Raw genomic sequence first — 144,179 nt, forward strand, 5'->3', positions numbered from 1 at the left:
ATATACGAAGCATGCTTAGAGTAAATCCATTTTCAACAACTCCCTGTACACATTAATGGGGGAGAAAGCTGTTTGTGGGTCTTAAGATTGCTGAGAGGAGTTTGAAATTGTTCCTTGTTGAGATGTGTTGCTTCTATCAGCATGCTGCTGTGATTTTTCCTTATCTTTTTGTTTATCCTTGCAACACAATACTACAGCTTTGTATATCTGTAAATATCTGCATGTATATTTATCTGTTCATTAGTGTTTATTTCCTGCTGCATAATATCTTTGACATAAAGATTCAGTTTGGGATTTCTCTTTCATGTTTCATAAAAAGCATTTTATTATATATTTGAATATTTTTAGTTTCTCACTTTTATTTTATTCCACTGTTTATTCAGCACATCTACTTTATTCTCCCTAATTTTATCAGTTTTTTGACTTAATTTTGCTTGACTGTTCTCAGTCCTATCATCTCCATTTTTCAATGCTTTAAGAAACATATGATTTTAGAATAAGAATGTTTTCAAATGTTCTATTTTATAATGGTTTTATTTACTTGCCTTGAGTTATTACCCTTGGTCTACTATTTTCATTGTCTCATATCATGAATTTCAATTGTTTCATGTTTTATCTAATGTTATGTATTTAAAATAATTTTTATAGAATTTTCTCCTATCCTGCAGTAGTTCCTTTTCTCACAGACTATTTTCACATATATTCAACTTGATTTATCACTTTTAATTTTCATAACATATCAAAAGTACTTCAAAAAACTAGAAAATAGAATTTAAAAATGAGTTTATTTTGGTGCAAAATAAGTTTGAAATCCATGGATCTATCCGGCCTGCCAAAAAATTCATAATATAAAGAAAAAGAAACTTTTCAAACACTTTAATTTTTTTAAACAAAAAAAAACCTTGATCTTTTAACTAATCCTATTTGTTTCATGGATTTTGAAGTGCTCACATATATCTGTACAAATTCTATGTTGGAAATTCTCTTACTCATCTTAAATTGACGAAGATCAATCAAGGCTTGCTATTTGCTCAAAAGCAATATATGAGAGAGAAAGTGTGATGACTGAACAGACACCCAAAGAAATCTTAACTCATTCTGTATTTTTTATTGTGCATCGCCAAAACATGCAAAATCCTCTCCACAATGCTTATCAATGCTTCCTCCCTACCCCAATCTCTCAATCCCCACATCAAACTCTGGTCATGCGTACCTTCAGAGTGAGCTTGCTAAATTGCTTGCATTTAGCAAAACTGTAGACTATAGCTCTTATAGTAAAATCTACTTGAGGTCACATAGCTATTTTTGGTAGATTTTTAAATCTCTGCTAAAAGAGGATTGGGAGGCTGTTTCACTTCTATTCTTTTATCGACCTACCCTTGGGCTATTTTTGCTTTTCCATTTGTTTCTTAGTTGTGAGATCTAGAAAATGAATCCAAGTAAAAAGATAACAATTCTTTACTGTCTCCCTTCAGATTTATCCAGTGTTTGAAATTTATTTCCATGAAAACACTATTTATTCTTTTTTTTTTTTTAAACTTTTATTTAATGCATATAAATTTCCAAAGTACGACTTATGGATTACAATGGCTTTCCCCCCATACCGTCCCTCCCACCCACAACCCTCCCCTTTCCCACTCCCTCTCCCCTTCCATTCACATCAAGATTCATTTTCGAATATCTTTATATACAGAAGATCAGCTTAGTATACATTAAGTATGGATTTCAACAGTTTGCTCCCACACAGAAACATAAAGTGAAAAATAATAGATGATTTTTTAAAATGATGATGAAATCAGAGCAGACCTATTGTCATGTTTAATCCCAGTGAGAGTCAAGTTGGGAATTGATAATTTCTTTTTTTTTTTTTTTTTTTTTTTTTACAGAGGATCAGTTTAGTATGCATTAAGTAAGGATTTCAACAGTTTGCACCCCCATAGAAACACAAAGTGAAATATATTGTTTGAGTACTCGTTATAGCATTAAATCTCAATGTACAGCACATTAAGGATAGAGATCCTACATGAGGAGTAAGTGCACAGTGACTCCTGTTGTTGACTTTACCAATTGACACTCCTGTCTATGGCATCAGTAATCTCCCTATGCTCCAGTCATGAGTTTCCAAGGCTATGGAAGCCCTCTGAGTTCTCCGATTCTTATCTTGTTTAGACAAGCTCATAGTCAAAGTGGAGGTTCTCTCCTCCCTTCAGAGAAAGGTACCTCCTTCTTTGATGGCCTGTTCTTTCCACTGGGATCTCACTCGCAGAGATCTTTTGCCAGAGTGTCTTGGCTTTCCATGCCTGAAATACTCTCATGGGCTTTTCAGCCACCTCCGAATGCCTTTAGGGCTGATTCTGAGGCCAGAGTGCTATTTAGGACATCTGCCATTCTATGAGTCTGCTGAGATTCTCACTTCCCATGTTGGATCACTCTCCCCTTTATTTACTCCATCAGTTAGCGTTAGCAGGTACTAGACTTGTCTATGTGCTCCCTTTGACTCCCAGTCCCTTCACCATGACCAACTGTGAACTGAAACTGATCACCTGGAACAGTGAGATGGCATTGGTACATGCCACCTCGATGGGATTGAATTGGAATCCCCTGGTATGCTTCCAACTCCACCACTTGGGGCAAGTCAGCCCGAGCATGTCCCAAATTATACATCTCTTCCCTCTCCCATTCCCACCACCATGTTCAACAGGGATCACATTTCAGTTAATTTTCAACACTTAAGAATAACTGTGCATCAATTACAGATCTAAACCAGTCATATTAAGTAGAACAGATAAAAAAAACTACTAAGAGGGATAATGTATTTAGTTGTTCATTAACAGTCAGGGCTATGCTGATCAAGCCACCATTTCCCATAGTGTCCACCTCACTCCAACAGGTTTCCCTCTTGGTGTTCAGTCAGTCGTCACCGATCAGGGAGAACATATGGTATTTGTCCCTTTGGGACTGGCTTATTTCACTCAGCATGATGTGTTCCAGATTCCTCCATTTTCTTGCAAATGACTGGAAGTAGAATATATTGCATTAGCCTTCAAGGACCTTCTCCAATATTTCAAAGAAACAATATTTTTATTCAATGTGTGAAGAACAGTGTGCCACAATGTATGTAGTGAGAAGCTTTAAGTCACTGTTAGTCCCCACTGCCATTGTAGGTGGAGATGCATGTTTAAATCTACTACACACTTGTCCTATTTGCTATTGTGTGCAAATATCACACAATATCCCTGATATCGCAGCTACATTTTTTCAATTTTGTCTTTTCTTCTTAATCTTCTGCCCATAATGAAGAGGTCACTTTTCTGAAGCTCTCAGCTGCCTTCCAGGATGCTCTTGTCCAAGTCCTTTGCCAACATCTCCTTCTTCCAGCCACCTGCTTTCCTCATGATTGGCATCCCAGGTATGGAAGCTGTTCATGGCTGGATCTCCATCCCCTTCTCATCCATGTACATGATGGCCCTCACTGGAAACTGCCTGATCCTCCAGGCTATAAGGAAGACCCCAAATCTACACCAGCCCATGTACTACTTCCTCTCCATGCTGGCCCTCACTGATGTGGGCCTCACCTTGTCCACATTGCCCACCACCCTGGCTGTGCTCTGGTTTGACCATCGACTCATTGGCTTCAATGCATGCCTGGTCCAGATGTTCTTCTTGCACTCTTTCTCTGTGGTGGAGTCCTCAGTGCTCCTGGCCATGTCATTTGACCGCTTTGTGGCCATCTCCAGCCCCTTGCACTATTCAACTATCCTCACAGATAATGTCATCATCAAGATGGGGCTGGCCATAGTGGCTCGAGCCACTGTGTCCCTCTTCCCTGTGCCATTTTTGCTGAAGCGACTGAACTATTGCCCTGGCAAGATCCTCTTGTCACATTCATTCTGCTTCCATGCAGATGTCATGAAACGGGCCTGTGCTGACATTACTGTCAACATCCTTTATGGGCTATACGTGGTCTTGTCCACAGTGGGTGTAGACTCCTTGCTTATTGTGCTGTCCTATATCCTTATTCTTCATACAGTGATGGGTCTGGCCTCTCCCAAGGAACGTTTACGGGCCCTCAACACCTGTGTATCTCATTTCTTAGCCGTCCTGGTTTTCTACATCCCAGTCATAGGTGTGTCCATGATCCACCGATTTGGGAGGCACCTTCCACACATTGTGCATGCTCTTGTTGCCTATGTGTACCTGGTGGTGCCTCCTGTGCTCAACCCCATCATCTACAGCGTGAAATCCAAGCCCATCAGGAGGGCCATGCTCAGAGTGCTGAGAAGGAAAGGCCAAGGTTGACAACTCAAAGCGTACCCACAAAATCTATAGGAAGTATGGTCAAATGTTCATATCTTATACCCAGATGACCTTTTTTTGAAGCTCTGACCCAGAAATATTATGTAAAAAAATAAATTTGGATGAGGAACTGTCTGGATTCTTTCAAGCCTTCATTACTTCAAGTATTTTATTTTGGTTAAATTGTGCAAACATCTGTGCTTATCACTAGAGTTATTAAAAGAATACATATATGGACAGGTGGTTGGCATAGTGGTGATGACATTTACTTGGGACACCTTTATTCCATTTTGGTGTTTCTGGGTTCAAATCCCATTTCCACTCCTGATTCTACCTCTTCCTAATGCATATTCTGGGAGGCAGCAGTAATGGCTCAAGTGACTGGGTCCCTGCCACCTCTGTGGGAGATTCAAATTGAATTTCTGATTGCTGGCTTTGGCATGTCCCAGACCCAGCTGTTGGGCCATTTGGGGAGTGAACAAGTGGATGAGAGATTTCTGATTCTCTCTCTCTCTCTCTCTCTCTCACTCTCGCTCTCGCTCTCGCTCTTGCTCTCACTCTCACTTTTTCTCTCTTTCCCTCTCTCAAATATATTTTTAAAATTTTAATGCACCATAGATAGCCTTTTCTTTCCATTTGCATACAGAAGAATACAATTAAGTAAAGTGTGATTGGTGCAATGGACTTATATGAGGTATTATAGAAATTTTTGTCTGTTTATTCATGATGTCTATTTATTAAATAAGCATATATCAGCTTTTAAGGCATTCTGGTCTGGTTGTGAAGCCCATGAGAGCATTTCAGCCATGGAAAGCCAAGACACTGTGGCAAAAATAATGTCTTACATGAAGGATCTCTGTGATTGAGACCACAGTGGAATAAAGTGGCCATCAAAGAAGGAGGTAATTTTCTCTGAAGGGACGAGAGAAATTCCACTTTGTTGATGGTCTTTTCTAAATACTGATGGAGATTCTGAATGCAAAAGTCTTCCATAGCCTTGGCAGCTCATGTCAGGAGCCTCAGGTGATTACTGACATTATACATAAGAGTGTTAATTGTTAAATTAACAATAGGAGTCACTGCGCACTCACTTCCCATGCAGGACTTCTGTCCTCAACGAGTTATATTATGAGAATTAAATGTAAAACTTGTTCCCAAACAGTTTTGTGTGTGTGTGTGTGTGTGTGTGTTCAAATTGTTGAAATCTTTACTTAGTATAGAGTCAGTCTTCTGTTTATGAAGTTAATAGAAAATGAATCTTAATGGAGAATGGGACTGTGAATGGGACAGGGAGTGTGGGGAGCTACTCGGAATAGACTAAGTTACTGGAATTAAGACTTATTCTATGTATCTGCTCTCCCACCATATGGCGCTGGGAGAGGAGTAAACAACTTTTACACAGCTGCCTCCAGTTCGACCAATAACCTGCAGGAGCTGATCCTGCTCCTGATTGGAGGAGAGCGTGCTCGGCGTGTGGGTAGCAGAGTTGGGATTGGTGGAAGAGGACTATAAAGGAGGAGAGAGACAACATGCACCAGGAACATCTAAGGAGAACATCTATCTGAAGGAACATCTGAGCAGCCCCCGAGAGAGCCGGCTGGCAGTGTGCCGCTCCCCCTCGGAAGTGGGGAAAGTGGCAGGGGGAACCGCCCTTCCACAGAGGTGGAGGGACGGCAGCCAACCCGGGAAGAACCAGCAGCAAACCCGGGGAGGGCCGAGCAGGCAAAAGAACAGCGCAGGGTCCTGTGTCGTTCCTCCACGAAGACGGGGAGCGACAGGGAGGAGGAAGTAGGGAAAGAGTGGGGGTGGGAGGGCAGTATGTTGGAAAGAATCACTATATTCCTAAAGTTTTACTTATGAAATTTGTACTCACTAAATAAAAGGTTTCTTTGGGAAAAACAAACAAACAAATAAGCATATAACTCTAGGACTCAAAAAATAATTTCTTTTATCTGTGAGAGAATTGCTAAACATTTAAAAATTTTATAATTGGAAAAGCTTACTGGAGCCAGCGCTGTGGCGTAATGGGTAAAGCTGCCTCCTGCAGTGCCAGCATCCTATATGGGCGCCAGTTTAGTCCCGGCTGCTACACTTCTGATCCAGCTCTCTGCTATGACCTGGGAAAGCACTAGAAGATGGTCCAAGTCCCTGGGCCCCTGCATCCACGTGGGAGACCAGGAAGAAGCTCCTGGCTCCTGGCTTTGGAAAGGCACAGCTCCGGCCATTGCAGCCAATTGGAGAGTGAACCCGCAGATGGAAGATTCTCTCTCTCTCTCTCTCTCTCTCCCTCTCCTTCTCTCTGTGTGTGTAACTCTGACTTTCAAATAAATAAATAAATCTTTTTTAAAAATACAATTTAAAAATTTATACCATATTTTAAATTTTAACAATTAAATTTTAAAATTTAACAATTTAAAAAAAATTGTTAAGAAAAAAAATCTAAAAATTTTAAAAAAGAACAGTCCCATTCACAGTAGCTATAAAAAAGCTTTTAATCTTAGGAAAAATTTAATTAGGGATGTCAAAGATCTCTACAACAAAAATTAAAAAACATTAATGAAAGAAATAGAAGACGACACCAAAAAATGGAAAATCTTCCATGTTCATGGATTGGAAGAACTAATAGCAAAATGCTCAGAACAATTTACAGATTCAGCGTGATCCCAATCAAAATTCCAAGGACATTCTTCACAGTACTAAAAAAAAAACAATCTTAAAATTCATATGGGAACACAAAGATCCCTATAGCCAAAGCAATCTTTTTTTAAAAAATAGAATTTATTTATTTAATTTGAAAGTAAGAGTTACAGAGAGAGAGGGAGAAACAGAGAGAGAGTGTGTGTGTGCATGCTTCCATCTGCTAGTTCACTCCTCAGATGGCTGCAACAGCCAACACTGTGCCAGGCCAAAGCCAGGAGCTTCATCCTCATCTCCCATGTGGGTGGCAGGGACCCACACACTTTGGCCATCTTCTACTTCCATCTTCTTGGGCCATGCTTTTTTCAGGCCATTAGCAGGGAGCTAGATAGGAAGTGAAGCAGCCAGGACAGAAAACGACGCCCATGTGGGTACCAGGGTGGCTGGTTTTGCTTTATTCACTATATCAAAACAATCTAATAAAATAAAGGCCAGAGGCATCACAATATCAGATTTCAAGATATACTATAGGGCTATAATAATGAAAATGCTTGGTACTGGCAAAAAATATATACCTGTAGATCAATGGAACAGAAAAAAAAAAAAAGAAAGAAAATCACCCATATATCTAAAAGCAACTAAACTTTACAAAGGAACTAAAATAATTCTCAGGAAAAAAGACAGTCTCTTCAAAAAATGGTGTTTAAAAATTGAATTTCCACATGCAGAAGTTTGAAACGAGATCCCTATCTTACAGCTTATACAAAAGTCAACTCAAGTTAGATCAACTATCTAACCTATTGAGTAAAAAAAAACATAAAAGTACCACAGGAAAACACAGGGGAAACACTGAAAGAAAGACATTGGCATAGGCAGACTTCCTGGGTAGGATCCCAAAAGCATTGGCAATAAAAACAAAAACAGACAAACAGTATTACATCACGCTAAGAAGCTCCTGCACATCACAGGAAGCAATTATCAAAGTGAAGAGACAGCCAACAGACTAGAAGAAAATATTTGCAAACTACACCTCTGATAAAGGGTTAAAATACAGAATATATAAGGAGCTCAAGAAACTTAGCAACAACAAAACAAACAATCCAGTTAAGAAATGGACAGAGGATATTATAGATATTTTTCAAAGGAATAAATACATATGGGCAAGAGTTACGTGAAAAAGTGTTCAGTACCATTAGCCATCAGGGAAATACAAATAAAAAATACAATGAAGTATCATTTCATTCCAGTTAGAATGACTATTATCCCAAAATAAAAAAAAAATGCTGGCAAGGTTGTGAAGAAAAGGGTATCCTAACACACTATGATAGGAATGCAATTGGTATAACCATTATGGAAAACAGCACAGAGATCCCTAGGAAAATTAAAAATAGAACTACCATAGGACCAGCTATCTCACTTCTGGGAATGCATCCAAAGAAACTGAAATCAGCATATAAAAAAGGTACCTGCACACCCATGTTTACAGCAACTCAACTTGTAAAAGCAAAAACATGGAATAAACCTAGATGTTCTGATGATTGCACAAAGATATTGTGTCATGTATACACAAAGGAATATTACTCAGCCATAGAAAGAATGAAATCCTGCCATTTACAACAAAATGGATGGAAATGGAGATCATTATACTAAGTAAAGTTAGCCACACCAGATACTTAGCCAGAAATTAGCTAAGACAAAGGTCACATTTTTCTATTGTTAGTGGAAGTTACTATATAGAAACTCTAAAAATTCTGTGGAGGTCATATCACCTGGTATATTATGGTATAGTATTATAAATATTGCTATACTCTATTATACCATGTGCATGGCAATATACTATTTTCCCCATGTTATGATCATTATCATGAATCTCTCATTTTTTGATACTAATATTTCTGTTTCAAGAAAAAACAGTATCTATGTGTATGTTTATAATGTCTACATATGAATTGAATGTGGCAAAAATGTTAATTGTTAAATTTTAAAGCTAAAAATACTTATTTAATTTTTTAAAATTTTAAGTTATACAAGTTTCATGTATTTCATGTATAGAGATTTAGAAACACAGTGATACTTCTCCCTCTACCTTCCCTCCTGCCCATGCTCCAACCCTTCTTCCTCCTCCCTCCCCTATTCTCACTCTTAATTTTTACAAAAATTTATTCTCAGTTTACTTAATGATCATAAAGTTAAGCCTACATTAAGTAAAAGAGTTCAACAAATAGGATGACAAGAAAAGCAAAACTGTTCCTAGCAGGCGACAAGAGCTGTAAATAATCAACCAATCTCAAAATATCCATTTCACTCCAATAGGTATTCTATTAGTTGCCTCTGATCAGGGAAAACATGTGGTATCAGTCTTTTTGGGACTGGCTTATTTAAGTAAGTATAATGATTTCTAAATACATCCATTTTGTTGCAAAAGACAGGATTTCATTTTTTACTTTTTACAACTGAGTAGTACTCCATAGCGTACATGTATCACACTCTCTTTATCCAGTCCACAGTTGACAGACATCTGGCTTGACTCCCTGTCTTAGGTATGGACACTCAGCATAACCTGTGCATGTCTGGGGTGGAGAGAAAACATCATGAGATGAGATAGAAATGACAGACCTTTAACCTAATTGAAACATTTGGATGCAGTCGGTTTGTTTTTAACAAGTCATGGAAGACCATTGTGCCGTAGAAGGCACCTGATGCTTACTGCATTCTGGAACAGAAAAATGAAGCAGAAGATAAAAGAAGGCAAGGAAATCATTTAGGAGGTTTTTAAAACAGTTCAAAAAAAAGGATAATGGATATTTCTATTAAGACAATATCATGAAATTTGAAAAAATACATGTTTTTTAAAACATTGAATCTATATGTGTTTTATTTCTATTCACTGTACAGATGTTATGATACTGGTAGCAGTGACCAGAGCTAGCATCCACCTGTTAACTTCTTAAATACAATTTCCCATCAGAATCCTCAAAAAAATGGTAAATTATGACATAGGTTTGTTGTGGGCATCTGGGAACAGGTATTAGACTGTTGGATTTTGTTTGTTTGTTTGTTTGAAGAAAGAAACTTTATTTTTGCAACTTAAGTACAGTTTTTATGCTTTAGATATTTCAATATGTTATGTATATTGGAACTGCAGCTTAATGCCTCCTGCTTTTTTAGCAGTGTATGGTGAGCACATGAAAGAGAGGGTGTGTATGTGTAAATTTTTTTTTGCTTTCAAACTTTTATTTAACGAATATAAATTTCCAAAGTACAGCTTATGGATTACAATGGCTTCCCCCCCATAACGTCCCTCCCACCCGCAACCCTCCCCTTTCCTACTCCCTCTCCCCTTCCATTCACATCAAGATTCATTTTCGTTTCTCTTTATACACAGAAGATCAGTTTAGCATACATTAAGTAAAGATTTCAACAGTTTGCTCCCAGAGTTAGAAACATACCAGGGGATTCCAATTCAATCCCATCAAGGTGGCATGTACCAATGCCATCTCACTAGTCCCAGTGATCAATTTCTGTTCACAATTGATCATAATGATAGGACCAAGAACCAAAGGGATCACAGAAACAAGAATAGACTGTTGGATTTTAATGAAAGTTTGTTTTCAGCTTCACTTTTTATTCACTCATTTATTTCACATGTATTTTCTAAAAACCAACTTTTCTCAGGCTGTATTCTAAGTATCAGAAGGACAAAATTATTCACCCATGGCCTTGCTCTTTGAAAGCTCACACTGGAGTATATACACACATACAAAGCATTTAAACAGGAAAATGTTTAATATGGCTTTATAAGATGATTATTAAAAGTATAAACAGAGCAATGAGTAAGCAGAAAGACAACTTATTCACCTGTATATTCTTTGGTGACCTCTATAATTAATTGAGAATATTTATAGTCCCAGTTTTTAATATTGTGAAGATCAATAGACATAAAGCAACATGTTATAATATACAGAAACTTCTTACTGTATTAATCCTTCATTCATTAATTAGAACAAATATCTATGATATGTGACTCTTAAGAGATCTGGGACTCAGAAATGAGTAAGGCCCAGTTTTTGCCTTTGAAAATCTCATATTCCATTGGAGTAGAGAGAAAAATAAAAAGAAAAAACAATGACAAATATTAAGTTACTGAAATAGCTTAAGAATAAGAAAATAAGAAAAAACAATAATAAAAACAATAGGGAAAACAGGGGGTTTAGTGATCTGGGGGCTCTGTGCTATGTCTTCTAAAATTTCTATTTTTTTACTTATTTATTTGAAAGATAAAAAGACAAAGATATATATATATGTATATATATATAATTCAGGATATTTTATTAGGGATCCAAGACTAACATTACAATGAGATTCATCTGGAAAACTGTATATAATAATCATATATCCTGAGAAAATAAAGTAACTCAGAGAGGTCATAGATACGAGCCAAAACATTTTGCTTAACATGAAAGAACAAATTGTAGAAGCCAAGGTAAGGAAAGGCATGACTGGAAACACTCTATATAAGGCACACACATAAAACTAGTGGGTAGGTATTTTGGGGGTTAATATCCCTCCTCCATTTTTGACTGCAGTTTCCTCATAATGTGTGAGGCGGCATGTGGATGTTGGCATGCCAACCATTGTTGTAACCAATAGGCCAAATGCCAACCCTGGGGTTTCTTAAAGAATGAAGTAGAAAGAGAAAGTATTTACCCTAGTGTTTAAGATGTACTCATCTCGGCCGGCGCCGCGGCTCACTAGGCTAATCCTCCACCTTGCAGCGCCAGCACACCGGGTTCTAGTCCCGGTCGGGGCGCCGGATTCTTTCCCGGTTGCCCCTCTTCCAGGCCAGCTCTCTGCTGTGGCCAGGGAGTGCAGTGGAGGATGGCCCAAGTACTTGGGCCCTGCACCCCATGGGAGACCAGGGTAAGTACCTGGCTCCTGCCATTGGGTCAGCGCGGTGCGCCGGCCGCAGCGCGCCAGCCGCAGCAGCCATTGGAGGGTGAGCCAATGGCAAAAGGAAGACCTTTCTCTCTGTCTCTCTCTCTCTCACTGGCCACTCTGCCTGTCCAAAAAAAAAAAAAAGATGTACTCATCTCATATCAGAGTGCTTGGGTTCAGTTTTCAGACCCAGAAACTAACTCCAGCCTCCTATTAATGTAGACTCTGCTAAATCACTAAAAGGCTTAAGTTCCTGCAACTAGCTTGAGCAACTTGGATTATGTTCCTGGCTTCCAGTTTCAGCATTGTCCATCTTTGGTCATTGCAGGCATTTGAGGAATGAATCAGGAGATGGGAGCTCTTCTTCGCCTGAGAGAGACTGAACAATTTTTTTTTATTTTTTAAGGAATATAAACTTCATAAGTACAACTTTAGCAATATAGTTATTCTTCCCATGATACCTGCCCTCCCACGCCTCCACCTCCTCCCTCTCCCCTTGCCAGTCCCAGTCTCCATTAAGATTCATGTTCAATTAACTTTGTACACAGAAGAACAACTCTATATTAAGTAAAGATTTCAACGATTTGCACACACAAATTGTTTGTGAACTGGTCTTGCAGTTAACTCTCAATAAATCTATTTTTAAAATACATATAATGCAAACAAAGGGAATGAAGCAGGGAAATAAGAGGAATGATAGTGAGAGGGGACATTGCAACTTGATCAATGAGTAGATGGCTTTCATGGGAGAATGAATAGTTAAGTGAGGCTAGAGAAAGAATGAGGTGGTAGAGGGTAAGACACAGCTCATTCAACAAGAATATTTTAAAATTCATGCCAAGATACTGGATCTGTTCCTGAGCATGAGTATGGCCCCTCTTCCATTCATCATACTGCAATCTGAAATGCAAGTGAGATTCTCAAAGAGCCTGTATGCTGTTATACAGCACTTTCATCTTCTGCTCTGGAATCTAATGATGATGAATTTGGGATCATGCCCATATTCAGGGGTTATTTTATTTGTGTACACATTCCTGGAAGGTGTTTTATTAGTGCATAATAGATACTCCAAAAAATATCTTTGTGTACAACAGATACAACTCGAACCATGAATTTAACAGGATATATGGCCCAAATGCCAAAGCTGTTTTCACCTGAAACTGAACTTGCTACACACCCCTGCACACCCCTGTCTTTCTCTAGGCCATCTCAAAACTGGCAGTCCATTAGGTTGTATTATAAATGGCTCAAGGCATTATATCTAAGCACATTATGTTCTGTTTCTAAAATCCAAACTAGACTACTAGACTGGACCATGGCAATTTTTTTTATGGTGGAAGGTAGAAGGAGAAAGCTTGCTGGCAAAACATAGACCCACCAACCTGTGAGAACTTGGCTGATGTGGCAGGCTGCTGAATGTCTGAGGAATTTAACTCCCATTCTGCACTGTGTGTAAGTCTTACTGGAAATGAGACTCAGAATACCAGCCACTTCCTAACTTCTAATACTTTGGCCATCAAACGCAATATCTAGGTTCAATATTACATTTCACTGGATGATATTTTTCCTTCTGTGGCATTTAAATTAATCCTTATCTCAGCATCTACTGAATCTTTAACCCAGTCATTAGTCCCAAGAAGTCTGACTCCACTGTTGGCTAACTCTGTCCCTCCCCAGTAAATACAAAGATGTTCTTTCTTAAAGTGAGGTAAGCAACCACAGGAGAACCAAGGGAGCATCCTCGCTCTGGGAGGCATGTCTTAGAGAGAGCTACATTGCGGAATTCAGGCTGCTCATTTTGCTAATCTCTCTGGACTTCTCTTTATCCCCACCACTCCTCACCTCCTATAACAGGAGTAGAGCTAAACAGAGAGTTTTGTTTTTGTTTTTGTTTTTTTTTTGCAATTTAAAGTGTAGTGCCCCTGGAGATTGGGTGCATTTTCTGGCAGCAGCATAAAAGCAGATGATCTCAGCTGTAAGGGAACCCTGGGCTTCTTTAGGATGCAGAACCACAACAGTGCAGGCTGGGATCACAGGCAAGGTGAGCTACCATGGTCCAGACTCCTACCTTTCTCCCTGTCCAGGCACTGAAGGGCTTCTATGTTACCCCTTCCTCTTCTCCACCAAGAAAAGGATCACAGGAAAAGAAATGACAGGAATCAGAGGTAGCAGAGAAATAAATAAATCTGAGTATTGGGTACCCCCAGCATTCAGTTTCTTACTGTGCATAAGACAGAAGAGATGAAGACTCCTTTTCTGTGTCCCACTGGTCAAGTAGGTCAGCATGTTTTCAGAAATGCAGACTATTTCAAAGCAATATGTCTATACTGGACTTAATTCCTAGGAAAAATATAAACATTGCTTGGCAAAATAGAAGCTTGCTCCACAGATTTTTCCAGTGAATGTTTCACTAATTCATTAAAATGACTGAACTCCTACTACAGATTGTGTATTAGTTAAGTCTCTTAAAAGAAAGGGAACCAATAGGAAATATATACTCATATATCTATATCTATCAATGTATCTATATTTGTGTGTGTGTGTGTGTGTGTAGGCAGAAAGAGAGAGAGAGAGAGAGAGAGAGAGAGAGAGATTAAGAGACATTAAGAAATTGTCTTATGCAATTGCTGGGGCTGACATATCTGAAATCTGCAAGGCAGGCTAGAGATTGAGAGAAGAGTTGATAATGAGTCTAAAGACAATTTGCAGCACAATTCTTTCTTTCCTTGGGTGACCGGCAGTCTTTCAATTAATTGGAGGAGACCTAACCCACCTTGTAGAGAAAAATTGCCTCAGTTCAAAGTCCACTAATTTATATGTTAATAACATGTTTAAAAATATCTTCACAACAGCTTGTACACTGGTATTTGACCAAAATATAGGTACCTTGGCTTAGCCAAATAGACATTAAAATTAGTATCATATATACTAATACATATATACATATATGGAGCTTTATCAGTAAGTATAAGTATTACTATTTGAGGGAATATGTGAGTGAACACTGTCTTGAAAAGATGAGACTAAATAAAGAAAAATATGGGGTTGAAGTACAAAGACAAAAAATTGAATAGAATAAAACTATATGGAAAGATATTCAGATGGGTAAAAAAGCAACAAAATGAAGAGGTAGAAAAGTAAGAAAAAATTGTAAATAGAAACATCAGATTGGAAGTATAAAATGCACAGTTCAAAACACAGAAAATCTAGTCCAATTCCCAGATTTTACAGATGAGAAATTCAAGACCATGAGAAGAAAGTGAGTTTGACACCTGATACAAGCTGGAACAAACAGTGTAGTCTATTGTGACAAACAGAACCAAGATTGAATTCTTCTACCATGTCTCCTGGATAGTTCTTTATCTCTCTTTGCCTCAGTGTCTTCACATTTATAAGTGGAGAGAATCAATCTGTAGCACAATGTTGCTTCAGAGCTGAGGACAGTGTATTAAATTAATTGCTGCAGTAAGTAGTGCATGGACATTACTCAAAAGTAGTAGTGTTGTTGAGTTCATTGTGCATCAAAACTGGCTGAATTCCTAATATGTGCCATATAAACCTGGAATAATAAAATGATATGGTAGCATAGCTGAATCTAGAAACCTCTTTTCTAAACCTCTACAATAAAAAATATCAAAATTCATTTCATCTGCTTCATGTTGTGTGTCAGTATTACTCCAACAATTACAAGATATGGAAAGGAAACCCGAAGGTCTCTCTCACTGCAGTTATCTCAGATATCCTAGTTCTAGAGCCTTGCAAAAATATCTACTGATGGTTAGCATAGAAATGATTATGAATTTCAGTGGGACAAGGGTATGGCAATTTAAATATGTGCCAAATTAAAAATGGTAACTTAGAAAAATTAAACTCCACTTTGACCATGGCCTTGTCTAAATATGATCAGAGTCAGTGAACTCAGGGGGCTTCCATAGCCTTGGCAGCTCATGATAAGAGCCTAGGGTGATTACTGATGCCATAAACAAGAGTGTCAATTTGTTAAGTCAACAACAGGAGTCACTGTGCACTTACTCCTCATGTAGGAGCTCTGTCCTTAGTGTGCTGTACATTGAGATTTAATGCTATAACTAGTACTCAAACAGTATTGTTCACTTTATGTTTCTGTGTGGGAGCAAAATGTTGAAATCTTTACTTAATGTATGCTAAACTGATCTTCTATATATAAAGAGAAACGAAAATGATTTTTGATGTGAATGGAAGGGGAGAGGGAGTGGGAAAGGGGAGGGTTGCAGGTGGGAGGGACGTTATGGGGGGGAAGCCATTGTAATCCATAAGCTGTACTTTGGAAATTTATATTCATTAAAAAAAAGAAAAAGAAAAATTAAACTGATTGAGATGGCTTAAGAACTTTGGGAAGATAGTGGGAGAGGAGGAGAGGTATAAGTTGAAGGCATGGATGCCAGTTTCCCTAAGATATGGTAAGAGATTGTAAGAAACTTACTCAGGGATTGAATGATGGGAAGGAGAACATAGAGGTTTAGGTATATTAGGCATAAAATGGATCAATGAAAGACGTCCATCAGCCTTACCCCTACATAAATCATCAAATGGCAAGGCTATAATGACACATTTGTCTCTAGGCATCCCCATTAGACTTCTTAAAGCAGGATAAGTATAGATCCAAATACTTGGGATTCCTTGTTGACATAGTAAAAATCTATTATTTTTTAAAGATTTATTTATTTATTTGAAAGTCAGAGTTACAGAGAGATAGAGAGACAAAGAGAGAAATCTTCTATTCACTGGTTTGCTCCCAAGTGGCCACAATGGCTGGAGCTGGGCCAATCAGAAGTCAGGAGCCAGGACCCTCTTCCAGGCTTTCCACATGGGTGTGGATTCCTAAGCACTTGGGCCATCTTCCACTGCTTTCCCAGGAACATTAGAAGGGAAGTGGAGCAGCTAGGGCTTTAACCAGCACCCATGTGGGATGTAAGAGCCACAGGTGGCCGCTTTACTCACTACACCACAGTACTAGCCCCAAAATCTATTGTTAAGACACCTAACCATGCCATTCTTGGAAATTTAATTTATTAACAGTCACCTATAAGTTAATCTGTCAAATACACCCCAATTGTGTAATGCATAATTGCTTGGGATAGGGTCTCATTCCCCTTTCCCTTCCAAACCAGTCACTGGTTCTATTATTTGGAACCCAGGGGAACACAAGTTATCTTTTTATCTCTATAGATGTTATCATTCAATATGTTATGTATTCATTCAACAAAGCAAATGTTGACTAAAAATTTACTCTGTTCTAGGTATTGCATAATGCAAGTTATGTATCATCAAGAAGAGCAATATAGCTGCTATATTCGTGGATTTTTGTAGTAATGAGAAAGATAGAAAAACAACAAGAAGCTATTATAAAATTATTAGATGCATTGAGTTGTGTAAAAAAAATACTAAGAAAGTGTGATTTGCAAGCAATGATTGGGTTGTGTGACTCAGGACACCTACTTGGTGCCTCCATGAGAAGATGATGTTGAAAATCCAAAAGAATGAAGAGAAAGCCATGTGAAAAGCAAAGAGACAAGCACAACCAGAGTACAAAGCCCTAAGTTTAAGAAGAACTCGGTCTATTTAAGAAACAAACAATATTGGGATGGCAATAATATCAGGCAATAAGAGCACCACAGAGACTAGATCAATGGAGGATACAGGGCATATCACAAGCATTTTATTAGAGTAAATGAGGGTTGAAGGAATTTAAGCAGAGTAATAACATGAACAAGTCACTTCCTTGGACCCAATTACATCATTCTTAGAGTTGTAGTAGTGGTTTCTTCAGGGCCTATGATACAGAATTGCTGTTAAGATCAATAGATAATAAACTAGAATATTTCAACATGTTCATTGAACTAAAAAATAAGTCTATTTTGTGCAAAAATTTAAACCTATGTATCATTTTTCATAACACACATTTCCAATAAATTGTTGAAGACTCATTCTGTACTGAAAGATTTTGAAAAACATAAAATGTTAGCCAACACAATAATACCAAAAATAATGCTTGTGATGTTTTGTATCTTCTCAAATATTTTGTTTCATCTAAAGAGCAGGCTACAGGAGAGAGTATTGGATTTGGTACCAGACAGACATACATGCAAACAGCAGAACAGTAATATATGAGACATTTACTCAATGGTCAGCTACTATACTTTCCAATTCTCAGTTTCCTCATCTGTACAATAGAAGGCAAAATATGGCCTTTTCCAAAGTCTGGTTGACTCTGAGTGTGGCAAAATACCATGCTTAATCATATATCATAAAATTGATTGCATGTAAAAATTAACAGAAATATCATGGGAAGATAAGTAGAAGACTTCAAGAATAAATAATGTCATGAATGCAAAAACAAGAAAGACACAGCAACTGCTCTTTTATACCACACCCACTTTATAGAGCTGAAAATCTTCTAATCCTTACTTCTCCATTCCAACCTGATTTGGTTGACATAATAACTTTCTAAACAGTCATTCTTCAATTTCCACTAAGCATATGGAAGTCATACTTCCTAAATTTGAACTAAAAGTTGACACTAACTGGGTTTTCTGAACTCAAATTGCTCTTTTCAGGAAAGAGAATCTAATTCTACCAGGAAGACAAACACCAACCTGAAGTAAGATAAATTTGTGAAAGACAGTTAAATGTAGCACTGACATAGCTCTAAGGGACCAGACTTTATATTCAATTTTAGAGTGCTTGTTTCTGTTATTCTGGATCTCCTACCTGTCTGTATAGACTAAAAAGGGCACATCTCTGGAGCCCTCAGCTGTCTTCCAAATATGCCCCTATCCCAGTCCTTTGTCAACATCTCCTTATTCCAGCCACCTGCTTTCCTCATGATTGGCATCCCAGGCATGGAAGCTGTTCATGGCTGGATCTCCATCCCCTTCTCATCCATGTACATGATGGCCCTCACTGGAAACTGCCTGATCCTCCTGGCTGTGAAGAGGACCACAAACCTACACCAGCCCATGTACTACTTCCTCTCCATGCTGGCCCTCACTGATGTGGGTCTCACCTTGTCCACACTGCCCACCACCCTGGCTGTGCTCTGGTTTGACCATCGACTCATTGGCTTCAATGCATGCCTGGTCCAGATGTTCTTCTTGCACTTCTTCTCTGTGGTGGAGTCCTCAGTGCTCCTGGCCATGTCATTTGACCGCTTTGTGGCCATCTCCAGCCCCTTGCACTATGTGTCTGTCCTCACAGATAATGTCATCATCAAGATGGGGCTGGCCATAGTGGCTCGAGCCACTGTGTCCCTCTTCCCTTTGCCATTTTTGCTGAAGCGACTGAACTATTGCCCTGGCAAGATCCTCTTGTCGCATTCATTCTGCTTCCATGCAGATGTCATGAAACGGGCCTGTGCTGACATTACTGTCAACATCCTTTATGGGCTATACGTGGTCTTGTCCACAGTGGGTGTAGACTCCTTGCTTATTGTGCTGTCCTATATCCTTATTTTTCATACAGTGATGGGTCTGGCCTCTCCCAAGGAACGTTTACGGGCCCTCAACACCTGTGTATCTCATTTCTTAGCCGTCCTGGTTTTCTACATCCCAGTCATAGGTGTGTCCATGATCCACCGATTTGGGAGGCACCTTCCACACATTGTGCATGCTCTTGTTGCCTATGTGTACCTGGTGGTGCCTCCTGTGCTCAACCCCATCATCTACAGCGTGAAATCCAAGCCCATCAGGAGGGCCATGCTCAGAGTGCTGAGAAGGAAAGGCCAAGGTTGACAACTCAAAGCGTACCCACAAAATCTATAGGAAGTATGGTCAAATGTTCATATCTTATACCCAGATGACCTTTTTTAAAGCTCTGACCCAGAAATATTATGTAAAAAAATAAATTTGGATGAGGAACTGTCTGGATTCTTTCAAGCCTTCATTACTTCAAGTATTTTATTTTGGTTAAATTGTGCAAAAATCTGTGCTTATCACTAGAGTTATTGAAAGGAATAGTGGCAGGTAGTTGACATAGTAGTGAAGACACCACTCTGAACACCTGCATTCCATATTTTGTGTCTGGGTTCAAATTTCGGTTGATCTCCTTTTCCATCTTCCTGCTAAAGCACATCTGGGGAAGCACCTGTGATGGCACATATGAGTGGGTCCTGCCACCTACATGGGACATCCGGATTGGACTCTTAGCTTTTGGCTTTGGCCTGACTCAACCCCAGCTCTTGTGACATTTGAGAAGTAAACAAGTAGATGATTTCTCAGTTTCTCAATCTCTTTTGCTTGCTTGCTCTTGCTCTTTCTCAAATAAATAAAAAATGTTTTAAGTTAAATATAGATAGTCTCTTCTTTCCATTGTAGTACAGAGGCCTTTATGTATACAATTAGACAAAGTGTAATGGATATATATACACATATGTATGTATACATACACACATATATTTTATATATAATACACATATGTTATACATACATACACACATACACACATTATTATAATATATATAATACACACTATATATATAATACACACAAACCCCTACATACATATATATATTGGTAGACCTGGAAGAAGCTCCTGGCTCCTGGCTTTGGATTGGCACAGCTCCAGCCATTGGGGCCATATGGGGAGTGAACCAGCGGATGGAAGACCTCTCTGTCTCTACCTCTCTCTGCAACTCTGTCTTTCAAATAAATAAAAAAGTATTCACCTGTATATTCTTTGGTGACATCTACAATTAAATGGGAATAACTATAGTCCCTAGTTTATAATGTTATAAGGATGAATGGACATAAAGTAATGTAATACATAGAGTAAACATCAATAAAGATTTTTCTATTCTTGTTATTGTAGTAGTCATTCATTCATTAGAACAGATATTTAATTTGTGGCCACTTAAAGTTCTGAGCCTGTGGCCAGTATTGTGGTGTAAAAGGTTAAGCCACTTCCTACAGTGCTGGCATCCCATATGGGCACTGGTTTGAGTCCTGGCTGCTCCACTTCTGATCCAGCTCCCGTTAATGAGCCTGAGAAAACAGCAGAAGATATCCCAAGTGCTTAGGCCCCTTCATCCCCATGGGAGACCTGGAAAAAGCTCCTGGCTCCTAGCTTCAGTCCTATCTGTTGTGGCCATCTGGGGATTGAACAGCAAATGAAAGATCTCTCTCTCTCTCTCTCTCTCTCTCTCTCTCTCTGTGTGTGTGTGTGTGTGTGTGTGTAACCCTGCCTGTCAAATAAAAATAAATAAATCTTAAAAAGAAGTCCTGAGTTTTCAGAAATGAATAAGGCCCAATTTTTTGCTTTTGAAAATCTCATATTCCATTGGAATAAAGAGGAAAAATAAATAAGAAAGTACAGTGACAAGTAAAAAGTTACTGACATAGGGTAAGGACAGAGAAATCAGCAAAACAATAATAATAATGATAGGAAAAACAGGAAGTTCAGTCATCTGAAGGCTCTGTCTTGGCTGTGTCTTCTTCAAATTTTTATTTATTTATTTCAGAGGTAGAGAGATGGGGGTGGGGGGGAGAGCTAGCTCCCATCCATTGATTCACTTTCCAAATGCCTGCACAGAACAGAAATTGGCAAAGCTGAACCCAGGAGCAGGGAACTCAGTCCTAGTCTCCTACGTGGGTTACAGGGACCCAAGCAATTGAGTCATCACCTGCTGCATCTCAGAATCCTCATTAGCAGAAAGTGGGAATCAGGAGGACAGCCAGGATTTGAATCCAGGAATTCTGACTTGGATGTTGATATCCCAACCATTGTCTTAATTAGCAGGCCAAATGCCAACACTGTGAATTCTTAAAAGAAAAAAAAAAAGAGGGAGCAATTTTTACTCTAGTGGTTAAGATGCCACCATCCCTCATTGGAGTGCCTGGGTTCAGTTTCCAGGTCCAGTTCCTGACTCCAGCTTCCTGCTAATGGGGAACCTAGGAAGTACTGGTGAACTCTCAAATGCTTGGGTTCCTGCCATTCACATGGGAGACTTGGATTGCGAAGCTCCCAGCTTCAGCTCACTCTAGTTACAGCCATTGCAGGCATTTGAGGAGTGAATCAGCGGATGGGTGCTCTCCATCTGCCTGAGACATCTCAAACAATTTTGAAACTATTTTTAAAAGTTTTATGATATATATAAGGGAATATGGAGTGGTGTGGGGAAATTAGAAAAATAACAGTAGAAGGGAGCATTATATTTTATAAACTTTTTCAAAATAAGGTACATACCTATACAGAACTTAACATTTTGCACAGAATATATCAAATATATTTTGAGAAAAAAAAAGTACGGCATGAGTTCTGTTAGGAGTAAAAGATGAAATTATTGTATCTCACACACAAAAAAAAACTTATTTCAGAATGGAAATATTTTTGAGAAAAGTAGTTGAGTATAATGATTTAGGAAAATGCTTGTTCCAGGTTGAACTTCAATTTAACATAAAGTTGGGAATTGATTTATTAAGTACAGTGTACATGTCAACAGCATGTAACATATTGAATTATGGTCACTTATGTGGGCAGCAGCAGAATACTAAAAGGACAAAGTTGTCATTTCAAGGAATCTCAGAACATTAACAAAACTGTTTTCAAAGGAAAAAAAATCGGCACTGCTGCCTTAAGAATACCATGAATGTAAGAAATGGTAGCACATCACATAAAATAGAAAAGGCAGTTCAAAGATAGAATTGTGGCAGATACTGTGTGTTAACTGTTGTTTCTTTGCCACATGTGTTGTATTTGAAAGTTTGAACAGCAAGTTTAAAATAAAGCATTCTATGACTGACAAAAAAAAATTGAGCAATGAGTAGGGCTTTCAAGGAAGAGTGAATGGACACGGGTGGCTAGAGGAGAGAGTGAGGTGGCAGAGGAAAAGGTTGGACTGGGAGGCTCAGCTCACAAAACTAGAACCTTTCAAAATCCATGCTGAGGGCACTGGATCTGTCCTTGAGCATAAGGTATGGTCAACTTCCATGGGTCATGCTCCAATCGGAAATGCAAATGAGACACTAAAGGAGCCCTTGAACTGTTGTACAGCATTTATTTTCTTCTGCTTTGTAACCTAAGGATGGTGAATTTGTGACCACTCTCATATCTTCTGGACACTATATTCTTATCTGTGTCCTCATTCTTTTTTTTTTTTTTTTTTTTTGACAGGCAGAGTGGATAGTGAGAGAGAGAGAGACAGAGAGAAAGGTCTTCCTTTTGCCATTGGTTCACCCTCCAATGGCCGCCACAGCCAGCGCACTGCGGCCGGTGCACCGCGCCGATCCGATGGCAGGAGCCAGGTACTTCTCCTGGTCTCCCATGGGGTGCAGGGCCCAAGGACTTGGGCCATCCTCCACTGCACTCCCTGGCCACAGCAGAGAGCTGGCCTGAAGAGGGGCAACCGGGACAGAATCCGGCACCCCGACCGGGACTAGAACCTGGTGTGCCGGCACCTTAGCCTAGTGAGCCACGGTGCTGGCCCTGAAACCATAGTTTTACCAGGTTATATGGCCCACATGCTAAAGCTGCTTACACCTGAGACTGAACATGCTACACACCCCTGTCTTTCTCTAGGCCATGTTGGTTAGGTAATAAACAGTTCAGATAATTATTCAAAAATCTTTTATGTTCTACCTCTAAAATCCAAAGCAGACAAGCAAGTATTGAGGATCTTTCTTGATGGTGGAAGGTAGAAGGAGAAATCATTTGTCTTACTTTGGAGAAAGCTTGCTGGCAAAACATAGACCCACCAACCTGTGAGAACTTGGCTGATGTGGCAGGCTGCTGAATGTCTGAGGAATTTAACTCCCATTCTGCACTGTGTGTAAGTCTTACTGGAAATGAGACTCAGAATACCAGCCACTTCCTAACTTCTAATACTTTGGCCATCAAACGCAATATCTAGGTTCAATATTACATTTCATTGGATGATATTTTTCCTTCTGTGGCATTTAAATTAATCCTTATCTCAGCATCTACTGAATCTTTAACCCAGTCATTAGTCCCAAGAAGTCTGACTCTACTGTTGGCTAACTCTGTCCCTCCCCAGTAAATACAAAGATGTTCTTTCTTAAAGTGAGGTAAGCAACCACAGGAGAACCAAGGGAGCATCCTCGCTCTGGGAGGCCTGTCTTAGAGAGAGCTACATTGCGGAATTCAGGCTGCTCATTTTGCTAATCTCTCTGGACTTCTCTTTATCCCCACCACTCCTCACCTCCTATAACAGGAACAGAGAGGTGTGTTTTGTTTTTTTGTTTTTTGCTTTTGGTTTTTTGTTTTTTGTTTTGTTTTGTTTTGTTTTGTTTTGTTTTGTTTTGTTTTTGCAATTCAAAGCGTAGTGTCCCTGGAGATTGGGTGCATTTTCTGGCAGCAGCATAAAAGCAGATGATCTCAGCTGTAAGGGAACCCTGAGCTTCTTTAGGATGCAGAACCACAACAGTGCAGGCTGGGATCACAGGCAAGGTGAGCTACCATGGTCCAGACTCAGACCTTTCTCCCTGTCCAGGTATTGAAGGGAGACAGAGATAGCAAAGAAATAACTAAATGTGGGTTTCATACTGTGCATAAGAGAGAATAGGTGAAGACTCCCTTGATATGGCTCACAGGTGTTGTATCTCATCATGTGCCTGCACTGGTATTTCAAAGTGGGTCCCCCCTTGACTGGCACCCTAGATAAAATATAAGTAGTCATGGTTTGCAAAAGTCCACAGTTTGCTCCAGTGAGCTTTTCACTAATTCATCAAAATTGACTGAATTCCTAGTAACAAAAATACAACTATGTATTAGTCAAGGTTACCCAGATAAACAGAACCAATTGGAAATATATACCTATATATCTGTATCTATCAATCAATCTACGTGTGTGTGTGTGTGTGTGTGAATGTGTGTGTATGTATAGTGTGAGAGTGTGATATAAAGAGAGAGAGAGACACACACACAGAGAGAATAAAGGAGAGAGAGAGAGAGGGATTAAGGAATTGTTTCATGCAATTGTTGGAGCTGACATTTTGAAATCTGCCTCAGAGGCTGGAGATTCAGAGTAGAGTTGACATTGAGTTTAAAGCAATTTGGTGCAGAATTCTTTTTTCCTTCCTTTCATTTCCCTCTTTTAACTAATTAGATGAAGCCCAACAGCATTTTAGATAGCAATTACCTTTAAAAAAATTTAGTAATTTAAATGTTGATGACATGTTTTAAAAATATGTTACCAGTAACACACATACTCGCATTTGACCCAAAATGGTATGCCCTGACTTAGCCAAGTGGACCTGTAAAATCATATATACCACAGGCTTGAGTAGTTTTATCAGTAAGTATAAGGTTTACTGTTTGTGGGAAGTTCAAACTAATAGAGAAGAGAGATAAATGAGAAATTATGGAATAAATGAGTAAACTGTTTTCAAAATATGTGAATCTGTAAAAAATGAAAAAGAAAAAATTATTGGCAATTAACATACAAAAGTGAAAATTGGAGAGCAAGAACAACTTACAAGATGGAGATTCAGAGGGGAAAAAGCTTAGCAAAGTGGAGAGGTGGGAAAATAAGAGAAAATTGTATATAGAAACACCATCTTGGAACCATAGAATGACACAGTTCAAAATATAGAAAATCGAATGTAAGTCAATGATTTTGCAGATGAGAAAATTCAGGACCATGAGGAAAAAGTGAGCTTGGCATCTATTACAATCTAGGACAAACAGTGTAGACCATTGTGACAAACCACCAAGACTGAGTTGTTCTACCAAGTCTCCTGCAGAGTCCTTTGATCTCTCTCTACCTCAGTGTGTTCACATGTATAAGTAAAGAGAGTTAAATCTGTTGCACAAAATTGTTACAGAGTAGAGGGGCAGTATACTAAAGTATAATAGCATAGATGAATCCAGAAATGTCTTCTCATTTAATGTGCTTTGTTCTGCCTGTCAGTATTACTCCAACAATTTCAAGACATGGAGAGGCAACCCCAGGGTCTCTCTCACTGCAGTTATCTCAGATACTCTAGTTCTGGAATCTTGCAAAGATGTCCACCGATGGACTGGCATGGAAATGATTATGAAATTCAGTGGGGCAATGGTATGGCAAGTAAAATGTGCCAATTTAAACATGGTAACTTATAAAGATTAAACTGACTGAGATGGCTTAAGAACTCCGGGGGCTTGTGGGGAGAGGAGGAGAGGTGGTGGTGTAAGTTGAAAGCAAGGATACCAGTCTGCATTTATCTGCAGCTTACCTAAGATACAATAAATGATGATGAGAGTAGAAGCAATTTACTCAGGGATTGAACAAAGCACAGAACATAGTGGTTAAGGTATATTAGGCAGATAAAATGGATCCGTGCAGGTAATCTAATGGCAAGGCTATCAGAATCATTTTTCTCTAGGTATCTCCATTATATTTCTTTTTAAAAAATATTTATTAATTTATTTTTAAAAGATTTATTTATTTACTTATTTATTTATTATTTAGAGTTAACAAGAGAGAAAGAGGCAGAGAGAGAGGTCTTCCATCCACTGGTTCACTCCCCAATTGGCTGCAACTGTTGGAGCTGCGCCAATCCGAAGGCAGGAGCCAGGAGCTTCTTCTGGGTCTCCCACGTGAGTGCAGGGGCCAAAGGACTTGGGCCATCCTCCACTGCTTTCCCAGGCCATAGCAGAGAGCTGTATCAGAAGTGGAGCAGCCAGGACTTGAACCAGTGCCCATATGGGACGCTGGCACTGTAGGTGGTGGCCTTACCCGCTACGCCACAGTGCCAAACCCTCTCCATTATACTTCTTAAAGTAGGGTATGGATTGATCCAAATATTAAGATTTCTTGTTGATATGGTAAGAAAACATTGTTAAGAAACTTAACCAAACCCGTTTTCGAAATTTCTTTTCTGCACAGACACCTATAAATCAACCTGTGACAAATTGCCAAATTATGTAATGAATGCATGGTTGCCTGAGATAGGCCTCATTTACTTCCTCTTCCAAAATTAGACACTGATTCTTTTATCTGGAAGCTAGGGGAACATATTAGCTTTTATTTCATTTTTCTTCATGAAATTTTATACTTTACTATTTATCCTTTTTTAAGGAATTTATTAATACATTAGGGTCTCAGGGTCACAGCAAATTCATGGTATTACTACAGCACAATTCTCATCACTTCTCATAGTAATAAGATTTTTTTAAAAAACTTTTATTATATAAGGTGAACAAGTTTCATGTATTTCAATAACACAGATTTGGGAGCACTTCCCACTCTACCCTCCCTCCCACTCATGTTCCCACCCATCTTCCTCCTTCCATTCTTACTTTTGCTTTCAATTTTTACAATGACATATTTTCATATATTTTATAATCAGAAGCTGAACCTTCCACTAAGTAAAGAATTCAACAAATAGTAAGTAGAAAAGACTATACTTTCAAGGATCAATTATGTAGTTCATTAATGTGATATTAATACAAATAGAATAGATCCAATGTAGTTTAGAGGTACAATACTAACAATATAATGATACTTGTGTATTCATTTAAAGAAGAAAATGTTGACTGCAAATATACTCTGTTCCAGGCACTGCATAAGGCAAAAGTTGTCTGTTATCAAGAAAAATAATATGACTACTGTACTCCTGGATTTGAAAGTAAGAGAACAATAAAGAAACATCAAGAAAAGAGCAATTACTTCTTTTTTATTTATTTTTTTATTTGACAGGTAGAGTTATAGACAGTGAGAGAGAGAGAGAGAAAGAAAGGTCTTCCTTCCATTGGTTCACTCTGTAAATGGTCGCTACGGCTGGCGCTGTGCCGATCCGAAGCCAGGAGCCAGGTGCCTCTTCCTGGTCTCCCAGGCAAGTGCAGGGGCCCAAGAACTTGGGCCGTCCTCCTCTGCCCTCCTGGCCCACAGCAGAGAGCTGGACTGGAAGAGGAGCAACCAGGACTAGAACCCGGCGCCCATATGGGATGCCAGCACCACAGGTGAAGGATTAACCAAGGGAGCCACGGTGCCAGCCAGCAATTACTTCTTTTTTTTTTTTTTTTTTTTTTTTTTTTTTTTTGACAGGCAGAGTGGACAGTGAGAGAGAGAGAGAGAAAGGTCTTCCTTTAGCCGTTGGTTCACCCTCCAATGGCCGCCGCGGCCGGCGCGCTGTGGCCGGCGCACCGCGCTGATCCGATGGCAGGAGCCAGGAGCCAGGTGCTTTTCCTGGTCTCCCATGGGGTGCAGGGCCCAAGCACCTGGGCCATCCTCCACTGCACTCCCTGGCCACAGCAGAGGGCTGGCCTGGAAGAGGGGCAACCGGGACAGAATCCGGCGCCCCGACCGGGACTAGAACCCGGTGTGCCGGCACCGCTAGGCGGAGGATTAGCCTAGTGAGCCGCGGCGCCGGCCCAGCAATTACTTCTTGATTCTCAGTTTTCCTATCTAGACAATGGAGGAAAAAAAACATGGCTTTGTCCAAGATGTGGTTGATTCTAAATATGGCAAAAATTCAGTAAAAGATATTTAAGCACATCTCATTAAACTTATTACAAATTGAAGTTCATAGAAGTACCATGGGCAAGATAAATGGATGACATCAGGAAGAATTGATGTCACAAAGTACATAACCAGAGGAGATAGAACAGTACCTGCTTATTCTCTCAGACTCATTACTGCTACAAATATTCTCATTCTTGTTTCTCTGTTCCTACCCGATTAAGACAACATTATCATTTTCCACACAGGTATTCCTAACTTCCCGCTATACACATGGAAGGAATACATCCTCACTTTGGACTAACAGTAGACACTGACTAGATTTTTCTGGACTTCACTTGTTATTTTCCAGGAGAGAGAAACTCATTCCACCAGGAAGACAAATAACAACCTTAAGAAAGATAAATTTTTGAAAGATAGCTATGATTATGTAGCACTGACATAGCTCTAAAGGATCAGTACTTTGGATTCAATACAAGATTACTCTTTTCTACCATACTGGACCTTCCACCTTTCTGTCCATATAGAAGCTCTCAGATGCCAACCAGGATGCTGTCATCCCCATCCTTTGTCAACATCTCTTTCTTCCAGCCACCTGCTTTCCTCATGATTGGCATCCCAGGCATGGAGGCTGTTCATGGCTGGATCTCCATCCCCTTCTCATCCATGTACATGATGGCCCTCACTGGAAACTGCCTGATCCTCCTGGCTGTGAAGAGGACCACAAACCTACACCAGCCCATGTACTACTTCCTCTCCATGCTGGCCCTCACTGATGTGGGCCTCACCTTGTCTACACTGCCCACCACCCTGGCTGTGCTCTGGTTTGACCATCGACTCATTGGCTTCAATGCATGCTTGGTCCAGATGTTCTTCTTGCACTTCTTCTCTGTGGTGGAGTCCTCAGTGCTCCTGGCCATGTCATTTGACCGCTTTGTGGCCATCTCCAGCCCCTTGCACTATGTGTCTGTCCTCACAGATAATGTCATCATCAAGATGGGGCTGGCCATAGTGGCTCGAGCCACTGTGTCCCTCTTCCCTTTGCCATTTTTGCTGAAGCGACTGAACTATTGCCCTGGCAAGATCCTCTTGTCACATTCATTCTGCTTCCATGCAGATGTCATGAAACGGGCCTGTGCTGACATTACTGTCAACATCCTTTATGGGCTATACGTGGTCTTGTCCACAGTGGGTGTAGACTCCTTGCTTATTGTACTGTCCTATATCCTTATTCTTCATACAGTGATGGGTCTGGCCTCTCCCAAGGAACGTTTACGGGCCCTCAACACCTGTGTATCTCATTTCTTAGCCGTCCTGGTTTTCTACATCCCAGTCATAGGTGTGTCCATGATCCACCGATTTGGGAGGCACCTTCCACACATTGTGCATGCTCTTGTTGCCTATGTGTACCTGGTGGTGCCTCCTGTGCTCAACCCCATCATCTACAGCGTGAAATCCAAGCCCATCAGGAGGGCCATGCTCAGAGTGATGAGACTCAAATGCCAACAGTGATGAAACTGTACTATTATAAATTTTGTTGTCCTGGCCGGCGCCGCGGCTCACTAGGCTAATCCTCTGCCTAGCGGCGCCGGCACACTGGGTTCTAGTCCCAGTCGGGGCGCCAGATTCTATCCCGGTTGCCCCTCTTCCAGGCCAGCTCTCTGCTGTGGCCAGGGAGTGCAGTGGAGGATGGCCCAAGTGCTTCGTCCCTGCACCCCATGGGAGACCAGGAAAAGTACCTGGCTCCTGGCTCCTGCCATCGAATCAGCGCGGTGCGCCGGCCGCAGCGCGCCGGCCGTGGCGGCCATTGGAGGGTGAACCAACGGCAAAGGAAGACCTTTCTCTCTGTCTCTGTCTCTCACTGTCCACTCTGCCTGTCAAAAAAATAAATAAATAAATAAATTTTGTTGTCCTAAACAGCACTCTGGCCTCAGAATCAGACTTTAAGGCATTTGGATCCAGCATTTGGATCTCAGGCATGGAAAGCCAAGACCCTGTGGCAAAAAATGGCCTAAATGTAAGAGTTCTATGAATGAGATCGTGGTAGAAAGAATGGGCCATCAAAGAAGGAGTTATCTTTTTATGAAGGGAGGAGAGAACTTCCACTTTTATTATGGTCTTGTCTAAATAATGTCAGAGTTTGTGAACTCAAGAGGCTTCCATAGCCTTGGCAGCTCATGACAAGAGCCTCGGGTGATTACAAATGTCATAAATAAGAGCAATTTTTAAATCAACAACAGAAGTCACTGTGCACTTACTTCCCTTGTAGGATCTCTTTCCTTAGTGTATTGTACTATGAGGATTAATGGTAAAGCTAATCTTCAAACAGTACTTTATACTTTATGTGTCTGTGTGGGTGCAATATGCTGAAATCTTTACTTAGTATATACTAAGTTGATCTTCTGTATATAAAGATAGTTGAAAATGAATCTTAATGAAGAATGGGATGGGAGAGGGAGTAGGAGATGGCATGGTTTGTGGGTGGGAGGGTGGTTATGGGGGAAAAACTGCTATAATCCAAAAGTTGTACTTTTGAAATTTATATTTATTAAGTAAAAGTTTTCTAAAAAATATTTGAAAATTTGTACATCGTAAAATAGACTACTCTTGCGTTGCTGGAACCTGATAGACACAGCAAGCCATGAAACTTCATAGACCATACTAAAGCAGTAGGAAGACCATCTGGTTTTTCATGTTGCAAATTTAAGTAATAGAGTTGTATTGAGAACTAAAGATTTTGAAGTATATTAAACATAGTCATTTATCTCTCAAGCTTCTAATCTCAGGCTATGTAAAATGCTTGTTAGAGTCAGGCAGGCTATAGACTAATGAGTGCCATATATAACTCTGAATGAGATTGCTAGGTATTACCAAAACTTGCATTTGGAGATTTGCAAGTTTCTGCAAAGGAGAGAAATCTTTTGATTTCTCTTGAAAATTAGATACAGGCCAAATAGGAATTGAGCAAGAATGAGAACAGTCCAGTACAAAAGAAGCAATTTGAATAAAAGGCACTATATTTGGAAGAATTAAATATTTTTCCAGAAATATTTGTGTTCTTGCATTTCATTAAGCCTCCACCACTTGTCATATCTCCATTGGTATGGCTGTGGAATAGGATTTGAAGAGGGAATGAAAAAGGATGAAGGCAAAAAGGTAGATGACCAAATTGTTCATGACTGCATACACAATACTAGGAATTTTCATTCATATCTAATATATAAAATTTATTTAATGTTTTACTCTAAAATAAGTTAATAGTTTGAATTGAAGATTAGAAATATATTAGACACATGAGCAAAACTGGAGCCAAGAAAATTAATGTTTAAGTTATCATCTATTTTCAGTGTCATTCTAGACACATTTTCCTCCTCCAGAGTCATTCTCATCCCCATACCTACCCATATCTCATTTCTAGTTATCCATATCACCCTATAAGCCTAATTTCTCAGAAAACCCTAATTAATTCTCATTTCAATATTTTTCATATAACTTTGCTTGTGTCTTGCATGTGTACAACAGTCTGTCACTCAACTAGACTGCAAGCCCATAGGTTTCAGCACACAACTCGCTGTCTAATGGTGTTAATGGAATAGAGAAACTCAAATGTCAATTAGGTAATTTTGAAGTATTTAATTATAAATTATTCTGAGTAGGAGATAAAGCAATGAATTAAAATCTTTTATTTTTAATATTTTTATTTTTATCTTTATTTTTATACAAGTTTCATGTATTTCATATATGTAGATATAGGAACAAAGTGTAAGAGATCATTTGGAGATGTTTTCCCTCCAGTGAGCCTCTAATTTTTCAGAGGAAAAAATACTTATAAACGCTGCAACAATTTGTGGAAAAGTTTCAACTTGGATAGATGCCCTGCATATATAGAGACAGCACAACTGATTGAACTATGCCATCTCATTTAGTTAAGGCTCCTTGCCTTTTCACCCTGGGATGAAATCACTGGAATTGATTGCAATCACTGGAAGTGATTTCATTCACACCTCACCAAAATACTCTGGCCTAGTAAAGAGGTCTTCCAGGAAAAAAGAAAGGGAAAAGGAGTTTTAGAGAATATACTAAGATGTGTAAATATATGTCTGGTTGAATGCACCATCTTAGAAAGTGAAGTTATGGACATTGTGTGTCTTTCTCCTCACCTCCCTTACAAACTCCTCCAAGTATGAGGTCAATTTCACAAGATCTTGTATATAGGGCCTGAACCAAGAAAGCAGGGTTATATGTCAGAGTCCTTAAGAATTCAAGTTTTATCTTTTAAAAGCTTTATTAATAATAGTTATATACTCTTATAGGCTACATTGTAACATTTCAGTACAGGTTTAAAATGTGTGCTGATCAAATCATGCTCAATATCTCCCTTTCTTTTAGAATACTTTATGATTGAGGCTTGGAGTTTCTTATGTTGTTCATTAAATATATGACAGTTTATTGAGAACTATAGTCTCCTCATTATGCTGTGTGACACTGGGAACTTATTCCTTCAACAAAACTATAAAACTCGGTTTGGTACCCATTATCCAAGCTCCCTACTCAAATCCTGCCAAAACTGTCTCCTAAGTATCAGCTATCTGCTGAGGAGCATGTGAGCCTCTAAACAAACAGATTTTTTCCCCTAAATGCCCACAATGAACTAGGCACTCTGTTAGATGATAAAAATACAATTGTACCAAAACCAGACTTGATTCTCGTGGCAAGAGTGCACATTAATATGTCTACAAATAAATGTAAATTTGTACTGGCATTATATACCATCCATTTAGGCTTCCTTTCCTCCGACAGACTATATACTCCATGAGGAGAGAGTCTAAGCCATTTGTTCAGCTTTGCTTTCTCAGTGCAGGAATCACACTCACTGGAGTAACACTAATGTTAACAGCATTAAAAATGTATTTGGTGACTGCATCAGTTATACAGCCCTGCATAATAAATTATTTTAAAACTTTGCAGCTATACACAAAACACATAGAGCTGGTGTGGCACAGCGGGTTAAACTGCTGCACTTGTGATACTGTATCCCAAATTGGAGTGCCAATTCATGTTTCATCTCCTCCACTTCTGATCCAGCTCCCTGCTCAAGCATATGGGGAACCCCAGCAGAGTTTCATAAGTATGGACGGGTTTGGGTGCATTATCTGCTGAGGGTCTCATCAGGCTAAAATCACTTACCTGGCATGGTAAAATCTGATAATTACAATTTCACATCATTCTATGTCCCCATTTCAAATCCTCGTTTTACATCCTCTACTTTATTTTCTTAGCGTGAAAACCCTGCATCCTCTTTGGCTTCTTTAGCAGCATAAAGACAAGATTACAATCTGATTTTGTATGTTTCCCACCTTTGATCAAGTCTCAGATAAAAAGCTGTAAGATTCCAGGGAAGAACTTTTCAGGTTCCATGTCTAGGAGATAAATAGCTAATATTGACTCTAAAACTTTAACCCAATGTTATAATAAGGTCCTTTCCCAGATTCTGGTCTCCCTATCTCCAAAACCCAAACATAGGATGAACCTCTGGCAGGTTTGTTCATTGCATCCAAGGCAGTCTTATCTCAACTTAAGGAGTGACTTAAGATAACATTAACTTGATTAGATATCAGCTGGAAGTACCAAACTCTTTGAAACAGAAACAATCCACTTCTATAGTTGTTTGGGAATAATGAAGAGAGAACACATTTTGGGCCTGATATTAAGAAAAAGCCTTTTTTGTGAAATTTTATAAACAAAAAAAATGGCAACATATAATTCAGACTAAGGAAAGAAAGAAACAGGGACTTAAAAGTATTGAAGTCATTAAAAGATGAGTATTAGAAGGTAGATGACCAGATGGTATATGGAAAAATTAGAGATATTATACTGGAAAAATAAAAGGGGAGAAGAACAACCTACTGGAGAAAATCTGCTATTCTAAGAAGTTTGGATTCTACCTGAAAGCCCATAAAAGATCTTTCTTGGATTTTAAGCAGGGGAATAAGCTTATGGGATTTAGGACTGGTGGAAAAGGTGTGTAAGACAAGGATATCAGTGTGGATGTAGTTTCAATTTCAATGTGGGAAGTAAGCATCTGGACCAGAGCACTGATATTCAGAATAGGGAACACAAGACATGTTTAAAACACATTCCTGTCCTTAATGTGTTGTACTATGTGAATTAACGGTATAACTAGTACTCAAACAGTACTTTACACTTTGTGTTTCTGTGTGGGTGCAAACTGTTAAAATCTTTACTTAGTATATACTAAATTGATCTTCTGTATATAAAGATAATTGAAAACGAATCTTGATGTGAATGGGATGAGAGAGGGAGTGGGAGATGGGATGGTTGCTGGTGGGAGGGAGGTTATGGGGGAAAAAGCTGCTATAATCCAAAAGTTGTACTTTGGAAATTTATATTTATTAAATAAAAGTTAAAAAACCACATTTCTAGAAAAAACTCATAAAATAAGCAGGTGACTTAGAGACAGATTTAACATTATTCAGATTTCTCCAGGACCCACCAGTGGTTCAAATGACTAAATGTTAGGACCAAAGGAAGGAGGTTCCAAACAAAGGAAATTGAAGCATGAAATAATGTTAATGTGAAAGGCACATAAGAAGGTCTTTGTGTAAAACATGGTCCAGCTTTCCTTCAAATTCTCTTAAAAGAGAAAGAAACATGCTAATCCCTAGCTCCAGGCCCTTCTAGAGGACTACACTGGTTCCTCATGAAGTAAATCATCAAAAGGCTGGTCTAGAAGTTAACAGATTTTTGTGATGGTTCTGCTGCTGTTTCTGGTATTCATTGCTTATTTAAACACAAAGATGCATATTTATATTCACAAAATAGTTAAATCATTCAGGATCAAATCCATGAAAACTTGTCTTGGGCACACTCACTATCATAGACAGAACTCCTTTCTAAACTTAGGATATGATTGCATTCCTAGAAGAATTTAAAACGAGTCTATCTGATTTATTTATTATCTATGTCTCCAAAAGGATTTCAAATGTAAGAGAAACTCACAATATGCCCATATAGAAACATGCACATAAATGCATATTAAAAATATGGAACAGCAAACACCAAAATCTTAATAATGTTTTTAAATCTTTTAAGACCACAGTTTTATTTGATATTTTCATTATATTTTTATTAATTTTATAGATTCAAGGTGTCAACATTTTTGTTTACAGTAATCATACATTGCTTTCCTAATTAAAAAAAAAGTCTACCTCTTCTCTTTCATTTCGCATTCTCCCAAGCCCAGTGTCAGGACCCTTTTGGGTACTGGCTTGATCCTCCACAGATCAACAGGACCAAAGCCTACACTGACCCAAGGTTATGCTCCTAGTTCTGTTGGCCACCACTCACCATTTGGCCTCAACTTCTGGATTATGGCCCAAGAGATCAGATATGCACCTGTGTCCTCTCCACTGGAATAGCCTCTGTGCTACTAGCTATGGCCAGAAAGTCCCATGTACTATGAGGCCATGTGCTATGCTCCCCACTATGCTGGCTACTTCTTTTACTCAGCTGACTTACTCTGGGTCTAACCAGGACAATCCCTGTGGTTGGTTATCTCAATTTTTGCCCAGTCTCCTCCCACTGCACTCTTCTATATCCAGCTGCCTGATTCCTATTTTGCTTTTTCTGGAAAGTACTGGGATTAACTTATAGGATTCCCAGGTGGAACCATTTGGTGATAACACAATGCTAAGCATGGGTGACAGGAATGAAATAATGCTGCCTCTTCTGTGGTCTTATTATCCAATCATTGATGCTGCCATCTTCCCCTCAGAGCAGCTCAGTTCCACGGACACATGTGGCATGCAGCGATGTGCTCTCCTCACTTTCTCACTTATCCTTACCCTAGCTTGCTTGCTAGCCAGCCACATATGCCACTGGACATATTCAGTCTCCTGGAACCTGTTTTTCTTGACTCCCAGGTCTGTGGTCCTTTGTCTTATGGGATGCTAGATGCTAGATGTTCTCAGCTGCTTCTCTTCCTAAAGTGCCTCTCAGGTATCCCAGTCACTCCACTGCTAACCACATTTTATTTCCCAAATAAGGCACTGTTTGGGAAATCTCCAAACACTCTTGCTTCCACTACACAGGCAAAATGACAATTTGGACCAGCAAAAAGAGCAAAACATATTGGGATTAAAGCCATAAACTCTGTTGACAGGAAATTCCTAAATACAACACCAATAAGTGAGAGTGAAAATTAATATCTTCTCTGGAAAATGCAAGACTCTGGAAATGCCTAACTGTCTTACTGGTCTCTTAACAATATTTCCACATAGTTAGGGATTGGACCATTAAAAGGCGTTTTCTTGGCTTAGCTTATGAGAATCCATGCAATTCACTGATTTCCAATGAACATCAGTTTTCCCACTGGTACAATGAAGGTACTAATAATATTGCCTCCTAAATCAAAAGGTCAATAAGAAAGTTAAGTAGGCAAAAGGGTGTACATAGGCTTTGAAAACTCTCAGAACAAAGTGTAGTCTTTCATTAATGTAGTGAATGAAGTCTTCTAAGTTTTGCTTCCAATCTTCTCCTTCAGGACTACTGCTATGGGAAAAAATTTCTTTCCTTCTTCATGGAGGTCATTTTGAAGAAGTATATCACTTTGCCCAATATCCTATATGGTTGACAATTGGAAGATAAAGTCATAGCTTTAAGCCAGATTATCTGATTCTGTTGTATTCTTCTGTTTCTTTTTTGTCATGCTTAAGCCTTTGGCAAATGTTTCTCAAACATGCATATCACCCCTATCACATACTACTCTGAAAAATGAGTAGAAGCAATTTAAATTTGGACTGGATAAAGAAGCTGGAAATTATAACCCCCAACCAAAACACTTCAGGTGTCTTAAGAATTGCAAAAAAAGAGGAAATAATATTGAAAATGGGTATTGGGAGCATATGGTCCTACCGTCTCTTTCCCCACAGAAATTCCCAAACCTGATTCATTTTTGAAGAATCTAAATTGTGCATTTTCCTCTTAATACTGTCTTCCAAAATATTGACATTAAAATCAAGTGGAGGACTTTAAATAGACAAGAAGTTTGACTGATGACACCCTAGGCATCTGAAGAATGTGTGATCATGTGGAAGAGACGAAGGATGCGCTGCCGGATCTCTTTTGTCTTGACTCCATAGACGATGGGGTTGAGCACAGGAGGAACCAGCAGATAGATGTTGGCCATAATGACAGGCAATAGAGAATCACGTCGCTTACTAAAGCGGTGCACCATAGACAATCCAATGAAAGGTACATAGAATATGAAAACAGCACATACATGAGAGACACAAGTGCCAAATGCCTTTGCCTGGGCTTCACGTGTCAACCCCAACACAGTCTTAAGGATAAGTAGATATGAGAAGGAGATGAGAAGTGAATCCAGGCCAATGGCAGAGATGATGACAATGAGGCCATAGATGACATTGACATGGATGTCAGCACAGGCCAGCTTCATGACATCTTGATGAAGGCAGTAGGAATGTGAAAGTATATTGGATCTGCAGAAAGGCAGTCGCTTTATGAAGACAGGAAGAGGCGCCATTAGTGCAGCACCTCGTACCACAGCAGCCATGCCAATCTTGGCAACACGAGGCAACGTGAGTACAGTGGCGTGGCGTAGTGGGTGACAGATGGCCACATAGCGGTCAAAGGCCATAGCCAGTAGCACTGTAGACTCCATACCAGATAAGGAATGGATGGCAAACATTTGTATCAAACAAGCATCAAACTGGATGGTAGTGGAATTGAACCAGAAGATGGCCATCATTTTGGGCATTGATGAGGTGGAAATGAGGATGTCAAGGCCAGAAAGCATGCAAAGAAAAATATACATCGGCTCATGTAGGCTGTGCTCAGTCCGCACAATGTAGATGATCAGCAAGTTACCTATCACAGCAATAAGGTAGAGGGAGCACAGTGGGAAGGCCAGCCAAAACTGAGCCTCTTCTAAGCCTGGGAGGCCTATTAGTATGAAATAGGTGGCACTGGATTCATTGCCACTGGAGCCCACCATAATGAAGAAGCCAAGTTGTTTCCTGTACCAGGCAGGTAGAGGCTGGAATGAAAAAACACAAAAAAGTCATTGTCAAATCCTCCAGAATCCTAACACCAAACCTTCCTCTACCCAAATGTCCTATTATATAACCCAAATTCTAATTCCATTGCCCATCCAAACTCTGAGACTGTTCTAAGCTAAATCTAACTGTAACTCAAGCACCAAATGCAAATTTTCCCAATTCTACTTTCTACCAAATCCTCCTGTATACTCAATCCTGATAGTAAGAAAAATATTAATACAATGTTTTAAATCATTTAGTTGTCCAAATAAAGGCTACTGAGTATGCATATGTCTTGAAAAATAAAAAAAAAAAAATCACAGCACTTTGTCTAACCTATCCTACCTGTATGATCTCTGATGCTGAATATTAATTATAATTCTAACCATATTATTAGACATCTTAAATAATAAATAATAAATTCCAGTCCAACTGTAGCAATTCTACTAGTAATACAGATTAACAATGAAACATAGCATAACCCAATTCTACTCTTAACCCTGACTTTAACATTAATAAAGACATGTTAATAGGCTTTTTAATCAATAAAAATTTATAACATCTATTTTATTATGATAAACCCAAATCAATACAAACCTGACATTGACTTCATCCTGATCTTTTACTCTACATTTTACTCTATTCCAAATGCACATTCAACATTTTATACTTGTCCCGATTACTCCATTTTTATCCAAAAAAGGAATGGATACCATCTATGTCCAACCAGATCTCACTCACAAGTCAAAATACCTCCCATCTGCAGGGGGTATTGAGTGCTAAAGTCCCATGATTCCCTTTTTCACCAGAGTTTTCTTCAGTTAAATGGGAGGCACCTCACCCAGCAGGTTATACCATACCCAGATGAGACACTTCTAGAAGTCAGTGATTGCCTAACAAAGGGGTAGAAAGGCTGGCCTGTGTGCCTGCATGCAGCAAGAATAGTGATGCTAGAAACTACAAAATGCTTCCTATAAGCAAAAAAAAAAAAAGAAATTTTATCATAGGTATGAAGGTATTTTTATGGGAAAATGGAATTGAAATGTAAGTCTATTTTGTTGCAGAGGAATTTCAAGATCCATGCATAGGGTTTTTTTTTATCACAATATACATTTTCCATGATTTTTTAAGCTCCCTGGTGTGTATAGGAAAAAACATTGTAAGAAATGTTCCATTTCAGGCATCCACTGGGGATCTTAAAACTTCTCCCCAAAGATAAGGGAAGACCATTGTACACCATTTGAGCAAGGATTCCCATCCCAGCTCTGCTTCTAGGAGACCCACCCAGCCTAATGGAAAGGCATTGACCCAATTACAATAGTAACTCTGAGACAATGGCATTAGAAGCACTGAGGGAACAATCAGTCTTATAGCAAGGTTCAGGCTGAATCTGATGTGAATCTGATGATAAAAGTAATCTATATGGGGACATATTGCGGAGGTGGGAAAGACCAGATCTGGGTTATCTCAGTTTAAATCTCTTTGTTAAAAAAGTTAATTAACTCCCCTCATCCCCCCTTCCTTTGTTCCTTGCAAAAATACTCACTACACTAGTCTTGTTTGTGTGTAATGAGTATCACACAAACAAGACTAGTGTCTGCTAATACTAGCTGATAGAATCAAAAAGGGAGAGAATGATCCATCATCGGAAGCGGGATACACAGCAGACTCATAGAATGGCAGATGCCCTAAACAGCACTCTGGCCTCAGAATCAGCCCTTAAGGCATTCGGATCTGGCTGAAGAGCCCATGAGAGTATTTTAGGCATGGAAAGCCAAGACACTCTGGAAAAAAAAAAAAAAGAAAGAAGACCTAAATGAAAGATCTCTGTGAGTGAGATCCCAGTGGAAAGAACGGGGCCACCAAAGAAGGAGGTACCTTTCTCTGAAGGGAGGAGAGAACTTCCACTTTGACTATGACCCTGTCGGAATAAGATCAAAGTCGTTGAATTCAACAGGCTTCCATAGCCTTGGCAACTCATGACTAGAGCCTAGGGAGATTACTGACGCCATAAACAAGAGTGTCAAATTGTTAAGTCAACAACAGGAATCACTGTGTACTTACTTCTCATGTGGGATCTGTCCTTAATGTGTTGTCCAATGTGAAGTAATGCTATAACTAGTACTGAAACAGTATTTTACACTTTGTGTTTTTGTGTGGGTGCAAACTGATGCAATCTTAACTTAATATATACTAAATCGATCTTCTGTATATAAAGATAATTGAAAATGAATCTTGATGTGAATGGAATGGGAGAGGGAGCGGGAGATTGGAGGGGTGCGAGTGGGAGGGAAATTATGGGGGGGGAGCCATTGTATTCCATAAACTGACTTTGGAAATTTATATTTACTAAATAAAAAAAAGAAAAAATATTAACCAATGTAATCATCAGTATTATTGTGATACAAAATTTAGATTTTTGTGACTAAATAAATCATTCTGAAATAGCCAAAAAAACTCATTATACTTACAATTTATTAATAAATTTTATACATTATAGTTTTCAAATAGTTTTACGCATACTATACATTCCCACATTATATTAATACAAACACACAGAATTATGTGGCTACCCTTGGTATGCAAGAAGATTGGTTCCAAGACCCCCCACAAATATCCAAACCCATAAATATCCAAGTCCCTTATGTGAAATGGTGTCATATTTGCATTTGACCTAGCACACACTCTCATATACTGTGAACCATCTCTAGATTATGTATAACAAGCAATACAATGAAAATGTTATATAAATAGCTGTTTAAAATTACATAATAAAAACTATATAACATTTGTCCTTCAAAGCTTCCTAAAGAATGAGGCTAAGGCTCCTTTCCAGCTGAGACCACAGACTTTCTTAGGTTTCTTGCCCTACCCTAGCCTGCTTCCCTCACTCTTCACATGACAGCATTCCCTCAATATAAAGTAGCCCCCCCTTATCTGCAGATTCACTTTCTGTTATTTCAGTTAATATTTTTCTAGTGCAAAAACATCAAATAGAAAATTTCAGAAATAAACATTAACTTTACACTGCATGCCATTCTGAGTATTGTGATAAAATTGCACATTATCCCACTCCATCCATCCCAGGATGTGATTCATCCCTTTGTCCAGCATATTCATATCATATATGAATATGCATTATTCATATATGATTAATACACTCTACTAATCACATAGTAGTCACCTCAGTTGTCAGATCCACTGATGCAGGAGCATAATCACCATTATTTTACTTAATAATGACCATAAATCTCAATTTTCGATCCACGGTTGGTTGAATCTGCAAATGCAAAACCCGCAGATACAAAGGACCAAATGCATATAGCTTTCATATATAAGATTGGATTCCTGGGACTTGATCCTTGAGAACCAGAGCACTACAGTAGGGGCTTCCCACATGGATTACCATAAAATCATTGAGTATGAGGCAGAGCTCATGACCAGCATCAGGAGATATTTAGACCATTCACTGGATCAGGATGCATCAGTAATGTTTGTTCCACCATTGAGTTTTCATCCAGAGGTCCCTTCAGAACAGACATGGAGTTCAGTGGGAAAACAACAGTGGGAGCGGGACTTTTGTAACAGAGGTTGACACAATTTAATTCAATATAATGGAGGAGAAGGTAGAGGAACCACACTTAACCTGATCTTCAGGCAAAGAAGGCAAAGCCATCTATGCCCTCCACTCTTTTGAGGCTTCTCTGTGAGAAATTCACTCCTTAAAATTGCTCCCTCTCCCATCTGCTGCGCCTCATCACTCTAATCACTACTTCTTGGCCTCCTTTCTGGATCTCCACCATCTGATTGACTTGTTAACTTACTGTTAAGTGATCATGCTCTCCCAAATTCTACCTCCAGTGCTCTTCCTGTACTCTACGCTCTGCCCAGGTCATCTCTCACCTCCCTCAGTAAATCCATTTTTATGAATAAACTATTGATTCCAGCTTCTATTTAGTGAGCCATGAATTTTCTTTTTGTGATCAAAATTCATAGTTCCAAAGTCTAACTGAAAGGGTCTGCCTGGTTTCCTCTCAGGCACATCAAACTCTCCATGTCCATTAAAGGAGATCTTCCAGAGGCTATATTGTGGAGCTTTTAAGAATATGACCTTTGAAATTGATCCTGCATTCAAATCCCAGTCAAACTTTGTGAGCTGTGTTATCTAAGGCAAGTCATTAAACCTTCCTAAGCCTGAGTTTCTTCATCTTTAAAATGATACTGGTCCCTCCCTTGAAGGTGTCAATGTGAGGATTAAATGAGACAATTATTGTAAAACATTTAACACATAGTTTGTATGCAAAAAATTATAAGCGTTTTTGTTAATCATTTTCCTCTGGTATCTCTTTTTTTCTGTTACAGCATTTTAACCACTCACACAAGATACATATTCTGATCTCACTGTCATGCTGCTAGTTAACCTTCCTCACTGGCACAATCCAAATAACCTAACTCAATGAAATGCATCACTGTAAAGGCTAGTGTGGCACCGTAGGATTCCTGCATCCCATCCTGGAGTGTCAGTTTGAGTTCAGGTTACTATATGCTTCCAATTTATCTTCCTGCTAACACAGCTGGAAGGCAGCAAATTATGACCCAAGTACTTCTGTCACCCATGTGGGAGACCATCAAGATGGAGTTCCTGGCTCCTGGCTCCTGGCTCCTGGCTCCTGGCTCCTGGCTCCTGGCTCCTGGCTCCTGGCTCCTGGCTCTGGCCTGGCCCAACCCCAGCTATTGTGGGCATTTGGGAATTGAATCAGAAAATGAAAAAATCAATATCTCTCTCTTCCCCTCTAACTCTCACTCTATCTCCCTTTCAAATAAATTTTTAAATAATTTTTAAAAAGCATCACGTCACTGCCTATTATATCAGAAAAACACCCTTAAAACTCCAAATTGCTTCCAGAATAAACAATAAACTTAAGACATGACCGTGGGTCTGCCTCAGTGTTTGTTCTAAGTTTTCCCCCACCAGGCTTCCTCCCCATGGGCCTTTGCCCCATGCTGTTTCACAAATGTGGCATAGATTCTCCTGACTCTGGGTCTTTTTGTCTTCTGCATGTAGCATCCCTTTGTCAAGAAAAGCTGTTTCTATCAGACCTCTCTCCTCGACTCCCACACTCATTTTTTTTTCAAGTCCTGGCTTACTGTCTCTCTCCAAAGCTACTTTTCCTAAGCCTATTTCCCCTGAGTGTAATTAAATATTTCCTGCTCTGCACTTCCAAAGAACTCTATTTAGGTCTCTTTTTATACATTTACCCTCCTGACTATAATAGCTACAAGTTCTGTTGTATTTGAAGTCCCCTGAATTATAAACTCCGTAATACCAAAAACCCTACTATATTTACTAGTTAGTGTTTAGTTTATGTTTGTGGAAGATGAAAGTAACTTTTGTCCATAGATGATGCCTCAATAAGCATCTAATGAGGCTAATGCAGCTAAAGGGGTATGTGAGATTTCCAGTTGTCTGAACTATAGAGATTTGAAAAGGATAAAACAAAGTTGGTAAGGTCAATACAGGGTGATCTTAAGTTCAGAATAGGAACCTTGGGGGACCAGCATGTGGCATAATGGGTAAAGCCTGCAACACTGGCATCCCATATGGGCACCAGTTCAAGTCCTGAATGCTCCATTTTCAATCCAATTCCCTGCTAATATGCCTGGGAAAAGCTGTGGGAAATGGCCCAAGTGCTTGGGCCCCTGCACCCATGTGGGAGACCCAGATGAATCTCCTGGCTCCTGGTTTCAGCCTGGCCCAGTCTTGGCTGTTGCAGCTATTTGGGGAGTGAATCATAGAAGATTCTCTCTCTCTCTTTCTCTCTCTCTCTCTCTCCCTGTCTCTCTCTCTCTCTCTCTCTCTCTCTCTCTCTCCTCCTGTAACTCTGCCTTCAAATAAATGAAAATTAAAAAAAAAAAAAAACAGGAATCTTTAGCGTCAAACAGAAAAGCCCCTTTTTTATAGAGAGCCAGAGGGCATGAGAGGATATACAAAAAAGAGGTCAGCTACAAAGTCTTGAATCTTAAAAATGCAAACAGGGGTGAAGTATAGCTTTTCTGAGGGAAGGGTGACCTGGGATCCCTTACAAGGAGACATCAGAAGGCGGCTCTTGCACTCCAGAGGGCCAAACATCGTGTGATCCAACAATTTTACATGAACAAATGTGATAGAGCAGGTCAATCCCAGGATACAAATGTTTTCCCTAGGAAACAAATTGGGAAAGGATCATGGATTGTCAGGTGCAACACTATTGCCTCTAAGAGTAATGCGGTGTGCAGAATCCTGAAGCATTAGGAAGGCAGCAGATGATAGCCCAAGTATTTAAGCCTCTGATACCCACACTAGAGACCTGGATAGAGTTCTTGGTTCCTGACTTCAGCCTGGCCCAGCCCTGGCCATTGAAGCCATTAGGGGAATGAACCTGTACTTGGAAGGAAGCATATTCTCTCTCTCTCTCTCTCTCTCTCTCTCTCTCTCTCTCTCTCTCTCTTCTTCCTCTTCCTCTGACTCTCAACCTTTCAAGTAAATAAATCTTAAAAAACAAAAAAGAATCCTGGGGCAATCCTTGGCTCTAAACAAACACGTAGAATAATAACAACCCCACAGTGTCACTGTGAAATTATATGAGTCAAGACATGTCAAAGGGCATTGTAAAAAAGGAATCACAATGCACACTTCTCTTTTCCCCCATAAAAATGAGGAACCAGTTCTCTGAAAACATATGAAATTTCCAAGCACTTTTTATTTCCACTCACTCTCAATGCCCATACTCATACCCAACACACACTGACTAGCAGTGAATCTTTAACAATAGCAAGACTGGCACTGGCATACCAGAATTCAAAACAGAGAAGTTTTAGCTGGCCCGGAGCGTTGGTGCCTAGACAGCACAAAGTAGATAGCTGTTGCTGAAGGTAAATATCAGGCTAGATCACAGAAGACTGCAGCAATGGAGAAATGAAGAAAGAGGAAGCCAGTCAGGGCCTATGTGTCATCATTCAATGTCCAGCCCCAAAGCAATCCCTCCTTCAGTCCCTCCAAGAGGGAGGAGAGGTACCAATAACTCTCAGGTTGCTGCCCAGTCTTAGCAGCTGCTAGTCATTAGAACCACTTGCATGCACTCAGAAAGATAATTTTGGGCTCTGAAAGAAGTTGGAACTAAATAATTTTATTTCAAAAATGTAAAAAAAATCAAGGAAAAATAAACTAAGTATATTTTTCTCTTCTTTTTGTCTTTATAAAGTGCACATACTGCCCTAATCCTCAGGAAGTAACCTTATGCATGAGATCTCCCTAAAAAAGTAGAATTATCTTAGCAAGTCCCATGAATGTTTCTTGGAGAACTATGATGAACACCTCAGTCCTTTCTCACAAACAAGGGAGCAGGTGCCCCCAGATTTACAGAATGGAAATCCACTTTGGAACCCTCAAGCCTCTTCTGCCCTTCCCCCTGACCATCAAGATTTTATTGCCAGTGTCAGTTCAGCTCCCATCATTACCCCAAAATCACACTCTTCCCCAGAACTCTAAATTCACTCCTTCTCACAGGCCCACAGAAATCCACTGGGTAGGAAGACTGGGAGCCATGAACCCTAACTCTTATGGCCCAAGAGAACACTGAGGTCACCTTCACCCCTGATTTTGTTGTTTTTGTTATACTAACAGAGATTATTCTATGCTACAAAATGCCAGATACTATGTAAATATGATAAGTATTATCTCAAAACTGACAAAAGCCCGTAAGGACAGGAGTTCTATGCATCCTTTCTATGGTTGGGATAAGAAAACCAAGGCTCTGAGAAGTTAAATAACATTTCCAGGATTTATCAGTTGACTGGTAAAGCAGAAATTTAACTGATCTTGTGTAACACCAAGTCTTATATACTTGCTCCTATATTGGGCTGTCTATAATCATGCTGCAACTTCTGAAAGCTCATAAAATATGACCAAGAGGCAAGGTTAAAAAGGGGTGTGACAAGTTGACACTTGGCCTGGGAATACTCGTAGAAGGGAAATCAATCCAGCAATAAAGATAACCCTCATGGATGGATCTTAGGACACATTCCTTTCCTTCCAGCCCCAACTCTCCTGTCTATTACATGGGCAGACTTCACAGTGGAGATTAGAAAGCTTTATCTCTTCCTTTTTATTTAATGAGAACCTCTCATCAACTTTTCATATGGGCCTTATTTATCCCATTTGACAAATAAAGAGTTAAAGCCTTAATGCCAAATCCATGTGCTTTCCAAATGCCAGCTACTTCTCTGCCCTTCTCCCAGGATCCTTAAGAAACGACTGGTGCTTTGCAAAGACTATTCTCCAAGGAATCCAAAATTGAGGACTTGTGGATCCAGCGCCTCTCTAGGACTCAGGACATGTGACTGGCTCTGCCCACTTAAGTTCAGTGTAGGAGGGAAACAAGATGGAATGAAAGAGGAGAGTTATGATATTTGTGGTCATCTGAGCAAATGCATAAAACGCTCCACTCCAAGAGCAGTGGAGTGGGGGATGCTAGTGCAAGATTCTACAGGATTATTTTCAAAACAATGTCCTTGAAGGGAAGCACAGATGTACTCAGGAGCCTCTAGCTCTTACCTCCAGGCCCACAGAGGAAAAGCAGATGTCAAGGGACATGGTGTGGCTGGCAAGGACTGTAGGAACCCATCACTCAATTCTTGGAAAGTGAGCCCTTTTCCTAACACCCCATAAGGGTAGTAGCCCCAGAATCACTTCTACCCAAATTTCTACATCTGCTGTCTCCCGTACCTTGCTCGGATTTGACAAAGCAGAGGAACTTTTGTAGGGAACTGGACACTCTTTTTAGAAAGCTAGTATGAGAATAGAAAGATGAGAGTTCCATTTATAATTCCAACAAGTAGAATAAGAAGACACCAACCCCACCCTATTCAAGTCAACCTGGTACCTTAAAATCACCCCCAGACAGGACTCCTAAAGTTCAAGTCCCCACTCCTCCACTTCCCAGGTTGGGTCTGTTAGGTGTCCTAGAGACCAGAAAAGTTTGACCTAGTTATAGTCACTTCACAGCAATTCTGGCTGGCATACTCACACAAGTAAATGTGAGGAAAGTTGGACACCTAATGCAGGACATTAATCAGTGGATTCATTTTTCAACAGTTACTGAATGATTAACCATTGTGTGCCATACCCCATGCAAACCAATGGGGACACTGAAAGACAGAGTAAAACAAGGCACAGTTCTAGCCACCCAAGTTGGACAGAAATTGTGGCAAAGATGCAACCATAACAGCATACTGTGACAAGTGCTAAGACAAAGGGAACCACAAGGGCACGGGAAGCAAACGTAACACTGGCTCACCAAGCTGTTTAGGTTCAGAGGGCTTCCTTGAGGAAGTGACATCTGAGCTATGACTTGCATCACCAGCTGCAATAAATCAGGCAGTTAAGGGGACATGGGACAGCAGAGTTCAGTTAATGAAAATGAATCAAGGGTCAAAACTGGATATCAAAAAGTAATAAAAGAGACAAGGTCAGTGCTCTGCTGGAGCTCAAGTACTAGGAGGACAATGACAGAAAGTGAACAAAGAAGTGGTTAAGAAAAGTTCAGAAAAGCAAACTAAACACAGGATAGAGTGATGGGATAGAGAAGGAGGGGAGCAGAGCTCCGATATTCAAAATCAGGTTCAGAGAATGTCTGAAGAGGTGACATGAGAGCTGAGAACTGCATGATGAGAAACAGCCAGCATTCTAACGTCTGAGGAAAGAGAATTCCAGGCATGGGCAATGACAAAAGAAAAATGTATGTTTCAGAGTTTATTTATTCTTTATTTGAAAGGGAGAAAGAGGCCGGCGCCGCGGCTCAACAGGCTAATCCTCCGCCTAGCGGTGCCGGCACACCGAGTTCTAGTCCCAGTCAGGGCGCTGGATTCTGTCCCGGTTGCCCCTCTTCCAGGCCAGCTCTCTGCTGTGGCCCGGGAGTGCAGTGGAGGATGGCCCAAGTGCTTGGGCCCTGCACCCCATGGGAGACCAGGAGAAGCACCTGGCTCCTGCCTTCGGATCAGCGCAGTGCGCCGGCCACAGCGCACCGGCTGCGGCGGCCATTGGAGGGTGAACCAACGGCAAAGGAAGACCTTTTTCTCTGTCTCTCTCTCACTGTCCACTCTGCCTGTCAAAAAAAGAAAGAAAGAAAGAAAGAAAGAAAGAAAGAAAGAAAGAAAGAAAGAAAGAAAGAAAGAAAGAAAGAAAGAAAGAAAAGAAAGGGAGAGAGAGAGAGAGAGAAAGAAAAGAAAGGGAGAGAGAGAGAGAGAGAGAAAGAGAGAGAGATCTTCCATCATCATTTCACTCACCAAATACCCTCAACACTCAACAACTGTAACTGGGCCAACTCAAAGCCAGGAGACTGGAAATCCATCCAGACCTCCCATGTGGGTGGTAGGGATCCAAGTTCTTGAACCAATACCTGCTGTCTCCCAGCATGCACATTAGCAGGAACCTGGATTGGAAACAAGTAGGGACTCAAAGCTTGCACTCTGATACAGGATATGGGCATCCCAAGCAGCCTCTTAACTGCTGTGTAAAACGCCACCTTAAGAAAAAGTTCTTAAGACAAGAAGTTTAGAGGTTCATGGAACAGACAGAAAGATAAGTGGGCCAGAAAGCCAAGAGCACAGGAGAGTTTTAGAAAGTGAAATCAGAGGAGGACCAGGAAGAGAACATGTGAAGGTGGGTTGCAGGACACAGCAAGGAACTTTGCTCTAATTCTGAATGATTTGGGGGAATTTAAGCAATAGATTTAATCTTATTTGTTTTCAATGCACGTTGGCAAATGCAAAGACTAAGAGAGAATACGAGCAAGGCTTATTTGGAAAGCTGCAAATAAATTTAACATCACTAGGGGTAGAGAGGACAAGACAGAATGCAAGTTGCAGTATTGATAATAATCTGCTTTTGAAATGAACTGAAGGCTGAACTCTGATCCCAAGCACAGATTGAGCCAGGACTGGAACCCCAAGAAGATTGCTAGGTCCTAAGCTCATCCACAGCTTGACTCCTAATACACTTACACAGTAAGCCCCAACCCACCCACAGCCTCCACCTCTGCCCTAACTGTAGCCTGATCCCTGATCTCAGGCTGAGCTTCAATCACACTATTAAGCTGGGCCCTCACCCCTGCTACACACTGAATCTCAACTCAACCTCACTTTAACTCTTGTTTAACCCCAACCCAGTCTGTTCTCTGTCCCCATTCATATTCTTTGATGTCAGCCCCAGAAACCTCTAGATGGGCACATCAGGAAACTGGCCACTGAAAAACTGCTTGCAAAGTATCCTTTGGCATCAGCTAAAACCAACATATATCCCTTCTTTGCACAAACAGTAATTGTTAAGGCTGCCTACCCTTTGAGTCTGATTCTTCCTCCACATCCTCCAGCCCCAGCCTTGCACTTCTGATTCTTTCCAGACTGACTACTCATTCACTCAGCAGGTCCAGTAGAAGATCTATAGCTACAAGAAACTCACACACCCAGATGTACCTGCAATTTGCACTCACCTCACTGGAGCTGAAACAACAAACGTGTGCCCCTTTTCCCCAGCACTCTTCCCTTAGAGGTCTGGCAGGCAGCACTGAAACACAGCCCTCCCTGTCTCCGCCTCCTGCTTTGGACCTCCCCCGTCAGGGTTATTTATTCTCTTTCTTACCTCCTCCCTCCTTCTGCTCCTCCCTGCAGGGGAGACAGGGTGCTGTCCAGAGGGTCCATCAGCAGCAACCCCTCACCAGCTAACTGCGGCTTTGGTTTCACGTGTCCCAGGAGCATGTGCCTGGGCCTATGGGGAAAGCAGAGACTGGGAAGAGCAGGTCTCAAGAGTCCTCCCCAAAATGATCCTGTGCCAGCTGGGATACCTTTGCCAGCTCCCAGCGTGAAGATGCTGTAAGAAAAGGCTTAGTAAACCTGTGTGTGGCTATAGTCTTTGTGAAGGCCTCTTTCCACATTTATTTATAGGCTGGTTGTACTGAGTCAGAGGAAAGGCAAAGTCAATTGGCAGGGAAACTCAAGAGTTAAATGTTAGCCAGTCTCCATCCTGGTTCCTGGTGCTTTCTTTCTCCCCTGCCTTCTTGGTGGATGCTGCTTAGGTTCTTATTGAGCCTGGAACCTAATGGGAACATCCTCTCTTCCCCAAAGTCCTAGAGCTATACCTTCTTTTTCTCCCAGGCTCTGGCGTCTGTGTCTGGTTAACTCATAACAAGGGTCCCTAGGGACAGTGTCTCTGCCTTCCACTCTCAGCCTTAGGTTACTGAACTTCTGGCTGAGGGAGCAATGTGATTGCTTAACCCTCCCCAGTCTCCAACAGCAGCCATGTAAGACCAATGCCATCTGGTTTCTCTCTTAAGGGAAAAAATAGTGTGAGAACATTTTAGAGAATTAGAGGATAATTTGAATGTGAAACTAAGTACCTTACATTTTGATATAAGTTTAAACTATGTGTATAAATAAAACAACATGATTCTGGTTTGGTTTCTCAGTTTTTAATTGATCAATTTCACAGATATATGCCTTAAATTCATTTAGAGTGAATATCAGGGTGAATATAATTAATAATATTGCTTTATTATATCTCAAAATAAAAGGGAAGATTTTGAATGTACTCATCATAAAAAAATCATGAGGAATCCATGGACTACACCCCAACCTGAAAAATATTCAATCCAAATGTCAAGGCAGTGAAAGTTAAGGGACTCCTGAGGAGCTGTCATGGATGGGAGATGAAGGAGACATGAAAACTGAATCCACCGTGAGATCCCGTTTTAGATGCTGGGATGTAAAACATATGAGAAAAAAAAGATGGTATTCAAATAACATCTATAGTTTAGCTTACACAGCCCTGTGTCACTTTGATATGTTCTGAGAAATGATCAGTTAGTGGGTAGTAGGCTAAGCCTCTGCCTGGGGTGCTGGGCATCCCATATGGGAACCAATTCATGTCCCAGCTGCTCCACTTCTGATCCAGCTCTCTGCTGTGGCCTGGGAGAGCTGTGGAAGATGGCCCAAGTGCTTGGGCCCCTGCACCTATGTGGGAGACCTGGAAGAAGCTCCTGGCTCCTGGCTTCAGATGGGCCCAGCTCTGGCTGTTGCAGCATTTTGGGGAGTGAACCAGCAGATGGAAGAACTTTCTCTCTGTCTCTTCTCTCTCTATATCTGTAACTCTACCTCTCAAATAAATAAATAAAATCGTGTTAAAAAAAAAAAAAGAAATGAGCAGTTAGGTGAGTACCTCATTATACGAACATCACAGAGTGTACTTCCAGAAACCTAGGCGTACAGCCTAGTATACACCTAGGCCATGTGATGCGTGTGTGTGTGACCTATTGTTCTGGGGTCATGATGAACCAAACATGAAATTAAACTAAGCACAAGAAAAAAGACATCCAAGACATGCATGTCCATCATAACACACAGTAAACTTTATTTTACAGTAAACTTTTTTTTATAAAGAGAAGGGGTACATTCTAAAATAAAGCTAAAATGTTTAGTATAGTAAATATAGAAATGGGGAGCATGGTCATTTGCTATCATTATCAAGTATTTCAAGTATTATGCACTGGATGAAACTGTTTGTGTGATACTTTATGTGACTGGAGAAGTCGCAGGCCTAATTATAACAGCATCAGTACGAACGTGTGAGCAATTTCGTGTGCTATAACTTTGCTAAGTGATAGGAATTTTTCAACTTCATTTTAACCTTACTGTATATATGGCTTGTACCTAACCCAAACGTCACCATGCAACACTGAGCTATTGTACTAATGTTGATTTCAATGTTTTGATAATTATACTGCCATTGCCTCAGTAGTGGGCAAGTTCACCTAAAAAATCTTAAAAACAAGCCCTAAAATGATCAAATTATTTCCAAGTGGCTTACCTGTCTTTTTGAACAAAGTGCAAGAATATCTATAAGGACATAAAAATCTTACCAAAGTAATATTTACAGTGTCTGACAGGTAATCAAATTGCCAGGCATGCAAAGAAACAAGGAAAACAAATCAAAAGTTGATCAAGAATTGATTCAGATTTAAAAAAAAAAAACAGAGGACACAGATGTTAAAATTATTATTATAATACTGTATTAAATGGGTTCAAAAATTTGGGAAGAGCCATGAAAGGCATTTTTAACCCCAAACTTCTAGAGAAAAAAAAATTATAATGTGTCAGATGTACAACTCACTGGATGAGATTAAGGACAGGTTAGATACTGCAGAAGAAAATATTAGTAAATTTGAAAACATAGCATTAGAAATTATTTGTGTGGCTGGCACTGTGAAATAGAGGGTAAGACTGCCACCTGTAGTGCTGGCATCCCATATGGGCTCCAGTTCGAGTCCCGGCTGCTCCAATTCTGATCCAGCTCTCTGCTATGGCCTGGGAAAGCAGTAGAAGATGGCCCAATTACTTGGACCCCCTACCCATGTGGGAGACTCAAAAGAAGCTCCTGGCTCCTGGTTTCAAATCAGTGCAGTTCCAGCCATTGCGGCCAATTGGAGAGTGAACCAGCGGGTGGAAGACCTCTCTCTCTCTGCCTCTCCTTCTCTCTCTGTGTAACTCTTTCAAATAAATTTTTAAAAAGCTTTAAAAAATTATCTGAAATTAAACAGTGATTTTTAAAAAGACTATTTTGAAACTGAACACAGCATTCATTAATAGTGTGGCAACTTCAAACAGATATAAATATGGAGTCCCAAAGGGAGGAAGGCAAAAAATAATAGCCAGAAATTCACAAATTTGATGTAAATTTTTAAACCCACATACAAAATTAATGAATTCCAAACACTACAATCATAAAAATTAAAGCAAGATGTGTTGTAATAAAGTTGAACAACTCCAGGGATAAACAGAATGGTGTGGAGTTAACATACAGGTTAAAATATCAATCGGGGTGTCCACATCCCATACAAGAATGCCTAGTTTGAGTCTCAGTTACTTCACTTCCAATCCAGCTTATTATTCATGCACTTTTTGGAAATGCAACAGATGACGGCTCAAGTACCCGGGTCCCTGCTACCCACATGGGAGACATGAATTGGGTTCTGTGTTCCTTGCTTCATCCTGGTCCAGTCCTGGATGTTGCAGGCATTTGGAAAGTGAACCAGCAGGTGGAAGACCTGTCTCCAACTGTCTTTTTTCATAGACAACATGACCATGTATATAGACAATCTTATGGAAAACATAATAAAACTTCTATAAATTATAAATGAGTTTAGCAAGGCTTAAGGTTCAAGGGCAACATAGAGAAATCAATTACAGTTTTCTATTTTAGCAATAGACAATTATAAATTTAATTATGCCATACTATTTATGTTGTCATCAGAATATAAAACATTTTTTTATTATTTTTTGACAGCAGAGTGGACAGTGAGAGAAAGAGAGAGACAGAGAGAAAGGTCTTCCTTTTGCTGTTGGTTCACCCTCCAATGGCCGCTGAGGCCGGCTCGTTGTGGCCAGTGCACCGCGCTGATCCGAGGCCAGGAGCCAGGTGCTTCCTCCTGGTCTCCCATGCAGGTGCAGGGCCCAAGCACTTGGGCCATCCTCCACTGCTTTCCTGGGCCACAGCAGAGAGCTAGACTGGAAGAGGAGCAACCGGGACTAGAACCCGGGGTGCTGGCGCCGGATTAGCCTAGTGAGTGGTGGCACCGGCCTCAAAATTCTTTTTTAAAGTAAAAGATAACTCACAGATAGAGGGAGAAAGGAATGTAAAGTGTACAACTGACAAAATACTTGTACGTAAAAATATATTTTAAATATGCCTATCCTTGCAATTAAGATGCTGTTTCAGGTGCCCACATCCCACACTGGAGTATTTGGATTCTATTCCTGGCTTTGGCTCCCAATTCTGGCTTCTTGTTAATATGGACCTTGGGAGGCAGAAGTGATAGCAAAGGTGATTAGGTTAATGACACCTAAGTGGGAGACCGTTTGAGATTCTAGCTCTCAACTTTGGCCTGGCCCAGTTCTGGCCATTGTAGGCATTTGCTGGAGTGAATCAGTGTGCGAGAACACTCTGTTTATCTATTTATGTGTCTGTCTGTCTGTCTAATTGTCTTTTTCTCTCTGTCTCTCCAATAAATAAGCAAGTTTTTATTAAATCCAAACTCTATGCAAAACAAAACAAAAATGAAAGAGTTACATACAGCTAACAGCACATGAAAAGATGTCCAGTATTGGCTGGCGCCGCGGCTCACTAGGCTAATCCTCCGCCTTTCAGTGCCAGCACACCAGGTTCTAGTTCCGGTCAGGGCGCCGGATTCTGTCCCGGTTGCCCCTCTTCCAGGCCAGCTCTCTGCTGTGGCCAGGGAGTGCAGTGGAGGATGGCCCAAGTGCTTGGGCCCTGCACCCCATGGGAGACCAGGAGAAGTACCTGGCTCCTGCCTTCGGATCAGCGCGGTGTGCCGGCCACAGCACGCAGGCCGCAGCGGCCATTGAAGGGTGAACCAACAGCAAAAGGAAGACCTTTCTCTCTGTCTCTCTCTCTCACTGTCCACTCTGCCTGTCAAAAAAAAAAAAAAAAGATGTCCAGTATCACTATTCCTTAGAGAATTACGAATTAAAACCACAATAGCATGCCACTTCACCCCTGCTAAAATACCAAAAAATAAAAGATGTCTAAACCATTCAAACATTGGTAAGAATGTTGATGAATTGTAAGTCTCATATAATGCTGGGAGTATAAAATGAGACAAGCATGTTGGAAAACAGTCTGTTAAAAAATTAAATACAAACTATAATACTACAGCCATTCTGCTCCCAGGTGTTTACTTGAAAAAATAAATAAATAAAAATATATGTCCATAAAAAGACCAGTACACAAATGTTCACATCAACTTCATTTGTATTACTCAACCCTGGAAACTTCCTAAATGTTCCCCAAGAAGGCAAAGGCTGAACAAATTATGACATAATCACACAATGGAATGTTGCTCAGCAATAAAAGGGCTGAGCTCCTTATACACACAGATGCGTTTCAGAGCAATTGTGCTGAATAAAAGAAACCAGACCCAAAATTAGTTCCTACTGAATAATTCTAAGAAATTCATACTAAACATAGAGCAGCAAAGCAGTCCAGTGGTTACTTGTGTACTGGACTGGAGGGTGATGAGCAGACATGGGAATCAGGAATCTCAAAGGCACACAAGGAAACTTTTGGGGGTGATAGATATGTTGATTGCCTGATTTTGGTGACAGATTTGTGGGTATGCACCTCTGTCAGAACGTCTATGGTACATTTTTAATGTGTACAATTTGTTGTATATTAATTATACATTAGTAAGCTATTAAAATTTAAATAAAATTAAATATCCTCCAGAGCTGGAGGCATGAAATACCCCGTCCCCATATTACAGGTTTTACCTGAATGAAAACACTCAGGTGCAGATGCCATGACAGCCATGAAAGTATAATTGTCATAGCAGTCTGTTGTCTGGGAGCACAACCGACTGAGACCCCAATTGCTCCTTTTTTGGTTATCACCAGTTAGCCTGGGAGCCACACTTCCTCCAAGCTGCTCCCAGGAAATGACTTCGTGCTGACCCATTTCTGCCAACCTGGGACTGTTCCAGTGAGCAGCCTTTGCTTGGGGACTATCATTCAGCCTGGCTGAAACTTTCTCAGAATCATACTGCGGTCTGGGTCTGACTCTTTCCACCCAATTTTTCCTTTCTCCTTTGACATGTGTCAGCTTGTACCATAATCTGAAGGATTTACCAATCTATTTCTATTCCTTCTTCCAGTTATATGCCATAAGCCTTTTCCAAGAGAAAATATATTAAAAAAAAAAAACTCTTGTATATTTAATTCCATTAATTCTATCTTGTTGATTGCTTGGAAGATCGGAACCCACACAGATGCTAGCCTGTCAGGAAGGCAGCTTTCAGGTAATCACTCTCAGCTGTGCTGGAGCCCAGGCCCCTATTTATATTTCATGTCCCAAAAGTAGTTTTCAGAAGCAGTAGAGAGCCTGGGGGGGGGGGACAGCGCTTACTTGTGAAACAATGGGAGGTGCCCTGCGGCATCAAAGAAGCACCCAGTGAGCCCTCCAACACCCAGAAGCCACTGGTTAAGACATGGTTATCAGCCCATCATCAGATCATCTCACTCATTCAAAGTTCATAGATGTGCTGTGACAACAATGATAACCCTGAGCCTCTACAGGAGCCACAGGGGAGAAACGGGGCTCTCTGCTTGGGTCTCTGACACTTGTCAGTGATGCTTTTCCTAGACTGAGTGCGCCATCCTCTAAGCTGAGATGGGTAAAGTGGAAGGCCATAGGGAATGAGGATGGACCTCCTTTTCCACTAATGTTGGCAACAGAGAATTTGTAGACATTACCTGAAGAATTACCTAGCATAAGAAGATGGCTGTGGGGCAGACTCATAGAATGACAAATGCCTTAAACAGCACTCTGGGCTCAGAATCAGCCCTTAACTCATTTGGATATGGCTAAAAAGCCCATGAGAGTATCTCTGGCATGGTAAGCCAAGACACTGTGGCGAAAAAATAACCTAAATGAAAGATCTCTGTGAGTGATATCTCAGTAGAAAGAAGAGGCTATCAAAGAAGGAGGTATCTTTCTCTGAAGGGAGGAGAGAACCACTTTGATTATGATTATGGCCTTGTCAGAGTTTGTGAACTCAAGAGGCTTCCATAGCCTTGGCAGCTCATGACAAGAGCCTCGGGTGATTGCTGATGTCATAAATAAGAGTGCCAATTGTTAAATCAACAATGGGAGTCAATGTGCACTTACTCCCCATGTAGGATCTCTGTCCTTAATGTGTTGTACTATGAGAATTAACAGTAAAAACTCATCTTCAAACAGTACTTTGTACTTTGTGTTTCTGTGTGGGTACAAACTGTTGAAATCTTTACTTAGTATGGAGTTGATCTTCTGTATATAAAGATAATTAAAATGATCTTCTGTATATAAAGATAATTAAAATGAATCTTAATGAAGAATGGGATGGGAGAGGGAGTAGGAGATGGGATGGTTTGTGGGTAGGAGGGTGGTTATGGGAGGAAGAACTGCTATAATCCAAAAGTTGTACTTTCAAAATTTATATTTATTAAATAAAGTTTTCTATAAAAAATTAAGATGGCAGTGGGAAGCTGTATCCTTCAAACTGTCTAATTACCATGATAAAATCAATGTACTGAAGGCTCAATAACACTCTTGTAGGCCAAGCATGGTAAGAGTGAATGCTGACATGCAGCACACAACTAAAGTATGATTTTGAGTAGAAAGACTATTAGAAGTTTTTCATAACTCTGACTACTTTTTATCAGAATCTTAAATCTGAGACTTAAGTGTCTGATCTTGGGAAAGAAATTTCTAGAAGTGACATTATCCTAGTGTCAGCTGTCACTGAACTTCTTCGAGCATAGGTTTCTTTATCTGTAAATTGGTAGTGAAAATATTATCTGAGATCTAATTTTTTTTATCAAAATTGATCATTAATAGCTGGGGAAAGTACTTTTGTGAACCTCATAATATATAATCAATAGCAAAAAAAGAACAGGAGATGGGATAGATGGTGGAACAAGAGTGAATTTGTTTATTTAAAATGAACCAGAACTCTTTCTGCCTCTCCCCCACTCTAAGCAGACTCAGCCTAACAGCCACTGAGCACCGCATATGCCAGGCTCAGAAAACACGCACATAGTAAGACCTGCTCCCTATCCTAAAGGAAGACAGAAAACTGTCATATAGGTAACTGGGTTCCAGGATACAGGACAACAGTTATCATACAATCATTTAACTCCAAACAGAGGACTAAACATCCAGTTGGATTACAGAGGCTTCTGTTTTATGATAGAAGTGCAGAGACTGTGGGAGCCTAGAGAAAGCCACTACTCTGGTCTGGCAGTCAGCCAAGTTTTCCAGCATTGCAACAATCATTGTAGGAGTCACCCATCATCCAATAAACAGTTCCTAGGGAATTCAGAGATGGCCCAAGATCTTCTGAGAAGGAAGACACCAGTTAGTCTAAAGACAATGACCTTTCAGTATGGACGAGGGAATGCCTTCTGGCCTTGGCACAGAAGTTGTTCATGAAAGGTGAAGGCTGCTGTACTTTGAATACTATCCCCTAAGGTAGAATAAACATGTCTTATTTCAGCAGATTTATTACTTAAAATTATTTTCATCAACTTTTATCAATAATTGTATTTTCCATGTGCATTCACATCTATTATCCTATCTAATTAGTCCCCACACCCATAGCAGAGGTTCTATAATCCACTCCTATTTTACATTGTTCATACCTTCCAAAATTACTAAGGTTAGTAGATTAAGCAACTGGCCCCTAAAAGAGCTAGTGATCCCCGCACCACAGTGTGTTTTTTCCTGATGCAGATGTAGACCACATCTAAAGGAACCTCTTGACAAGGTCTGGATTTCATTTTCAATTCACAGCCCAGTACAAGGAGAATGAATTTCAACTTCTCTGAAGCTTTGTGAAAACAATTTATTGGGAGATAAAGAGTTGTCTTGATTAATTAGTAACAATGAGCACCATTCATATAGGCCATGATGTGAATAATATTTCTTAATCTTGTACAACAAAGCAACCATATGAAAATAACCATTCCAAACATGTTTACAAAGGATGTTCACAGCATTTGAGCTTCACAGCATCACTGCTGTTGAGTTTCTCATTATACAAAAGAGGGAATTATTTCTAGAGATATTATGAGGTATGTTGCTGTACCTTTCCTTAAAAGTCCTATTTCAGTGTTCTTTCCTCTGCTCAAATTAATCTATACTGTTCCACACCTACAGTTCTACAGGGTGAATGTTTTTGACCTAGCAGATTCCAAGAGCTGAGGGTCAAGTGAGTCACTTATAGTGAGATGAACCCTAGCAGATGCTGGCAGCTTTACAAGTACCACCTACTCATCCTCACAGTCAAGGACTTGAAAACATGCTTGGCAGAGCAGCAGGAAAGAGAAGGGAGAAAAGAAGATAATGTAACCTGGTATTGAGAATAAAGCTAGTGCCTCAGATAAAGCAGACAGGGAAGACAGGCAGAGGCACCTGAAATCCTTGTGGTCAAGGTGAAGGAAAGATAGAGGCAGAAGCAATGTTCTTACCAGACACACATAAAGATAATTCTCACCATATATATGCAGACATAGAAAAATGTACAGGGAGTCCGGCAAGATGGCGGAATAGGAAGGGAGCACACTGATAGTCTGGGGAGAGATAGTTTAATAAAAGTGGAGATACTGCAGGTTCAAGGAAGAGTAGGGGAGGAAACAGCACAAGAAACTCTTCCGGAACGCGTGACTCACAGCGGACCTGCGTGGAGAGCGTGGGAGCCCACAGTTCGGGACATCAGCGGCAGACTCAACACACCAGCGCTGGAACGCGAGGTGAGCCGAACCTCAATAGCCCGAGACACCGGCAGGCAAGCGGAGAGAGGAGACTAGAGGGAACGACCCCCGGGGGGGGGGGGGGAAGTTCACAAGGCTAACTGGAAGAGAGAGAGAGAGAGAAAAAAGGGTGACTAGTACGGACACGGGTTTCTCTCTCTCCGCTCACCTCTCAAGGGCGAGCAAGACAAAGAGCAGGCGCCATCTTGGACATACGTCATAAGCAGAGCGACCTCAGGTCTGAACCGGCCCTGAGCCTAGCAGAAAAACCTGACTCTGGGTGGGGCGAATTAACAGGAGATTAGGAGCTAGTAAATTTGTGGTGCTACTGAACTGAGACTGTGAAAAAAGAGACGGTGGGGGAGAGAACTCACGGAATTCACATGAGCACTCTCCAGAGACGCTACAATTCCGTAACTTTGGCAACCCAGTGGGAGGCTGAAGGAGAATTTGAGCCCACTCTGAGGGCCGAACAGATTCCCTGTGGGGATCTTGGGAAAGAGCTTCCGATCTCTGGCTCCTGTGGGTATATCATTTGCCTGCTAACTACCTCCAACTTCGTTCAGCTGTGCAGAATTACTTCCCTTTTGAATCAAAAAAAAAAAAAAAAAAAGAGAGAGAGAGAGAGATTTACCACGCCTAACCTGGGAGTGTCACCTTTGGCACACCAAACAGAGCTCTCAGGCCACACCCATCTCAAGCCCTAAGGCTCCATCAAAAACAGATAGTCCACTTAATCTAGAGTCATAGTATAACAAGAAAAAGCACCACAGTGAAGAAACCAAATATCTCCAATATGCCAAATAACAAACGCAAAAACCGAGGTAATAAAAACAAGGAAGTCACCATGACGCCCTCAAATGAAAAAGACACCCCAATTCAAGATTATGAAGATGATGACATAGAAGAAATGCAAGAAGCAGATCTCAAAAAATTGATAAGAACATTAAGAAGTTCTCAAAAACAAATTCTGGAACTACACAAATCCTTAATGGACAAGATAGAAAATCTCTCTCGTGAAAATGAAATATTAAGGAGGAATCAAAATGAAACGAAACAACTAGTACAACCGGAAACTGTGATAGTGACTGAAGTGAAGAATTCAATAGATCAAATGAAAAACACAATAGAGAGCCTTACAAACAGAATGGGTGAAGCAGAAGAGAGAATATCGGACTTAGAAGACAGAGAACAGGAAAGGATACAGTCAGACCAAAGAAAAGAAGAGGAAATTAGAAATCTGAAACATATTGTCGGGAATCTTCAGGATACTATTAAAAAACCCAACATTCGGGTTCTAGGAGTTCCTGAAGGCATGGAGAGGGAAAAAGGATTAGAAGGCCTTTTTAGTGAGATATTAGCAGAAAATTTCCCAGGTTTGGAGAAGGACAGAGAAATCCTAGTACAGGAAGCCCACAGAACCCCTAATAAACACGACCAAAAGAGATCCTCACCACGACACGTTGTAATTAAACTCTCCACAGTGAAACATAAAGAAAAGATCCTGAAATGTGCAAGAGAGAAACGTCAGATTACTCTCAGAGGATCTCCAATCAGACTCACAGCTGACTTCTCATCAGAAACTCTAAAAGCTAGGAGGGAATGGCGAGATATAGCCCAGGTACTAAGAGAGAACAACTGCCAGCCCAGAATATTATATCCTGCAAAGCTATCATTTGTGAATGAAGGTGAAATAAAGACTTTTCATTGCAAACAGAAATTGAAAGAATTTGTTGCCACTCGTCCAGCCCTGCAAAAGATGCTTAAAGATGTGTTACACACAGAAACACAGAAACACGGTCATCAATATGAAAGAAGGTAAAGGAAGGAAACCAAGGAAGGAAACCTCACAGCAAAAGATCACAGGGAATTCAAAGCATATATTAGAACTTATCTTTGGCAAATGGCAGGGCAAAGTTACCACTTATCATTAGTCACTTTGAACGTGAATGGCCTGAACTGTCCAGTTAAAAGACACCGATTGGCTGATTGGGTTAGGGAACAAAACCCATCTATTTGCTGCTTACAAGAAACACATCTTTCCAACAAAGATCCATACAGACTGAAAGTGAAAGGCTGGAAAAAGATATACCATGCCAACAGAAATGAAAAAAGAGCGGGCGTAGCCATCTTAATATCGGACAACATAAACTTTACCACAAAAACTGTTAAGAGAGACAAAGAGGGACACTATATCATGATTAAGGGATCAATTCAACAGGAAGATATAACAATTATCAATGTATATGCACCTAACTACAGGGCACCAGTTTATCTAAAAGATTTATTAACGGACTTAAAGGGAGACTTAGACCCCAATACAGTAGTACTGGGGGACTTCAATACTCCACTCTCAGAAATAGACAGATCATCCGGTCAGAAGATCAACAAGGATACAGTAGATTTAAACGACACTATAGCCCAAATGGATCTAACAGATATATACAGAACTCTCAATCCTACAGCTAAAGATTTTACATTCTTCTCAGCAGTACATGGAAGCTTCTCTAGGATTGACCACATACTAGGCCATAAAGCGAGTCTCAGCAAATTCAAAAGAATTAGAATCATACCATGCAGCTTCTCAGACCATAAAGGAATGAAGTTGGAAATTACCAACTCAGGAATCCCTAGAGCATACACAAACACATGGAGATTGAACAACATGCTCCTGAATCAACAATGGGTCATAGAAGAAATCAAAAGAGAAATCAAAAACTTTCTGGAAGTAAATGAGGATAACAGCACAACATACCAAAACTTATGGGACACAGCAAAAGCAGTGTTAAGAGGAAAGTTTATATCAATAGGTGCCTACATCAAGAAATTGGAAAGACACCAAATAGATGAGCTTTCCATTCACCTCAAGGATCTAGAAAACCTACAGCAAATCAGACCCAAATCTAGTAGGAGAAGAGAAATAATTAAAATCAGAGAAGAAATCAACAGGATTGAATCAAGAAAAACATTACAAAAAATCAGCCAAACGAAGAGCTGGTTTTTTGAAAAAATAAACAAAATTGACACCCCATTGGCCCAACTAACTAAAAAAAGAAGAGAAAAGACCCAAATCAATAAAATCAGAGATGAAAAAGGAAATGTAACAACAGACACCACAGAAATAAAAAGAATCATCAGAAATTACTACAAGGACTTGTATGCCAGCAAACAGGGAAACCTATCAGAAATGGATAGATTCCTGGACACATGCAACCTGCCTAAATTGAACCAGGAAGACATCGAAAAACTAAATAGACCCATAACTGAGACAGAAATTGAAACAGTAATAAAGGCCCTCCCAACAAAGAAAAGCCCAGGACCAGATGGATTCACTGCTGAATTCTACCAGACGTTTAAAGAAGAACTAACTCCAATTCTTCTCAAACTATTCAGAACAATCGAAGAAGAGGGAGTCCTCCCAAATTCTTTCTATGAAGCCAGCATCACCTTAATTCCTAAGCCGGAAAAAGATGCAGCACTGAAAGAGAATTACAGACCAATATCCCTGATGAACATAGATGCAAAAATCCTCAATAAAATTCTCGCCAATAGAATGCAACAACACATCAGAAAGATCATCCACCCAGACCAAGTGGGATTCATCCCTGGTATGCAGGGATGGTTTAATGTGCGCAAGACAATCAATGTGATACACCACATTAACAGACTGCAGAAGAAAAACCATATGATTATCTCAATAGATGCCGAGAAAGCATTTGATAAAATACAACACCCGTTCATGATGAAAACTCTAAGCAAACTGGCTTTGGAAGGAACATTCCTCAATACAATCAAAGCAATCTATGAAAAACCCACAGCCAACATCCTATTGAATGGGGAAAAGTTGGAAGCATTTCCACTGAGATCTGGAACCAGACAGGGATGCCCACTCTCACCACTGCTATTCAATATAGTTCTGGAGGTTCTAGCCAGAGCTATTAGGCAAGAAAAAGAAATTAAAGGGATACAAATTGGGAAGGAAGAGCTCAAACTATCCCTCTTTGCAGATGACATGATTCTTTATTTAGAGGACCCAAAGAATTCTACTAAGAGACTATTGGAACTCATAGAAGAGTTTGGCAAAGTAGCAGGGTATAAAATCAATGCACAAAAATCAACAGCCTTTGTATACACAGACAATGCCATGGCTGAGGAAGAACTTCTAAGATCAATCCCATTCACAATAGCTACAAAAACAATCAAATACCTTGGAATAAACTTAACCAAAGACGTTAAAGATCTCTACGATGAAAATTACAAAACCTTAAAGAAAGAAATAGAAGAGGATACCAAGAAATGGAAAAATCTTCCATGCTCATGGATTGGAAGAATCAACATCATCAAAATGTCCATTCTCCCAAAAGCAATTTACAGATTCAATGCAATACCAATCAAGATACCGAAGACATTCTTCGCAGATCTAGAAAAAATGATGCTGAAATTCATATGGAGGCACAAGAGACCTCGAATAGCTAAAGCAATCTTGTACAACAAAAACAAAGCCGGAGGCATCACAATACCAGACTTCAGGACATACTACAGGGCAGTTGTAATTAAAACAGCATGGTACTGGTACAGAAACAGATGGATAGACCAATGGAACAGAATTGAAACACCAGAAATCAACCCAAACATCTACAGCCAACTTATATTTGATCAAGGATCTAAAACTAATTCCTGGAGCAAGGACAGTCTATTCAATAAATGGTGCTGGGAAAATTGGATTTCCACATGCAGAATCATGAAGCAAGACCCCTACCTTACACCTTACACAAAAATCCACTCCACATGGATTAAAGACCTAAATCTACGACCTGACACCATCAAGTTACTAGAGAACATTGGAGAAACCCTTCAAGATATTGGCACAGGCAAAGAATTTCTGGAAAAGACCCGGGAGGCACAGGCAGTCAAAGCCAAAATCAACTATTGGGATTGCATCAAATTGAGAAGTTTCTGTACTGCAAAAGAAACAGTGAGGAGAGTGAAAAGACAACCGACAGAATGGGAAAAAATATTTGCAAACTATGCAACAGACAAAGGGTTAATAACCAGAATCTACAAAGAGATCAAGAAACTCCACAAAAACAAAACCAACAACCCACTTAAGAGATGGGCCAAGGACCTCAATAGACATTTTTCAAAAGAGGAAATCCAAATGGCCAACAGGCACATGAAAAAATGTTCAAGGTCATTAGCAATCAGGGAAATGCAAATCAAAACCACAATGAGGTTTCACCTCACCCCGGTTAGAATGGCTCACATGCAGAAATCTACCAACAACAGATGCTGGCGAGGATGTGGGGAAAAAGGGACACTAACCCACTGTTGGTGGGAATGCAAACTGGTCAAGCCACTATGGAAGTCAGTCTGGAGATTCCTCAGAAACCTGAAGATAACCCTACCGTTCGACCCAGCCATCCCACTCCTTGGAATTTACCCAAAGGAATTTAAATTGGCAAACAAAAAAGAGGTCTGCACCCTAATGTTTATTGCAGCTCAATTCACAATAGCTAAGACCTGGAACCAACCTAAATGCCCATCAACGGTAGACTGGATAAAGAAATTATGGGATATGTACTCTTTAGAATACTATACCGCAGTAAGAAACAATGAAATCCAGTCATTTGCAACAAAATGGAGGAATCTGGAACACATCATGCTGAGTGAAATAAGCCAGTCCCAAAGGGACAAATACCATATGTTCTCCCTGATCGGTGACAACTGACTGAACACCAAGAGGGAAACCTGTTGGAGTGAGGTGGACACTATGGGAAATGGTGGCTTGATCAACATAGCCCTGACTGTTAATGAACAACTAAATACATTATCCCTCTTAGTAGTTTTTTTTGTCTGTTCTACTTAATATGACTGGTTTAGATCTGTAATTGATGCACAGTTATTCTTAAGTGTTGAAAATTAACTGAAATGTGATCCCTGTTGAACATGGTGGTGGGAATGGGAGAGGGAAGAGATGTATAATTTGGGACATGCTCAGGCTGACTTGCCCCAAGTGGTGGAGTTGGAAGCATACCAGGGGATTCCAATTCAATCCCATCGAGGTGGCATGTACCAATGCCATCTCACTGTTCCAGGTGATCAGTTTCAGTTCACAGTTGGTCATGGTGAAGGGACTGGGAGTCAAAGGGAGCACATAGACAAGTCTAGTACCTGCTAACGCTAACTGATGGAGTAAATAAAGGGGAGAGTGATCCAACATGAGAAGTGAGATACTCAGCAGACTCATAGAATGGCAGATGTCCTAAATAGCACTCTGGCCTCAGAATCAGCCCTAAAGGCATTCGGAGCTAGCTGAAAAGCTCATGAGAGTATTTCAGGCATGGAAAGCCAAGACACTCTGGCAAAAGATCTCTGCGAGTGAGATCCCAGTGGAAAGAACAGGCCATCAAAGAAGGAGGTACCTTTCTCTGAAGGGAGGAGAGAACCTCCACTTTGACTATGAGCTTGTCTAAACAAGATAAGAATCGGAGAACTCAGAGGGCTTCCATAGCCTTGGAAACTCATGACTGGAGCATAGGGAGATTACTGATGCCATAGACAGGAGTGTCAATTGGTAAAGTCAATAACAGGAGTCACTGTGCACTTACTCCTCATGTAGGATCTCTATCCTTAATGTGCTGTACATTGAGATTTAATGCTATAACGAGTACTCAAACAATATATTTCACTTTGTGTTTCTATGGGGGTGCAAACTGTTGAAATCCTTACTTAATGCATACTAAACTGATCCTCTGTAAAAAAAAAAAAAAAAAAAAAAAGAAATTATCAATTCCCAACTTGACTCTCACTGGGATTAAACATGACAATAGGTCTGCTCTGATTTCATCATCATTTTTAAAAATCATCTATTATTTTTCACTTTATGTTTCTGTGTGGGAGCAAACTGTTGAAATCCATACTTAATGTATACTAAGCTGATCTTCTGTATATTAAGATAATCGAAAATGAATCTTGATGTGAATGGAAGGGGAGGGGGAGTGGGAAAGGGGAGGGTTGTGGGTGGGAGGGACGGTATGGGGGGAAAGCCATTGTAATCCATAAGTCGTACTTTGGAAATTTACATTCATTAAATAAAAGTTTAAAAAAAAAAAAAAAAAAAAAAAAAAAGAAAAATGTACAAAGATATCACCCATGAAACATATACTGGAATATGTCAGAACACCACTACTACACTCACCAAACACAATAGGCACATTTTCTCTCTTGCATATGAGCACACTTGCTTTCACACAGCACACACAGATACACATTGGCAGATAAATACACCCAGATACATACAGAAACTTGAGTACTTCATGTGAACTACCCCCTCTCCTGTCTCCATTTCCTTTCCACCACTATCCTCCAAATACCTTCAGTAACCCATAATTATGACTGTGTAACCACTTTGGGGTATGAGTAGTAAGTTTCATAATCAACACAGATTTACTGACCTAAATGCATGAGGGAAATCATAATTTAAATCATACATGAAGACTGAAATAAACCATGAGGTGTGATATTATAGCCTTCCCATGTCAAAATCATGTGTATATTTACTTGAGAGAGAGGGACCATGTAAGGCCATTATAGCACAGAGACTAGGTAAATCCTTCTCCAGGATGGTCTGCCCTTGCATAATGGCACATTCCTGGAGAGAGAAATACAAATCTATTTAGATAAACAGAAGTAGAAAAGAGTGTTGGCTCCTCAAACAAGACATTCAACATAATCTAATCCTCCCATCTTTGGCATTACTGAGGACACTGTGGTAGGGACTCTTCTCACCTGCTATCCTGTGAGAATATATGGAGGACCCTTGAACGAATCTCCTTGGTCTTGGCCCCATAGACAATGGGATTGACCACAGGTGGCAGCAATAGATAGATGTTAGCCATAACCACATGGAGCAGGGAGGTATGCCCACCCAGCCTGTGCACCACTGAGAGCCCAATGAGAGGCACATAGAAGACCAGCACAGCACAAAGATGTGAGATGCAGGTGTTAAAAGCTTTGAGTGCAGCTCCCCTGGAGGACAGCTCCAACACAGCTCGCAGGATAAGGATGTAGGAGAATCCAATAAAAAGGGAGTCCACACCCATGACTGAAAGAATGATGAAGAGTCCATAGATCACATTGACTGTGGTATCGGTACAAGACAACTTCATGATATCTTGATGCAGACAGAAGGAATGTGTGACAGTATGTGTCTTACAATAGGACAACCGCTTCAGGATGAAGGGCAGAGGGAAAAAGAAAACAAATCCCCTGGTCAGGGCAGCTAGTCCAATCTTGGCCACAGTAGGCCCTGTAAGCACAGAAGCATGGCGTAGTGGGTGGCAGATGGCCACAAAGCGGTCAAAAGCCATGGCCAGCAAAACCGCCGACTCCATGGCTGACAAAGCATGGATAAGGAACATCTGTGCCAGGCAAACATTGAACTCAATCTCCTGGATGCCTGTCAGAAAAAGGCTGGCCATCTTAGGCATGGTGATGGAGGAGAGAACTAGGTCAATGGTGGAGAGCATGGCCAGGAAAAGATACATGGGCTCATGCAAACATCTCTCCATGCGAATAATGAGGACAATGGCCAGATTGCCCAAGGTGGCCACAGCATACATAAAACACAGTGGAAAAGCCAGCCAGAAGTGTATGCCAGGCCCCAGACCAGGGATACCCACCAGCAAGAAGTATGTTGGGTGGACCAGAGTTCCATTTGGAGTAGCCACGACAGGGACCAAGAGCTGGGGCTTCTGCATCCCAAATTCAGTGCCTAGGAAAGGAAAAAGAAAAAAAATCATTCAGTCATGGCTCAGAGGAAAGATATAAGAAAGAGGCATTGGAAGAGTGACTGTAACAAATACAAGGATTTAGTCCTTCTAATAATTCTGAACCTCAGCCTCTCTCTGCTCTCATTCTCTTCAAATCCACTCATTCTTTTCACATCCACCTCCATGAACACCATGAATGTTGCCCTAGTCTTCCAAGGCCCCAGAACCATGCAGCGGATTCTACTAGTATCTTACTCATCTCAGTGTGTCAATGTTCACACATAAAACATGTAAGAGTCCCTCGTTTTCAGAGCTGCCATTGCTGACAAGGACACTTCTCCTGGCCACTCTCCAACAGAGTGGAATGCTTGCATGGCCATCCACACTGACCCCAGATTATTGGGGTTAGGGTGGACATAAATCCAGAGTTGAGAGATTCATTCCACAGTTGTCTTAAAGACCCACTATAAGCTGACTTAAGGTGGGAAGCAGCGGCTCAGTGTGGGAGAGGATTTCAAGAGAGGTTTGTGTGTGAGTCTGTGTAGCATTTCTCAGCCTTCCTTGGTGGAATCATGTGGAGAAGCTGAAAATGCCATCCTCTCCCCCAGGTTCTGCCTAGGCCCGGTGAATCAAAATTTCTAGGAAAAGTGCCCAGAAATCTATTCTAAAAACAGTAAATCCCTTTCCCCTAGCCTAGATGATTTCATTTTAAATCAGAGAAAACAGGGAAAGTCATTCCAGTGTTCTCAAGAGTGGGAAGGGAGGGGTGAAGAGGAACTGTCATTTCTAGCCCCAACAAAGAAGAGAACAGCATGTGCCTTCAGGATTCCTCAAGGCCCACGTGAGAGTCTGTCCCAGACTGCGCTCGCCGTGGGTGCATCATGGAAACCAGATGCAGCCAAGACATTGGATTAAAATGAGCCAGCGCTTCTGCTGTTACCATTCAGTGCGCGCACACCCTCCATCTACTGTTCCTGGGGATCACAACCACCCCAGGCTTAACTTCTTTCAGTGCACAGACCACTCTGTTCCAAACCTCTGTCCTGAAATCCAGGCACAGAGCCTTCTGCCTCCTTTATGTATCTCCCCGAATAACCTGCAGACCTCACATTCATCCTGCCCGGAATAGGGCCACTTCCAAGCTTGAGCCTCCACTCTGTTCCGATCTCAGTGAACAGTATCGCCTGGCATGCAGGCAAGTCATCCAGGTTGGGGCAGGGGGCTCTAGCTTGATTTCTCTGTTCTTTTACCCCTCATTGTTGATTTTGTTTTTGCAATCAATCTATCAGGGCCTTTTCACTATCTGACACACCCTGCTTCCCTCCCAGCCTCACTGTATAATCCACTTACCCATTCCTGATTATGAAAAATAACGCTCCATCTGAAATGTTCTGTCTGCCTCCAAACCCAATCTGTCCCAACCATCCTTCCACACCACCACCATCCAACAGCACAACTAGACCTGCAGTCTCCTCCTGAGCGAGTTACAAGTGATACCCACCTCCCAGAGTCCACAGTCTTCACACTAGGGGCTGCACAGTGTGACTCCAACTGAATTACACACACACACACACACACACACACGCTTCCCCTGGGTAAATTAATCCCCCATGACTAAGGGGGCTGGAACTGGGTTCTGCCCTGGCACCCGGGATAGGCAAAGCTTGGAATGGGCCTCACAGAGGTTTGCAGAAGTTTCTCTTTGAGTAGATCACTGAATAAAGTCTGGGATCCAGGCTATTGCAATCTGGGGCAGGTGCCAGCTGGCAGATCCCTCCAAGCGACCAGGCTGTCTGAGCAAATTCCAGGCTTCTTACGCAGCAGTGCGCCTCTCTTTTAAAAAGTTCTCAGAGCCCGGACAAACCTCCTAGGCCTCCCTCCCTGGGAGACAGCATGGCGCAGCCTTCACCAGTAGTGCCTCTGCGGAAGGCCACTGCCCATATATACCTTCTCTGGAAGTCCCAAGGGATCAGGGGATATGAGGAGGAAACAGAGACTTGGGATGCAGGCTCCGCCCAGGCTCCCTAGGAAGGCTGAGTCCTGACTCCTACCCAAAGGGGCTGAGCTCAGGGACTATTTTTCTGACGCCTGCTGAGAGGACTGGGGGGGGGGGGGGTGTCAAGGCAGGGTGGGGGGGCGAGAGAAGAGAAATGACTGGGAAGACAAAGAGGAGTTAGGGGAACGGGGCGCACCCTGGGAAGCACGCAGGCAGAGATACAGTGCCTGTGCTGGGAACGCACGTTCTAAGGGGACCTAGAGCAGCGTCAGGACTTGTCTCCTAGCCTCTTGATGCTGCCACCTTGTGGTCGTATAGGGGCGGTGATTCTGAGGATGAAGCCTCAAGGATCAACGACCTGTCATACTCTTCTGTTCCTGCAAAACAGACAGCGTAGTGTAGTTGATTAAATGTGGGCGTCTGGCAGCAAACAAGCTGGATTCCAACCATTACTAATGGTATGACCACCCTAAGCCTCAGCGAGCTGTGGAAAATAAAGTACTGGCACCTCTCCCGTGAATGTTGGTGTTTATTATTAGTCAAAACAACTGAAAGAGTCAATAAAGTAGGAGGAAACCCAGTTGAGACAGTGCTACCACAGCCAGAGGAAGAAAATGCTTTGAGCAGAACTACTGGACGGCAGCTCCGAAGGTCGCTGAGAGATCAAGCTGTGAAACGACCAAAGATAAAACGCTGCTGGCAACCTGAGACCTATGGGGCAGGGTGGTGAGGACGGAATCTTAAATGTAGCAAGAATAAGGCATGAGTGGGTTGGGAAGAAGTGGAGAAAGTGGATGTCAAGAACTCTTTCAAGACATTTGTATGTGAACAGGAGTGAAATGAGTAGTACTTGAAGAATTGATAGCTCAATAGTTTTTAAAGTGTGAGTTTTGAAGCTGGAGGAGGCTGAACACAAGTTAATGTCAAGAGGATAGAGGATAGGACTAATAGAAAGGCTCCCTGTCCTGTAGTCCTCACATACCTGATGATGTAGATGACATGCAGGCAATAACCCACGGAGAACTTCTGCCTTCCCCTCCTTCTGGTAGCTATGAAGTATCTTGCTTGCTCCCATACCTTCCACAATCTAAAGTAGCCAGACCAATCCCCAGAACTCCAGACATGGCCATGTCTGTTGCACATAAACATCACTCAGGCACCTCAAACTCAACTTCTCACTCATTATTTCTAAGCTGCTTCATCTCATTAACCACGTAGCTCATCATCTCTGGTCCCAATCTGTATCCTGTTTTTCGTCTATTTTCTCTTCCCTGTCATAGAAATGACTCTGTTGTCCAAGCCAGAAACATAGAAGCCATCGTCCCTGCCCTCTCCCTTTTGCTTACTCTCTCTCTCTCCTCCTTCTTCCAACAATATCTAATTGTTCAGCAGGTCTGCTATCTGCTAGATATGTTATGAATCAGATGATCTTTCTCCATCTCCTTTGCCTTTTCTCCAGCCTGCACCAAGATAACCCCTGCCTAAATCATCAGAATAGCTTGTCCCTGGCTCAGCCTGATAAACTGATCAACTTTCCTACCAATCCACTGTTTACACTGTGGCCAGCATGATCTTCCAAACACAAATATGTTCATAGCAACTTTCCACTGCCCTTATAATGAAAGCCTGAAGTTCCAACTCCATAACCCAGTTCATAAAGTCGTCCCTGAGCCATCTTACAATAACTCTCCCATCCCCATCTCTAACATTCTGTCTTTTTACAGCATCTCAGATGTACCAAAATATCCTCACATCCTCAATGTACCATGTTCTTTCAATCTCTTTTACATAGATTCTTCCCCAATGAAAGAAAACCCAACCCACTTCCTGTTCTGATCAACTCAGTCTTCAAGTATCTCTTTAAACAGCTTTCCTTATAAGGACCTTCATGACCAATAATCTTGAGGGAACAAGTTGACTCTTTCGGCCCCTCTTTCACTAACAGCATTTAGCATTGTGAGTGTAATTATTTTTAATGCTTCTGAACAGAACTTATCTTTCTAGATTTTGAGGGGAAGGACACTGACAACTATGTGTCTTTAAAGGAGGATATCTATAGAGCATCCTCTTTCATTCACTCTTATGGAAGAAATTACTTATTTTCTTGCTAATTTTCACTCACAACTCTATTAGCACTATTGAGGTATGGCTAATGGGTAGGTGCCCTAAGTTCTTGGTGGCATCATGAAGTGTTGGCAAAATTTTTTTAATGTAGATTTTTACAGAAATTTTCAAGCATTCATTTTCCCCTTGGCACAGTAAAATGAATATTACCTTGCTGAATGAAGTGGACCATGGTATGACTTTAAAATTAATAACTATCCTCATATTTTTATTTTAATATCTGTCACAAAAAAGAAGGAATAAAACATTCAGCATAAACAGAATGCTAGATGGTCCAAACGATAATGGAGAGCTCTTGCCAACCATATGTTCAATCACTTGGGTTAGGAATCCTACATAAGAACCTACCCAATTCTCCAGCAGTAATCATTACACCCCAGCTTTCACTCACTGTGGTCCCACACAACATTCTTTCAGTTCCTCAAGTGAAAGTCCTTCTCCTTGCACTTCTGAACATGGCTCAAAGTCTTGCTTTGTCTGGAATGATCAACCTCTTTGTTTCCTTCTTCTAAATACAAGTTATTTTTTTAGAGTCCTTTGTAGGTGCTGCTTCTACAAGGAAATCTTTTATGTAAAATATGTTTTATTTCTGTAAGCATCCAAATTCCATTCGCAGCTAATGCCATTTTTTAAAAAATTATTGGAATACAGTATACATACAAATGCATGAAAATGACAAGTAAATGTTTTTTGTCATCTGATCACACTCATAACCAACATCCAAATTAAGAACAAAGCATTACTAGTACCCCAGGAGCCTTCACGACCACCTCATCTCCATTTTTTAACATTTGGATGAAGAGTATATTGTCATTTAGATGGTATAAGTCAATGAAGCACTCTTTATACCTTTACACCAAGGACATAACATCCACATATTTTATTCTCTCTATAGATATTAACTAAAATAAATTTTTAGACAGGTCTTCAAAGAGGGAGGTGCCTTTCTCTGAAGGGAGGAGAGAACCTCCACTTTGACTATGACCGTGTCTAAACAAGATAAGAGTCGGAGAACTCAAGGGGCTTCCATAGCCTTGGAAACTCATGACTGGTGCATAGGGAGATTACTGATGCCATAAACAGGAGTGTCAATTTGTAAAGTCAACAACAGGAGTCACTGTGCACTTACTCCTCATGTAGGATCTCTGTCCTTAATGTGCTGTACACTGAGGCTTAATGCTATAACGAGTACTCAAACAGTATATTTCACTTTGTGTTTCTATGGGGGTGCAAACGATTGAAATCTTTACTTAATGTACACTAAATTGATCCTCTGTAAAAAAAAAAAAAAAAAGAAAAGAAAAGAAACTATCAACTCCCAACTTGACTCTCACTGGGATTAAACATGACAATAGGTCTGATCTGATTTCATCATCATTTAAAAAAAATCATCTATTATTTTTCACTTTATGTTTCTGTGTGGGAGCAAACTGTTGAAATCCTTACTTAATGTATACTAAGCTGATCTTCTGTATATTAAGATAATCGAAAATGAATCTTGATGTGAATGGAAGGGGAGAGGGAGTGGGAAAGGGGAGGGTTGTGGATGGGAGGGACGGTATGTGGGGGGAAGCCATTGTAACCTATGAGTCGTACTTTGGAAATTTATATTCATTAAATAAAAGATAAAAAAAAAAGAAAGATCAACTAAAAAAAATAAATAAAATAAATTTTTAAAAAAATGATATTTGTCTTTTGGGGTCTGGCTTGTTTCACCTAGCATAATGATCTCCAGTTGCATCCATTTTGTTGTAAATGCCAGGATTTCATTCTTTTTATGGCTAATATTCCATTGTGTATATATACTACATTTGCTTTATCCTATCATCAGTGTATAGACATCTAGGCTGATTCCTTTTGTCAGCTATTATGAATTGAACTGCTATAAACATGAGAGTGCAGGTATCTCTTTCATGATAAAATTCCTTTTTTTGTGTTGGAGACACTAACATACATATATGTGTCATAAAAGGCCCACATCCTCCCATGAAAAGATATAGTGCTCACATGTAATGTTCATGTCAGGATGAACATGTCTCCTCGAACAATTTTCATTTATTTATGATTAAAACATTAAAATCTCTTCTTCTAGATTTTTTAAAAATATCCAGTACATTATCAGTGGCTGTAGTCAACAGAGTATAACACAACAGTGTCTGTAATGAAACAGAGCAACAGAACATCTAACTATGACACAGTCCACTTAAATAAACCTTTTTCCATCTCTCCCATACCACCACCGTTGCCAGCCTCTGATAACCACCATTCTACTCTGACCTTCTATGAGATCAACTTCTTTAGATTCCACATATGAATAAGATTATGTACTATTTGCCTTTCCATACCTGGCTTGTTGACTTAACATAATGATCTTCAATTTCACAGACTGATTTTATTTCCTTTGGATACATACCCAGTAGTGGGGTTCCTGAATCATTTGGTGGTTCTAATTTTTTTTAGAAGCCTTCATACTGTTTTCTATAATGATTGTACTATTTTACATTCCCACCAACAGTGTATAAGTGCGGCCTTTCCTCCACATCTTTGCCAGCACTTGCTATCTTTAGCCTTTTTTTAGGCAAACTAACTGGACTGAGGAGATACCTCACAGTGGTTTTGATTTCCATTGCCTTCATAATCAGAGATTTTGAGTGTTTTTCTTTTCATGTACCTATTGTCCAGTTGTATGTCTTCCTTTGAAATATGTCAGGCTGATTCAGAGGCTAGAAGCACCAAAACGGCAAATGCCACATTGTATCATTGTGGTCAAGAGTATTGATAAAAGAATCCATTTTCAATAGAGCACAAAGATTCTAGTATCAGTTTTTATTGCCCAGGTTTGGGACCAAGAACTAAGCTGACGTGCTCAATGGGGCAATAGTGGTATGCCCACCACAGTGAGCCTCCAGAGCAAAATGATGCTATGCCTGCCTGCCATCAATGAGCTACCAGACATCCTTTAATAATTTTATTTTCTATTTAAAGTAGGTTTCTGGAGTTTTTACCTCTCATTATTAGGCAATATTTTGTTTGGCTGGCTCCTGGCTCAGTCTTCTCCTGTCTGTGTCCCTGGCATTGTGAGGTCAGGTCCCTGTAAACACATATTATACACTGAAAAGGAGACCATATAATTTAATCTTTTCTACTATAGAGAATATGATTTCTTTTCCAGAACCTCCTGAATAATTACATAATGCAATTATATAACTGACCACAAAACATTTTCCCAAATTACAGGTTACAATGGCTCTGAGTCATAAAATAATAGCAAATCTTTAAAAATCACTTACATATTTAGAAATGTAATTAAGTCATTTCTGGAGGAAACCAAATTCAAAACCATAGTTATAACAATAACATGCCAATCAACACACCATTGTGATTTTGGGGATACAGCCTGGCTTTATACTCCCCAATGAAGAAACTAAAAACCAATGTAAGAAGAAAGAAAAATAAGGTAATGAACACAAGTGAAATAAACCAAGGAAAAATTATTATAAAGCTATTTTTTAAAATTTAATCGAATATAGCATTTATATCAAAACCAGTAGCAGTGTTTGCTTTGTTGGGCAGCCAACCATCTAAACATCTTGCTATTAGTTGTATGTAATTATTAATAGTTGCTGCTGTAATATATGACAATGTTCTGGTTACAGTCATCCCTTGGTTCTCATGAGGGATTGGTTTCAGGATCCCTGTAAACACCAAAATCTGCAGGTACTCATGTTTCTTATAGAAAATGCCATAATATTTGCATATTGCTACACACATTCTCCCATATACTCAAATTATTTCTAGATTACCAATATCTAATAAAACATAAATGCTGCATATAAAGTTATACTTTATTATTTTGACAATGAGGGCAAGGAAACAGGTTATGCATGTTCAGAACAAATTTTTTTAGAAGTTTTTTTCTTTATATTTTTACATTTATTTTGTTTGAAGTCAGAGAGAGAGAGAGAGAGAGAGAGAGACTTCAATCCACTATCTCACTCCCTAAATGCCTGGAACAGCCAAAGCTGGACCAGGACAAAACAGGAGTCCAAAATTCTATCTGGGTCTCCTATGTGAGTGATAGGGACCCAAGTTCTTGAGCCACTATCTGCTGCCTCCTACACTGCATATTATCAGGAAGCTGGTTAGAAGCTGAGGCAGGACTCAATTCTAGGCACTCCTGAATGGCAAGAGGCAGTTTAACGTAATGTACCATAACATCCGCTCCTCAAATATTTTCAAATCCACAAATGTGGAGCCCACAGATCCAAAGGGCCGGCTGTGTATCTTTTTTGTTTATTTACTTTATAAATCCCACCTACGCACATGCTGCTATATTCCCATCTTGTCCTCTCATTCTAAAACCACCCCCACCACATTCTTGTGAGGTCTTCTCCCTATTTGAAGTCTTTCCTCTGCCTCTGAAGTTGCTCCCTCTTTTCTACTCCATGCTACTCAGTCTCTCTGGATACATTTACCCTAATAAACAATTAGAGTTTTTAAACTCTATTAATTGGCATCTATAGTTTATTTTTACCTAGAAATGTCATGGATTGGTCCATAATGCACATTTTTTTTTAAATCTTTTCTTTATGTTTTACTGTGGAGAGTTTTACTACAATGTGTCATGGTGAAGGTGTTTTCTGGCCATGTCTATTGGGAGTTCTGTGTACTTCCTATACTTGGATGTCTTTCTTTCTCCAGATTGGGGAAGGTTTCTGTTACTATTTCATTAAGAAGGCCTTATAATCCTTTCTCTCTTTCTACACCTTCTGGAACTCCTAGGATCCATATGTTGGTCATTTGATAGTATCTTGTAGATCTTGTAGATCTACAACCATGTTTTTTTTTTTAAGGTTTATTTATTTATTTGAAAGAGCTACACAGAGAGAGGAGAGGCAGAGAGAGAGAGAGAGAGAGAGAGAGACGTCTTCCATCCGATGGTTCACTCCAATTGGCCGCAATGGCCAGAGTTGCACTGATATGAAGCCAAGAGTCAGGAGCTTCTTCAGGGTCTCCCACATGGGTTCAGGGGCCCAAGGACTTCAGCCATCTTCCACTGTTTTCCCAGGCCATAGCAGAGAGCTGGATCAGAAGTGGAGCAGCCAGGTCTCAAACTGGTACCCATATGAGACGCCAGCTCTTCAGGCGAGGGCGTTAACCCACTGCGCCACAGCACCGGCCCCTACAACCATGATTTTAGTTTTATAATTTCTTCTTCTTCTTCTTCTTTTCTTTTTTTATCTAATATTTCCAGAAATTTGTCTTCTAGTTCTAATATTCTTTCTTCTGTCTTACCTAGTCTGTTATTAAGGGTTTCCACTGTATTTTTTATTTGATCTATTGAATTCTTCATTTCTAGTATTTCATTCTGACTTCTCTTTAATATCTGAATTTCTTGGGAGAACTTTTCATTTAGATCATGAATTTGCTTCTGCTTCTAAGTAATCTGATGATTAATTTTTTGAATTCCATTTCTGGCACATCTTCAGTCTCTTCATCTTTACCTTCTATTATTGAAGAGTTGTAGTGTTCCTTTGGGAGGCTCATAGTGTCTTCCATATTCTTATTTAGGTTTGTTTTTTTTTTCCTCTTTTTTGTCATTTGTGTATTTTTTCTTTTTTTGTCTGGTTGCTTTTCTCTTTTTTTGTGTATTTGTGAGTTAGAGGGACATCTATACTTTTAGTGAGTTCCTAGAGGGACATCTATACTTTTAGTGAGTTCCAAGAGGTGTGTGCTGGAAGTGGCCTGGGTGCTCTGTTCAGAATCCCAGGGTGGAGGAGGTATCCAGTGTAAGGCCCCTGTAGGGCTCTGTATCTTTCCTCTGGTTTTTCAGTTAGAGGAAGTTGTTCACTTCTATTGATGTGACCCACCCCTCTCCTCACAGTTGTGGGATGCCCCGGTGTTAGTCTCTGGTGTGTTCAGGGTTATATTGCCTTGCTTAATAAACTGCACCTCTAATCTGTGGAGGTTTTCTGATAGTGAGGTGTCCCTCTGTTATGAGCTGCTATATGTCTGTGCATTGCAAGTGAAAGCACGGAGCCCCACCTCCTGGGTCCATCTCACTTCTCCATTGTGGTGGAGGTAAGTACAAGCTCCTGTGCACAGGGCCCTGCCTACTGGGGCCCAGCTCGCTTCTCAATTGTGGTGGAGGTGGTACAGACTCTGGTGCATGGGGCCCTACCTACTGGGACCCAGCTCGAATCTCAATGGAACAGGCTTGAGTTTTCAATTCTCAGGACTTCTTGTACAGCTTATGCAGTAGGGAAGAAATTCTGAAATGTTGTGGTCCTCATTTCTGGGATGGGGGTGTGGTGAGGTGGCCCCCGCAATTAATGGGTGTGTGCATGGGAGGCAAAGATGGCAGTCCTCTGCTTACATTCAAAAATGTAAACAACAAGATGGCTTCTCCCAGCCAGCTGCAGGTCTGGCTGGGAAGGGGGAAGGGAGATGAGCATGGGGATGCCCAATCTCGTGTTTTTTCCTCTATACCTTTTCTTTTTTTTTTTAACTTTTATTTAATGAATATAAATTTCCAAAGTACGGCTTATGGATTACAATGACTTCCCCCCCATAATGTCCCTCCCACCCGCAACCCTCCCCTTTCCCACTCCCTCTCCCCTTCCATTCACATCAAGATTCATTTTTGATTCTCTTTATATACAGAAGATCAGTTTAGCATACATTAAGTAAAGATTTCAACAGTTTGCTCCCACACAGAAACATAAAGTGAAAAATAATAGATGATTTTTTAAATGATGATGAAATCAGATCAGACCTATTGTCATGTTTAATCCCAGTGAGAGTCAAGTTGGGAATTGATAATTTCTTCTTCTTCTTCTTTTTTTTTTTTACAGAAGATTAGTTTAGTATACATTAAGTAAAGATTTCAACAGTTTGCACCCCCATAGAAACACAAAGTGAAATATACTGTTTGAGTACTCGTTATAGCATTAAGTCTCAATGTACAGCACATTCAGGACAGAGATCCTACATGAGGAGTAAGTGCACAGTGACTCCTGTTGTTGACTTTACAAATTAACACTCCTGTTTATGGCATCAGTAATCTCCCTATGCACCAGTCATGAGTTTCCCAGGCTATGGAAGCCCCTTGAGTTCTCCGACTCTTATCTTGTTTAGACAAGGTCATAGTCAAAGTGGAGGTTCTCTCCTCCCTTCAGAGAAAGGTACCTCCTTCTTTGAAGACCTGTTCTTTCCACTGGGATCTCATTCACAGAGATCTTTCATTTAGGGTGTTTTGTTGTTGTGTTTTTTTGTTTTGTTTTGTTTTGGTTCTGGTTTTGGTTTTTTTTTTTTTGCCAGAGTGTCTTGGCTTTCCATGCCTGAAATACTCTCATGGGCTTTTCAGCCAGATCCGAATGCCTTTAGGGCTGATTCTGAGGCCAGAGTGCTGTTTAGGACATCCGCCATTCTATGAGTCTGCTGAGTATCTCACTTCCCATGTTGGATCACTCTCCCCTTTATTTATTCCATCGGTTAGTGTTAGCAGGTACTAGACTTGTTTATGTGCTCCCTTTGACTCTTAGTCCTTTCATTATGATCAATTGTGAACTGAAATTGATCACTGGGACTAGTGAGATGGCATTGGTACATGCCACCTTGATGGGATTAAATTGGAGTCCCCTGGTATGTTTCTAACCCTACCATTTGGGGCAAGTCAGCTTGAGCATGTCCCAAATTGTACATCTCTTCCCTCTCTTATCCCCACTCTAATGTTTAACAGGGATCACATTTCAGTTAAATTTCAACACTTAAGAGTAACTGTGTATTAATTACAGAATTAAACCAGTCATATTAAGTAGAACAGACAAAAAAAATACTAAGAGGGATAATGTATTAAGTTGTTAACAGTCAGGGTTATGCTGATCAAGTCACCGTTTCTCATAGTATCGATTTCACTTCAACAGGTTTCCTTTTTGGTGTTCAGTCAGTTGTCACCGATCAGGGAGAACATATGGTATTTGTCCCTTTGGGACTGACTTATTTCACTCAGCATGATGTGTTCCAGATTCCTCCATTTTGTTGCAAATGACTGGATTTTGTTGTTTCTTACTGCGGTATAGTATTCTAAAGAATACATATCCCATAATTTCTTTATCCAGTCTACCGTTGATGGGCATTTAGGTTGGTTCCAGGTCTTGGCTATTGTGAATTGTGCTGCAATAAACATTAGGGTGCAGACCGCTTTTGTGTTTGCCAATTTAAATTCCTTTGGGTAAATCCCAAGGAGTGGGATGGCTGGGTCGAACGGTAGGGTTATCTTCAGGTTTCTGAGGAATCTCCAGACTGACTTCCATAGTGGCTTAACCAGTTTGCATTCCCACCAACAGTGGGTTAGTGTCCCTTTTTCCCCACATCCTCACCAGCATCTGTTGTTGGTAGATTCCTGTATGTGAGCCATTCTAACCGGGGTGAGGTGAAACCTCATTGTGGTTTTGATTTGCATTTCCCTGATTGCTAGTGACCTTGAACATTTTTTCATGTGCCTGTTGGCCATTTGGATTTCCTCTTTTGAAAAATGTCTATTGAGGTCCTTGGCCCATCTCTTAAATGGGTTGTTGGTTTTGTTTTTGTGGAGTTTCTTGATCTCTTTGTAGATTCTGGTTATTAACCCTTTATCTGTTGCATAGTTTGCAAATATTTTTTCCCATTCTGTCGGTTGTCTCTTCACTCTCCTGACTGTTTCTTTGGCAGTACAGAAACTTCTCAATTTGATGCAATCCCAATAGTTGATTTTGGCTTTGACTGCCTGTGCCTCCCGGGTCTTTTCCAGAAACTCTTTGCCTGTGCCAATATCTGGAAGGGTTTCTCCAATGTTCTCTAATAACTTGATGGGGTCAGGACGTAGATTTAGGTCTTTAATCCACGTTGAGTGGATTTTTGTGTAAGGTGTAAGGTAGGGGTCTTGCTTCATGCTTCTGCACGTGGAAATCCAGTTTTCCCAGCACCATTTATTGAATAGACTGTCCTTGCTCCAGGAATTGGTTTTAGATCCTTGATCAAATATAAGTTGGGTGTAGATGTTTGGGTTGATTTCTGGTGTTTCTATTCTGTTCCATTGGTCTATCCATCTGTTTCTGTACCAGTACCATGCTGTTTTGATTACAACTGTCCTGTAGTATGTCCTGAAGTCTGGTATTGTGATGCCTCCGGCTTTGTTTTTGTTGTACAAGATTGCTTTAGCTATTCGAGGTCTCTTGTGCCTCCATATGAATTTCAGCATCATTTTTTCTAGATCTGCGAAGAATGTCTTTGGTATCTTGATTGGGATTGCATTGAATCTATAAATTGCTTTTGGGAGAATGGACATTTTGATGATGTTGATTCTTCCAATCCATGAGCATGGAAGATTTTTCCATTTTTTGGTATCCTCTTCTATTTCTTTCTTTAAGATTTTGTAATTCTCATCGTAGATATCTTTAACATCCTTGGTTAAGTTTATTCCAAGGTATTTGATTGTTTTTGTAGCTATTGTGAATGGGATTGATCTTAGCAGTTCTTTCTCAGCCATGGCATTGCTTGTGTATACAAAGGCTGTTGATTTTTGTGCATTGATTTTATATCCTGCCACTTTGCCAAACTCCTCTATGAGTTCCAATAGTCTCTTAGTAGAGTTCTTTGGATCCCCTAAGTAAAGAATCATATCGTCTGCAAAGAGGGATAGTTTGACTTCTTCCTTCTCAATTTCTATTCCTTTAATTTCTTTTTCTTGTATGATGGCTCTGGCTAAAACTTCCAGAACTATGTTAAATAGAAGTGGTGAGAGTGGGCATCCCTGTCTGGTGCCAGATCTCAGTGGAAATGCTTCCAACTTTTCTCCATTCAATAGGATGCTGGCTATGGGCTTTTCATAAATTGCTTTGATTGTATTGAGGAATGTTCCTTCTATACCCAATTTGCTTAGAGTTTTCATCATGAAAGGGTGTTGAATCTTATCAAATGCTTTCTCTGCATCTATTGAGATAATCATATGGTTTTTCTTCTGCAGTCTGTTAATGTGGTGAATCACATTGATTGATTTGCGAATGTTGAACCATCCCTTCATACCAGGGATGAATCCCACTTGGTCTGGGTGGATGATTTTCCTGATGTGTTCTTGTATTTTATTGGCGAGAATTTTATTGAGGATTTTTGCATCTATGTTCATCAGGGATATTGGTCTATAATTTTCTTTCAGTGCTGCATCTTTCTCTGGCTTAGGGATTAAGGTGATGCTGGCTTCATAGAAAGAATTTGGGAGGATTCCATCTTTTTCGATTGCTCTGAATAGTTTGAGAAGAAATGGAATTAGTTCTTCTTTAAATGTCTGGTAGAATTCAGCAGTGAATCCATCTGGTCCTGGGCTTTTCTTTGTTGGGAGGGCCTTTATTACTGTTTCAATTTCTGTCTCAGTTATGGGTCTGTTTAGGCTTTCGATGTCTTCCTGGTTCAATTTAGGCAGGTTGCATGTGTCCAGGAATCTATCCATTTCTGATAGGTTTCCCTGTTTGCTGGCATACAAGTCCTTGTAGTAATTTCTGATGATTCTTTTTATTTCTGTGGTGTCTGTTGTTACATTTCCTTTTTCATCTCTGATTTTATTGATTTGGGTCTTTTCTCTTCTTTTTTTAGTTAGTTGGGCCAATGGGGTGTCAATTTTGTTTATTTTTTCAAAAAACCAGCTCCTCGTTTGGCTGATTTTTTGTAATGTTTTTTTGGATTCAATCCTGTTGATTTCTCCTCTGATTTTAATTATTTCTCTTCTCCTACTAGATTTGGGTCTGATTTGCTGTAGGTTTTCTAGATCCTTGAGGTGAATTGAAAGCTCATCTATTTGGTGCCTTTCCAATATCTTGATGTAGGCACCTATTGATATAAACTTTCCTCTTAACACTGCTTTTGCTGCGTCCCATAAGTTTTGGTATGTTGTGCTGTTATCCTCATTTACTTCCAGAAAATTTTTGATTTCTCGTTTAATTTCTTCTATGACCCATTGTTCATTCAGGAGCATGTTGTTCAATCTCCATGTGTTTGTGTATGCTCTAGGGATTCCTGAGTTGCTAATTTCCAACTTCATTCCTTTATGGTCTGAGAAGCTGCATGGTATGATTCTAATTCTTTTGAATTTGCTGAGACTTGCTTTATGGCCTAGTATGAGGTCAATCCTAGAGAAGGTTCCATGTACTGCTGAGAAGAATGTGAAATCTTTAGCTGTAGGATTGAAAGTTCTGTATATATCTGTTAGATCCATTTGGGCTATAGTGTCATTTAAATCTACTGTATCCTTGTTGATCTTCTGTCCTGTTGATCTGTCTATTTCTGAGAGTGGAATATTGAAGTCCCCCAGTACTATTATATTGGGGTCTAAGTCTCCCTTTAAGTCCGTTAACAAATCTTTTAGATAAACCGGTGCCCTGTAGTTAGGTGCATATACATTGATAATTGTTATATCTTCTTGTTGTATTGATCCCTTAATCATTATATAGTGTCCCTCTTTGTCTCTCTTAACAGTTTTTGTGGTAAAGTTTATGTTGTCCGATATTAAGATGGCTACGCCCGCTCTTTTTTCATTTCTGTTGGCATGGTATATCTTTTTCCAGCCTTTCACTTTCAGTCTGTATGGATCTTTGTTGGAAAGATGTGTTTCTTGTAAGCAGCAAATAGATGGGTTTTGTTCCTTAACCCAATCAGCCAATCGGTGTCTTTTAACTGGACAGTTCAGGCCATTAACGTTCAATGTGACTAATGATAAGTGGTAACTTTGCCCTGCCATTTGCCAAAGATAAGTTCTAATATATGCTTTGAATTCCCTGTGATCTTTTGCTGTGAGGTTTCCTTCCTTTACCTTCTTTCATACTGATGACCATGTTTCTGTGTTTCTGTGTGTAACACATCTTTAAGCATCTTTTGCAGGGCTGGACGAGTGGCGACAAATTCTTTCAATTTCCATTTGCTATGAAAAGTCTTTATTTCACCTTCATTCACAAATGATAGCTTTGCAGGATATAATATTCTGGGCTGGCAGTTGTTCTCTCTTAGTACCTGGGCTATATCTCGCCATTCCCTCCTAGCTTGTAGGGTTTCTGATGAGAAGTCAGCTGTGAGTCTGATCGGAGATCCTCTGAGAGTAATTTGACGTTTCTCTCTTGCTCATTTTAGGATCTTTTCTTTGTGTTTCACTGTGGAGAGTTTAATTACAATGTGCCATGGTGAGGATCTCTTTTGGTCGTGTTTATTAGGGGTTCTGTGAGCTTCCTGTACTAGGATTTCTCTGTCCTTCTCCAAACCTGGGAAATTTTCTGCTAATATCTCACTAAAAAGGCCTTCTAATCCTTTCTCCCTCTCCATGCCTTCAGGTACTCCTAGAACCCGAATGTTGGGTTTTTTAATAGTATCCTGAAGATTCCCGACAATATGTTTTAGATTTCTAATTTCCTCTTCTTTTCTTTGGTCTGACTGTATCCTTTCCTGTTCTCTGTCTTCTAAGTTCGATATTCTCTCTTCTGCTTCACCCATTCTGTTTGTAAGGCTCTCTATTGTGTTTTTCATTTGATCTATTGAATTCTTCACTTCATTATGATTTCTCGTCACTATCACAGTTTCCTGTTGTACTAGTTGTTTTGTTTCATTTTGATTCCTCCTTAATATTTCATTTTCATGAGAGAGATTTTCTATCTTGTCCATTAAGGATTTCTGTAGTTCAAGAATTTGTTTTTGAGAACTTCTTAATGTTCTTATCAATTTTTTGAGATCTGCTTCTTGCATTTCTTCTATCTCATCATCTTCATAATCTTGAATTGGGGTGTCTTTTTCATTTGGGGGCGTCATGGTGACTTCCTTGTTTTTATTACCTCAGTTTTTGCGTTTGTTATTTGGCATATTGGAGATATTTGGTTTCTTCACTGTGGTGCTTTTTCTTGTTATACTATGACTCTAGATTAAGTGGACTGTCTGTTTTTGATGGAGCCTTAGTGGCTTGAGATGGGTGTGGCCTGAGAGCTCTGTTTGGTGTGTCAAAGGTGACACTCCCAGGTTAGGCGTGGTCGATCTCTCTCTCTCTCTTTCTTCCTTTTTTTATTCAAAAGGGAAGTAATTCTGCACAGCTCACGTTCCAGTGCTGGTGTGTTGAGTCTGCCACTGTTGTCCTGAACCGTGGGCTCCCACGCTCTCCACGCAGGTCCACTGTGAATCACACGTTCCGGAAGAGTTTCTTCTGCTGTTTCCTCCCCTATTCTTCCTTGAACCTGCAGTATCTCCACTTTTATTAAACTGTCTCTCCCCGGACTATCAGTGTGCTCCCTTCCTAGTCCGCCATCTTGCCTCCTCCCCCCTCTATACCTTTTCTTTTTTTTTTTTTCCTGCATGGAACTTTAAAAGCAGTTCACCAAGCTCTCCCTCCCACTGCTATTTGCAGCTCCATGGACCTGTGATTTCCCATCTCAGCTGGTCTGCTGGGGGCTGGCGCTAGCCTCCCCAATCCACACCTCTGCCACACCTCCACCTCTTCCCTTTCTTATTTTCTTTCAGTGCAGACCTGCCCAGTCTCTGTTGGTCTCCTGGGCTTTCCATCACGAATTTCCCATAGCTCTGTCTCCGGATGTATCTTTTCTCCTTTTTATCTATCTATTTTTCCCCATGTGACTTGGAACATCCTGTTGTTATATCGCCATCTTGGGACCAAGAAGCTTTTTTTTTTTTTCACAACATACAATCTTGCTGACCCTTCAATGCAGGAGCATATTCAGAAAGGTTTTCCAGCTCCTCTAGGCAGAATTCTCCACCTTTACTCCTAAACTCACTGCCCCATCCACCTCTGACCTCCTTCTTGTGCCTGATTCAGAGTGGTAAAAAGTCCTGGAGCTGTGCTACTCTCAGCTGAGATTTTTTTCTCTTTTGTCTAGGGCCAGCATTGAGTGGATAGGGGAGGGGGACCCTAACTCCCCTACTCGAACACTTCCAAGGTGCCAGCCTTACCTTCTGGAAACAGAAGTCCCTGAAAAAATTAGGCAAAAACAAAAAGTTCCAACTCATTCTTAAGGGATGCAGAAGGAGCCCTTCAGGGTGGAATGGGGTGACTTTCTGAGCTTCTCCCTTCTGAGCCTCCCCTCCTCTCCTAGAAGGTCCTGCTGACTGTTATTCTACTACCACAGACAGCAATCTCCTCCTGTTTAATGTTCACGCCCTAGACTGTAAAGAACTTGATGGGGCTGTGGTGATTCTTCCTCAGAATTGTGAGAGGAAAATCAATCAAGGGTTTCACATTAAGTCAGGTTGGCTGGCATGAAATATAGGCAGTCTCTGGTGTTCCAGAAAGTCAGGCCCAAGGCTTTATACCGGCTCCCACCCTACTTTAGATGCACTTTGCCAGTGTCTGTACCTCTTGCCCTGCCTCTCACCCAGTTCTCTGCCATTGCTTCTCCTTTGGTTCCACTGATACCCTAGCTATGCACCATCCCACACATAGCCACTTGCCTGTTGTCCTGGTCAATCTTGGATTCAGGGCAGAAAGTTGGATTCTGCAGATCCTCACCTAGACACATCAGTCTGCCACTCACAGCAAAAGTAGGCGCAATGAAGGAAGCTTAGGAGAGCTTCTCTGCCTTCCAAATCCCCCTATCAAGCCTTCCCTTGTGAACACAAACCCCCTCACCAGCTACCTGAAGGTACCCTGTTGCCAGGACCCAAGAGTCAGCCACAGTTACAAATTGCCAAGTTACATGTGAAAAGTATCTTGCCAATAATGATTATAACTTCACAAAAACTCCAGAGAAGCACAGCCAACTTGACCTTACTATTTTTGAGGGCAGAGACCATGTAACTAAAATTAAAGTACTCAGTGTTGCCAAAAATTGGTGCTCAAAACATCTTAGGAAGTAGTGTCTGGTTAGAATCCTGGCTATTCAGCTTCCAAACCAGATTTCTGATAATGTGCATTCTGGGAAGCAGCAGATGATGGATCAAGTACTTTGGTCCCTACCTCTCACCTGGGAGAACTAGAAGGAGTTCCAGGTTCCTGGCTTTGGCCTGGCTCAGCCCCATTGTTGTGGGCATTTGAGGATTGAGCCAGCAGATGGAAGATATCATCTTCTCTCTCCATGTCTCTCATTCTCTTTCATTCAACCTTCCAAAGAAATGAAGTTTTAAAATAATAATAAAGAGTACAGACTCCCTGAAAATAAATTCTTAAAATGGTTTGTTTCAGTTAATCCATTTGATATAGAACAACCCTTAAAATTGGGTCTGTTCTCTTGATGTGGCCGATCACTGATATCTGGGTGGTAGAAGAAAGGAGGCATCTATTGCAGAGGACAGAACAAGGAATCCCATAGGTAGCAGTTAATTCCAGGGCTTGCTGAGTGGGCTGTGTAGGTTCTTATGGATTGAAGTTGGGATGAGAGGTACATGTTCAGCATATGTGCAGGTTACTTCCTTATTGGCCAGGGGTGCTCATGGTCTTCCTTTAACAGGTCAGAATGCCGTGTTCCTTTCTTTTTTTAAGATTTGTTAATTAATTTGGAAGTCAAAGCTACAAAGAGAGAAAGAGATCATCTATCCATTGGTCACTCCCCAGATGGCCACAATGGCCAGGGCTGAGCCAGGCCAAAGCCAGGAGCCAGGAGCTTCTTCCAGGTCTCCCACATGAATGGCAGAGGCCCAACCACTTGGGCCATCTTCCACTGCTTTTCCCAGACAAGTAGCATGGAGCTGGATTAAAGTGGAGCACCCAGGACACAAACCTGGTGCCCATGTGGGATACCAGTGCTGCAGGCAGCAGCTTTACCCACCATACCACAACAGAGGCCCCAGGATACAGTGTTCTTGAGGGAATTTTTGGATGGCCAAGTGGGCTTTAGTCAGTGTGGGGTCTATATGCAGGTGGTGGTTGCTTTCTGCCCTGAACCTGGAATTCCCTGAAAAACAAACCCCTTGAGACAACAGTGACCATCAGGACATTATCTGCTGGAGAAGCAAATGGCCTCATGACTCTGGAGATTACAACTTTGTAGGGCCAAATGTATCACTTCCTCAATTCAGTGAGCTAAGTCCAATAAGTGGTGAGCATTTCTAAGGGCAGAGTGAGGCCACTGTAAACAGGGTCTACATCCAAAGAGCTGTACCAGGACTTGGTTTCTCCTTCACTGTTCTAGTAGAGCAGCCAGCTCTCCAGATTCAGGGGAAGCAGAGGGTACAGCTCAGACCTCAGGCACTTCCTCATGCACACACTTCTTCTCTTCCTCCCCCTCTGGTCTGTCCTCCACACAATCCATTTGTTTCAGAAATTTTCTGGGCCACACCTCTCAGATTTTCAACCATGGCTTGTACGTGACATTGGCGAGAGGATTCAAAGAGCATCCAACCTAACAAGAAGCAGCTCATCTTCAATTGGAGAATTTCCTGGCTATTTTCCATGCAGGCAGGATGTGTCTTCACTTGTTTATTCAACAAACATCAAACATCGAAGTACTCGGGAAAGGTTTAGGTCCTGGGAGTACAAAAAAAAAAAAAAAATCAGAGTCGAGTCTTAAGCAGCAGTTTGCATGTGCGCCTGTGTGCCTGTGTATTTGGGTAAGGGAAGGGTACCAGTTTGTTTTGTTTTTAATTATTTTAATGACAGTTTGTGACCAGGGACTCCACTTCTGCTCCAACATTCCCCAATATCTGCCTCTAAATCCAAAGGCAGGCTGTCGCAGTATTGATGTGAAGTTGCCCACAGAAGCATTTCAGGGTGACTAAGTCAAGCAAACTCAGGAGGGACTTCTGTTTTGCTGCTGTTGTTCATGAAAACGCAGTATATGAAGCCTGACGCAGTAAAGGGCGCACACCTTGCAAAGAACCGCGGAGTCACTGCATGTACATGCCCAGTTCCATGCTAAATTAGGTCACAGAACCAGACCTGATCTCATAAACTGCTGAGTTAAACACGGAAAACTGGCAAATACATAGCAACCGACCTTAGCACCTGGGCGGCTTCATCCAGGAGCCTCAGCCATTCGATCCTTCCAGGAATTGTTTAGGCGCTCTGGGTCAGGGTTGAAGCCAGAAAATCTTGGAGGTACAGGAAATACACTCACACCCTTGGAGGCATCCCCTATCTCCAATTGGCTGGAGTTGTCCTACTTGCTGTCTGTGATTGGCTGCTCCCACCCAGACTCCGCCAGCTGGGAGGCCCCTGGGCTCTACCTGACGCTGATTGGCTTTGGTCTTGTGGGCAGGACCTGGAATCCTGGTAGAGATGGTGAGATGTCAGCCGCAGACTGACAGCCCTGAAGTCTGGGATCTTGCAGGCTCACCTTAGCCATCACAGACCCTCGCGCTGCCTGTGGGACCTGCCCAGCACTCAGGGCCCAGGAGGTGACTGTCCCCCTCCTTCCTCCTTGGTCTTTCCTGAAGAATCTTTTCCAGGCCCCAACCCCTCCCTTAAATGCCTTTTCCAGACTGGGCCTCCACCCTGCCAAAGGCACGTTGGAAAAACTAAACAAGTAATTAAGTTTTGTCAAAGAAAGTTACAGGTGACAAAAAGTAAAGCATTCTACCAGGTACTCTACTGAAGAGCGAGATAATTACTCATGCCCAGATCCTCTTTGCAGAAGACACCATTTCTAACTTTCTCATGTTTGGATCTTTTCATGGCTCTGAATCAAAATCATAAACTTCCTTCGCATTTTTTTTATTTATCATTTGGGTTGGTTTTTTTGTTTTGTTTGCCTCACTTTCCTACTGTCACGGTCTTCTCAATTTTCTTTCTTCTTTCTTCTTTTTTAAAAAGATTTATTCATTTGGGCCGGCGCCGTGGCTCACTAGGCTAATCCTCCGCCTTGCGGCGCCGGCACACCGGGTTCTAGTCCCAGTCGGGGCGCCGGATTCTGTCCCGGTTGCCCCTCTTCCAGGCCAGCTCTCTGCTGTGGCCCGGGAGTGCAGTGGAGGATGGCCCAAGTCCTTGGGCCCTGCACCCCATGGGAGACCAGGATAAGTACCTGGCTCCTGCCATCGGATCAGTGCGGTGCGCCGGCCGCAGCGCGCCAACCGCGGCAGCCATTGGAGGGTGAACCAACGGCAAAAGGAAGACCTTTCTCTCTGTCTCTCTCTCTCACTGTCCACTCTGCCTGTCCAAAAAATAATAATAATAATAATAATAATAAAAGATTTATTCATTTGAAAGGCAGAGTTAACAGAGAGAGAGAGATCTTCCATCTGTTGGTTCACTCCCCAAATGGCCTCAGTGGCCAGGGCTGGGCCATGCAGGAGCTGGGAGCCAGGAGCTGCTTCTGGGTCTCCCACTTCGGGGACCCCCATGTGTGGGTACAGGGCCCAAGTATTTGGGCCATCTTAACTACTTTCTCAGACAAATTAGCAGAGACAGATTGTAAGTAGAGCAGCTGGGATGCAAACTGGGGCCCATATGGGATGCTGGACAGTGCGTTAACCCACTGCACCACAGCACCAGCCCTCTTGTCAATGTTCAATTGCTATTTTGGGTGTTCTGTTGATCTTTATAGCTTTAAATGTAGAGATCAAGCTCTCTGTACTGCTCTGAAAGCTTTACACAGTAGTTCTTGGTGCCCCCACTGCCATAGATGAGGGCATTATTATTTCTTATACATCCAACCTATTTTCACCTATATCTCAACATTTATATTTGGTTCTGATGTAAACAAATGTTTGAGGCACTCTTCTTGGTGTAGAGGAAATTTCAGTTAATAAAATAAACAATGTCCCTATCCACATAAAACTTCTAGTGTGAGAACTAAGACCATAAATGCATGGCAAGTGATGCCAAGTGTGATCGTAGAGGAGCCAGTATTTAGCTTAAAGGTTGGGATACCCACATCCTGTATCAGTACCTAGCTCTGAGTCCAGGCTTTATCTCCTGACCCCAGTCCCTGCTAATTCCTGGGAGTCAGTGGTGATAGCTCAAGTGATTGGATCCCTGCCGAGCTCCCAGCTCCTGCCTTGGCTTCTGTGAGCCTTTGGGAAGTGCCAGAGCATGGCAGCCTTCTCTATCTTTCTCTCCTCCTCTCAATTTTTAAAACGGCAAGAGAGAATATAGGAACACTTATGAGGCCAGAACTGCAGGAACCCAAGTAAGGCAGAATGAATGTACATGGGACCTGCGGTTTGGGCACACTTGCTGTTTCAAGAGTGAAGAAAGATTTATATAGGATGCCTGTGATACAGCTAGGATGGGGGTTGGACAGGGGTGCTGGAGAGCCAGGCCAGGCTCTGCAGTTGGTTAGTGGTTTGGCAAAACTGGGTTGTGGGATACTGGATCCAGAGTTTTGTACTGATAACAGAAAGAAGAAAAGCAGGAGGCAGGGAGGCAAGTGAGAAGGCATGACCTGTGGTACCCTGTAATAGAGCCCTGTAAGATTTACTGCCCTGTTTCCTCCAGGAAGCCCTACAGGACTATCCTAAACCAAAGTAATGTCTCTCTTGCATTTATATTATATCTTGAAGCTAGAGAGGTCAAGTAATTTGTTCAATACAGAATGATGGATCCACAAGCCAAGTATCTATAAAAAGAAAACGATAATGATTTATACCCAGGTTTGTGAAATAAGTTAATTAATGTAAATTAATTAATGTAAATTAATTAATGTAAAAATCACAGAACAATGACTGGCATGTGGTATAAGTTCTCAAGTAGTGTTTGCTATTGACGTGTGCTGTCAATCACTTAAATTACGAAAGCACCTAGGGCTTAGGAACTATTTCCTACGTCTAGCTGGCTTATTCGTTCAACAAATGTTTATTCAGCAACAATTGCAAGGCAGGCACTGTTTAGTGGCTAAAGAAACAGCAGTTCCCAATACAGCTCTTTGCTTTACAGAGTTTTGCTAGTAACACACTGTGGCAACATGCGTGAAAAAATATTGCCGACTCAGCAATATTTTGCCCTTAACAATTCAACCTGCATAACCATATGTGGCCCTGGGAAAAATCTCAGCTGTCTTGCGGGAGTAATGACTTCATTAACATGGGTTTGATTATCCTCAGATGAGCTTTGCTTTTATCGTCCCTGGGCGTGCTGTTTCATCTCTGCTTCTACCACACCTCTGAAAGCTGAGGAGAATGGCTGTTTGGTGAAGAGTAATTAGGTTAGTACTAGAGAAGTGGGCAGGGGCTTACAGGGCATGGGAAAGAACTGCTATTTCCCTGATATTTTCTGTTTTAGTGGACAGCATAAAAAAGTAACTGAGCATATAGGCAACGGACTTCAGGCATATTATCTTTTCTATCTTCAAGTATGCAAACATACAGTTGTCCCTCAGTATCCACAGGGGATTGCTTCTGAGGCCCCTGCAGGTACCAAAATCCACGAATGCTCAAATCCTTTTTAGAAATGACCTTACATTACATACCAAGATATCAAATTTTATATAACCTTGCCCGAGTTCAAGAGGAACATTACTGATTCATAGAGCAAGACTGGAGTGAGAATGATCTGGTAGAACAAACCCAGAGGAGTTGACCAACTGAGTGAAACCTGAGAACCACATGTTCACCTCCTGTGGTTTGAGTCATAGGGCCCAGTCAGGGCTTCAGTTAGGAAAGACAATGCCTATTATACAAAATCAATGAAGGATCCAAGAAAGAAATGTGTTTCAGCCTCTAGTTACTTTAATTATTCTTTTTTGATCTCTCTGTCCTGTTAGTTTTTCCTCTTACTTGTTTTTCTTTTCTTTTCCTCAGGCATTGTATGAAGTAGATCACCCAAGAAGGGCAAAGACTACCTCGAGGTTCTCAGCTCTGAGTGTCAGCCTTTCTCCCTGTGGTACACCTCTTCCTTTCCTGCTGCAAAACACATGCCTGCCCCTAATATGTGCCACAAACAGTTTGCGGCTCAACCAAATAATACCCCACATCTCTTCTCGGTGCGGAGGGGCACCTCACTATGTCCCTGGCCAATCTCATCATCCCTAAGATAAGGTCCATGTGGCAGAACCAGGACTCCTGACCCCAAGGTTCACCCTCCTCCACCAAAAGCAAATCTTGGAGCCCACAGAGGCCAGAAGCGGTCTATGAGCTAAAGGTGGTTTGCAGTGTGCCAGGACTCAGAGATCTACTGAAGACACATGCAGGGAGTGGATGCTGGGGGAGATTGTGATGGGGAGTGGGGAGGACCCCTTCCAGTGAAATAAAATATTCCAGTTCCCTCGGGATGCCCTGTGCACCCCCCCCCACCTCCCACCACTTAAGAATTTGGTGGTGGTTTGTCAGACAGACCTCACTCCTGTCCCTGGCTCTATTACGGATGCGGCCAATTGAGGCTTTTTTTTTTTTTAAGAGATTTATTCGAAAGTCAGAGTTACACAGAGAGAGGAGAGTTAGAAAGAGAGATGTCTTCCATCCGCTGGTTCACTCCCCAGTTGGCCGCAATGGTGGGGGCCAGGAGCTTCTTCCAGGTCTCCCTCACAGGTGCAGGGCCCAAGGACTTGGGCCATCTTCTACTGTTTTCCCAGGCCATAGCAGAGAGCTGTATTAGAAGTGGAGCAGCCAGGACTTGAACCAGCGCCCATATGGAATGCCGGCACCTCAGGACAGGGCATTAACCCACTGCACCACAGAGCCAGCCCCCCAGTCAGGGCTTTTTGCCTGAGCTGATTTGCTCCTGGATCCAGATACTGCTCACTCCCACCTCGTCATGCCTGAGGACAGAAGTGTGCGTGTGTGTGTGTGTGTGTGTGTGTGTACTATGGAGACACCAAGCAAAATCTGCCTGACAATTCGGAGAGATTTTACCACTACAGTGTTGTCCTGGGCAGCCAGTGTGTCTCTTCCGGCCAGCCCTACTGGGAGGTGGAGGTGGGACCCCAGTTGGAATGAGGCCTGGGAGTCTATAAGGGAAATATAGACTGTAAAGGGGTGGTCTACTTATCCCCCAACTATGGGTTCTGGGTGATAAGGCTGAGGAATGGAAATGCATGCCAGGCAGGCACTGACGAACCCACACTCCTCTCCTTGCCAGTCCCTCCACGCAGGGTTGGAGTCTTCCTGGATTATGAGGTCCATGATACAACATGAGTGACAAGGTTCCCACATTTTCACTTTCCCCCATGCTTCCTTCACTGGATACTACCTTCCCTATGTTAGTCCTTGCTACAGCAATGGAGCCAACAACACTGCTGCCCTGGTTATCTGCTCCCTGGACACAGAAGAGTAAGGGAGCTGCTATCCTGAGCAACACCCTGGGAACTTGGCCTGGCCTGCAGAGGTCCAGGAGGAGCCTGCCACTGAACAGTGTCCCCTTGAACCAAGCTGAGCCCAGAATCCAGGGATCTCTCTGCTTCAACCAGTGCTCTCTTGCTTCCAGACTCCAGTGGAGCACTAAACCACTCGCATAAAGAATCCAAGGCTAAATGAGCATGATAGCCCATCAGGGAAATGTGACAGGGCTGGTGGTGGGGAGAAGAGCAGTTTTTGGATAATGTGTTGGTGTGAGAATCAGGACTCTGTCCCTTCTGTAGCTCATGCCTCACTTCCCAAATTCCTTTCTGTGTTCATAATTAAGTCAAGGAGGATGGTGCAGTGGACACAACCCTGAGGAAACCTTGAGTAGGGTTAACCAGCCAGAGGAGTGCTATCCCTGTTCAGAGCTGGCAGCTCTGCTGAGGCCAGTCTGGGGCTGCCACACCTTACGTCAGATTCCACTTCTGGGCAACCTGCAGTGGACCCTACTTAGCTCTCTGTCCTCCTGACTGGGGAAGTTCAGCGCAGCATAGGACACAGGATTTGCCCAGACCACTGACTGTCATCCTCTCCCTGAGCATGAGCTGGGCAAGTCACCATGTCCTAGATAGAAGGGCAGGGCTAAGGGTCAGGTTCAGAAAACTTGTGAGTCTTAGATATTATTTTCACTTTATAGATGAGGAAATGGAATTGGCTTTGATGAAGCAAGTTTTTTTTCCTGCATATTTCATATTGAAATGAAGCAAAATGGACAAACTCACTTTCCAGGTCACATATCTGCATATCATTCATGCCATCTGGGTCTGAAACATCTCATGTTGGGCCAGTCCTAAGTGTCTCCATTGGGGATTTAGGTCTAACTGGTTCAGTATAAAATGGCACAATCACTTGCCTCATAGAGTTGTGAGGACCCCAGGTCCATGCCATCCTTTTGATTTTCTCTCAGGGATAAAAGAACGCAAACCACGGATTCTGCACATGGTAAACTTCCCCACACACAGCAGTGCAGCCAGTCTTCAGTGGTGCCTGTTTCTTTGGGCCTCTTAGTCCCAAGCCTTTCCATAGAAAGGTGCCTGCCAGTGGCAAACTGTGGACTACAGTAGCATATTGTGCTCATGATTTTATATATATTTGCTTTGGTTTAGAATAGGGACTGTGACCCCACTGTAGAAAATAGAGATAATAAAAACAAAAAAAATGTAAAGCAAGTGAATAGGAGGGAGAATCCCTCTTCCTGCTGCTAGTTGGACTAAAATTTAAATCTTCTGATGTCACCAATGGAAGCTTCATGGTTCTTGTTAACTACCTAACATTCTCCCTGCCTTCCATTCTCTGAATCTATGACAGGAGGAACTAGAGAGCAAGTGCAGGGAGAAAGAATATGCTTACACACAGAAAGCCAGTTTGGAAGCTATGTACTCTAAAATGAAAGGGAGTTAAGACAGCCAGGTGTGGTTCATTGATTGTGACAAATATATCATTCTAATGATGTTAATAATAGGGGACGCTTGGTGTGGGGTATATGGAACTACTTCATAAGGTTTTTTTTTTTTTTTGGTAAATCTAAAATTATTCTGAAATAAAAAGTTGAAAAAAACAAGACAGTCTAGCAGGACTACTGACCGTGAAGTGATTGCTGTGTGTGGCAGGGAAGGTTGCACAAAATAATTCACTACACGTCTAAAGAGTATGATAGGGGAGTGATTGTGTCTGGAACAAATTGCAATACAAGCATATAAAAACCACTTGCTCAGTCTCTTGCAATGGTCTGCAGTCTATTTGAGTTGCATATTATCACAATGATGCTATATGACACACCTCAAGCAGTTACTGTTTGAAGATAGGGTTGTCGAATTAGGACTGAGAAGCAAAACAGATACCAGGTCAGTTATGAATAGATGCAAAGTAGCCTCCAGTGGGCTGAGGTAAAAAAAATATTTAAAATTGTCTTTCTACTTTAAATATATTGATTGATTATATGAGTAGATAGCAAAATAGGCCAAAATGGAGAAATAAGCTCACTTTGCCCACCGTGCCTACAAGTTGCTCCTTGAGAATTGGCAGCAGAAGGGGAGAAGTCCCAGGTGGAGGACAACAAGCTGGTGAGAGGGTCCTGGCAAAGGATTGAGCTGATCTATCTTAGAGGGACCACACATCTTTACATGTGGGGACTCCCTGGAGAATGAAATGGAAAACAGGTCCTTAGGAAGTGCTTCCAGTCATATCCATGGGCACTTGGTGGAGGAGAGTGGGGGCAAGTTAATGTTGCTCTTTTACTATGCTCTTCTTAGGGCAAATCATGGATGTGTCTCAGAAAAGGAGAATTATTAGGTGATTAATTCACTTAAGCCTAGAATTAAGTAATAAAATGAATTAAGTAATAAATGGCCTTGTTTGTAATTCACTTTCTTGGGTTTCTTTATATATATAGTTATAAGTTTATTAGGGTGTTACAGTTTTTTGTTAGAATTGTGAAATTAAATGATGCTAAATTGTTTTTTCCTATTTTACTTTTTTCAACTTTTATTTAATAAATATAAATCTCCAAAGTACAACTTTTGAATTATACCAGCTTTTCCCCCCATAACCTCCCTCCCACCCACAACCATCCCATCTCCCGCTCCCTCTCCCATCCCATTCTTCATCAAGATTCATTTTAATTATCTTTATATACAGAAGATCAACTTAGTATACACTAAGTAAAGATTTCAACAGATTGCACCCACACAGAAACACAAAGTATAGAGTACTGTTTGGGTAGTAGTTTTACCCTTAATTTGCATAGTAAGATCATGCCAAAAGATTGATCTGGCAGACATTCTTGCTGACACCAAGCCAAGTTACTGTTAGGTAAAGACAGTATTCTCTGTGCAGCTCTGAACAAGACTGGCCAGTGATCACCCCCACACCCAAAAGGAGGAAGGGAGTGTAACATCTGGGCCAACTTATCTTGAGAACAACATCCCTGGAGGCAAAAGGACTCTGTGCCCTGCGGGTTTGCCAAGCTGCAACACCTCAGGTAAGACTGTGCCCATATCTCCCAACAGCATTCCTCACAGGACTGTAGTGACCTTCTCCACCTGGTCTCAGCCAAGTGAGCTCTTCAGTGCACACGAATGCTATTCAACATGAGTAAAGCTTCCCTTCCCCTGTGCTTTCCCTTGAAGACAAGGGCCTCATTTGTTTGGTTCACCATTGTAGCCCAGCCTAGCACTCACTTGCTATCTTTCTCCCTCCCTACCTCCCGTACCTCCCTTCCTGTGTGTGTGTGTGTGTGTGTGTGTGTGTGTGTGTGTGTGACAGAGAGAGAGAGAGAGAGAGAGATTAAAAAAATTAAATTCAAATCCAGTTTTCAGTTGATGGGCATTTGGGTTGATTCCATGCCTTAGCTATTGTGAATTGAGCTGCAATAAACATGGCGGGGTGGGGAGGGTACAGACAACCCTTTCATATGCGGATTTCATTTCCTTTGGGTAAATTCTCAGAAGTGGGATGGCTGGGTATATGGTAGGTCTATATTCAGTTTCTGAGGTGTCGCTCCCCCTCTTCGTGGAGGAACGACACAGGACCCTGCACTGTTCTTTTGTCTGCTCGGCCCTCCCCGGGTTTGCTGCTGGTTCTTCCCGGGTTGGCTACCGACCCTTCCACCTCCGTGGAAGGGCGATTCCCCCTGCCACTTTCCCCACTTCCGCGGGGGAGCAGCACACCGCCGGCCGGCTCTCTCGGGGGCTGCACAGGTGTTCCTTCAGATAGATGTTCCCGGTGCATGTTGTCTCTCTCCTCCTTTATAGTCCTCTTCACCAATCCCAACTCTGCTACCCACACGCCGAGTACGCTGCTCTCCTCCAATCAGGAGCAGGTCCTGCTGTTTATTGGTTGAACTGGAGGCAGCTGTGTAGAAGCTGTTTCCTCCCTTCTCAGCGCCATATTGTGGGAGAGCAGATGCATAGAATAAGTCTTAATTCCAGTAACTTAGTCTAGTCCAAGTTGCTCCCAGTTGCTCCCCACATGAGGTATCTTCATACTGTTTTCCACAGTGGCTGTACCAGTTTATATTCCCACCAACAATGAATTTGGGCACCTTTTCCCCCACATCCTCACCAGCATTTGTTGTTTGTTGATTTCTGTATGAAAGCCATTCTAATTGGGGTGAGGCAAAACCTCATTGTGGTTTTGATTTGCATTTCCCTGATGGCTAGTGATCCTGAGCATTTTTTCATGTGTCTGTTGTCTGGGTGTCTGCTGTTCAGCTCGGCACAGAACACCAGCCATAGCAGCCATTTGGGGGGTGAACCAACGGAAAAAGAAGACCTTTCTTTCTGTCTCTCTTTCTCTCACTGTCTAAATCTGCCTGTCAAAAAAAAAAAAAGAAAGAAAAATGTGTTTAAGTCCTTTGCCCATTTAACAACTGGGTAGTTTGTTTTGTTGTTGTTGAGTTTCTAGATCTCTTTATATATTCTGGTTATAAATCTTTTATCAGTTGCATAGTTTGCAAATAGTTTCTCCCATTCTGTCAGTGCCTCTTCACTTTGCTGAGTGTTTCTTTTGTTGTACAGAAGCTTCTCAACTTGATGTAATCCCATTTGTCAACTTTGGCTTTGATTGCCTGTGCCTCTGGGGTCTTTTCTAGGAACTCTGACTATGCCAATGTCTTGCAGGGTAATTGGTCATAGATTTAGATCTTCAATCCATTTTGAGTGGATTTTAGTAAAAGGCATAAGGTAGGAGTCTTGCTTCATGCTTCTGCATGTGGTGATACAGTTTTCCCAGCACCATTTGTTGAAGAGACTGTCTTTGTTCCAGGGATTGATTTTAGCTCCTTTGCTGAAGATAAATTGTTTGCAAATGCATGAGTTGATTTCTGGCATTTCTATTCTATTCTACTGGTCTATCCATCTGTTTTTATACCAGCACCAGGCTGTTTTGATTATAACTTCCCTGTAGTATGTCTTGAAATCCTGTATTGTGATGCTTCGGACTTTGTTTTTGTTGTATAAGTTTGCTTTAGCTACCCAGGGTCTCCTCTATTTCCATTTTAATTTCAGCATCATTTTTTCTATATCTGAGAAGAATGTTCTTGGTATTTTGATTGGTGTCACACTGAATCTGTAAATTGCTTTCAGTAGTATGGACATTTTGATGATACTGATTCTTCCAATCCTGGACCATTTGGGGACTGGGCCAGTGGATAGAGATTCTCTCTCCCTCCCTCCCTTTCTCTCTCTCACCCTCCCTCCCTCCCTCCACCCTGTAACCTTGACTTTCAAATTACTTTTTATTAAAGGAGGATGATTAGTTCTTGACACCTTAATGATAATTCAGATGAATATTTGCATACTTAGCATTAATGCTCTTAAGTAAAATAGCCTGCGTAAAACACTTGGTAAGATTCTTTTTTCTTTAAACAACCTTCTATATAAGATTTTAGAGAGAAATGCTGCTCTTAAGCCTATCCTTTCCCAAAAATCGTTTTTTTTTAATTTATTTTATATACTTGGAGGGTATAGTTGTGGGGCAGGAAGTTTTCCATCTGCTGGTTCATTCCCTAAATGGCTGCAACATCTAGGGTTGTGCCAAGCCTAAGCTAGGATCCAATAGCTTCTTCAAGGTCCCCCACGTGGGTGCAGTGGCCCAGTGACTAGGGTCATCCTCTGTTGCTTTCCCAGGCACATTAGCAGAGAGTTGGAAGTGAAGAAGCCAGGACTGCAACCAGCATGCACATGGGATGCCCTTGCTGCAGGCCATGACTTTAACCCGCCAGCTCCCCAAAAAATCTTAGATTTTCCTTAAGTAAGGATTTGTCACTTAAGAATTTTTTTGTTTATATAAAGGGAACAAATTTCATATAGATATATGAAAAGAGTGACTTCCCTCCCTATATTCCTTTCCTCCCTCACTCCTACCCTCCCTCCTCTTTCCTTTCTTATTTTCTTTTCTTTATAAGATTTATTTGTTTATTTGAAAGAGTTACACGGAGAGAGGCAGAGAGGCAGAGAGAGAGAGGTCTTCCATCCACTGGTTCACTCCCCAATTGGCCACAACATCTGTAGCTGTGCTGATCTGAAGCAAGGAGCCAGGAGCTTCTTCCAGGTCTCCCACATGGGTGCAGGTCTTCTACTGCTTTCCCAGGCCATAGCAGAGAGCTGGATCAGAAGTGGAGCAGCCAAGACTTGAACCAGCACTCATATGGGATGCTGGCACTGCAGGCAGCAGCTTTACCCGCTATGCCATAGTGCCAGCCCCTCTTATTTTCTTTTAATTTTTACAATGATCCACTTCCAATTTACTTTATAATCCCAAGCTTATCGCTCTATCAAATAAATAATTCAACAAGTAGTAAGTAGAAAAACCACTGTTCCACAAGAGCATAAAGAAGGGATAGAAACAATATCCAAACTTTTATGAGCAATGCACCAGCAACTTCTACAATGACTCTCAAGGACCCCTGCTTCCTGTCATGTATTCCCTTGTCTGTTTCCCTCTCTTTGAGTGTGAACTGAATCTAGTGACCACCTTCTAATGAAAAGATCTTGGCAGAAGTGATTTAAAAAGATTAAATTACAAAAGAAAAAATTTAATTGAAGAAAATTTGATTCATAATCCTAATATAAAACAAAAATAAGCTCTTCCTGACTCAAAGTGGCAGTAAAAATGAGATATGAGATAACTGATTTTTTTACTGTGATTTTCAAAAAGCAGTCCAGAAGAAGAGTCATGAAGCCACTCAGAGGGGAGAGTGCCTGCCTTGCTCCTGTAGAGCCTGGCACCTCCAACAAGCTGTCAGCAGTCCCTACAAGATTAGCAGTCCTTGTTTTACTAAGCACAAGGACAGTGCTATAATACCTGAGACAGAGAAGAGAGGCTGCTAAAAGGGTAAACATGGTTGGGTCTTGTATAAGAAGACAGAGAGGCAAATCACTAGATTCCAACCTCCCTACAAGAAAGCCAGTCTCCCTCTTCACAAACAAAATTGGTCACAGTTGGTCACAATCTCTTAAAATCCAGAAATTGAGGGTCAACTGTGGATCAGCAGCAGCAGATAAATGAATACATATTACTCCCTGTGGTGAAGCAGGGGCTGCATCTGAATGTATTGTTAGAATGCAGTAGCCATGGCAAATTAGAACCAGTACATCTTGGGAAGTATATAGTTGAATACATATTTGAGTACCAACAGTGGGTCCCACAAGTTTCAGGGAAAAACAGTGTGAAGGAAATGCAAAGTTTCTGGGGCAGTCATTTAGATAGAAATGCTGGGAAAGAATTTCTGTCTGAGATTCAAGCTGGACTATAAGTTGTTACTTTACATCATATTTTTTTAATGAATCTAGTGTTCTTTTTTTCTTTTTTATTTAGTAAATATAAATTTTCAAAGTACAGTTAATGGATTACAATGGCTCCCCCCCATAATTACTTCCCACTCACACCCCTCCCATCTCCTGCTTCTTCTCCCATTCCATTCACAGCAAGATTCATTTTCAATTATCTTTATATACAGAATATCAATTCAGTATATATTAAGGAAAAATTTCATCCATTTGCACCCACACAGAAACACAAAGTGTAAAATACTGTTTCAGTACTAGTTATAGCATTAATTCACATTGGACAACACACTAAGGACAGATCCCACATGAGGAGTAAGTACACAGTGACTCCTGTTGTTGACTTAACAATTTGACACTCTTGTTTATGGCGTCAGTAATCACCTGAGGCTCTAGTCATGAGTTGCCAAGGCTATGGAAGCCTTTTGAGTTCGCTGACTTTGATCTTACTCAGACAGGGTCATAGTCAAAGTGGAAGTTCTCTCCTCCCTTTAGAGAAAGGTACCTCCTTCTTTGAAGACCTGTTCTTTCCACTGGGATCTCACAGAGATCTTCCATTTAGGTCTTCCTTTTTTTTTTTTTTCCAGGGTGTCTTGGCTTTCCATGCCTAAAATACTCTCATGGGCTCTTCAGCCAGATCTGAATGCCTTAAGGGCTGATTCTGAGGCCAGAGTGCTGCTTAGGACATCTGCCATTCTATGAGTCTGCTGTGTATCCTGCTTCCCATGATGGATCGTTCTCTCCCTTTTTGATTCTATCAGCTAGTATTAGCAGACACTAGACTTGTTTGTGTGATCCCTTTGACTCTTAGACCTATCAGTGTGATCAACTGTGAACTGAAATTGATTATTGGGACTAGTGAGATGGCATTGGTACATGCCACCTTGATGGGATTGTATTGGAATCCCCTGGCATGATTCTAACTCCACCATATAGTTAGTTCAAGTTGCTCATGGAAATGATTGGTGAGAATTTTAAAAATTAAAATCTTTTCAAATGAATCTGTATTTAGGCATCTTGTGATCATGGTTTTTCGTGTTTGTTTTGGAAGGTTGCAAGAGGAAGAAGTTTTCCTTTTCCTCCTCTTTGGGACCTCAGTGCATCATTATCAGATTTTAAGAGTCTGACTCCTGGGCCGGCTCTGTGGCACAGAGGGTTAACACCCTGGCCTGAAGTGCCAGCATCCCATATGGGCACTGGTTCTAGTCTTGGCTGCTCCTCTTTCGATCCAGCTCTCTGCTATGGCCTGGGATAGCAGTAGCAGATGGCCCAAGTCCTTGGGCCCCTGTACTCACATGGGAGACCCAGAAGAAGCTCCTGGGTCCTGGCTTTGGATCAGCACAGCTCCAGCCATTGAGACCATCTGGGGAGTGAACCAGTGGATGGAAGACCTCTCTCTGTCTCTACCTCTCTCTGTAACTCTGTCTTTCAAATAAATAAAATAAATCTTTTAAAAAAATACCCTGACTCCTCTTCTACTGGCATTCAAAAGTAGAATAGGTAAACAACTCTGATATTACCAAAATCCATGGATAGTAGGTTGAAAAGCTAGGTAGGACTACAGTTTCAATAGTACATAGAACAATATGTTACAATTATAGAGTTAAAAACCAAGGGTGTGTATTTTTACTAAGAATATACAATACAGCAGACGTTGAGTTCTGAGCTTTCTGTTAATTATTTCACTTAGTCTTCAGTACAATCCATAAGAAAACACTGTCTCCCCATCAAAAGAAAGGAAATGGCAAAACTCAGATGTAATAACATGTAGCCAGAATAAACTCTCCTTGCACTTTGAGTTTTAAGTAACAGGTAAGGCTGCTCCCTGAGGCACTGGCATCCCACATGAGCACCCATTCAAGTTCCGGTTGCTGCACTTCAGATCCAGTTCCCTGCTAATGTGCCTGGGAAAGAAGATGGCCCAAGTACTTGGGCCCTTGCACCTATGTGGGAGACCCAAAAGCAGTTCCTGTTTCCTGGATTCAGATCAGCCTGGCTCTAACAATTGCAGCTATTTGGGGAGTGAACCAGTGGATGGAAGATTCTATTTCTCTCTCTTTCTCCCTCTCTCTCTTCTTTTAAATAAATAAATCTTTAAAAATAATGGGGAAATTATGTTTTATGAATATTTTCAGATGTACCAGAATCCAGAATCAAATTTGTGTGTCTTATATATATGAGATTATTATCTTCTAACACATACAGGTTATTCAATTTAAGACTTTCTAAAAGGGAGGGGAAAATACTGTGAAAGTGGATGGAGCCACAGAGAAGAGTAGTAACTTTTCAACTCCTTTATTGATATCATTTCCTATTAACCATAAAGTGTCAGGGCACACATTCTGAGGGGTTCTCACAAGAAGAAAGACTTTGTTACACCTGATGCCTCTTTTACGTCTTAATGTTGAATTGCACAATACAAAACTAGGAAACAAAAAGATCTCAAAAACTAAACTTAAATTCACTTAACTTCTGTTGCTTGAAAATGAAAATCTGGTAATTGGTACACCAACTCCAACTAGCTTAAACAAGAAAGTATAAATTAAAGAACTTAGCCATAAAAAAAATGAAATTCTCTCTTTTGCAACAATGGATGCAACTGGAAACCATTATGCTTAGTGAAATAGGCCCATCCCAAAAAGATAAATATCATGTTTTCTCATATTTGTGGTAATAATATATAGAGTACAAAACTGTAATATATATGAGTGAAATTGATATTTTGAGATTTAATTATTATTTAGAGCACTTGTCTATACTCTCAAGGAACAGTGGTCTTTCTACTTACAACTTGTTGAATTCTTTATTTTATAATCACGAGCTTAACCCTCCACTAACTAAACTGAAAGTATGTCATTGTAAAAATTAAAAAATAAGAAAGGAGGAGAGAGGGTGAGAGCATGGGCGGGAAGGAAGGAGGGAAGGTAGGGTAGGAAGTGTTATCATGATCTCAAATCTGTATATATGAAATACATGAAATTTGTTCACCCTATACAAATGAAAATATTTTAAAATTAAAGTATACAGAGCTATCTTACAAAATTAAATAACAGAAATGCACCTTGGTTCAAATTGAGAACAACTGAACAGGAAACTCATTCTCTTCATCCAGTTCTACTAACTAGTTTTCTTGATAGAGTCCAGATTTCTCTTTCTAAGTTCATGTATTACAAAGTAGCCACCATCAGCAGGCGCCGCAGCTCACTAGGCTAATCCTCCGCCTTGCGGCGCCGGCACACTGGGTTCTAGTCCCGGTCGGGGTGCCGGATTCTGTCCCGGTTGCCCCTCTTCCAGGCCAGCTCTCTGCTGTGGCCCGGGAGTGCAGTGGAGGATGGCCCAAGTCCTTGGGCCCTGCACCCCATGGGAGACCAGGATAAGTACCTGGCTCCTGCCATCGGATCAGCGCGGTGCGCCGGCCGCAGCGCGCCAGCCGCGGCAGCCATTGGAGGGTGAACCAACGGCAAAGGAAGACCTTTCTCTCTGTCTCTCTCTCTCACTGTCCACTCTGCCTGTCAAAAAAAAAAAAAAGAAGAAGAAGAAGAAGCCACCATCACTAAGCCCAATTTTTCATCTCTTTAGAATCCATGTTGCATCCAGAGAGACTTTGGTCCAGGTATGAGCACATGAGCCAAGTCACATGGGAATATCAATATACCATTAACATCTACTTCCATATAATCACATGAGGTGAGAAATAATTCTAAGAAAATCAGTCAGGTAGGAGTATAGGAAAATATGCTAAACATTTGGTATCCATAGCAGAAGTACTGGGAGAATATTAGGTTGGAAATATGGGTCAGAAGCTATGGAAAGAAAAATTTTAAATCTGCATAATATATCCAAACTTATCTCTCAGCAACTACAAGTTGACTGAAGTGATTAAAATGTCATTAGAATATCATAATCATTCAGTTCCCATTTTTGTTAGAAAGTGAGAAGTGATAGAGGATACCCATTACAGATTCATCAAACCTATAATGTCCAGTGATCCAGTCCAGCCCAGCAAAACTCCAACACATCTTTGAGCTGCCTGGAAATCTCAAAGTCTCAACAGATTTCGTGTTTCAAGAACCATATCTCAATGTCCAAATAGGCAGTGCATAAGCAAATTCCATATTCCCTTCTGAATTTGCTTGGTCTTCATGCCATAGATGATGGGATTTAAAGTGGGTGGGATGACCAGGTACAGGTCAGCTAACAGCACTTGGATGTGCAAGGGAACTGTGGCCTGCCCAAGCCAGGCCACATAGATGGACGCTATTCCAGGTAGATAGAACAGAACCATAATGCCTACATGGGAGCCACATGTGCTTAATGCTTTCAAGCGAGCATTCTTTGAGGACAGACCAAATACTGCCCTGAGAATCAACACATAGGAGGAGGCAATGAAGGCCACATCACAGCCCACAATAATAGAAGAACATATTAAACTATAGAGGCTGCTGGGCATGGGATCAGCACATGCTAGCTTAACCACAGCCATGTGCTCACAGTAGGAATGGAGAATCACATTGGAACCACAGAAAGGCAGACGACTCACCATCCAACTCAGTGGAGTCATGAACAGAATAGCCCTGATGGTGATGGCCACAGTCATACCCAGGATCACTTGAGGGGTGAGAATTCTCTTGTAGTGTAGAGGCTTGCAGATGGCTACATAGCGGTCAAAAGCCATGGCCAGCAGCAGCCCTGTCTCCACAGCTGTGGCTCCATGGACAAAGTACATCTGAGTGAAACAAGCATTAAAGCTGATGGAGCTGTCTCCTGAGCAGAAGATGCTCACCATCTTGGGTACCACAGAGGAGGCCATAACAATGTCCACAGCAGCCAGAATGCACAGGAAGCAATACATGGGCTCTTGTAGAGTGGAATCCATCCAGATTACAGTCATGATGAGGGTGTTTCCTGCCAGGGCTATGGTGTACATGGGAGTCAGTGAGATGGCCAGCCAAAGATGTGAAGACTGCAAACCTGGAATCCCCACAAGGAAGAAGGTGGCAGGGGTTCCCATTGTTTGATTGGAGGGTGGCCCTGGCATCCCAGGTGAAACTGATTTCCTGTTGATACATAATGTGATGTCAGAAAAGGAGACAATCATGCAAAATCTGTTCCTATTTGTGGTGTTGGGAAAGCCTGAGAAATTTTAAGTGTGGTGGCATTTTCAGGATCAGAAAACTGGCATATAGTTAAAGCTGTCTTGCTCCAACTTCCATTCTTCCCAACATTATCTGTTTTACTAATTTTTGTTCATCATTCAAGGATTAGTTCAACGCTAACCTCTTTTGGAAAGTCTCTGTTCTTTCCCCCATGTCATGTTTAGGGTAAGCAGGGATCTTTGTTTTAAGCTTTTATGGTATCTCCCATGTTGACTGCTTATGAACCTAAGCTACCCATTCTTAAATGCAACCTATTGCTTTGTATGTCTCTTCTTCATGGCCTAGTACTATGTAAGTTATCATAGCTGTAGTGCACAAATCTTTTAAAGGAAAACATGCACCCTCAATATAGTAAACAGTTCCCACAGAACAAATGATAAATCAATGGACAGAATTTATCTTTTATCTCTGACAAATTAGTTAATAATAATTAATAGTTGTTGAATGAAATAGTGAAATGCTTGACATCAAATATGTCACACTTTGTATCCTCACCAGAGTAATAGGAAAGACATTAAGTAAACATTCTTGTGATTGAAGAAATACATCAATGGTTCAAGAAAACAAGCCTTTTAGATAATATTATTGCTTTCCACAGAAGATAATAGAATACCAGCAAATAATTATATTATGTCTTCACTAAATTTCAGTCTAGGTTTCCTTTTGAACTTTGTTAAATTAAGAACTAAATAATCACAGATCTTGGGTTACATCTTAGATGAGTGCCTCCAAGTATATTTTTATTATTCTTAAATATAACATTCTCCTTCTGCGTGATAAACTGCCAAGACAAGCAGATAAGAGGGAAGCTTTTATCCTTCAGAGTAGAAAGCATCTACAATGAACATACTATCCCCAGGATTGTGTTAAAAAGTATTAAATATGCTGAGCATATTTCTCCATTTGTAAAATAGGATAAGTATCTATGTAAGACAGTTGCACAATTCAAATGAGATTAAATATTTCAAGATCACATAGCGACTATGTGGTGAATTTAAGAGTTGAGTCAGGGTCTTTTCAGCTGTGATTCCCAGGTGTCCATCAGTTCAAGAATACTAGACAAAAACTAGACTATGAACACTGGCCACATACACATACATAAACCCATCAGGCAATTATGATGTCCATCCTTTTCACCACTCTGCCTTTAGCTATTTCTTCCTATATTTCCCCTCAGTAAAGGTCTTCCAGGTTTCCAGAAGCACTTGGGAAATTTCCCATTTCCCTTTCCTTGTGTAGTGTTTCTACTTGAGTACCTGGCCCCTCCCAGAATCATTGGCTGGGTCAGATTGTTGGGATCTTATGCTCAGGATCCCACCTGCATTCGCATGGTTCTCCATCCTAACCATGTATTTACCTTCTAGAAATTCAAGTATTTATTGATCCTATATCAGGTACCAGCAACACACTTGAGTGAAGGAAAGTCCTCAGGAGTTTACCAAAACCCTAAATGTAGGACATATGTGCAAACTGTGGTCATTATTGAAACAATAAAATTAATAACAAATGAAAAACCAAAACCTTAAATCTGAGAAGTCCTATATCATGGAACAGACTGAATAAAGCAGTGGGTTCTGCACCACAGTAAGATTGTAAGAATTGTCGTGGATAGCCACTGGGTGAGACATCCTCTGTGATCATAAGAAAACAAGGGAAAACAAAGTAGAATGGTGATAAGGGGTGAAAAACAATTCAGGATATCCTTACAACTACTGTGTATTTTTCCGCTTGCTACAGATGTAGGGTTGGGCATCACTGCTTAAGAACTGGGGAAAACCTACAGAATTCCTATCCCCACCAGCTAATGATCAACTGTTTTCCTGTCCTGGCTGCTGCTTAAATCTATCATTCTTTCAAGGGCAGCCTTAGCAGATGTCCTCTACCATTCCTCCTTTCTCCAGCCTTGTCAACTTCTAAGGGGTTTTAACATTTGTAACTTTGACAGTGTTTTGTGTGTTCATTTACTTCTCTTCTTGATTAGCCTTTCTACATATTTACATATGTTATTAGTCTTTTCAAACACAGGACATTTGGTTTGATATGTTGTGCCTTTGTTTTAGAACTTTTTTTTTTTTTTACAGGCAGAGTTAGACAATGAGAGAGAGACACAGAGAGAAAGGTCTTCCTTTTCCGTTGGTTCACCCCCGCAAATGGCCTCTATGGCCAGCGTGCTGCACCAATCTGAAGCCAGGAGCCAGGTGCTTCCTCCTGGTCTCCCATGCTGGTGCAGGGCCACAGCAGAGAGCTGGACTGGAAGAGGAGCACCGGGACAGAACCGGCATCCCAACTGGGTCTAGAACCCAGGGTGCTGGCACCACAGGCAGAGGATTAACCAAGTGAGCTGCAATACCAGCCTTGTTTTAGAATTTCTATTTCATTCAACCTGTTAATACTGAAGTTTCTTACCAAGATCAGTATTGCTCTCCATCAAAGATCTACTTGTCAATCTAGTGATTTCAATCTTTGTTCTACTTGATCTCTCCAAAACATTCACAACTAAATGGTTCCTCATTTTTGTTCATATTTTAATGGCAGTAAATGTTCATACTACAAAGTGTATAAATCTCAAGCATACAACAACAAATTTTGATGTGAACACATGAACACACCCACATAGCCACTACCCAGATCAAGATACAACATTCCTCATGATTGCACTGTTTTCAGCAAGTCCTGGACAAACTCTCACAAGAAACATTTCTAGCATATTCACTTACAACCCTTCAGAGACATTCACATGAAAAACTGGAAGGTCAAAAAAAAAAAAAAAACAGCTTAAACAAGTCACTTAACTTCAATAACTAAATCCTAGGACATGTGAGGATCTTTCATTCTTATTTACAGGTTGGAGATTACATGATTCAAATTTAAAATATCTTAAAGATAAAAGCACTATTGTGTAGCTCTTCTGAATGAAACCTTTTTGTTTATAATGATCCTGTACCCTTACCTGTACCCCCCTCCAACAAAATACCTTTCCAATCACCCTTAGAGTTGGTTTCTTTTCTCATGACTCTTCTTGGTCTCTGAAACTGTCTTTCCACCATCCTAGATTTCGACTTGCCCGTTCTCTCAGCTTTGAATAAAAGTATTCAGAGGTTCCATTTTTCCCCTTTCCCATGTCCTTCCTTCTCACCTCATCTCCAGAAGAAGGTCTTGGTATAACCAGTCTCCTCCAGGCCTGCCAAGCCCTTTGTAGTGGAATTGAGGACTTATAGCTCACTTCTGGCATGACCCTACCCTTCAGGCTCCTTCAGCCCAACACCTCAACCCCTGGCCAGTTACCCACATCACTGGAATTTTCTCTATTAAACTGTCTCTGTTACTCTGCCTGGTAGCCCACATTTCTTTCACTCTAAAGAAGGAAAATTTTACAGGACCCTTCAGGAATAGCCACAGGAGAGCATAGATGAACAATGTAGAGTCATGTGAGGAACACTGCCCCTTTCAGAGACCTCCCGGGGGAGCCCTCTCTGCCCTTTAGATTTTATATTATCCTACCTTTTCCCTGGACAACCACTTTCCTTAGTCTTTACCCAGCAGCCAAACACTGTAATTCCTCCAGAGACTGATTTTTCATTGTACTCTGGCCCTTGGAGATTTCCAGCTTGTGGGAAGAGGCAGATGCTTAGTTAATGAGTAGTCTTTGTTTCTTTAAGTCTTTCAGGATAGCTAATATTTAGACTAAGAATACACAAGATTACTTCAAACAGTTCATGAAAAAGGAAATAAAATATTTATCTTGCTGCACAAAAATTTGAATCCATTCATAGTTTTTCATCATACCCATTTCCATGAATCTTTTGAAGACCCCTCATATACATGGATGTTTAATTTTTTTTGCACCAAAATAAACTTATTGTTTGATTCAATTTTCCTCAATATTTTTTAAGAGAATTCAGAGAAAGCACCTTGAAACAGAAACAAAAGACCCAAGATGGTTGGATTTATAAAAGTATGCTGTTTTTATATGTGTTTTTATAAGACACCTTAACAAATGCCTCCACAGAGGCCTGTGTTGCGACACATCAGGTTAAGCCACCAATCCTAGTCCCAGCTGCTCCACTTCCAATCCAGCTTCCTGCTTGGGAAAGCAGCAGAGGATGACTCAGGTGTTTGGGCCCATGCCACCATTGTGGGAGATCCAGGTGAAACTCCTTGCAGTTGTGATAATTTAGGGAGTGAACAAGAGAATGAAAGATCTCTCTATATCTATCTACCTGTTTCTCTCTGTCTCTTCCTCTGTCTGTAATGCTGCCTTTCAAATAAATAAAAATAAAATTAAAAAAATTAAAAATATACCTCTCCAATATTATCTCATTCAATTTTCACAAACATCTGAAGTGACTGCCATCATTACATCTACATCTTATAGAGAATAGTGCACAAATTTAGTAACACAAAGAGAGCGAATTCTGACAATCATAAAGGATTCCACTTTGTAATACAACTATTCACACTGATAGTATGCTTAATTCTTACTATAAACATGGCTATACAAATATCTCTTTTAAGACCTTGCCTTCAATCCCTTTGAATGCACACCCAGAAGTATAATTTCTTTTTCTTTTTTTTTTTTTTTTTTTTTTTTTTTTTGACAGGCAGAGTGGACAGTGAGAGAGAGAGACAGAGAGAAAGGTCTTCCTTTTGCCATTGGTTCACCCTCCAATGGCCACCGCAGCCGGCGCACCGCGCTGATCCAATGGCAGGAGCCTGGTACTTATCCTGGTCTCCCATGGGGTGCAGGGCCCAAGCACTTGGGTCATCCTCCACTGCACTCCCAGGCCACAGCAGAGAGCTGGCCTAGAAGAGGGGCAACCGGGACAGAATCTGGTGCCCCGACCAGGACTAGAACCCCGTGTGCCGGCACCGCAAGGCGGAGGATTAGCCTAGTGAGCCGCGGCACCAGCCATAATTTCTACATCATATAGAAGTCCAGTTTTTAATTTCTTAAGGAAACTCCCTACTTTTTTTTTATAATGTGATTTCACTATTTCATAGTCAGACTAACAGCACATAGGTTTCCAACCTTTCTACATCTTCACCAGCACTTTATTTAACTGGCAATCAGAAAAAAAAAAAAATTGAGTTGCCTCTGCTATTGCCTCAACTGTTACTTGAATATGGCATAATATTTAATTTAGCCTGTGATATAGTCAGTGAACAAAATCACTTTCTAAGAAGGGGTTTATAATATGCTTCTTCTGAGGGCTTGCAATTCTAGAATTGCATACACTTCTATGCTCTCTTTTTAAATGTGTATGTGTGTGTGTGTGTGTGTGTGTACATACACTGTGATGACCACTCTTGGTTACATTTTCCTCATCTTTGGACCATGATAAGTCTCTGAGTAGTGATTTCTAGAGTTGGATAATTTAGAAACTAAAGAGGCCTTTACGTGGAGAAAGTAATGTTCATACTTAAGAAGATATTCCTTAGGTATGTTACAGACTTTCTTTAAACAATTTGACTTTTGCTCCAAAGAAATTTAATGTTGGTAGTATAGCAAAGTATGATGAATACCTTTAATTTTATGTTTAAAAGTAATGTTCACATGCTTAAATCTGAATATTAGAATTTAAGCAATTCTTTTTTTTTTAATGTATGAATATCTCTTTAATATACTGATTAACAAAGAAAAGAAGACTTTATGAAAGGGGAAGATAAAAGCAAAATTTATAGATGTATCTGGAGACATAGAAAAGAGTAGTGACATTTCACTTTATTATCAGTTCAAGCACTATTCTCTATTAACCTTTTGATCCCAAAACACAACACCTGAGAAGTGCCCAGAAGAGGAAAGACATGTGCTATATTTGATCTCTCTCCCTTTTATATGTTTTAAAGTTGGGTTACATAGAGCAGGACTAGGAAAAATATTAAAAGATCTACAAAAACACAGTAACATTGACTTAGTTTCTGTGACTTTAGAGCATAAACCTGATCTACACCAAATCCAACCATCTGAACAAGAGGGGATAACTTAAAGGATATAGAGGTGTCTTACAGAACTTAACAGGGATGTGCACTCTGATATCCGAAGAGAAATGATACCAGGAAGTTGGAAAATCATTCTATTTACCCTATCTTTTTATTTTTTTTTATTTGACAGAGTTAGACAGTCAGAGAGAGAGAGAGAGAGAGAGAGAGAGAGAGAGAGAGAAAGGTCTTCCTTCCATTGGTTTACCTCCCAGATGACTGCCACGGAGCTGTGCTGATCCGAAGCCAGGACCCAGGAGCTTCCTCTGGGTCTCCCACATAGGTTCAGGGGCCCAAGTGCCTGGGTCATCCTCCACTGCCTTCCCAGGCCACAACAGAGAGCTGGACTGGAATAGGAGCAACTGGGACTAGAACCCGGTGCCCATATGGGATGCTGGCACCACAGGCGGAGGATTAACCAAGTGAGCCACGGCGCTGGCCCCTACTCTATCTTGCAAATTGGCTTTTCTTACTGTTGACCTGGTTTCTTTGTATAAATTCCTGTGCTGCAACATTGCCACCAGTTTTGCAATTTGTCATGTAAACAGGAATCCATTTTGGTTAGAAAACGATTTTGGCCTAGGTGTGAGCACTGTCCTAAATCAGATGGGCTCATCTGATTCCATATAATCACATCATATAATCACATCAGGTGGGTAACAACTCTGAGAAAATCAGCTATGTAGGGGAGGTGGGGGTGTGTAGAAATACCAAAGGCTGTTTATTCAGCAGAAGTACTGCTGGGATATTAGTTTGCATTTATGGATCTGAAATAAAGGAAATGATAATCTCTCAAATGTACGTACTCTGCCTTAATGTATCTCTGATTCAGACACTAACATGACAAAAATCATTAAAAATGATGACAGAAAATCTAAATAATTTTGTTATTCTTACAGAAATTTAAAATTTAAACGAAGATACCCATTACAACTTTGTATTAAAATTCTCATAGTTCCAAGTAAATAAATCCAGTTCCATAGCTCTCCAATATATCTTTGATTGAAATCTCAAAGTCTAAAATACTCTGTGTTCAAGAATGATGATGGGAATGATCAAACAGGCAGTACATCACAAAATGCCATATTCTCTCACGGATATGTTTGGTTCTCATGCCATAGATGATGGGATTTAAAGTGGGTGGAATCACCAGGTACAAGTCAGCTAACAGCACTTGGGTGTGCAAGGGAACTGTGGCCTGCCCAAGCCAGGCTACATAAATGGATGCCATCCCAGGTAGATAGTACAGAGCCATAACCCCTACATGGGAGCCACATGTGCTTAATGCTTTCAACCGAGCATTCTTTGAGGACAGACCAAATACTGCCCTGAGAATCAACACGTAGGACGCAGCAATAAAGGCCACATCACAGCCCACAATAATAGAGGAACCAGTGAGACTATAGAGGCTGCTGGGCATGGGATCAGCACATGCTAGCTTAACCACAGCCATGTGCTCACAGTAGGAATGGAGAATCACATTGGAACCACAGAAAGGCAGACGACTCACCATCCAACTCAGTGGAGTCATGAACAGAATAGCCCTGATGGTGATGGCCACAGTCATACCCAGGATCACTTGAGGGGTGAGAATTCTCTTGTAGTGTAGAGGCTTGCAGATGGCTACATAGCGGTCAAAAGCCATGGCCAGCAGCAGCCCTGTCTCCACAGCTGTGGCTCCATGGACAAAGTACATCTGAGTGAAACAAGCATTAAAGCTGATGGAGCTGTCTCCTGAGCAGAAGATGCTCACCATCTTGGGTACCACAGAGGAGGCCATAACAATGTCCACAGCAGCCAGAATGCACAGGAAGCAATACATGGGCTCTTGTAGAGTGGAATCCATCCAGATTACAGTCATGATGAGGGTGTTTCCTGCCAGGGCTATGGTGTACATGGGAGTCAGTGAGATGGCCAGCCAAAGATGTGAAGACTGCAAACCTGGAATCCCCACAAGGAAGAAGGTGGCAGGGGTTTTCATTGTGTAGTTGGAGGAAGGCCCCAGCATCCCAGGTGAGATTGATTGCCTGTTGATACATAAAGTGATGTTCAGAAAAGGGTACAGTCCTGTAAAATCTGTTCCCATTTGTTGTATTGGGAAAGCCTGAGGGAATTCTACATCTCATTTTGGCATCAGAATCAGATAAAATTTGTCTCCTGCATTTCCCATCCTTCCTATTATGAGTTGTCTAGCCAACATCTTTTCAGTTTCTTGGAATACCTCCTCTAGAAGTCATCTCTGCACCCTCTCTTCCCTCTACCCATATGTAGGCTAAGTAGATCTTTTGTTCTAAGTTTTACAGCATCCCCCATGCTGATTGATGAGAGACCTAAATTTATGATGAGCCTCCCACCTGTGACTTTATTCTATGCACTTAATTCTATATGTTTGGTTATGAGGTTACATTAATATTTATTGTTAAGAGTCCACAACAAAACAAATATGCATACCCATTACAGTAAACAGGTTCCAAAAATGAATGCTAAATACGAGGAAAGAATTTTTTTTGTCTATGTTTGATTAGTTAGTAATAGGTGATAATTGCTTTATAATTGCTGAATGAAATGATAAATTCTTGGCATCACATGTGCATATTCTATAAACTCAGTAAAGTGTGTCAACACAACATGATTGAAGCATCCTTGTTGTTTAAGTACATTAATCTTTTCAGAAAAAGAAGAGAAAAAGCTATCATTTTTCATAGATGATAGTAAATCTTCTGGAAATATTAATAATCCCAAGGTTCTCAGTTTCAGTCTTCATTTCCTGTAGAACTTGGTTCAATTAACCAATTAAATAACTATAAACAGAACTTTCAACATACTTCATAGATGATACCTGGTAAGTCCTTATGATTCTTCAATGTTGCTAACTCCTTCTGTGTTGTAAATTATCTGGAGAACCGGACAAAGAGGAAACTTTATCCTTTAGAAAATAAAACACTTTCTTTTCATTTATATTTTTTAAAATAAAAAAAATTTCATGTAGTTCAATGATATAATTCAAACACTTCTTAATGAACATACTATTTGTAAATACATTAATGAAAAGCATGGATTGTATTATATGGATATACATTTATGAAATGAGACACACAGCCATATCACACAGTGGGTGATAACTTAAATGATATTAAGTATTTCATACAGTATCACAAAGCAGGTGGGCAGTAAATTTGAGGGTGAAGTTCAGTCTTTTCAGCTGTGACTCCCAGGTACCTAAAAAGCCAAATATTAAAGACCCAGAAAACAACTGTGGGTTGTAATAAAACAAACTTTAGGAGTTTCACTTGACCTGTTTCTATGAGACAAAGAGAGCTAGTACACTGAACAGCAAGGAACTGAGCTCCAACACTTGTCAATTTCTATTTATTGCTACAGCTATCCTCCATCTGCTTCATTCAGGTTTCACCACATCATATAATGTATACTAATCTGATCAGGTAAGCCTGAATATAAGGTATCAGCATTAATTACCATTCCAATTCCTGTGTGCTATCCCTTAAGTTGTCTTCCCCTAAGGAGGATTTGTTTCCATAATTTAATATGATATTTGGGCATATGCACATTCCCTCAGCGATCTGAGAACACTTCTTACAAAGGGATCTTCTCTGATGGTACCGCTCAGCATTGGGAGATGCTGGTTGATCTTCACTGGAACCCTTAGTTTCTTTTTCCTTAGAAAACAATATGAAAATCTTGCATACTTCAATGTAACCCACTCACAAAGCTTTGTTTGTGAGTGAAATTTCAGTGTACCGTTAAGATCCCACTTGGAACATCTGCATCTCATATCAGAATGTCTGGTTTTGAGTCCCAGCTCTGCTCCCAAATCCAGCTTCCTGATCATGGGAACCCTGTGGAGGCAACAATGCTGGCTCAAGTAGTTTGGTCCTTGCTCTCTATGTGGGAGGCCCAAATTGAGTTCCTGGCTCCCGGGTTCAAGCAGCTGCTCTACTTCCTACCCAGCTCCCTACTAAAGTGCTTGGGAAGGTGGTGGAAGGTGACTCAAGTGTTGGGCCCCTACCACCTTCACATGGGAGACCCAGATGGAATTCCTGGCTCCTGATTTTGGCCTGGTCCAGTCCTGACCATCATGGCCATTTGGAGAATGAACCAGCAGATGGAATATCTCTTCCTGTCTATTCCTCTCTCTCACTCTGCCTTTCAAATAAACAAAATAAATACTTTTTTTTAAAGTGACTTGCTAAGGTCAATAGTGTTCCCCATCAAAGGTTTATTGCCAGCCCAGTGACTTCTTTTCATTCTTTATTTGGTCACTCCAAAGAATTTAGCATTACTGTGTGGTCCCTCATTTTATTTTTATTGTTTTAATAGAAGTGAACATACATACTATGAAATCTCAGATCAGATATACAACTTGGAAAATTTTAAAATATATGAACACATTAACACACCCACATAGCCACTAACCACACCAAGATACAGGCACAGTCGCTGCCTGATTAATGTTTCATGTTTTTCAACAAACTCTGAAGGCACATTTCTGGCACTTTCACTTTTAGCCTTGCAGAGATTTTCACATGAAGAAATGGTGGGTCAATCACTGAAAAGTAGCTTAGACAAGTCTCTTAACTTCAATAATTAAATCCTAGGATACCTGAGGATGTTTCATATCTATTTACAAGATAGAGGACACAGAATTCAAATTTAAATTATCTTAAAGAAAAAGCACACTGATGTGTTACCCATTTGGAGTCTTTCTGTTTGTGAGACCCAACAACCCTACCTGAGTGTCTCTCAGCCATACTACCAGGTTTCTACCATCTCCTCTTGGTCACTAAAAGTCAGCTCTGTATGATCAGAAGGTTGAACTTAGCTCTTCTGTAAGTTTTGAATCAAATTAATCAGACATTTCCTGTTCCCTCTCCTGCCTCCATCATCCTCCCATCATTTCCAGAAGAAGATCTTGTTATTGGCAGTTCCCATCACACCTAGGAGCCCTTAAAATTAGGATTCAGTGCATCTTGCCTCACTTCTAGGGAAATTTAACTCCATTTAAACTCCACCATTCTACCATCTGATCCCTTGGTCAATTACCCACATCTCTGGAGTTTTCTCTGTTAACTTCTGTGATGGTTTGTATCTGGTAGTCCACATTTGTTTCACTCCAAAGAAAGATAATTTCCCAGAATCCTGCTACAGGAGGAGCAGGAAGAGCCACAGGAGATCACAGAAGAACAATGTAAAGTCATGGTGAGGAGTATTGTCCTTTTCAGAGAACATCCCTGGGGAACCTTCTTTCCCCTTTATATACTCTGTCATCCTGCCTTTTCCCTGGATACTCTGACTTCCCTTGGTATTTGCTTAGTGGACAAACATGTAACTACTCCAAAGACTGATTTTGCTCTCTGCTCTGGCCCCTGGGGCTTTCCAGCATGCAGGAGGAGGCAGATGCTTAATGACTGAAGAGTCTTAGTGTCTTCAAATCTCAAAGGACAACTAAAAGTTAGACTGAGAATGTAAGTACATCCTAAAGGAAAGCCAAAGTCCTAACACTTATTTTATTTGTGCAAGCATGCTGTGTAACAGGCACCCTAATAAATGCCTTCCCAAGATTGTCTCTTTCAATTTTCACTACCCTCTAAAACATATGCCATTGTTACATCTGTGTTTTACAGATGAAATTGAGGTGCATAGTAAGTCTCTATGCTAGTAAGCCAGAAAGTCAAGATTAAAACAATAGCAATCATAATGGATTTCACTTTGTTGTACAACTATTCCCACTGATGGTGTACTTAATTACTACTATGTACATGATTGTGCAAATTAAAGTCTCTTTAAAACCCTACTTTCAAATATTTTGAATGTATATCCAGAAGTGGATAGCTTCATCATATACAAGTCCTATTTCTTTCCTAAATTTTTAATTCATTTATTTTGTTTATTTAAAAGGCAGAGAGACAGATATCACCTATACATCTGTTCATTCAACAAATGCTTTTAACAGCCAGGGCTGAGCCTGGTCAAAGCCAGGAATCAGAGACTCAACCTGAGTCTCCCAAGTTGGTGGCAAGGACCCATCACCCAGAGTATGCATTAAAAGGAAACTCAAATTCGGAGCATAACTGAGCCTGGAAATCAGGCACTCTGATACAAGATGCATCTGAAGCAACATCTTAATTGCTGTGCCCAACACCCACCACTAGGAGTCCTACTTTTGCTATTTTGAGGAACCTTCACAACTCTCACTGGGGTTGCACTATTTCGCAGTTAAACAGACAGTGCACAAGGGTTACAATTTTTCTGCATCTTCACCAACATGTAATAGTGGTTTTAGATGGTTGGCATCCTAATGGGTTTGTGGCATCATCTCCTTGTGGTTTTGATTTGCTTTTCTCTAATGATTACTGAGGTGGAACATGTTTTCATATACTTCTTGTCCACTTGCATAACATCTACAGAGAAATGTTTAATAAGTTCTTGGCTCATGTTTTAATTAGGGTATTTGATTTTTCAGTTGTTAGAGTTCTCTATTCTGGATACAAGCTCCATACCAAATATGTGACACACAAATATTTTCTCCCATTCTGTAGGTTGTGTTTTTCACTCCATTGTGTCCATTGTTACAGAAAATATATTGATTGTAATAACTCACTATCAACACAGTACCTCTATGAATTCTTTAATCAACCAACTACGCAAGTAGATGAAGACTCTTGGTTTATTCCACAGAGGTACTGCTAGGATATTGATTTGCAAATATGGGTCTGAAGCTAAGAAAATAGTTTATAAAGAATATATTTCTGCCTGACTATATTTCCAATTGAGGTATCAGTTGATTGAAATATTTAAAAATCTCAGAAAAATCAGAATAATTTTATCCTTAGCCTTGTAAAAATTAAGAAGTTAAACAGTATAAATATTACAGCTTCATATCAGAATTCTAAATGTCTTTGAAAGCATAAGGTCTAAACAGATTTTTTTGTTCAGGAACCATAATAGGAGTAGTCAAAGTGGCAGCACATCAGTAAACTCCGTATTCTCTCCTGCATTTGTTTGGTCCTCCTGATATTCTAACCCACAGAGGCAATGAGATTTAATGTGAGTGAAATCACCATTATAAGTAAGATAGAAACATTTAGGTGTTCAAGTACACTATATCTTGCCATAGGCGTGCTACAAAAATGGATGCCATTCCAAGTAGCAGATACAGAGCCTTATCCCCCATATAGGAACCACCTGTTCTTAATGCTTTCAACTGAGCATTCTTTGAAGATAGACCAAATACTGCCCTGAGAATCAATACATAGGAGGCAGCAATAAAGGCTACATCACAGTCTACAATAATGGAGGAATACATTAGACTTTTTGGGAATAGGGTTGGCACTTGCTAACTTAATGACAGCCACGTGCTCACAGCAGAAATGGAGAATCACATTGGAACCACAGAAAGGCAGACGACTCACCATCCAACTCAATTAAGTCTTGGATATGACTGCTCTGATTATGATGGCCACAGTCATACCTAGCATCACTTGAGGAGTCAGAATTCTCTTGCAATGTAGAGATTTGCAAATGGCTACATTTGCAATCAAAACTGACAGCAGCAGCAGCTCTGTCTCCACAGCTGTGGCTCCATGGACAAAGTACATCTGAGTGAAACAAGCATTAAAGCTGATGGAGCCGTCTCCTAAGCAGAAGATGCTCAACATCTTGGGTACCACAGAGGAGGCCATAACAATGTCCACAGCAGCCAGAATGCACAGGAAGCAATACATGGGCTCTTGTAGAGTGGAATCCATCCAGATTACAGTCATGATGAGGGTGTTTCCTGCCAGGGCTATGATGTACATGGGAGTCAGTGAGATGGCCAGCCAAAGATGTGAAGACTGCAAACCTGGAATCCCCATAAGGAAGAAGGTGGTAGGAGTTTTCATTGTGTGCTTAGAGGGTAACCCTAGCATCCATGTTCAGACTAATTTCCTGTTAAGGCATAAAGTGATATAGGAAAATGATGCAATCCTGTAAGATCTGTTCCCATATGTAGTGATGGAAAAGCCTGAGATTTCTGCTTCATGTTGTCCTCAGAATCAGAAATCTGATATCCGTTGAAGTTTTTCAGATCTACTTTCACCGTCTCCATGAGTTGACTAACCAATTTCTTTTCACAGTATAATGATTAGTTTTTGGCTTACCTGCTTTAGGAAGTCAACTCTGTTCTCTCTCTTCCCTTACCCCATTATTAGTCTAAGTAAGTACCTTTGTTACCTTTCCTGGCATCTACTAAGTTGACTTCTGAAAGACCTAAATTTGTAATTTGAATCTTCCACCTATGAATATATTGTACATGCTCCATATTTTATCTCTTGTTCATGGCCTCATGCCATGAGTGGAATCCATAGGTATAGCACACAGAAAAGCAGCTATACATACCAATTACAATAAACAGACTCCAAAAAATTAATAAGTTAGGAAGATGAATTTGTCTTTCATCTGTCTGCTTAATTACTAATATATAATTTGTCAATGAAGTAATGAACCTCTTGATATACACATGTTGCATTGTATATCCTGAATCAAGTGCTTGAACAAAGCAAAATGAATCATCATGTGGTTTAAAAAATACACTAATTTGTTTAGGAAAATAAGAGAAGAATACTATCACTTCATATAGAAGATAATAAAATGTCTAGAAATATTTATGATCTATTTATTATCTAAGCTTTAGCCTTGATTTCCTATAGGACTAGGTTTAATCAACAGATTAAATAACTACAAGTAAAACCAGGGCTCTACTTTATATATGAGTTCCCTACAATTTTTTATTACTATTCAGTATTGCTAACTTCTTAAGCATGATCAATTACAAAGACAGCACAGCAACAAGGAAGCTTTTATAAACTAAAGCCATTTTCAGTGAACATAATATTTGCCAGTATAATGTTTAAAAGTATAGCATGCCTTGCTCACTCAGACTTACCCCTAATGGTAGAGCTAGAAACGTGCCAGGGGATTCCAATTCAATCCCATCAAGGTGGCATGTACCAATGCCATCTTACTTGTTAAAGGTATCAATTTAAGTTCATAATTGATCAAAAAGATAGAATTAAGTGTCAAAGGGATTACATAAATAAGACCAGTGTCTGCAAATAATAATTGGTAGAATTAAGAAGGAGAGAATGATCCTACATGGGAAGCAGGACACACAGCAGACTCATAGAATGGCAAATACCCTAAATAGCACTCTGGCCTCAGAATCAGCCCTTAAGGCATTCAGATCTGGCTAAAAAGCCCATGAGAGTATTTCAGGCATGGAAAGCCAGACACTATGGCAAAAAAAAATGACCTAAATGAAAGATCTTTGTGAGTGAAATCCCAGCAGAAAGAATGGGCCATCAAAGAAGGTGGTACCTTTCTCTGAAGGGAGGAGAGAACTTCCACTTTGAATGTGGCCTTGTCTAAATAAGATCGGAGTTGGTGAACTCAAGAGGCTTCCTTAGCCTTGGCAACTCATGACAAGAGCCTCAGGTGATTATTGATGTCATAAATAAGAGTGTCAATTGTTAAATCAACAATGGGAGTGACTGTGCACCTGCTCCCCATGTAGGAAATCTGTCCTTAATGTGTTATACTATGCAAATTAACAGTAAAACTATTACTCAAACAGTACTCTATACTTTGTGTGTCTGTGTGGGCGCAGTCTGTTGAAATCTTTACTTAGTATATACTAAGTTGATCTTCTGTATATAAAGATAATTAAAATGAATCTTGAAGAATGGGATGGGAGAGGGAACGGGAGATTGGATGGTTGTGGGTGGGAGGGAGTTTATGGGGGGAAAAGCCACTATAATTCTAAAGTTGTACTTTGGAAATTTATATTTAGTAAATAAAAGTTGAAAGAAAAGTGTAGCATGCCTTATCTGAATATATATCTCCTTTTATGAAATAGGATACATACTCATATGTGGAAGCTAGTATAATTTAAATTATAGTGATCATTATATTCCACACAAAACAGAAAGTGTGTGGTAAATGTGAGATTATACACCTGGAGATTCAGTGAGTGCAAAACTACTTTGACAAGTTTCCAGAGACCAGCTCCAGCTAGTCCAGGAGCCCCAAGGTGTGAGAAGTGTCAGCGCTCGAAGAAATGAGAGACACACTCACAGCAAGGCTGATGACTCTTGAGCACCAGACTATTTTTATATCATAAGTCACATAATGATTATTTCTTCTTATAATAACAAGTCTGTTGTCTACTTTTTTCTAACTATAATTTGTTTGACTTTCAAGGGCATATTCAGAGCAGGGGTGTGAGACAGCAATTTTCAAAGGCATGTTCAGAGCATGGATTACTATCACAGACAGGTGTGAGATAACGAGCTGCCCACACAAGCCAAGGCCTGGAGTGCTGTCGAGCTATGCAGAAATTGGCTACACAAGCTTGAGTATCACCTTCCTAATCTAATCTTTACTAGAAGCCCCAATGTTCAAAGTAGGCCCTTGTTTAAATGTATCCCCTCTGTGGCAGTTCTTTCTGTAACTCTTTAATTTCTTTATTGTACTTATCTAAAGGTTCACTTAGATCTATTCTACAGTTTTGATATCATAACCATTGTTCTATTTGTAGAATATATTGAATTAAAGCTTTAATAACATTTATCTTTATACTAGTGGGAAGTATATACTAGGGAGCCTGTTGCCTTTTAATTCTTTTCCACAAACAGCTCAACCTTGCGTAAAGCATTAACTCCTTCTCCTACACTAACATTCTGCTCAATTAAAATTCTACAAAGCAATGGAAATTTGGGGGATAATGAGACTAAACATTCTTCCTAAAATTAGGAATGCAGCAATCATTAGCAGGACCACCAGGAAGCTCCGGCTTTCTTATGCAGAATGTAGTTCCTAACAAACCTAAAACCACCAAGAGGACCGCAGCTGTCCTCATGCCTCGCTGAGACAGACCTTCTACTGTGACCTTGTCAGCCAGCCAGAGTTTCCTTGGCCTCACCAACAAGTCACTTAACTTCAGTAACGAAATCCTAAGCTATACAAAGATATTTAATTTTTACTTACAGGATAAGGAATATGTAATTCAAATGTGAATTGTCTGAAAGATGAAAGCACTAATGCAAATCTTATTTAAATGGAGCCTTTCTATTTTTAATGACTCTGTGTCCCTATCTTAGTGCCTCCAACAAAGCAGGCTCCCCATCAGTTCTACTGCTTGATTTCTTTTCTCATAGCTTTGCTTAGTGCCTGAAAACAATCTCTACAACATCCCAAAGTAAAACCTACCCTTTCTTCTCTCTGCTTTAAGCCAAGTTGGTCCTATATTTCCCAATCCCTCCCCCAACACACACACACACACATCATCCTCCCATCATTTTCAGAAGGTCTTAGTATCAGCAGTGTCCACCACTCCTGGCCAGTCCTTTATGGTAGAGTTCAGGGAGTATTTTCCTCCTGTCTGGGATTACCCTGATCTTGGGTGTCCCTCAACTCAACATCCAATCCCCTGGTCAATTATCACATCCCTGGAGTTTTCTCTGTTAAACGTTTTCTGATGATCTGTACCTGATAGTTCACATTTCTTTCACTTCAAAGAAAAAGAATTGTCCAGGACCCTGCTTCAGGAGGAGCAGTGAGAGCCACAGATCACATCTGAACAATGTAGTCATGATCAAGAGTTTTTTTCTTTTCAGAGAGCTCTCATAGGAAGCTTTCTCCTTTAGGGACTCCATCACCCTGCCTTGTCCCTGAACACCTTGGCTTCCCTTAGCCTTTACCCAGGGAACCATGAGTCTCCTCCAAAGGCTGATTTGTCTTTGTGCTCTCACCCCTGGGACTTTCCAGCTTGTAGGAGGAAGCAGATGCTTATCGATTGAAGAGTCTTAGTATCTGCAAGTGTCAAAGGATACCTCAAAGTTAAACTGCATATATAAAGTACATTCTATAGAGATTCAAAAGGCCCAGTACTAGTTATATTTGTGAAATTCTTCCATGTGCAAATACCTCAATAAATGCTTTTCCAAGATTATCTCATTCAATTTTCACAATCCTTTTTTTAACATTTTCATTAATTTTTATTTATATAAATGGAACAAATTTCATGTATCTCATATATACAGTTTTTTTAACTTTTATTTAATGAATATAAACTTCCAAAGTACAGAATATGGATTACAATGGCTTCCCCCCCATAACGTCCTCCAACCCGCAACCCTCCCCTTATCCACTCCCTCTCCCCTTCCATTCATATCAAGATTCATTTTCGATTCTCTTTATATACAGAAGATCAGTTTAGCATACATTAAGTAAGGATTTCAACAGTTTGCTCCCACACAGAAACATAAAGTGAAAAATACTGTCTGAGTACTAGTTATAGCATTAAATCTCAATGTACAGCACACTAAGGACAAAGATCCTACATGAGGAGTAAGTGCACAGTGACTCCTATTGTTGACTTGACAAATTGACACTCTTGTTTATGGCATCAGTAATCACCCTAGGCTCTTGTCATGAGCTGCCAAGGCTATGGAAGCCCCCTGAGTTCACCGACTCTGATAATTTTTAGACAAGGCCATGGTCAAAGTGGAAGTTCTCTCCTCCCTTCAGAGAAAGGTACCTCCTTCTTTGATGACCCATTCTTTCCACTGGGATCTCACTCATGGAGATCTTTCATTTAGGTTTTTTTTTTTTTTCCCCAGAGTGTCTTGGCTTTCCATGCCTGAAATACTCTCATGGGCATTTCAGCCGGATTCGCATGCCTTAAGGGCTGATTATGAGGCCAGAGTGCTGTTAGGACATTTGCCATTCTATGGGTCTGCTGTGTATCTCACTTCCCATGTTGGACCATTCTTTCCCTTTTTTATTCTATCAGCTAGTATTTGCAGACACTATTCTTGTTTATGTGATGCTTTGGTTCTTAGTCCTATCATTACGATCAATTGTGAACAGAAATTGATCACTGGGACTAGTGAGATGGCATTGGTACATGCCACCTTGATGGGATTGAATTGGAATCCCCTGGTATGTTTCTAACTCTACCGTTTGAGGTAAGTCAGCTTGAGCATGTCTCGAATTGCACATCTCTTCCCTCTCTTATTCCCACTCTTATATTTAACAACGATCACTTTTCAGTTAAGTTTCAGCACTTAAGAATTGTGTATTGATTACAGTATTCAACCAAAAGTATTAAGTAGAGCAAACAAAAAAATACTAAGAGGGATAACATATTAAGCTGCTCATCAACAGTCAGGGTGAGGGCTGATCAAGTCACCGTTTCTCATAGTGTTCATTTCACTTTAACAGGTTTCCTTTTTGGTGCTCAGTTAGTTGTCACCTATCAAGGAGAACAAGTGGTATTTGTCCCTTTGGGACTGGCTTAATTCACTCAGCATAATGTTTTCCAAATTCCTCCATCTTGTTGTAAATGACTGGGTTTTGTTGTTTTTGACTGCTGTATAGTATTCTATAGAGTACATGTCCCATAATTTCTTTATCCAGTCTACTGTTGATGGGCATTTAGGTTGGTTCCAGGTCTTAGCTATTGTGAATTGAGCTGCAATAAACATTACGGTGCAGACTGCTTTTTTGTTTGCCAATTTAATTTCCTTTGGGTAAATTCCAAGGAGTGGGATGGCTGGGTTGAATGGTAGGGTTATATTCAGGTTTCTGAGGAATCTCCAGACTGACTTCCATAGTGGCTTCACCAGTTTGCATTCCCACCAACAGTGGGTTAGTGTCCCTTTTTCCCCACATCCTCTCCAGCATCTATTGTTGGTAGATTTCTGAATGTGAGCCATTCTAACTGGGGTGAGGTGGAACCTCATTGTGGTTTTGATTTGCATTTCCCTGATTGCTAGTGATCTTGAACATTTTTTCATGTGTCTGTTGGCCATTTGGATTTCCTCTTTTGAAAAATGTCTATTGAGGTCCTTGGCCCATCTCTTAAGTGGGTTGTTTGTTTTGATCTTGTGGAGTTTTTGATTTCTTTGTAGATTCTGGTTATCAACCCTTTATCAGTTACATAGTTTGCAAATATATTTTCCCATTCTGTCGGTTGTCTCTTCACTTTCCTGACTGTTTCTTTTGCAGTACAGAAACTTCTCAATTTGATGCAATCCCAAATGTTAATTTTGGCTTTGATTGCCTGTGCTTCTGGGGTGTTTTCCAAGAAGTCATTGGCGGTACCTATATCTTGCAGGGTTTTTCCAATGCTCTCTAATAATTTGATGGTGTCAGGTCGTAGATTTAAGTCTTTAATCCATATTGAGTGGATTTTTGTGTAAGGTGAAAGGTAGGGGTCTTGATTCATGATTCTGCACGTGGAAATCCAATTTTCCCAGCACCATTTATTGAATAGACTGTCCTTACTCCAGGGATTGGTTTTGGACCCTTGATCAAATATGAGTTGGCTGTAGATGTTTGGATTGATTTCTGGTGTTTCAATTCTGTTCCATTGGTCTATCCATCTGTTTCTGTACTAGTACCATGCTGTTTTGATTACAACTGCCCTGTAATATGTCCTGAAATCTGGTATTGTGATGCCTCCAGCTTCGTTTTTGTTGTACAAGATTGCTTTAGCTATTCGAGTTCTCCTGTGTCTCCATATAAATTTCAGCATCATTTTTTCTAGACCTGAGAAGAAGGTCTTCTGTATCTTGATTGGTATTGCATTGAATATATAAACTGCTTTTGGGAGAATGGACATTTTGATGATATTGATTCTTCCAATCCATGAGCATGGAAGATATTTCCATTTCTTGGTATCCTCTTCTATTTCTTTCTTTAAGGTTTTGTAATTTTCATCATAGAGATCTTTAACGTCCTTGGTTAAGTTTATTCCAAGGTATTTGATTGTTTTTGTAGCTATTGTGAATGGGATTGATCTTAGAAGTTCTTCCTCAGCCATGGCAGTGTCTGTGTATACAAAGGCTGTTGATTTTTGTGCATTGATTTTATACCCTGCTACTTTGCCAAACTCTTCTATGAGTTCCAATAGTCTCTTAGTAGAGTTCTTTGGGTCCCCTAAATAAAGAATCATGTCATCTGCAAAGAGGGATAGTTTGAGTTCTTCCTTCCCAATTTGTATCCCTTTAATTTCTTTTTCTTGCCTAATAGCTCTGGCTAGAACCTCCAGAACTATATTGAATAGCAGTGGTGAGAGTGGGCATCCCTGTCTGGTACCAGATCTCAGTGGAAATGCTTCCAACTTTTCCCCATTCAATAGGATGTTGGCTGTGGGTTTTTCATAGATTGCTTTGATTGTATTGAGGAATGTTCCTTCCAAACCCAGTTTGCTTAGAGTTTTCATCATGAACGGGTGTTGTATTTTATCAAATGCTTTCTCGGCATCTATTGAGATAATCATATGGTTTTTCTTCTGCAGTCTGTTAATGTGGTGTATCACATTGATTGTCTTGCTCACATTAAACCATCCCTGCATACCAGGGATAAATCCCACTTGGTCTGGGTGGATGATCTTTCTGATGTGCTGTTGCATTCTATTGGCGAGAATTTTATTGAGGATTTTTGCATCTATGTTCATCAGGGATATTGGTCTGTAATTCTCTTTCAATGCTGCATCTTTTTCCGGCTTAGGAATTAAGGTGATGCTGGCTTCATAGAAAGAATTTGGGAGGACTCCCTCTTTTTCGATTGCTCTGAATAGTTTGAGAAGTATTGGAGTTAGTTGTTCTTTAAATGTCTGGTAGAATTCAGCAGTGAATCCATCTGGTCCTGGGCTTTTCTTTGTTGGGAGGGCCTTTATTACTGTTTCAATTTCTGTCTCAGTTATGGGTCTGTTTAGGTTTTCAATGTCTTCCTGGTTCAATTTAGGTAGGTTGCATGTGTCCAGAAATCTATCCATTTCTGATAGGTTTCCCTGTTTGCTGGCATACAAGTCCTTGTAGTAATTTCTGATGATTCTTTTTATTTCTGTGGTGTCTGTTGTTACATTTCCTTTTTCATCTCTGATTTTATTGATTTGGGTCTTTTCTCTTCTTTTTTTAGTTAGTTGGGCCAATGGGGTGTCAATTTTGTTTATTTTTTCAAAAAACCAGCTCCTCGTTTGGCTGATTTTTTGTAATGTTTTTTTGGATTCAATCCTGTTGATTTCTTCTCTGATTTTAATTATTTCTCTTCTCCTACTAGATTTGGGTCTGGTTTGCTGCAGTTTTTCTAGATCCTTGAGATGCGTTGAAAGCTCATCTATTTGGTGCCTTTCCAATTTCTTGATGTAGGCACCTATTGATATAAACTTTCCTCTTAACACTGCTTTTGCTGCGTCCCATAAGTTTTGGTATGGTGTGCTGTTATCCTCATTTACTTCCAGAAAATTTTTGATTTCTCTTTTAATTTCTTCTATGACCCATTGTTCATTCAGGAGCATGTTGTTCAATCTCCATGTGTTTGCGTATGCTCTAGGGATTCCTGAGTTGCTAATTTCCAACTTCATTCCTTTATGGTCTGAGAAGCTGCATGGTATGATTCTAATTCTTTTGAATTTGCTGAGACTTGCTTTATGGCCTAGTATGTGGTCAATCCTAGAGAAGGTTCCATGTACTGCTGAGAAGAATGTAAAATCTTTAGCTGTAGGATTGAAAGTTCTGTATATATCTGTTAGATCCATTTGGGCTATAGTGTCGTTTAAATCTACTGTATTCTTGTTGATCTTCTGTCCTGTTGATCTGTCTATTTCTGAGAGTGGAGTATTGAAGTCCCCCAGTACTATTGTATTGGGGTCTAAGTCTCCCTTTAAGTCCGTTAACAAATCTTTTAGATAAACCGGTGCCCTGTAGTTAGGTGCATATACATTGATAATTGTTATATCTTCTTGTTGTATTGATCCCTTAATCATGATATAGTGTCCCTCTTTGTCTCTCTTAACAGTTTTTGTGGTAAAGTTTATGTTGTCTGATATTAAGATGGCTACACCCGCTCTTTTTTCATTTCTGTTGGCATGGCATATCTTTTTCCAGCCTTTCACTTTCAGTCTGTATAGATCTTGGTTGGAAAGATGTGTTTCTTGTAAGCAGCAAATAGATGGGTTTTGTTCCTTAACCCAATCAGCCAATCGGTGTCTTTTAACTGGACAGTTCAGGCCATTAACGTTCAATGTGACTAATGATAAGTGGTAACTTTGCCCTGCCATTTGCCAAAGATAAGTTCTAATATATGCTTTGAATTCCCTGTGATCTTTTGCTGTGAGGTTTCCTTCCTTTACCTTCTTTCATACTGATGACCATGTTTCTGTGTTTCTGTGTGTAACACATCTTTAAGCATCTTTTGCAGGGCTGGACGAGTGGTGACAAATTCTTTCAATTTCTGTTTGCTATGATTTTCCAGATGTACAGGGGGTCCTTTTAAAAAATGTGTGTTAAGATCATCTGTAACTCCTATCATTTTATAGTCTTCTTCAGGGATTCTACACATCTAGAAATTACATACATTTCTTTGCCTTTCTTGTGTGTTTCTTACTTTGATTCCTTTTACTTCTTTCTTTATTTGATTTTCCAGTCAGAATGTTTAACTGTATCTTCAATGTCCCTGCTGAAATTCTAAGTTAAATCTCTTCTCACTTGGGCAAATCATCATTTAGTTTACATGTCCAGCTATGATTTTGATGTTTTAAAACTTAAGTTTCCAAAATCTGGTCAAATTTCTTCCTTTTCTTTTAAAGATTTATTTTATTTATTTGAAAGACAGAATTACAGAGAGAGGTAAAGACAGAGAGACAGGTCTTCCTTCCATTGGTTCACTCCCCAATTGGCCGCAATGGCTGGAGCTGCGCTGATCCAAAGGCAGGAGCCAGGAGCCTCTTCCAGGTCTCCCATGCAGGTGCAGGGTCCCAAGGACTTGGGCTATCCTCCACTGCTTTCCCAGGCCATAGCAGAGAGCTGAATCAGAAGAGGAGCAGCCGGGACTAGAACTGGTGGCCACATGGGATGCCGGTGCTTCAGGCCAGGGCTTTAACACACTGCGCCACAGCGCCAGCCCCTCAGATTTCTTTCATATCTTTCTGATTTTCTTTTTCTTATCTCAAGTTTTTAATATCCACAAAAGCTTTACACAATTTAACTCATGTTTTTGTGTTACTAATTTCCTATGCATCACAGTTTCTTTTGTTTGTTTATTTGTGTTAAATAGGGAAATATGGAGAGTTTTCAAAGGCTGAAATATAATTCAAATCTTTCTTTTCTTCTTATAATATCTGTACATAGATAACGTTGTCATTTTCTGTTCATTTGAAAGCATATGTTCTGCTGAACCTACTATAACAATGTTATGTAAGTTTGGGAATTTCTGGTAGTTTGCTACACTTAGCTCAAGAACTTTTTGAAATAGAGAAAAATTATTTTTAAAAATAGACTACTATTGATAGCATCTTCATCTAGGGAAGAGAGACTATATTGGTGTATATTATTTTTTAAAATTTATTTATTTGATACATAGTGTTGGAGCTGGGGGAGAGAGAGGGAGGGTGGGATGGAGGGAGGGAAGAAGGGAGAGAGGAGAAAATCTTACATTAACATGTTCATTCTCGCAAACATCTACAATATGCAGGGCTGAGCCAGGGCAAAGCCAGGAACCAGGAATTCCATATGGGTCCTACACATGGGGACTATCAAATACTTGGGCCATCTTCTGCCACCTTCGCAGGAGCATTTGCAGGAAGTTGGATTGGAAGCAGCACTCCCATAGCGAATGTCCTTGTTTTATTTTAATGACAGTTGGAAATATACATACAACTGCATTAGGGAGGTGAATAATCAAACAGAATATACTGCCCAATTTGCAGGGAAAACAATGGCATTTAGGCAATGTGGAGAATAGATTGTGAAAGCATAGTCCAGGATAAGACACACAAGTATTTCCAAATTAGTGCAAAGTTGTTTCCATCTCTCTAGCAAAAAAAAAAAAAAAATATTTCCATCTCTCTAATGTTCATTGGAAAATAATAAATAATTAGCCACTAAATTATCCATGAGTATATAACACAAGCATGTATTATATCACTCCCCTCATTTTTTATGAACTCAGAAATATTATATTCCTTGATTCTAAAGCTAAGTTAAAGGACTCATGAACAAACAACAGGAAACTTTTTGACAATAGAGATGTTAGCTCCTTCCCAAATAGAGCTGATTCTATAATAGCTTACTAATGAACCCACAATCTATACTATGTCATGTGATATTCTAGATCATGGCAGTCCTGCCTGAAACAAAATGTTTCCCTTAGCTCATAGGTATTTTGATTTGAATAATGAAATATCAAAAAAAAGTCCTAATTTATATGAAAATCCTAATGAAACTACAGAAAACATTAAAAACCAAGTATTTCTTAATCTATTTCAATTTTCAAATACTTATACACTGCATGCCCCCCTCCACACACCCACTTATTGAATGTCCAAAGAAAGGGTACATAATATTGGAAGTCCTAGCCAAAGCAATCAAGTGAGAGGAAGAAATAAACAACATCCAAATTGGAAAAGAAGTTAAAATGTCATTATGTACAGTTGATTTGATCTTACATAGAGAAAACCCCAAAGACTCTTCCTATAAAACTCTTAAAACTAGTAAATGAATTCAGCAAAGTAAGGGATACAGAGTCAATGTACAAAAATTAGTAAAGAAATCAAGAAAATGCTATTTCCAATGCTACCAAGTATTTCCTGGAATAATTGTAACCAAAGATATGATATCTCTAAGGTGAAAACTATAAACTATTAAAGAAATTAAAAAGTACTCAAAGAAATGGAGAAACATTAATTGATTCTTCTAACTCATGAACAAAATTATTAAAATGTCCATAGTATGTACCTAAAGCAATATACTGATTCAATTGCAATCTCTATCAAAATAGCAATGACATTTTTCATAGAACTAGAAAACATCCTAAAATTAATATGAAACCACAAAACAATCTTGAGCAAAAATAAAAAGCAAGAGACATTATACTACTTGACTTCAAAATATCCCATAAAACTAATTAAAATAAAATGCAATTGGCATAAAAACATAAACATAGGCAATGGAACATAAGAGAGAGCTTGAAAATAAAACCAGGCACCCACACTCAGTGGATCTTTGAAAAAGGGGCTAACAATGATCATTGGAAAAAGAGTTATCTTTTAAATAAATTGTACTTAAAGCTATATATAGAACTATGGAATTATAAATATATTGGGTATGTTTTCTGAGAACATGCAATATGTCAGATGTTGGGTTCTTTGCTTTCCATTTATTGTTTCATTTAGTCTTCAGTACTTTCAGTGAGTTAACATGGTTTCTAAGAATAGAAAAGAAATGCTAAGACTTGCATCTAAAAAGTTCCTATCAACAAAGTATATCTATGTACTTTTAACTTTAACACAATTAGGAAATTATCTTTTTACTGAGATGTAAAATGTACCAGAGTCAAAAGTAGATGTTCCTTACATATATCTTTTTATCATAATATACATGGATTACTCAGCTTAAGACTATCTGAAAGGGTGAAATAAAAACTAAAGACATAGGAGTATCTGAGCACCTGAAAAAGACAACCTTTCAAAGTCTTTATCTATAGAATTCGCTATTAATTTTTCCATTCTTGAACACGCCTCCTGAAAGCTGTCCACAAAAATAAATACCTGTGTTATATTTGATCCCTCTCTTCTGTGTCATAGGTTGAGTTATTCAGAGCAGAGGAGGAGGAAAAAAGAATCATGCCTAATACTTTATCTCTTTTTCCCTTTTAGTATTTTTTTGTTCTAGTACTATTGGTTGAACTCTAATTAACACACAATTATTATTAGGTGTTTAAATTTAACTGAAAAGTGATCCCTGTTAAATATAAGAGTAGGAATAAGAGAGGGAGGAGATGTACAATTTGGGACATGCTCAATCGGACTTGCCCCAAATGGTGGAGTTAGAAATGTGCCAGGGGATTCCAATACAATCCCATCAAGGTTGCATGTACCAATGCCATCTCACTAGTCCCAGTGATCAATTTCTATTCACAATTGATCACACTGATAGGTCTAAGAGTCAAAGGGATCACACAAACAAGATTAGTGTCTGCTAATACTAGCTGATAGAATCAAAAAGGGAGAGAACGATCCAACATGGGAAGAGGGATACACAGCAGACTCATAGAATGGCAGATGTCCTAAAAAGCACTCTGGCCTCAGAATCAGCCCTTAAGGCATTCGGATCTGGCTGAAGAGCCCATGAGAGTATTCTAGGCATGGGAAGCCAAGACACTCTGGAAAAAAAAAAGGAAGACCTAAATGGAAGATCTCTGTGAGTGAGATCCCAGTGGAAAGAACGGGGCCATCAAAGAAGGAGGTAACTTTCTCTGAAGGGAGGAGAGAACTTCCACTTTGGCTATGACCCTGTCAGAATAAGATCGAAGTCAGCGAACTCAAAAGGCTTCCATAGCCTTGGCAACTCATGACTAGAGCCTAGGGAGATTACTGACGCCATAAACAAGAGTGTCAAATTATTAAGTCAACAACAGGGTCACTGTTTACTTACTTCTCATGTGGGATCTGTCCTTAATGTGTTGTTCAATGTGAAGTAACGCTATAACTAGTACTGAAACAGTATTTTACATTTTGTGTTTCTGTGTGGGTGCAAACTGATGAAATCTGTACTTAATATATACTAAATCAATCTTCTGTATATAAAGATAACTGAAAATGAATCTTGATGTGAATGGAATGGGAGAGAGAGCAGGAGATGGGAGAGGTGCCAGTGGGAGGGAAGTTAATGTGGGGAGAAAGCCATTGTAGTCCATAAACTGTAATTTGGAAATTTATATTTACTAAATAAAAGTTTAAAAAAAAGAACCATGCCAAAAAGCAAATTTACATTGGCTTGGCTTCTGTTACTTAAAAACAAAAAGCTGATACGTGAAATCCGTTCTCCTTATTTTAATAAAAACTTTTCTAAAAGCTGATAATTAGGGGTTGGCGCTGTGACATAGTAGTTAAACCTCTGTCTATGGCGCTATCATTCCCATTTGGGTACCAGTTCACTCTCAGCTGCTCCACTTCTGATCCAGCTATCTGATAATAGCCTGGGGAAGCAATGGAAGATGGCCCAAGTACATCTCCAAGTGGGAGACCTGAGAGTCATTCTCATAATCACATCTGGGTAACTGGTTTTCCTTGCAGCAGGTTTCTCTTTCCAAATTAATGTGCTGTAACATGGCCACCTTCATCAGTCCCAAGCTTACATCTCTTCAGATATAGAGGTACAACTATCAGCAGTCAATTATTACTAGACAAACTCAAGGTGTATGCACATGATCCAAATCAGAGATATTCATCAATGACTTATATACTGATAGCTTCTTCCATATAAACACATGAAGAGAGGAACAATTCTAAGAAAATCAGTCAGGTATATGAAGGGGTAGGAAAGGACCAAACAGTTGGTTTCTCTAACAGAGGGATTGTTGAAATGTTAGGTTAGAAATGTGAGTCAGAAGCTAGAAAATTTCCTACTCTATATTATTTGCCTGAACTTATCTCTGATTCAGGTACTACATCAAAACCATTAAAAATATTACAAAATCAAACTCAGAATCATTTCATCATCATTCTTTGTAGAAATTGAGAAGTTAAGCAAGGATACCCTGCATAAGTTCATATTAAGTTTCATATAATGCTAGTTGAACCAGTCCAGCTATATGGATGTATAGTGTCTTTGAAGTTGTCTGGAAGGCTCAATGTTTAAGGTCTAGACAGATTTTGTGCTCAGGAACCATGATTGGAGTGCTCAAACAGACAGAACATGAGCAAATTCCTAATTCTCTCCCGGATTTGTTTGGTTCTCATGCCATAGATGATGGGATTTAAGGTGGGTGGGAAGACCAGGTACAAGTCTGCTAATAGTACTTGGGTGTGCAAGGGAACTGTGTCATGTCCTAGCCAGACAACATACAGGGATACCATCCCAGGTAGATAGTACAGAGCCATAACCCCTACATGGGAGCCACATGTGCTTAATGCTTTCAACCGAGCATTCTTTGAAGACAGACCAAATACTGCCCTGAGAATTGACACGTAGGACACAGCAATAAAGGCCACATCACAGCCCACAATAATAGAGGAACCAGTGAGACTATAGAGACTGCTGGGCATGGGGTCAGCACATGCTAGCTTAACCACAGCCATGTGCTCACAGTAGGAATGGAGAACCACATTGGAACCACAGAAAGGCAGACGACTCACCATCCAACTCAGTGGAGTCATGAACAGAATAGCCCTGATGGTGATGGCCACAGTCATACCCAGGATCACTTGAGGAGTGAGAATTCTCTTGTAGTGTAGAGGCTTGCAGATGGCTACATAGCGGTCAAAAGCCATGGCCAGCAGCAGCCCTGTCTCCACAGCTGTGGCTCCATGGACAAAGTACATCTGAGTGAAACAAGCATTAAAGCTGATGGAGCCATCTCCTGAGCAGAAGATGCTCACCATCTTGGGTACCACAGAGGAGGCCATAACAATGTCCACAGCAGCCAGAATGCACAGGAAGCAATACATGGGCTCTTGTAGAGTGGAATCCATCCAGATTACAGTCATGATGAGGGTGTTTCCTGCCAGGGCTATGGTGTACATGGGAGTCAGTGAGATGGCCAGCCAAAGATGTGAAGACTGCAAACCTGGAATCCCCACAAGGAAGAAGGTGGCAGGGGTTCCCATTGTGTAGTTGGAGGATGGCCCCAGCATCCCAGCTGAGATTGATTGCCTGTTAATACATCAAGCGATATCAGAAAAGTATACAATTCTATAAAATCTGTTCCCATTATAGCCTTGCCAAAGGCTGGTGAAATGTTTAGCTTAGTGTATACTGAGGATCAGAAAACTACCATAGAAAAGAAAAAGCTGTGCTTCTCCATCTTCCATTTACCCCTGTATTATTTGCCTTACTAGTTCTATTCATTATTCATGATCATCCTTTAAGGGACCTCTTTTGGGAAGTCTTTGTTCTTTACTCCAGCATTCCATGCTTAGTGGTAAACAGATAGTTTTGTTTTAAGCTTTCATGGACTCTCCCATTCTGACCTCTGAATGTCCTAAATTGATAATTCTAATTTTTAATCTGGCTTTGTGTGTCTTTGCTTTATGGCCTTATATCAAGTATGTGACCCATAGTGATGCTGAACATAATCCTTTAAAGGAGAATATACATATTCAAAATAATAAACAGTTCTCACATAATGATAAACCAGAGGGCAGAATTTGTTGTCCTATCATCTTTGCTAATAATAAATAATTATTGAATGAAACAGTGAAATTCTTTTTTTTTTTTTTACAGGCAGAGTGGATAGTGAGAGAGAGAGACAGAGGGAAAGGTCTTCCTTTTGCCGTTGGTTCACCCTCCAATGGCCGCCGCGGCTGGCACGCTGCGGCTAGCGCACCGCGCTGATCCGAAGGCAGGAGCCAGGTGCTTCTCCTGGTCTCCCATGGGGTGCAGGGCCCAAGCACTTGGGCCATCCTCCACTGCCTTCCTGTGCCACAGCAGAGAGCTGGCCTGGAAGAGGGGCACCGGGACAGAATCTGGCGCCCCGACCGGGACTAGAACCCGGTGTGCCGGCGCCGCTAGGTGGAGGATTAGCCTATTGAGCCGCAGCGCCGGCAACAGTGAAATTCTTGACATCAAATATGTTACAATTTGAATTTTTAATATAGTACCTAGACAAAACATGAAAGAAACATTCTTGTGATTGAAGAAATACATTAATTGGGGGCCAGCACTTTGGCGCAGCGAGTTAACGCCCTGGCCTGAGGCACCGGCATCCCATATGAGCGCCAGTTCTAGTTCCAGCTGCTCCACTTCTGACCCAGCTCTCTGCTATGGCCTGGGATAGAAGTAGAAGATGGCCCAAGTCTCTGGGCCCCTGCACTCACGTGGGAGACCCAGAAGAAGCTCCTGGCTCCTGGCTTCAGATGGGCACAGTTCTGACAGTTGTAGCCAATTGGGGAATGAACCTCAGATGGAAGACCTCTCTCTCTATCTCTCCTCTTTCTGTGTAACTCTGGCTCTCAAGTAAAAAGTAAATAATTCTTTAAAAAAAAAGAAATACATTAGTTGGTCCAGGAAAATATGGCCTCTTGAAAACAATATTTCACTTTCCATTAAAGATAATAGAATGTTTGAAAATATTCATAATCCCTGCCTTCTCTACATTTCATCTTGGATTTCCTATTGAGCTAGGTTCACTTAATAGACTAAATGCATGCAATTGAAACTTGGGGTCAATTCATAGATAGCCCCTCATGTTTTTTGATTCTTCAATCTCACTAACTCTTCCTGCAGGACAAACTACCTAGACAACCAGACAACAAGAAAACGTTATTAAGGGCAGACGTGGCATTGTGCCTGGGATGCCAGCATCTGATATGGGCACCAGTTCAAGTCCCAGTTGTTCCACATCCTATCCATCCCCCTGCTAATGCACAGCGGAAAGTAGCAGAGGACAGCCCAGATGTTTGGCCCTTACACTCATGTGGGAGACTTGGAAGAAATCCTGGCTCCTGGCTTCAGCCTGATCCAGCCTCAGGCCATTAACAACCATTTGGGAAGTGAACCAGAAAATGGAATATCTCTTTCTCTATCTCTTCCTCTGTCTCCAACTCTTAAAGTAAATAATATTTTTTAAAAAGAAAACTTTATTCTTTAGCAAAAACAGTACATTTTAAGAAACATAGCATTTGTCAGTACTTTATTGAAAACTATAGTTCTCATTTTCTGAGTCTACATGTCCATTTATAAAATTGGATACACACCCATACAAAACAGCTGTTAGAATTTAATTGAAATTATACAAGATCTGAAATTTTATCTTCCCTGATCTATCTTTGAAGATGTCTAACTCAGTGGCTATACCCAGGAAGGTTTTTCTAATATCAGTGTGAGTCACTATACCAATTCTTGGAATAATGTAGACCTAAAATTAGTCTTCTGTAGCCCAGGAATATTTTCCAGGTGTCCAGTCCATCTTAACACAGTGTTTATTTTCCCAGCTTCAGGACTACCCTGCCTTTGGCCGTCACTTCCTGTACTTCCCGCCATATAAAGGACTTTCAGGCTGAGAAGTTCCCATATCTCTTCCCTTGGATGTTATCTCTACTTATGCATTTTTCATATCGCATCGGTGATGTGACCCTTCCCTGACTCATTGGCTAGACAGAAACATTGTTGCTGTAAACATTTTCTTTTTTTAAAAAAGATTTATTTATTTATTTGAATTGCAGAGTTATAAAGAAGCAGAGCCAGAGAGAGAGAAAGTGGGAGAGAGAAAGAGAGAAAGAGAGAGAGAGAGAAAGAGAGAAAGAGAGAGAGAGAGAGAGAGGTGTCTTCCAACCACTGGTTCACTCCCCAATTGGCCACACTGGCCAGAGCTGTGCTGATCTGAAGCCAGAAGCCAGGAGCCTCCTCCCAGTCTCCCATACAGGTGCAGGGTCCCAAGGACTTGGGCCATCTTCTACTGCTTTCCCAGGTCATAGCAGAGAGTTGGATCAGAAGTGGAGCAGCCAGGACTCAAACTGGCACCCATATGGGATGCTGGCACTGCATGCAGCAGCTTTACCCACTATACCACAATACCAGCCCCTCTAAACATTTTCTGTTATCCAAGCACTGGACCAACAATCATCTTGTTCTCAATTCTAACCATGTACACGCATGTGCCCCTTCCATTTAGCTCGTAGAGAACTAGGCACTGATTAACTCTACAGCCTAGGTGCCAGCAGTAGCCTTGGGGAGAGGGCTCAGAAGTTTATTGAAAGGTCAAATCTCTGGAATATGATTGCAAACTATAATCCTCACCGAAACCAACACATGAACAACACAAGTGAAAACAAAGACTCCAAACACAAGAAATATTATGTAATGGAACAGACTAAAGTAGTGAGCTGCACATCACAGTCAGACTGTAGGAGCCTTGCTATGTAGAGCCTCTGAGTGAAACATGAAGATGAGGGAAAGTTTTTGCAGTAGAATGGTTTTGAAGAGTAGAAATAAATCCAGCTTATCTTTAATACTGCTATGCCCTGAATGCCACAAACTCAATGCTGACCATTGCTTCTTAAAGACCTGAAGAAAAAGCCTGAAGATTTATGGTACTTACACTTTCCCCTCTCCTCCACCAATGCCTGATCTGAAATGCTCCCTTCCTGGCTTGCTTGTATAAATCCACCTTTCTTCTGATGACAGTCCAAGTTCAAGCTGTGACCAACTCCTCCTTTCTCCAGCTTTGGCAACATCTAATTGGCCGTAATTTTCATGATCTTGAGAGCATTTTGAGAGTATTTTTTCTTCATTTACTTTTATTCTTGCTTAGCATTGCTTACTGTGTTATTAGTCTTTTCAAGTGCAAAATATTGGGTCTGGCTGGTTGTCCCTTTTTTATTATTTTAATTTCACTAAACCTGTTACTACTAAACCTGTTACTATTGCCAATCCAGTGACCTCATTTTATCCTTTCTTTGACTTAACCTCTCCAAAATATTTAAGTATGACTATATGCTCTCTTATTTTTTGGATTGAAGTAAATATACATACTGTAAAGTGTGAAAATATTAGGTTATACAGCTTGATAATTTTTTATGATGTGAACACATGAATGAGCATACCCATGTAGCCACTATCCAGATCAAGATACAAATACACTTGCTTCCAAGTTGTTGAGTTGCTTTGTTTTCTCCAAGAAGCCCTGGAAAAAAATTCAAAGACATAATTCCAGCCCCAAAACTGCCTCTGCCCTCAACCCTGCAGATATATTTACATGAATAACTGGAGGACCAATCACAAAAACTAACTCATACATGTCACTGAACTCAATAACAAAATCATAGAATATGTGAGGCTTTATCATGACTATTTAAATGATAGGGAATGCATAATTCAAATCATCATAAAGGTAAAAGAACATACACATAATTATTTTGTATAGGGCTTTCTGTTTATGATGACCATTTACTCCTACCTCCAGCAAACATGCTCTCTTGATCAGCTCTACCCATTGGTTTCTTTTCTTATAAATCCTCTTGGTCCCTGAAAACTGTCTCTTCACCATCCCAAGGTTTAATCTACCCTTTTCTCTGCTTTGAACCAAAGTAGTCACATATTCTCAGTCTACCGCCTACCTCCCACATCTTCCCATCATTTCTGGAGAAGGTCTTGGTATCAGCAGCTCCCACCACTCCTGGCCATCCCTTTATAGTAGAGTTCAAGCTTATTACTTCCTTCCTGGAGTTACCCTGGCCTTGAAACTGCTTCAGCCCAACACCTGAGTCCCTATTCAATTATCCGCACCTCTGAAGTTCTCTCTATTCAATATTTTCTAATGGTCTGTACCTGGTAGTCCACATTTCTTTCTCTCCAAAGATAGAGAATTGTCTAGGACTCTTAAGGAGGAGCAGAGAGATTCACAGATCACAGATGAACAACACACACAGTAATGATGAGGAGTATTACCCTTTTCTGAGAGATCCCATGAGGAGCCCTCTTTCCCCTGTGGATACTCTGTCATCCTGCCTTTTCCCTGGACATCCTGACACCCCATGGCCTTTTGCCCAGGGAAATAGGTAGCTCCTCCAAAGACTGACTTTGTTTTGTGCTCTGTACCCTGGGGCTCTCCAGGTTGCAGGAGGAGACAGATTCTCAGTGGCTGATGAGCCATGTTTTCTCCATGTTCTCAGAAGACACCTGAAAGAGGGAAACAAAAGGCCCAAGATTGGTTGGATTTGTGAAAGTCTGCCATGTTACAGGCACCCTAACAAATAGTTTTCCAAGATTATCACATTCAGTTCTCACAATTCTGAAATAGCTCCAATCATTATGCCTACATTTTATGAGTGAAAGGTACACAGAACATTGAAATGCTAGTAGGCCACAGAGTCAGGATTCAAATTCTAGCAATCTTAATGGATTTCACTTTATTGTACAACCTCTTGGTGTACTTTCTCTCTCAACATCCACACCTCACTCTTCCTGATTCTGACTTGGACTCATAATGTGCCACACTGTTTGAGTATTTGTTAAAACATTGTTATACAGTCCTGTTTTAATGCAGAAGGTAAGTAGGATGTGAGGGAGACCAAGGAAGAGAAGCTTATCAACCTGAGGGAAGGACACAGACCACAGCCAAAGGTATGAAAGTCAAAATTCTCTCCAAATAGAGGACAAACAAGAGAAGGCAGAGTGCAGGGTAGTTGAAAGAAAATGAAAATGAAACAGGCTGGCAGGCTGCTTGCAGTATATTCTAATATTCATGGCTTCTACCTCAGCACCATCTCAGGGTAGGGATAAAGCTGAGAGAGAGAGAAAAGGCAACCTGTACAATTCCAAGAAGACAACCATAGTTCCCTACCTACCCCCTCTCCCTACCTCAATCTCCCTCCTTTTTCTTTTTCTTTAATTTTTGCAAAGACATAATTTCAATCAACTCTACAATCACAGGCTTAATTCATCATTAACTGTAATATTCAACAACTAAAAAGTAGGAAGACTACAGTTCCACAGGAGTATAAATAAGGGCTAATAATCATATTATAAGATATCGTTTCAATCTTACACATTTTTGTATTTTATATTAACTGTCACATCAGAGAAAACATATCATGTTTGTCTTTTTGGAACTGACTTATTTCACTAAGCATAATGTTTCCAATTGCATCCATTTTGTTGCCAAAGATAAGATTTCATTCCTTTTTATGTCAGAGTAGTATTCCATAGTGTATATATAACATATTTTCTTTATCCAATCATCGGTTGATGGACATCTGGGTTGATTTCACATCTTAGCTATTGTGAGTTGAGCTGCAATAAACATGGGCATACAGATAGCTCTTTCATATGCTGATTTCATTTCTTTTGGGCAAATTGGCAGGAATAGGATGGCTCGTTCATATGGTAAATCTATTTTCAGGTTTTTAGAACTTTCCATACAGTATTCCATAATTGTTGTACTAGTTTATGTTCCCACCCACAGTGTATTAGGGTACCTTTTTCCACACATACACACCAGCATTCATTGTTTTTTGATTTTTGGATGATAGCCATTCTAACTGAGATGAGGCAAAACCTCATGGTGGTTTATATTTCCTTTTCCCTGATGGCTAGTGATCCTGAGCATATTTTCATGTGTCTGTTGGCCATTTGAATTTCATTCTTCAAAAAATACCTGTTCATGTCCTTTGCCCATTTCTCAAATATATTGTTTTTTGTTGGTGAGTTTCTTGAGCTCTTTACAGATCCTGGATGTTAATCCTTAATCAGTTGCATCATTTGTAAATATTTTCTCCTGTTTTGTCAGTGGCCTCTTCATTTTGTTGACTGTTTCTTTTGCAGTGCAGAAGCTTCTCAGCTTGATGAAATCCCATTGGTCTATTTTTGCTTTGATTACCTGTGCTTCTGGGGCCTTTTCCAAGAAGTCTTTGCATATGCCAATGTCTTGCAGAATTTCCCTCTAATAATTTAATGGTATCCATTCATAAATGTAGATCCTTGATCCATTTTGAGTTGTGTATAAGGTGTAAGGTAGGGGTCTTGTCTCATATTTCTGCATGAATAGAACCAATTTTTCCAGGACCATTTGTTGAAGGGACTGTCCTTTCTCCAGAGATTGGTTTTGGCTCCTTTGCCAAAGATAAGTTGATTGTAGATGCATGGATTGATTTCTGTAGTTTCTATTCTGTTCCATTGGTTTACGCGTGTGTTTTGTGCCAGTACCAGGCTGTTTTGATTATAACTGTCCCATCGTATGTCTTGAAACTTGGTATTGTGATGCCTCTAGCTTTGTTTTTGTTGTTTAAGATTGCTTTGGCTATTTGGGATCACTTGTGTTTCCATATGAATTTAAGCATCATATTTCCTAGATCTGAGAAGAATATCAT

The 144,179-nt window shown here is 40.5% G+C and overlaps 7 protein-coding genes and 3 pseudogenes across 8 annotated transcripts; 4 read left to right on the forward strand and 6 right to left on the reverse strand.

Annotated features, from left to right (window-relative positions):
* The first annotated feature begins 3,336 nt into the window (after positions 1–3,336).
* Positions 3,337–4,299, forward strand: OLR60 (olfactory receptor Olr60). Its single transcript, NM_001171424.1, has one exon. The coding sequence runs from the start codon at positions 3,337–3,339 to the stop codon at positions 4,297–4,299; it is 963 nt and encodes a 320-aa protein (NP_001164895.1).
* Positions 4,300–18,512: 14,213 nt separating this feature from the next.
* LOC100347377 (olfactory receptor 51I2-like) lies at positions 18,513–20,016 on the forward strand. Its single transcript, XM_051823128.3, has one exon. It carries the CDS (start codon positions 18,675–18,677, stop codon positions 19,635–19,637), a length of 963 nt encoding a protein of 320 aa, XP_051679088.2. The 5' UTR covers positions 18,513–18,674; the 3' UTR covers positions 19,638–20,016.
* Positions 20,017–28,849: 8,833 nt separating this feature from the next.
* LOC100348120 (olfactory receptor 51I2-like) lies at positions 28,850–29,908 on the forward strand. The gene has a single exon (XM_002708550.5). The coding sequence runs from the start codon at positions 28,850–28,852 to the stop codon at positions 29,810–29,812; it is 963 nt and encodes a 320-aa protein (XP_002708596.4). The 3' UTR covers positions 29,813–29,908.
* A 4,781-nt stretch (positions 29,909–34,689) lies between these two features.
* On the reverse strand, positions 34,690–50,008 carry OR51E1 (olfactory receptor, family 51, subfamily E, member 1). Of its 2 annotated transcripts, XM_008258676.5 has the most exons (2): positions 49,908–50,008; positions 34,690–38,378 (listed from the first exon to the last, which is right to left on the reverse strand). In XM_008258676.5, exon 2 carries the CDS (start codon positions 38,334–38,336, stop codon positions 37,383–37,385), a length of 954 nt encoding a protein of 317 aa, XP_008256898.1. In that variant the 5' UTR covers positions 38,337–38,378; positions 49,908–50,008; the 3' UTR covers positions 34,690–37,382. The 2 variants fall into 2 exon arrangements, with proteins under 2 accessions (XP_008256898.1, NP_001164894.1); NM_001171423.1 differs by lacking the exon at positions 49,908–50,008 and having other exon boundaries at positions 37,383–38,336.
* A 17,548-nt stretch (positions 50,009–67,556) lies between these two features.
* OR51D1 (olfactory receptor family 51 subfamily D member 1) lies at positions 67,557–68,531 on the reverse strand. The gene has a single exon (XM_002708549.4). It carries the CDS (start codon positions 68,529–68,531, stop codon positions 67,557–67,559), a length of 975 nt encoding a protein of 324 aa, XP_002708595.3.
* A 2,468-nt stretch (positions 68,532–70,999) lies between these two features.
* Positions 71,000–94,822, forward strand: LOC138846034 (E3 ubiquitin-protein ligase TRIM68-like; annotated as a pseudogene).
* Positions 94,823–106,212: 11,390 nt separating this feature from the next.
* On the reverse strand, positions 106,213–107,211 carry LOC127484095 (olfactory receptor 52I1-like; annotated as a pseudogene).
* A 7,130-nt stretch (positions 107,212–114,341) lies between these two features.
* LOC100347373 (olfactory receptor 52I2) lies at positions 114,342–115,316 on the reverse strand. The gene has a single exon (XM_051823026.3). The coding sequence runs from the start codon at positions 115,314–115,316 to the stop codon at positions 114,342–114,344; it is 975 nt and encodes a 324-aa protein (XP_051678986.2).
* A 4,942-nt stretch (positions 115,317–120,258) lies between these two features.
* LOC149128427 (olfactory receptor 52I2-like) lies at positions 120,259–121,309 on the reverse strand (annotated as a pseudogene).
* Positions 121,310–136,031: 14,722 nt separating this feature from the next.
* On the reverse strand, positions 136,032–137,030 carry LOC100346851 (olfactory receptor 52I2-like). The gene has a single exon (XM_002708548.4). The coding sequence runs from the start codon at positions 137,004–137,006 to the stop codon at positions 136,032–136,034; it is 975 nt and encodes a 324-aa protein (XP_002708594.4). The 5' UTR covers positions 137,007–137,030.
* Between the last annotated feature and the right edge of the window lie 7,149 nt (positions 137,031–144,179).

This window comes from Oryctolagus cuniculus, chromosome 1, assembly GCF_051225735.1.
Source record: "Oryctolagus cuniculus isolate XC-2025 breed Fujian yellow rabbit chromosome 1, ASM5122573v1, whole genome shotgun sequence".
Classification (NCBI taxonomy): Eukaryota; Metazoa; Chordata; class Mammalia; order Lagomorpha; family Leporidae; genus Oryctolagus; species Oryctolagus cuniculus.

Excerpts from the sequence above, each read along its gene's own strand:
- LOC100348120 (XM_002708550.5), top strand. The coding sequence starts at position 28,850 with ATGCTGTCATCCCCATCCTTTGTCAACATCTCTTTCTTCCAGCCACCT.
- LOC100347377 (XM_051823128.3), top strand. The coding sequence starts at position 18,675 with ATGCCCCTATCCCAGTCCTTTGTCAACATCTCCTTATTCCAGCCACCT.
- LOC100346851 (XM_002708548.4), bottom strand. The coding sequence starts at position 137,006 with ATGCTGGGGCCATCCTCCAACTACACAATGGGAACCCCTGCCACCTTC.
- LOC100347373 (XM_051823026.3), bottom strand. The coding sequence starts at position 115,316 with ATGCTGGGGCCTTCCTCCAACTACACAATGAAAACCCCTGCCACCTTC.
- OR51D1 (XM_002708549.4), bottom strand. The coding sequence starts at position 68,531 with ATGCAGAAGCCCCAGCTCTTGGTCCCTGTCGTGGCTACTCCAAATGGA.
- OLR60 (NM_001171424.1), top strand. The coding sequence starts at position 3,337 with ATGCTCTTGTCCAAGTCCTTTGCCAACATCTCCTTCTTCCAGCCACCT.
- OR51E1 (XM_008258676.5), bottom strand. The coding sequence starts at position 38,336 with ATGGTGGGCTCCAGTGGCAATGAATCCAGTGCCACCTATTTCATACTA.